Source organism: Musca vetustissima, unplaced genomic scaffold (assembly GCF_032173495.1).
Source record: "Musca vetustissima isolate MV318-11 ecotype Yass unplaced genomic scaffold, APGP_CSIRO_Mvet_v1 utg19053, whole genome shotgun sequence".
NCBI lineage: Eukaryota > Metazoa > Arthropoda > Insecta > Diptera > Muscidae > Musca > Musca vetustissima.
This window is the reverse complement of record NW_026873500.1, coordinates 406-144584: the sequence shown is the minus strand read 5'-3', so window position 1 is coordinate 144584 and position 144179 is coordinate 406. Positions and strand designations below refer to the sequence as shown.

General features: G+C 32.8%; 1 protein-coding gene across 1 annotated transcript; it reads left to right on the top strand.

Annotated features, from left to right (window-relative positions):
* The first annotated feature begins 33523 nt into the window (after positions 1-33523).
* On the top strand, positions 33524-123079 carry LOC133325813 (neural-cadherin-like). The gene is made up of 11 exons (XM_061534536.1): positions 33524-33817; positions 33876-35457; positions 88717-89167; positions 89552-89768; positions 91789-92574; positions 92973-93206; positions 93287-93478; positions 101293-101483; positions 117262-117451; positions 119189-119371; positions 122880-123079. The coding sequence occupies exons 1-11, from the start codon at positions 33524-33526 to the stop codon at positions 123075-123077; spliced, it is 4518 nt and encodes a 1505-aa protein (XP_061390520.1). The 3' UTR covers positions 123078-123079.
* Positions 123080-144179: the final 21100 nt, after the last annotated feature.

Below are 144179 nucleotides of genomic sequence, written 5' to 3'. Positions count from 1 at the left end.
CCAAAATGTAGTCTTCTACAGACAGGAAACCAAAATCAAATAACTAATAGCCCATGAGTTATTCTATGTGGAGAACATCCTAAAAAAAATACGAAATTCCGAAATAGCTCCCATATAATTTCGCAAATTTCAAAATCTTCTTAAAAAAATTACCATGGAATAGCTTGTTTTATATGAAGCTCCCGAACGGTTAAAATTACTTCAAATGTCCTACTCGTGGTGGAGGCATGCCCGAACTTAACTACATTTTTACTTTTTTTTGTTTTTTCATTTTCTGTATGGCCCACATTTTTCTTTTGTCATACAATTGTTGAAAAAACCTCACATTCTATGTTCGCTAATTACTTTCAATTAAAATTTATTAGCCATCAGGGGTAATTAAAAGCATTTTTTACATAAATTTACAGACAAACAAATACAACCGCAAAACTAGTATCAATGAATGTATGACTGCAGACATCTGTCTGGCGGAGAACACATTTTTAAAGTAACTTTTTTAAGTCGACATTGTTGTCGTTCTATGCCATTAGTTAGAATTTACGACAAGTTTGAGACAAATTACAACAAAAAACTAGACATAAGTCAACAATAAATAAAATCATGTCAATCAAAATCTATAAATATGTGAAGTCAGTAGATAAAATTTCAAATTGTACAAATTATAATTCACTTAAATATTAAATGATTTTTTTCTAATTTCATGTTTAACATATTTAAATAAAAATAAAAAAAAATATATATATATAAATATAAATATATATATATTTGTTTCCGGCAATTAAATTGCGTCCCTTTTTATTTGGGGAATATTTAAAAACATAGAATTGTGTAAACAAAAATTCTGCATAAATCAGGTTTATCCTAAAAAAATCCTGAATCCTTCAAGGCAATAAATACGGCAAAACCCTTCAAAGTACTGAAAATGGGGCGTGATTTTTATATGGAGGATATGCGCAAAACTTCTCCTTGAAATTTATAATTTTCTGCATATATGAATGTCGGCGAGGGAGAAGCGAAGAGAACGGCAAAAAACCTTGAAAGTACCAAAAATTGAAAGGGACTTTTATATGAAGGTTATGTGCAAGACTTCGCCTTGAAATTGATATTTGTCTGCATATATGTATGCCATCCTCCAAAACTCCGCAAAACAATATTTCAATTACTTCGATGGAGTCAGTTCATTTCAAAAGTGCAACTGAAGTCACCAATGTACCGAATAATGGAGCATAATGCTCTATGGGGGCAACCCTAAAATGTGACCAATGTGGATAATTTTTGGTAAGGAGCTTGTTTACCCATTGAGAGCCACAAATATCAAATATGAGCCACTTCGATGTATCTCGAAATTATGGGCCCAAAACTTCAATTTTCACAAAACTTCGCATACATCAATCTGGACCTAATACAGTACTCTGTGCAAAATTTTGTCTTAATCGGACCAATATTGGCAGTATGGTGCTCCATTTACCAAAAATCGGACGAAACTATATATGGGAGCTATATCTAAATCTGAACCGATTCAACAAAACTTCGCATACATCAATCTGGACCTAATACAGTACTCTGTGCAAAATTTTGTCTCAATCGGACCAATATTGGCAGTATGGTGCTCCATTTACCAAAAATCGGACGAAACTATATATGGGAGCTATATCTAAATCTGAACCGATTCAACAAAACTTCGCATACATCAATCTGGACCTAATACAGTACTCTGTGCAAAATTTTGTCTCAATCGGACCAATATTGGCAGTATGGTGCTCCATTTACCAAAAATCGGACGAAACTATATATGGGAGCTATATCTAAATCTGAACCGATTCAACAAAACTTCGCATACATCAATCTGGACCTAATACAGTACTCGGTGCAAAATTTTGTCTCAATCGGACCAATATTGGCAGTATGGTGCTCCATTTACCAAAAATCGGACGAAACAATATGTGGGAGCTATATCTAAATCTGAACCGATTTTTCCCAATTTCAATAGGGTTCGTCCGTGGGCCAAATAAATGAGCTGTGCCAAATTTCATTCAAATCGGATCATAAATGCGACCCGTACTTTGTTCACAGAAATACATGAATGGACGGACATGCATAACTCGACTCAGAAAGTGATTCTATGCATATTCTCAAAAGGAACCATGTGTCTATCTCGTTTCCTTTTGCCTGTTACAAACATATACACAAAGACATAATACCCTGTACCACAGTGTGGTTAGGGGTAAAAAAATTATAGCCATTTTAGTTGAAAAGCGTACCCAAACTCCCAAAAGTACCACTATTTGGGAGAGAGGCTACCTCAAATGGTAGCCCAATGTTCATAATTTTTTGTTGGACTATTTGACACCCCATATGAACCGAAAATATCGAATTAGATCCAATTCTTTTGAAAAACGTACCCATAACCCCAAAAAAATCTGATTTTCTATCTAACGAGACTTTCAAATTAGGTTTTGAATCCATTTAGGATGGATCACATACCAAAACTCCCCAAAATAACGAAATTTGGGAAGTCCCCAAAAAGTGGACTAATATTCGTAATTATTTTCTTATGACAGATTCTCTGCCGATCAAACCACAAACATTACGGGTGAAAACGTACCGAATATATGGGGACACCATTGTAAGAGGCGCATTTAAAAAGTTAACCCGACAAGAATCCAGTGTATCAACCAAATTGCAGGAAATTTGTGTGAAGAAGTACCCAAAATACTGGAGGTACCGTTATATAGCCCATATATAACCAAATCCCAATATCAGAGTTTCAACACCTAATATGGTGATAAAGTTTACGGTGGAGGGTATAAAAATAAATACGTGTTATTTATTAAAAAAAGTATTTGATTTTCAATTCCACGCTTATAATTCTGGTTTACCCTTCAATTTCCCTTGTCATCCGCGAACCAAAAAAACGCACTACAATTGAATTGATTGCTTTCGGAGAACACTCAGGTCACTAATTTACGTTGTGGCATTATGTCCTTTGAGCCATGACGCAACACCGGCATGTGGTAGCTGTATTTTTTTCCTCTTCCTGTAACTACTTTACTATTGAATTTAAATGTTGTTAGAAATGTTGTTGTTGCTGCTTTTTCTATTGCCAGTGGACACGTATTAAGGAAGCTGTGTACTCAATTCAGTTCAATGAGAGATGTTTTGTCACCAACTTGAATTGGGTTGTTCAACAACACCATCAAAAAGGGTAGCCGCGGGGAAGGAGTGAGGAAAAATAAAACAACATGAATGGTTTCCTAATGATTCATGACTTTATTTAGGTTCATAGTAAACGTATGCACACAGAGACACACTCATAGAGAGACACGTACACACACATGCAGAGGAGGACCAACTTACATACAGAGGAGGGCCAACATACACTGGGGAGGGACACAATATTTTGTAACCTAACCAACACTTAGGTGTAATGCCCTCTGAACAAGAGAGTGATTGTGTTGAACCGGCAATTGTGTTGGTAGACACACACTCTTACCTACACTTTGGCAAAAAAAAACACACACACACTCACACAACAACAATCTATTACATCACACCAACAAGCCATTGGTTGACGACGACGACGAATGATGGCAATTTGCAATAGTACCGGCTTTCGTTGTAGGACTGAGAAAAATTAAAACAAAACAACAATAGTAACACAAAAACAACAACAACAAAAGAAAGAAAAAACGTCGATATTCATCGGCGACGTCAACGAGAGTACAATCAACTCAAACCCATGACAATGACGTTTTAAGTTACTTGTTTAAACAAAAGTAACCACTGACTGGATACTTTGGTGTGTGTGTATGTAGTAAATAGTTGAGTGTGTGTGTGTGTCTGTCTGTTGATGACACATTCTACTACATAATTAGAACTATATAAGACATTTGGGAGGGAAATAGAAGGTGACTGTTATAGATTTTACTAGAAGTATACGATAGATGAGAGGCCTTATTTAAGGTCTTCTCAAAGAGGTTGTTAAGTCCGCACTATAGGGACTTGGTTGTTGATAAATAAATTACCATGATTTTTTTTTAAGAAAAGTACCCTCCATGAAAACTTCTCAACAAAAAAGAAGCTCTCTATACAAATCTAAAGGGATCTTCAAAAAAGTAAAATCCTTCAATCGGAAAAATCTCTTCTATGAATCGAAGTTTTGTAAACAATGTATATCTTATTTAGACTTTGTCCGGCAGAAGATCCAGTGGGAGATTTTCGGTCCATAAAATATCCATTAAGAGGTCTTCAACCAATATAAGGTCTGTAGTTGAAGTTAAACCTTGCAAAAGGGTTCTTCTATAGATGGAAAATCTTCCAAAAGATTCTTGCATAGAGTTATTCTATCGGAAGCAAATTTGCTATATACTATGAAACCAAAATACGAATTTACAGCCAATTTGGATCTGAAATGTATCCAAGGCCCCCAAAATTCCGAAGATTGGATTGGGCTATCCTGAAACTTGGGTCAATATTCATAAATTTTTCGAGGAAGATTTGTTACCCACTATGAGTTCCCAATATATAAAATTACCAAAAATCGGGAGAGAGCTGGCTTCATTTTTTTAGGACTATTTGGCGACCAATATAAATCGAAAATATTGAATTAGAGGCATTTCGGTTGAAAAACCTACCTAAAATCCCTAAAAGATTAGAAAATCTCTTTACAGATCTAAAGGGATCTTCAAAATAATAAAATCCTTAAATAGGTGTTCGATAAAAGGAATACCTATTGAAGTTAAACGCTTCTTTCTACAGATGGGAAACCTTTCAAAAGATTATTCTTCCCTCGTCAGGATAACATTGAAAGGAGCTTATTTTTTAAGTTCTTTTGGTGTCTTCTACACAAAAATACCTTTCTATAGACCTCTGAAAGAAACCTGTCAAATATCCAATTGCAAAAGGCTCTTCAATTCCCCCTTGGAAACCCTTTGACTAAAAGAAATGTATTGAGAGTACGTCGGTCGAGAGAGGACTTTCCAAAAGGAATTCCGAAATTCCTTAAATCTACCAACGACTCCTTAGAATCCTTAAATGGTATTCCATCAAATGCCTTTAAAATGCCTTTTGACCTTATAAGACCTTCTCAGAGTAATTCGCGGTACTCTATATATAGCTGATACCTTGATATATCTTATGACTAGACCTCGGATTTTGCATATTTGCATATTTTTTAATAATAAAGATATCGAAATTCTGATTGGACACAAATTCGTTTCAAAGGATTTAGAATTATTTGAAGGGTTCATATTTTTTAATTTTTTGCATATTTGCATATTTTGCATATGCACGAGATATGCAAAAAATATGCAAAATATGCAAAAAATATGCAAAATATGCAAAAAATATGCAAAATATGCAAAAAATATGCAAAATATGCAAAAAATATGCAAAATATGCAAAATATATGCAAAATATGCAAAAAATATGCAAAATATGCTAGGTCGATATGGAATAAATATGCAAAATATATGCATAAAATATGCAAAAATATGCAAAATATATGCTAATATATGCAAAAATATGCAAAATATGCAAAAAATATGCACGGTATGCTAGGTCGATATGCAATAAATATGCAAAAATATGCAAAATATATGCAAAATATGCAAAATGTATGCAAAATATATGCAAAATATGCAAACATATGCAAAATATGGAAAAATATGCAAAATATGCAAAATATATGCAGAAAATGCAAAATATGCAAAATATATGCAAAATATGCAAAATATGCAAAATATGCAAAAATATGCAAAATATATGCAAAAATATGCAAAAATATGCAAAATATGCAAACATATGCAAAATATGCAAACAAATGCAAAATATATGCAAAATATGCAAACATATGCAAAATATGCAAAATATATGCACAATATGCAAACATATGCAAAATGTGCAAAAATATGCAAAAATATGCAAAATATGCAAAATATGCAAAAATATGCAAAATATGCAAAAAATGCAAAATATGCAAAAATATAAAAACATATGCAAAATATGCATTGTCAATATGCAAAAATATGCAAAATATATGCAAAATATGCAAAAATATGCAAAATATATGCAAAATATGCAAAAATATGCAAAAATATGCAAAATATGCAAAAATATGCAAACATATGCAAAATATATGCAAAATATGCAAACATATGCAAAATATATGCAAAATATGCAAACATATGCAAAATATGCAAAATATATGCACAATATGCAAAATGTGCAAAAATATGCAAAAATATGCAAAATATATGCAAACATATGCAAAATATGGAAAAATATGCAAAATATGCAAAATATATGCAGAAAATGCAAAATATGCAAAATATATGCAAAATATGCAAAATATGCAAAAATATGCAAAATATATGCAAAATATGCAAAAATATGCAAAAATATGCAAAATATGCAAAAATATGCAAATATATGCAAAATATGCAAACAAATGCAAAATATATGCAAAATATGCAAACATATGCAAAATATATGCACAATATGCAAACATATGCAAAATGTGCAAAAATATGCAAAAATATGCAAAATATGCAAAATATGCAAAAATATGCAAAATATGCAAAAAATGCAAAATATGCAAAAATATAAAAACATATGCAAAATATGCATTGTCAATATGCAAAAATATGCAAAATATGCAAAAATATGCAAAATATATGCACAATATGCAAACATATGCAAAATGTGCAGAAAATGCAAAATATGCAAACATATGCAAAATATATGCAAAATATATGCAAAATATGCAAACATATGCAAAATATGCAAACATATGCAAAATATGCAAACAAATGCAAAATATGCAAAATATATGCACAATATGCAAACATATGCAAAATGTGCAAAAATATGCAAAATATAAAAACATAAACGATATGCAAAAAATATGAAAAATATAGGCAAAAATATGCAAAATATGAACAACATATTTCACATATGCAAATCATTTTAATCAAAAAAAAAAAAAAAAAATCATGGTAGTTTTCGAATTTGTGTGCTTTTTTATTTTTAACCTATAGAAATCTAATTGTGTATGTATGCGTTTCATGGTTCAACTGTTAGATTTTTGGGGCATTATGAAAAATTGGCTAAATATATGTATAAAACATGCAATCATATATAACCGTTATATGGCGATATACTAAAACGTGGACCGATATATCCCATTTCCAATACCAAACATCCTAGGAGTAATAATAATATATGTGCAAAATTTCAAAGTTCTATCTTTAATATTGCGACCTAGCATACCGTGCATATTTTTGCATATGTTTGCATATTTTGCATATGTTTGCATATTTTGCATATTTTTGCATATTTTGCATATGTTTGCATATTTTGCATATTTTTGCATATTTTGCATATGTTTGCATATTTTGCATATTTTTGCATATTTTTGCATATTGTGCATATGTTTGCATATTTTGCATATATTTTGCATATTTTTGCATATTTTTGCATATTTTTGCATATTTTGCATATGTTTGCATATTTTGCATATATTTTGGATATTTTTGCATATTTTGCATATGTTTGCATATTTTGCATATATTTTGCATATTTCTGCATACATTGCATTTCGACAATGCATATTTTGTATATTTTTTGCATATATTTATCGCATATCGACCTAGCATACCGTGCATATTTTTGCATATTTTGCATAATTGCATATTTTTTGCATATTTTGCATATTTTTTGCATATTTTGCATATTTTTTGCATATTTTTTGCATATTTTTTGCATATATTTTGCATATTTTTTGCATATATTTTGCATATTTTTTGCATATTTTTGACATGACCCCAAATATCGATCAATTAAAGCATGAAACGCCTAAATACAAAATTTGAGTCCAATCGGATAAAGCATAAAAAATATGCAAAAATCCGAGGTCTACTTATGACCGTAGATGACTCTCTAAGAAGTATTCTAAGAATACAAGACCTCCTTAGAGCTATTCCGGCTACAGATATACTGTTTGAGATATTCTATCATTTTCTGACCATTGGAAATGTTGTATGACTAAATTCATTCGCCCTGTGTAGGTCTGACATCTACAGAAGCCTCCTTAAGATAACAGCTTCCTATAGAAGGCTGCTTTGTTTTCAGAAGAACCGTTTATGGTGCTTCCATCAAGACCTTCTGAGATATTCTCTGGAAGTTGTTTTGATCCTCTAGATCTAGATAGAAGATCCTCTGAGTAGTCTCCTGGCCATGCAAGACCTCCATAAAGTTGTTTTTATTGATCAGGAACTCCTGACGGGGTCCTCTTGCAGGTTTTCTGATTGTGAACGACTTTCGAGAAAAATGTTTGGACTTTGTTGGACCTCCACTGATTTCGTATGGTGTATATGTAATAAATACATATTTGAGGCTATCTATATTTGAAATTGTATAGAGAACACCTGCAAATTCTCCTATCTGTAAATAAGCCGACCAGAGGTATTTTGTCTATAAAATTCAAAGTGAGACCTTTTAATAGTCGCATCGAATTGTGTTGGAATACTGAAATACCTACTGAAATGATTTATATCTGTTGAAGAAGGCCTGGGCTCTTGGAAGTAGTCCAATCTTGAAACGACCTCTGAGAGTTCTTATGTCTGCCTATCGGAGGCTATACGCATTATTATACCCTCGGCCTTATGGGTAATGAAGGTATATACACTTTGATATAGAGGAGTCGTGAGTAACCGATTTCATCCAATCTTTGAAAATCGTAATAATTCTTCCAAACTAAGTTCTATTCGAATGAGAAGCCCGTGGTGTCAATCAGCAGACATGATTGACTGAGTTCGGGATGTTGCGACAGAACGTATCAAACTTATATACCAAGTCTAGATGAAGTCCGAAGATGGTATACTCTGTTTTTGGTACCTCCCCCCAAATAGGGTCAATATTATATAAACTTTTATATTTTATTTGAAGCGAATTGAATAACCGATTTGATCAACATTAAATCCGAAATCTCTTTGATGAAAACATATACCGGATTTAATATTAATAATAGAACCCGTGTGTAACCCGGAAGACCTCCGCAAACTATAGGTTGAGGGAATACATTTTTAATGACTATTCGAACTGTAAGTGAGGATTTTTATAATTTTTTTAGGTCCGCCCGAGCTATACACGTGGATTTTTTAAAGATAGGATTCATAAGGACTATCCGAGATGTCGACCAGGTCAAAAATCACGACACTTTTAGCGCAGCTATGAGCTTGTATTATTTAGTAATATATTTTCAATGGTCAATAGTTCATTTTGATTATTTTTATTGAATGCCAGGGCTCTCAGGGGACTTTCGAATATAATTCGGAAATAGTATACACCTCATGATACCCTCCGTAGGGTATAGACAAAAATAACGTCATTGTTGGGCATCATCACTCGAATTGTTTAATTGTAGTTTGTTTTTGCACACACACACTTTTACACATTCAACTTCCCTCCTACCCTTCCTCCATACAGGTCTTCTCACTACTGCGTTTTTTTCGATGGATTTTGTACTAGGCTTGTTCATGTTTGTTCCCATTTTTGTACATTGTCCCTAACTAACAGAGACCAAGTTCCAATATACAACTATGTATGTATATGTGTATGTCTCTGACTTCTATGGAAGAGTATTTCGTTCGGTGTTATACATGAGCTTGTCTATGAAGGGTTTCCGTTTCTCTATCAGTTTTTTTTCGCTGCTTCTTTTTCGTTGTGTTGCAGGAGGGGGTATGGGGAGTGAGGTCTATGGACTTTTTTTTGTGATTTTGGCATTTCCGTAACTATTGATTTTTGTTGTTGTTCTTGTTGTCTTTTGTTCACTTACAATTGTTCAAACCAACTATTGTAGCCGTGTTCCTCTGTATAACTCATCCTCTCTCCCTCTGTGGCGGGTATGTGTGTATGTGTTCAGACAAAGTCGGTCGGTCGTTGGTCGCTGCATGCTGTCTTTTTTGTTGGTAGTAGTATTAGTGCATACATTGTGTTCAAGTGCTAGTTTTGCAAATAATGACAGTCTATTTGTTTGAAGTTTAACAACGTCTACACACAGACACACATACACACTCTTACAGACAAAACACACATAAACATACGTGTTGGTTGATGTGTTAAACAAATAATGAATGAATGAAACAAAAGCCATTTCCATTTCCCTTCCTATTCCACCCGTCCCAATGCCACATATAGAAATAATAATCAAAAACAACAACAAAATGTTTCTATTGTCTATTTTTTTGTAGTTGTCGGTTTTGTAGATAAGTCAAAAAGTTTATTTTTGCTATATCTGTCTCTCTAATAAACCTACAGAAAATATATACATTTATGCAGTTATAAAACTTTTTTATAACAACTTTATATTTTATTGGCTATTAGAAACAGAATTTTGTTTATATAAAATTTGGAAATTAACATAGATCTTGTTTTGGATTGGGGTTTTTATATTATGGGAACGGAAACGGGTAGATTTTGTGTCGTGATTAACTATTTTTTTATTATCCAATTTGATTTTTTTTTATAGAGAATGTTTTATAATTATTGGGGTATATAAATTTTGGAACACATTAAATTACCACTAACTTCCTAGACCGCAAATAAAGCTAGCTTTGATTTTTTGGTATGAGATATTAGGATGTACTTGAAAAAATAATCTTTAAAAAAAGCCAAACCTTGATAAAGCCTTGAAAAAATATTCTTTAAAAAATCCACGCCTTGATAAGGTCTTGAAAAAATATTCTTTAAAAAATCCACGCCTTGATAAGGTCTTGAAAAAATATTCTTTAAAAAATCCACGCCTTGATAAGGTCTTGAAAAAATATTCTTTAAAAAATCCACGCCTTGATAAGGTCTTGAAAAAATATTCTTTAAAAAATCCACGCCTTGATAAGGTCTTGAAAAAATATTCTTTAAAAAATCCACGCCTTTATAAGGTCTTGAAAAAATATTCTTTAAAAAATCCACGCCTTTATAAGGTCTTGAAAAAATATTCTTTAAAAAATCCACGCCTTTATAAGGTCTTGAAAAAATATACTTTAAAAAATCAACGCCTTGATAGGTCTTGAAAAAATATTCTTTAAAAAATCAACGACTTGATAGGTCTTAAAAAAATATTCCTGAAAAAATCGACGCCTTGATACGGTCTTGAAAAAATATTCTTTAAAAAATCCACGCCTTTATAAGGTCTTGAAAAAATATTCTTTAAAAAATCCACTCCTCTTATAGATTTCCTACCTATTGAGAATCCAACATTACACCCAATTTGGGATATATTGAGTCTACATCAAAACGTGGACCAATATATCCCATTTTCAATGCCAAACATCCTAGGAGTTTTAGTTACGTGAGTGTAGAACATCAAACTTACATCCTAAGTATTGTGAGCTCTATTACCGTCGTATGCCGAATTTTACAAAAGAAATCAAACCCTCTGCGATTATTTCTCAATTTCCAACCACCAACTTCTTACCTCTCAATTTAATCGGCATTTCGTCAACACGTTCGAAGGTTGTATGAAGCTTTTGGGAAGCACCGCCAAAGTAAATATCTATAATTGCTGATCACTGATAATTTCCTTGACCACTCAGCCAACCAAAAGTACAGACAGACAATTTGGATGTCCATTATTTCGATAGCAGGCCTGTGAAACCAAAAATCCATTACAATAGAGTCTCACTGCCATGTCCATCTGTTTTGTGGCGATAAAAAATAAATTACATATTGATTTATGATTTCGATATTTGAAAATTGCAAATGCAACCCCCTCTCATCACCCTCCAAACTAATTTGCCACCCTTAAATACTATTTTCCCAAAAACAAAATTGTGTGATTTTTTCCAAATACCCTCCAAAAATTCTAGTTCTAGTTCAGTGTTTCCATTTAATGCTCGAAATGAACACAAAATCCAACCAAAACAACATTTCTATGCTCGGCATGTCTTCCGGGCATTGTGTATCTTTAATGAGCATTTTAATTGTTGTTGTTATTGTACAGCGTGTGCGGTGAGCTGTCGTTCGTTCGGTCGCCCGCTCGATTGTTTCCTTAGTTTGTTTTGCCAGGGTTCAATGTCCTTATGGGCCTAGTACATTACCAACTAGGCCTATAAATTCTTATGTGCAAAATCTATATGGAAGTGGCACGAGAGCGTGTGTGTGTCTGTCTGATGTCTGTCTTTATTTATCTGGCACATTGCCAAGTTATTTCTTTCCAGTTTTCCGTGCTTGAATGCCTGCCTGTCTTCCATACCCATGTCATGTGCTATGTTTTCAAAAGGAGGGGATTTATGTTTAAGTAAAAAAAAAAACTGGCGAAAAAATATTACAACTATAACAAAGAAACAACAACAATATATTATAAATTTTGTTCCTTTGTTGAGCACAAGAAGAAGAAGAACGGAAGACAAGGAAATCATCCCAACCAAAGAAATGTCATGGATTGGCCGCATATAATATGGTCGTCGTCATGTACGTGTAGCGATGTTGCAGGTTAAACGGAAGTTAAATAAATACAATTTCTTTGTACATGTATGTGTGGGACAAAGGCGGATACACAGATGGATAAGATGAATTTAATTTTGCAATGTGCTTTGTAGATTTTTTTATTCGCTTTGTTGATTATCCCTTCCAATGTAAGATTATCGTCTTAGTAAGGTGAATAAACCTTGGGCGAGAGGTTAATGATTGATAATAGAATTATTGAACATGATTTCGTGAGGGGGATGATGGCATTTCGGGAAGCATACCTCAAGAAATAAACAGATTTTTTTTTGCAGAAAGAAGAATATTTTTTTAGGGCCAATAAAAAATATTTTTCCAGGTCTATCAGAGGCATGGATTATTTAAAGAATATTTTTTAACGTGTTGGCGAAATGCTGATTAAATTGAGAGGTAAGAAGTTGGTGGTTGCGAATTGAGAAATAATCGCAGAGGGTTTGATTTTTTTCTACAATTCTGCATACGATGGTAATAGAACTCAGAATACTTAGGATGTAACTTTGATGTTCTACACTCACGTAGCTACCACTCCTAGGATATTTGACATTGAAAATAGGATGTGTTGGTCCACGTTTTGGTGTAGACTACCCTACCACATAAGGGCACGATTTTCAACCAAATTGGATTCTCAATAGGTAGGAAATCTCCCTATGACAAATGGTAAAAATTGGACAAATTTTCAAAGTGGCCCCCATATAACGGTAACTCCCAAATATGGGCATTTTAGGATATTGTGTACAAAATCAAATTTAATTTTATATCAGAATCCTCACTGGATATAAAACCTCCCTACGTAAAATTTTTTATGATTGGATTGGGCTCCATATGACGATACCTCTAAAATATCCTTATTTTTGGAGGCAATTTTTTTACACAAATTGGCTGAAAAACTTCAGTATAGTATAGTATTGGGTTGAAAATCGTCCTACCTTCCTCCTACCAAAATTGATTAAAGTTTCGTGGTAGGCCCCATAATTGGGTACCCCATATTATTCAGTATTTTGAGGACTTTGGACACGATGTTCCAACCGAATTGGGTATAATTTTGTATTTTAGATTCTCATTCGGTTTCCAATTTTCCAACAAATTTCCATTGTTGTCCTACTTTTTAGGGTAGCCCCCATGTAACGATACCTCCGATATACCTTGGAAATCTTGGTCAAGCCTTCGATTTTAATTTTAGATCCTAAATGAATATAAAATGTCCTTACCAAAAATGTTCAATATTGTGGTACATCACCTCTCATGCTTGGTATTTTGGAGATCTTGGCGCGTCCATAAAACCAAATTGCCCTTGAAAAATTATTTTTATACCCTTCACAACACTTAGGGTAGCCCCCATGTAACGATACCTCCGATATACCTTGAAAATCTTGGTCAAGCCTTCGATTTTAATTTTAGATCCTAAATGAATATAAAATTTCCTTACCAAAAATGTTCAATATTGTACATCACCTCTCATGCTTGGTATTTTGGAGATCTTGGCGCGTCCATAAAACCAAATTGTCCTTGAAAAATTATTTTTATACCCTTCACAACACTGTGGTTTGTGTATATGTTTGTAACATGCAAATGGAATCGAAATAGACCCATGATTCCTTTTGTCACATTTATGATCCGATTTGGATGAAATTTGGCACAGCTCACTTATTTGGCCCAAGGACAAACCTTATTGAAAAATCGGTTCAGATTTAGATATAGCTCCCATATATATTTTCGTCCGATTTAAGGTAATTGGCTCACCAAACTCCCGATATATCATTCGATTTGCATGAATTTTGGTGTAGCCTACTGAATATAGTCTAAATCGGTTCCGATTTAGATATAGCTCCCATATATAGTTTCGCCTGATTTTAGATAAATGGTGCACCAAAGTCCCAGAAAACCACTCGATTTGCACGAATTTTGGCATAGGGTTTTAAATTAAGTCTAGAATAGTGTGTGCAAAGTTTTGTGAAAATGGGTTCAGATTTAGATGTAGCTTCCTTATATATTTTCATCCGATTTTATGTAAATAGTGCACTAAAGTCCCTATTTTTTTTTAATCCACCCCTTGTAAGGCCCTTGAAAAATATTTTCTTTTAAAATCCACGCTATTTATGGCCTTTGAAATATTAAAAAATCCACGCTATTTATTACCTTAGAAATATTAAAAAATCCACGACTTTAATGGTTTTGAAAAATAGTTTCAAATATTTTTTGAAAAAATCCTCGACTCTGATGATCCTTGAAAAATATTCTTTAAAAATTCACGCCTCTGACGACTCTTGAAAAATATTCTTTAACAACTCCACTCGTATGGTGACACTCGGAAAATATTCTTTTAAAAAATTCCACACCTTAATTAGGACTTGAAAAAATATTCTTCAAAATCCTGAATTTCTGTATTTAGACGAGTTCGAGCTGTAATTTTATAATTGGTGTTTTCATGAGCTTGAAAACACTTAAAAAGAAAATGATCAATATTGACTGTAGTTCCGGTCTTGGTCCCATATAACTCTACCCCAGTGATCGGAATTTTACAGCTGAGGTCACGTTTCCCATTGAATTGAATTTTTTATTAGTTCTTGAAAAAAAATATTCCTTACAAAAATCCACAACTTGTATTTTCTTTAGAAATGTATTCGGAATATCCGGTTTAAAATTTTTTAGAACCCAGTTCTTTTTTTATTATTTAAATAATATTGTTTGTACCCTTTCGACGTTAGACCTGCGGTCAGAATATTCGGGACTTTTCAATATCGAATTTAATAGCGAAATAATGTCAAGACCACATTTCAACAATATTTTTTTAATTCATTTTTTTTTATTTCCTTGTTTTGACATTTCAAATAACCCAATTCACTTGACAATCAATGAACCAATAATGAAATCAAGTCCTTGAATTATACGACGAAAAAAAAATTGCATATATCAGCTACCTCAATATTTGATTGCCTTTATCAGAGAATAACAAAAAAATCTGGGTGATTGAAGCAAAACGATAACATACGTTCACTCAGGCAGTCACTCACTCACTCGGCGTAAGGTAAATGATGAAAAATTTATAATTGGCCCAATTCAGTCACAAGGTCTGTAGCTGACACGAACACAGAGAGACACATATACACACGTGCCGTATTTTTAAACAGAAACAATATTATCCACCACCATCATCATTTAAAAAAATCGCAAAACAGAATAAAATCAAATTTTAAAATCATTCAAACTTCCCTACCAACCCGCCTGATGGAAAAAGGTTTTTCCAGGTAGGCAAACAAAAAAATCTGTGACATTTCCTTTACACCTCATATAGATGTGTGGCTACCATTATTCATCATCGTCATCATCATCATTTGACCTTTTGTGTTCGAAAAGAATTCCAACAGAAAATCGAGACCATACAACACCTGGCTTTATTTGAGTTCCTCACTTTGAGGAATACCTTCAAAGTTGTACAGACACACACACCACCACCGCCAATAGCGATGATGACAATGTGAGAGAGAGTGAGTGAGTAATTTCTATTGTTATACCTCTACTTTTGAGTAATGATAGACCTCAAAAATTAAATAGCGAAAGATATATTTGCCATTAGAGTGCCTAACACACAGTCACACACACTCACATACACAGCATCTACAAACACAATTATTCACATCCGGTTAAGGGATGTGAGTGCTATTTGATTGCAACAAAGAGAATTTATTTTTTTGTTATTTCAGCCTCCTGTGTGTTTCTGTTGTCAAAATATGAAATTGGATTTTTCCTGTGTGTTTTGGATTTTTTGTTTCATTCTTTTCTCTTTTTCCGCAAAATGTGTGCAAGTGATTTGAAAGTGTTTTTAGCTGTGTGTGAGTGAGTTTTTTTCCCTACTCTTTACATTTGCAATAGTTGTTGGTGGCTGTCGTGATGTTAGTGTTGAGATTCCTATTTTTGTGATTAGAAAGGCATCTTTTGTGTTTCCAGTTTCATTGTCCGAACACACACTCACACAAAAAGGTATGTTTGAAATGAGTTCTAGTTCTGTTTTGGGTTTGTTAGAAGGATAATCAAATGGAGATTAAAGGATATTTTGTTAATAAGCAGAAAATTTAGTTTAATTTTGGAATAGAAAAGAGAATTGTTTTAGCAGGCCCATTCAGACCCAATTGGAATGCTGTGTAGCAACTGTAAAACTCAGTTAATAAAAAATAGATATGAAAATACAATTTTGTAAGAAAATATTTAAAAATAATAATAATGATAATTATTATTAAAATAAAAATAATTATAATACAAATATATATTTTAAATAAAATGTTTATATTTTTTATTTGATTTTTAGATTTTGTAGGATTAAATTTATTTTTTCAGTGATATAACATAAATACTAATATATATATTTTTTCTTCCATTCTTTTTTGCAGGAGGTATGTCCACAATTCTTGGATTATAGAGCGTGTATATTTTGGGATATATATTAAAAAGTAGAATTTTAAAAATATTCGAAATTTTTAAACAATTTCTGAGGGGTGAGTAGCTTTACAACGTTTTAGATAAAAAAAAAACAAAAACAAAAAAATCGACTATACCAAAATGTATCGTGACATTGATCAATTTCGACAGGAATTTTTGAGCTGCACATTCAAAGTACCTAAAATCGATCGAGATATGGTAACTTGTCCCCGGGACAAAGTACCAGAAGTACTAAACAGAGATACTCAGGTTGGAAAATTGGTATATTAGGTCTTGAACATATCAAAAAAAAAAAAAAACTGCGAGGTCTTTGGATAATGGGGGTATATACACTTTGCCACGGCAAAAATGTGCCTCAATAAAATATTGATGTAACCGATTTTATCCAAACTTTGCACATCGTAATATTTCTTCCAAACTTGGTTCAAGTTCGAAAATGGGGAATATCGGTCCACTCCTTTTGGTACCTCCCCCACAAAATTATCAAAATTGGGTAAAAGAATATTTTTATAATATTATGCGAACTTTACCAATCGAAGACAAACTCTGAAGATGCGACCCACCGGTCCACTCCTTCTGATACCTTCCCCACAAAGAGTCAACATTTTCAGTGTTTATAAATCCAATATCAGGTGAATGGAACGTCCGATTTTAACTAAACTTTGCACAATCTATTGTCTTTACAAAGCCTAGATCAAGATCTCCTCCAGAAAGGGTTAGTAATTTATAAACTTTTAAATTTTATTAAATTGAAGCAAATTGCATAACCGATTTAATCAACAATAAATCTGAAAACTCTTTGATAAAAATATACCATGTGTGTAATTCCGAAGACCTCCGAATTTCATAAGCTTAGATTATATATCTGTCGGCAACACCGACTGACACTTTTTATACCCTTCACAACACTGTGGTACAGGGTATTATGTCTTTGTGCATATTTTTGTAACAGGCAAGAGATAGACCCATGGTTGCTTTTGAGAACATGCATAGAATCACTTTCTGAGTCGATTTAAGCAGGTCCGCATATCCGTCCGTCCGTCCATGTATTTTTGTGAACAAAGTACAGGTCGCATTTATGTTCCGATTTGGATGAAATTTGGCACAGTTCACTGATTTGGCCCAAGGACGAACCCTATTGAAATTGGAGAAATTGGTTCAGTTTTAGATATAGCTCCCATATATAGTTTCGTCCGATTTTATGTGATTGATGTATCAAAATCCCAATATTTGTCCGATTGGGACAACATTTTGCACAGAGAACTGAATTAAGTCCAGACTGATGTCTTCGAAGTTTTGTTAAAATCGGTTCAGATTTAGATATAGCTCCAATATATAGTTTCTTCCGATATGGCAAAATTTTACACAGAGTACTGAATTAGATTCAGATTGATGTGTGCGAAGTTTTGTTAAAATCGGTTCAGATTTAGATATAGCTTCCATATATAGTTTCGTCCGATTTTATGTGAATGATGTACCTAGTTTCTAATATTTGTCCGATTGGGACAACATTTTGCACAGAGTACTGAATTAGGTCCATACTTATGCATGCGAAGTTTTGTTAGAATCGGCTTAGATTTAGATATATATTTTCTTTCGATTTGGCAAAATTTTGCACAGAGTACTGAATTAGATTCAGATTGATGTGTGCGAAGTTTTGTTAAAATTGGTTCAGATTTAGATATAGCTTCCATATATAGTTTCGTCCGATTTTATGTGAATGATGCACCAAACTCCCAATATTTGTCCGATTGGGACAACATTTTGCACAGAGTACTGAATTAGGTCCATACTTATGCATGCGAAGTTTTGTTGTAATCGGCTTAGATTTAGATATAGCTCCCATATATAGTTTCTTTCGATTTGGCAAAATTTTGCACAGAGTACTGAATTAGATTCAGATTGATGCCTGCGAAGTTTTGTTAAAATCGGTTCTGATTTAGATATATCTTCCATATATAGTTTCGTCCGATTTTATGTGAATGATGCACCAAACTCCCAATATTTGTCCGATTGGGACAAAATTCTGCACAGAGTACTGAATTAGGTTTAGACTGATGTCTGTTTTTATATACCTCCCATACATAATTTTACTCGATTTCATACAAATAATACACCAAAAATCCAAATCTGTCCCTTTGACATGCAATTTTCATTGATTTCTTCAAATGGTTCAAATATCTACCTAGATAGCACATTGAATTTCGCCCGATTGCATCTCAATGGTCCTCCAAAGATTCTATATCAGTTCTATCTATTGCAGATATTAGCATATCTTGTATGTTCCCAAAGTGGTAAAGGGTGTCGTATAGTCGGCCCCGTCCGACTTTTGAACTTTCCTGTGGTACAGGCCTGTTGTTTGTAACAGGCAGAAGGAAACGAGATGAACACATGGTTTCTTTTGAGAATATGCATAGGATCACTTTCTTAGTCTGTCTGTCTATGTTAAATTTTAAACAAAGTACAGGTCGCATTTATGATCCGAATTGGATGGCATTTAGCATAGGTCACTGATTCGACCCAAGGACGAACTACTGAAATTGGGAAAAATAGGTTCAGATTTAGATATATCTCCCATATATATTTTCGTCCGATTTTATGTTATTGGAGCACCAAAGCCCGTATATTTCCTTCGAGTTGCACGAAATTTTGCATAGTGCACTGAATTTGGTCCTAAAAAAAATGTGCTAAGTTTCGTGAAAATCGATTCAGATTTAGCTATAGCTCACATATGTATTTTCGTCCGATTTTATGTTTGTCCGATTGGCACAACTTACTGAAGTTAATATAAATTAATTTTAGGCAATTTTCTTTGAAATGGGTTCAGTTTAGGTTACATTTTAAACGCATACCGAATAGCGTGTGTTAATTTTGCTTTAAATATATTTACAAAACCTAGAATAAGTTGCAGAATTACATGTGTAGGGATTGATGATAGTCAGATAACATATAGATAAAGATCGCATATTTAAATTCGTTCACTATACAGCCCATAAAAGTATTGTTTCTAAGCCCCACGTGTATGAGCCAATAAAAATATTCTTAAAATTTCAATCTTTTTACACCTTTCTAGTCCTTCTGAAAATGTTTTTTCCCGAAATGGCTTATTTTGTTGGGACCTGAGGTCCTTGCAAATTTTTCCACCATGATATCAAGATATCCTATTTTTTTGTCAAAAAAATACCTCAAAGGATTGCTATTAATGTTTATTTATCTTTTTTTCAAAAAATTTACCCAATTATAAAGTCATCCCATCCTTAAAATTGAAAAAACTTAAAATTTCAAGGAACTGAGTGATCTAATCGAAGTTTCTAAATTTTTTTAATGTACAATATTTTAACATATATATTCTCATAAAATTGGCTCATAAAAATCTACAAAATTTCGTAATGGCTAATAGAATTTGAATAATAATGAACAAACATTGAAGTGTTTCAGCCTATTGCTCCTCCCTGGTTTGGCCAATCCCTCCATAACTAAAAAACGAAGTCGTTAATATTCGAAACAACATTTGTGTTCTTACTTCTAACAAATAGCAACAACAACAGCAACACCAACAAATTTGGCTTTATAACATTAACATATTAATAAACATCTAACACAATTTGTAAAGGAACATTAACAAAAAAATTTTGTTTTCTGCTTCTTCATGTTTTCTGGTTGACTCAATAAGGACCACCCATTAAGAACTACAGGATGGCAGGAACAACACCGACAGCTCCATAAAAAATAAAACTAAAGAAAATTATGAACACACCCTTAAGAAAGTTCGTTGGATTTTTTTACTTTTGTTTTTGGAACAATTAGTGTGTGCTGTTGTTGTTGGTGTATTGATATGCAAACTATGAAGCGGGCCCACTTCGAATGTATCGTCCAAAGGACTAAAAGAGTACAGTGCTTCAAAAAAATAAATTAAATCATTTTTTGAAGTCTATCCTCAAGGCGTGGATTTCTTAAAAAATATTTTTTGAGGTCTATCCTCAAGGCCTGGATTTCTTAAAAAATATTTTTTATTGAGGTCTATCCTCAAGGCGTGGATTTCTTAAAAAATATTTTTTTGAGGTCTATCCTCAAGGCGTGGATTTTTTAAAAAAATATTTTTTTGAGGTCTATCCTCAAGGCGTGGATTTCCTAAAAAATATTTTTTTGAGGTCTATCCTCAAGGCGTGGATTTCTTAACAAATATTTTTTTGAGGTCTACTCTCAAGGCGTGGATTTCTTAACAAATATTTTTTGAGGTCTACTCTCAAGGTGTAGATTTCTTAACAAATATTTTTTTGAGGTCTACTCTCAAGGCGTGGATTTCTTAAAAAATATTTTTTTGAGGTCTATCCTCAAGGCATAGATTTCTTAAAAAATATTTTTTTGAGGTCTATCCTCAAGGCGTGGATTACTTGAAAAATACTTTTTGAGGTCTATCCTCAAGGCGAGGATTTCTAAAAAAATATTTTTTTGAGGTCTATCATCAAGGCGTAGATTTCTTGAAAAATATTTTTTGAGGTCTATCCTCAAGGCATAGATTTCTTAAAAAATATTTTTTTGAGGTCTATCCTCAAGGCGTGGGTTTCTTAAAAAAATATTTGTTTGAGGACTATCGTCAAGGCGTGGATTTCTGAAAAAAAAAAAATTTTTTTTGAAGTCTATCTTCAAGTATATTTTTGAGGTCTATCCTCAAGAATATTTCTTGATGTTTATCTTCAAGTATATTTTTTGAGGTCTATCCCCAAGTATATTTCTTGATGTTTATATCCAAGGATATTATTTGAGGTCTATCCTCAAGGATATTTCTTGATGTTTATCTCCAAGGATATTTTCTGAGGTCTATCCTCAAGGATATTTCTTGATGTTTATCTCCAAGGATATTTTTGAGGTCTATCCTCAAGGATATTTCTTGATGTTTATCTCCAAGGATATTTTTTTAGGTCTATCCTCAAGGATATTTCTTGATGTTTATCTCCAAGGATATTTTTTGAGGTCTATCCCTAAGGATATTTCTTGATTTTTATCTCCAAGGACATTTTTTGAGGTCTACCCTCAAAGAGTTATCCTATGAACTTCCTGGAACCACTGTATCCAATTTTTATACATTTTTTTCTGTCTGTTATGTTTCATTGTTATTCATAAGTCTTTTGTTTTCGTTACTTTGTCCTCATTCCACACCAATATTTTTTCTTCTCTTGTTTCGCTTCATTATTATTAATTTTTTACGCTTAATAAAGAAAATTGTCATTCCTACGTAGTGTGCGCTCCTTGATGGTATATTTAATTTTTTTGTTCGTCTTGGCTGCGTGTGTGTCCTTTATTTTATGCTGAAGAAGTTCTAGACATAAGTTGTGGCTTAGCAGCTCATTGGCTTTTTGTGTCATAAAATATATCGAAAAATCCCATCGAAAGGAATGGAATACCAAAAAAAAAAAAAACAAAAACCATGGTGGCGGCACATGCGCCTCTCAAAAACTCCAGCACCCTCTCTTTAATTTGACATAAGCCCGTGAACATTAAACTAAATTGTTGTTGTTGTTGTTTTTGGATTTTTGAGCGTCATGTGTAAATGAGTTTATGAACGTTTCTCGCCTTGAACATAAAAAGGAACGATGCGTATCTGCCTGCCTGAAACAACCACCAAAATAAATTTTGGGTTGTTTTGTTTTTGGGACCAGGGTGTTAATCTCCAACAAAAGATCACATCAATTTTAATGTGTTTTTTGTTTTGTTCTTCATTTTTGGGAGTGTGTCCTACCGTAATTTAGTGTCAGCGCCAAGGCAAAATCAAAATGTAAAATTTTTTGAAACAGAAAACAATTTTGAAAGGGGATATTAAACAATAACACAGCTGCATTTAAATGACACTAATAATGTTTCATTTGGATATTGGTTATCCTTTTGTTTCGTTCATTATTCAAATTTTAAATTTATTGGCATTTATCGATAAGAAGACAATAGTAATTACTAGCTTCAAATACAATAAAAGAAATTATAATTAAGTTGTAAAAGGGACGAATTCGAAATCCATAAAATAAGAAAAATTACTCTTTAAAAAATCCACGCCTGGTTTAGGCCTTGAAACAATATTCTTTAAAAAAATCCACGCCTTGATAAGGGCTTGAAAAAATCCACGGCTTCATTAAGACTTGAAAAAATCGACGGTTTAATTAAGCCCTGAAAAAGTCCTCGCCTGTTTTAGGCCTTGAAAAAATATTCTTCAAAAAATCCACGCCTCTGATAGTCCTTGAAAAAATATTCTTCAAAAAATCCACGCCTCTGATAGTCCTTGAAAAAATATTCTTCAAAAAATCCACGCCTCTTTTAGGCCTTGAAAAAATATTCTTCAAAAAATCCACGCCTTGAAATAGAATCTTTAAACCTTTTCTAGGCCTTGAAAAAATATACTTTAAAAAATCCAAGCCTCGAATAGGCCTTGACAATTTTTTGATTAAAAAAATCCCGAATCGTGTTGTTGCTTGAAAACATATTCTAAAACTTCAAGGTTTAATGTGCGGATAATTTATTTCGTTGTTTAAATCAGCGAAATAATTTATCCCCACATAGAACCTTGAAGTTTCTCCTCGCCGCCCCTCAGAATGTGACATTTAACATTTTGTTTTATGGAATTTCGTTTTTTACTTCAGCTAAGTTTTTTTATTTTTCTTGCAGCGGAATGCAGCAATTTTGTTCTTCGTAGTTTTTATTTTCATTTGTGGCATTTCTACCATTTATCTTTTTGTAAAAACATCCAAACTTTTTTCCAAAGATACGGAAAAAACGAAAATTTTTCAATGTTCAGCGGTTATAGCATCAGACAATGCCATCATTGAACTGTAAAAACTTGAAACATTAAAAGTTATGGGTGGAAAAGAGGAAAAAACACACACACAAATAAATGTGACAGGAAGAAAATCTAAAAGATGGAAAAAATAAAAGACATTATCGTCATCATCAGTTTTATGTTTCTTTGTTAGAAAAGAAAGAGCATTTCTCCTTTTTGCTTACATAAACATCAAAATTTCGCAAAAAAAAAGAAGTAATGTGACATTTTCGGAAGATGCTGGTTGAGTGAGGGAAAATGCAGGACATCGTTATAAAGCAACATAGCTCGAGAAAATGTCAGAAAAAAATATTTTTAAGTTGGCCTCTCTTTACTCAGGCCAATTCGAGCTCATCAATATTCTGAAATAAATTTCAATTCTTAAATTAAATATACTGACAATTTTCTACATTTCGGTATTGATTTTTTTCTTTCTCCGTTTTCGGTACTCATTCAAAATTTTGCTTGATTTTTTTCCTGACTGCTCTACATTTTTATTTGTCGTCTGTTGTTGCTTTTATTTTATTTTCGTTTCGTTTATCTAGAAGCTCATTAATAAAATATAAATAAATTTAGTGAATTTATTTGAAAATTATTGATCTGAAATTCGTTTCAGTCGATTAATATTTACGCCTATTTTCAAGTTCATTTAAGATGGCAGGGCAAATTACAACGGAATATCAATGCGAATGGTGTATCTCTCTACTTATTGTTGTTTTTACAGGTTTTCGAGTACCCTACATTAGAATGGGATGGTATATTAATGTTATTACATGGCTTGTAGCACCTTGGGGACGTCAGCAGGATTGAAATTATAGGAATATTGATCAATTTAATTTCCGATATTATATGCTAATATTGGGTCGGGTCTTAAAATCCCCCCTAGATAAAATATGCATCAACACATCAGGTTAGCACCAACTAGGAATTTCAGGAAATAGCGCCACCTTCAAGAATGTGGCAAAACTAAACAAACAGTAGACCATTGTTTCTGCGTAACGGTAGATGGCGCCTCCATCTCCACCAAGACAGGTTATAGCAGATCAATCATACACAAAGCTGAAATAAAAAATAAAATTCTTTCAGCGTCGAATTTGTGTAAAATCACGCCATCGTTCAGATGAAATGCATCCGAACTTATTAACCAACCTTGACATTAACACACTAAGTCCACAACTACATCACAAATGTGAAAGGCCCGTTGCTTCCAGACAACGGTAGATGGCAGCACCCTTACAAGTGGGCTTAAATATCCTCCAGATGAAATATGAAATATCAACCTAAGCGTCAACGTACGAAATATAGCCGCTTCCACAGGAATATAGCAACACTAACTAAGCAAGGATCCCAACCGCTTTATCTAACTCAACAAAACATTGTTTATAGGTAGCGATAGATGGCAGACACATTATCACTTGGAACAGGCTACATCAGACCAATCATTTACATAGCTGGAATAAAAAAACAATGATTAATGAAATGCCCAATACGATGGTGATGTCGAAGCCTCCCATATTGTCCCAACAGGATAAAAAACCAGAATGAACATGTGATTGAGATATTCCATGCCATCAAGCCAATAGCCAAAGAACTGTTTCCACTCCTATTGAGAGACCACCAAAACTAAGCCTTTATGGCTTCTATAGAACCCTAATATTGTTGCTCACGTATTTTTTCCTTATTTGTGGAAATAACGCGGTGTCAAGTAAATAATGTGTATGCGAATGACAGATCAATTCCATGTTTTGTGCGGTTGACAGGACGATCCTTTTTGGAGCGACTAGCAAATTGTTCGAGATCCAACGAGAACAAGCCTTACGGGATGGTCTTGTATGATCGGTTGGGCGACACTATGGACCATTTCATCTTCAAGCTAATATCGGTAACGATCCAGGTTTTCAAGGTGGTCAGTGCAGGTTATCAAAGTAGTGCTTCATTGTCATAAACATATTTAAGTTCATCGTTCCACAACTGACGATAATCGCAGCAAAATGTTCACCAGTAAAATTAACTCGATTTTTTGGCAACTTTATTTTTCAATCCAACAACTCAACACCTCATGTAAAAATGTCAATATTTCCAGTATCACTTGTATTGCAATTTTCTAAGATAAAGGTACCTCACAATTTTCGCAATTTTAATGTTTTATTCCCATGTTCAAACTCCATTAGGGAGTATAAGGTTTCCACAAAGCATAACCATCTTACTTGATTAGTCATTCATTTTCCATTAGTCATTCAGTCCAGACAAGTATATGTTGGGTCGGATGTTGTCTGCTGCCATCTAGGGTTGCCTAGAAAGAACGTATTGTTGAATATTGGGGAGAGTTTTAGATCTTTGTTTTATGCTATTCGTCATTAATTGTTTATATCATTTAATTGTTTTTAGTACACACAAAAATATGCTTGGTCGGATTTTGCCTGCTGCCATCTAGAAAGAACGTCTTGTTAAATATTGTGCATTGGTCGAAGTCTTTGCTTATTTAATGTTACTATTTTGTATTTTGTCACGGAGTTTCGGGTTCATTTCATCTGAAGAAAGGATGTAAGCCTGATTTGCATTATTGAAAACACCCTTGCAGCTGGGTTTCGGAGCATAGAGTTTCCACAAAGTGCCACTAGTTTTTGCCATTAATCTTTAACTTTTTAATATTTTCATTGATTGTATTCCAGAAAAGTATATGATTGGCCTGATGTGGCATTTCTGCCATCTTGCGTGATCTAGAAACAACGATATCGTTGAATATTGTGTACTGGTTGGGATCTTTGCTTATTTAGTGTTACCATTTTGCTCTGGATGTTATACCCCTCCATTCGTAATTTGTCATGGAGCTTCAAATTCATTTCATATGAAGAGGCAATGCAAGCCTATTTTTGCAATTATTCGAAAGACCCTTTCGGTTGGGATTCGAAAAGGGACCCTATCGGTTTATAGGCTGACGCTCCGCATATATTTTGAATTTTCTATCTGTAACATTAGGTTCTAAGAGGGACTCGTTGAATTTAGTGTAGTGGTTCGGGTCTTCGCTTATTTAATGTTACCATTTTGCTCTGGGCGGGGCTATATCCTTTCATTCGTATTTTGTCACTGAGTTTCGGATTTATTTCATCTAAAGGGAGGATTTAAGCCTGTGACTGAAGTCCTGATTTTGAGTCCCATCGACAAATTTTAATAAATGTGTATGTGCGATAAATCATAATCGGAATTTATTCCACAAATAGCATTTTTTATCATTTTTAATACATTTCCAATTCTGAAGAGCATAAAAAATTCGGTTCCAGCCACTCCTACTTGTTTTTTTTTCTTTTCATTCTTTCTTTTGTAAATATGCAAATATTTAATTTTTTCAAATACACATTTTTTATACGAAACAAAACGATTTTGGACATTTTTATGAAATGTTGTCGAGGCAAAACAAAGAACCAACACGAAAAAAATCAATAAGTAGCAAAGTTTATTATGACGAACACAAAAGAAAAAAAATATTTTCAATACAAAATGCGAACATAATAATATTCATCACTAACTGCCCCCACCAATCCAGCACACAGCAGGGGTCATGGAATTTGCTGGTAGTAACGCCCTGAATAAATGTTTTTTGATCAATATTATGGCAATTTGTTTTACAAAAACGTTGTTGAAGCACCACAAAATTGTATGCTGATGAGGTGGATCTCTAACCCCTACTACCACCAGTATGACTTGCTGGCTGGCTTACTAGATTAGCCAGACTGGCATATCATTCATAATTTTCGAACAATTAATTTTTCATTAAAATATCATTAGTATTCATTGACTTTTTATGGCAGATAATTTTTTTTTGTGGTTTACAATTTTTTTCTACTATTTTTTTGATTTTGAGATTTTATTTCAGCACCTTCTTTACAGTAATTAAAAAATTGATTTTACATTTTTTTATTATTTTTTTAATTTGAAAAAAGTAAAATTGGGCGCCATATCCCATTGAGAATTTCATGCTACTTTAGGTAGTAAAAAATTAACACTAACTAAATTAAATATTAATATTTTTTTAGTTTTAATTATAAATTTTTAGTTTTGATTATGAATGTTATATTTTTATTACCAAAATTGGGCGCCAAAACCCATTGAGAATTTCATGCTAAATTAACACAAGCTAGTTTTAATGTTTCATATGTCTTGTTGTAATTATATATGTAAAAATATAAATAAATAAAAGGCGAAGTAACCCCTTGAGAATTTCATGGTATGTTTGGCAGTTTTTTTAATTTGAATATAAAAAAACTAATTTTTTATTACAAAAAAAATTTAAAGCCATCACCCACTGGGAATTCCTTGCTCTTTTTATATTTTGTTTTAATTATGAATGTAAAAAATAATATTTTTATTACAAATATTAAGCGCCAGTGCTATTTTTGGTAGTCACCAAAAATTTCACTCAATTAACGGTAGGCTGTACCAACCACCTTTAGGTCCAATTTGGTTTTATCGTAATCTGGTGTATATTGGTGTAGATTTCAAATATATTTTTATTCACCTCTTTTTATGGCGTTAAAAAGTTACCGATCTTTTTTTTACGAGTTTTTAACAATGTTGTTGAGACACATTTCAACACACTGGACATAAAAATAAAACTAGAGGCGGTCTAATTCAAAACCTAAAATGTTGTTTTGTTTATAGCCCCTAAATGCTTGTTTTCACTTCATAATTATTTAATGAGATTTAAATTGTCTTCTGGTTCAGTGTGTGTATTTATGAAGAATGTGGGTGTTGAAGGTTATATTTGGAAATCGGGGTTTTCTCATTCGATTGGGAAGACATCAAGTAATAATCAATTAAAATCAAAGCAAATGAGTGATTGGGGAATGAGGAGTGATATTGATTAAATAAACATATTCAAATCTAATTCGTCATTAGGCCTTAAACAATTCGTTACAACAAAATCCAAGCCTTCAGTAGGTCTTGAAAAATTATTCCTTAATAATGGGAAACAAATGGGAAACCTTATTAGGCCTTAAAAAATACACGCCTCTGATAGGAATTAAATCATATCCTTTAAAAAATCTGATAGAACTTGCAAAAAAAATAATAATAATAAATCGGCTCTGATAGGCATTGACAAATTATTCTTAAAAACCAGTAAGGAAAATTCAAAAGTCGGACCAGCCGACTATATGATACCCTTTACCACTTTGGGTACATACAAAAGATTTTAATACCTACAATATCCTGTATATAGAACAGACATAGAATTTTTGGAGGACCATTGAGATGGAATCGGGTCGAAATTAAATGTGCTATCTAGATAGATATTTGAACCAATTGAAAAACCCACATACACACATACCATCCTGAAATCATTGAAAAATGTCAAACGGGCTAACTTGGATTCTTTGGTGTACCATTTGTATGAAATTGAGTAAAATTATGTATGGGAGCTATATATAAACACAGGGACCTAATTGAGCGAACGTTACATACACCATTGTTATACCCTTCAGGGTAATATGTCTTTGTGCATATGTTTGTAACAGGCAAAAATAATCGAGATAGACCCATGGCTCCTTTTGAGAATATGCATAGAATCACCTTCTAAGTCGATTTATGCATGTCCGTCCGTCCATCTGTCTGTCCATGTTAAATTGTAAACAAAGTACAGGTCACATTTATGCTCCGAATGGCACAGCTCATTTGTTTGGCCCAAGGACGAACCCTATTGAAATTGGGAAAAATCGGTTCAGATTTAGATATAGCTCCCATATATATTTTCGTTCGATTTAAGGTAAATGGTGCACCAAAGTCCCTATATATCTTTCGATTTGCACGAATTTTGGTATAGGGTACTGAATTAAGTCTAGAATGATATTGCTAAGCTTCGTGAAAAGATCCGTTGCTAGGCCGATTGACACAACGTACTAATGTTATATAAATTAGTCTCTGGCAAGTTTCCCTGAAATCGGTTGAGATATACATATAGATTTATAACAACACATCGCCCGTTAGGATACATATGTAATATATACCCATAGTGGTGAAGGGTATCATATAGTCAGCCCAGTCCGACTTTACCACTTTCCTTACTGTTACTGTTATTTTTTTTATTTTTTTTTTGTATCATTTTATATTCAACTTACTACCCTCTGCCAAATTTAGTGTAAATCGAACAAACGTAGCTCCTTCGGTACACCATTTATATAAAACCCAACGAAAATATATATAAGACCAATATCAAAACCTGAACCGATTTCCACAAACCTTATTACACATCATTTTTTTCCTCAATTTCTTCGCCATGCAAAATTTTGCTCAGTCGGACATATATTGGGAATTTGGTGTATCATTCACATAAAATCGGACGAAACTATATATGGGAGCTATATCTAAATCGGAACCGATTTTAGCAAAATTTCGCAGACATCAGTCTGGACCTTATTCAGTGCGCTGTACAAAATTTTGTCCTAATCGGACATATATATTGTGAGTTTGGTGTATCATTTACCTAAAATCGGACGAAACTATATATCGGAGCTATATGTAAATCGGAACCGATTTTAACAAAACTTCGCAGACATCAGTCTGGACCTAATTCAGTGCGCTGTGCAAAATTTTGTCCCAATCGGAAAAATATTGGGAGTTTGGGGCATCATTCACACAAAATCGGACGAAACTGTATATGGGAGCTATATCTAAATCGGAACCGATTTTAGCAAAATTTCGCAGACATCAGTCTGGACCTTATTCAGTGCGCTGTGCAAAATTTTGGTCCCAATCGGACATATGTATTGGGAGTTTGGTGCATCGTTTACCTAAAATCGAACGAAACTATATACGGGAAATCTGAACCGATTTTCTCCAATTTCAGTAGGGTTCGTCCCTGGGCCAAATAAGTCAACTATGCCAAATTTCATCCAAATCGGATCATAAATGCGACCTGTACTTTGTTCACAAAAATATATGGACGGACGGACAGACGTAACTCGACTCTGAAAGTGATTCTATGCATATTCTCAAAAGGAACCATGGGTCTATCTCGATTCCTTTTGCCTGTTACAAATACACACCATGATAAGAACTTGAAAAAATATTCCTTAAAAATAGGCATTGCGGAAAAAATATTCATAAAAAAATCAGCCTTCATAAAACGGACATTTTTTCTTTTTAAAACTAAGGCTTGATAAATAATTTCTTAAAATATATTCGCCTTAATTGGCGCTTGATAAATAATTTTTAAAAAATACAAGCCTTGATCTACGCCTAGATTAGGGTTTTAAAAAATATGTTTTTTAAGAAATTTTGAAAAAATATTCTTTAAAAAAAGTCATGCCTTGAAAAAATTTCTTAAAAACCTCGCCTTTCATATTTTCTCTTTTATTCAAATTTGTGCAATTGTTATGACGGATGAGAAGGCATAAATTCGACTAAGATACATAGACTATTAATCCAATAGATTACACCGTGACACAATTTGTTTCCCCCTTAAATCTCCATTATAATGAATAATAGCCTTGTTATTTATTGGGAATTATTTTCTTTTCAAAATAGGAAAAAATCAAACAGTTAGTAAATACCTCTAAAATATGTCTTTATATCCAAAAAAAAAAGTGTATGGCCCGTGCTATAAACTGAAATAATTTATAGTATTAACATATAAAGTAATTTGTTTTATTTTCGTTTTTTCTTTCATCCGATACAAAAGAATAATCCATAGATTGAAAAAAAAAAACGAAACAACCAAACAAACATATCATACATCTTTTTTTTGTCTTTTGATGAATATTGACTTCTTTATATTGGCCGGTCGGCCGAATAGAATTAAGATTTATGGATGAAATGATAAAAATCTCCTACTAATTGAAACAAATAACAAAAGCCGGTCATTAAGCCAACCAAACACAGACCAAACAAAAACATGTTGTATGACATGGCTTAAATGTATCTATATTTTTGTCATTGTTGTTTTTGTTTTATTTTGAGAATATAATCCCGTAAAACCACATATTAGTCTGTGGTGACGTATACACAACATGTGTGTGTGTGTGAATGTTGGTGTTCGCTTTTAAATATATTCACTCGTTAGCGCATATTTAATTAAGATATGTAATTTGTTAATTGGTCAATTGGAATTTTTTCTTTCGTTTCGTTTTGATTTTTTTTTTTGCTCTGGGTAGGGTTGCTATTTTGATTTACTTTGAATTTTTATTGCAGATTTTCGGCGCCAAATAGACATTCCAGAAATATTTTTGCCCAACAATAATTCAGGTCTTGAGAATAGTGTGGTTTTGTTAAAGAATATTTTTCAAAGACTTGAAAAAGCTCTTTTGAGGCATTATCAAGGAGTAGATATTTTTTAAAGTCCAACAAAAGGCTTGCATTTGTTTGTCAAGACTTAATCATGCCTTCGATTTTTTAAAAAAAATATTTTTTCAAGCCTACATTTTTTTTAAACATCCAATCATTAGGATGTTTAAAAAAAATCTTTAAAGCCCTAATTAAGGCTCGGGTTTTAAAGAATAATTTTCCAAGGCCTTTTTAAGGCTCGGTTTTTAAAAAATAACTTCTCAGGACCCTCTGCAAGACGCGGGTTTCCAAAGTAATTATTTTTTGATGACTTTTAAAGGCTCTGATTTTTTAAAGAATTGTGATCCAAGGTCATATACAAGGCGAGGGCTGGTTAAAGAATTTTGTTTCGTGTCTTCCATTTAGGAAAGTGGTAAAGGCGGACGGGGCGATTATATGATATCCCTCACCACTTCGGGTATTTTCAACAGATGAATCCTAACAGACGTCGCATTTTTAAAGGACCAGTAAAATGAAATTGGATCCATAAACATGTCATTCTGCAGCCGATACTAAATTATTCATTTGGTCAGATATAGAAGCTATATCTAAATCTGAACCGATTTTCAGGAAACATAACACATATCATTCTAGGCATAATTCATTACGCTGTGCCAAATTTCGTGCAAATAGAAAGATATATAGGGACTTGGTGCACCATTTACTTTAAATCGGACGAAAATATATATGGGATCTATATCTAAATCTGAACCAATTTTCAAGTAACTTAACACTCATCATTCTAGGCCTATTTCATTGCGCTGTGCCAAATTTCGTGCAAATCGAGGGATATTTGGGGACTATGGTGCACCATTTACCTTAAATCGGACGAAAATATATATGGGAGCTATATTTAAACCTGAACCAATCTTCTCGAAACTTGACACACATCATTCTAGACACAATTCAGTATACTATGCAAACTTTCGTGCAAATCGAATTCTATATATGTGGCTTTAGTGGATCATTTACATTAAATAGGACAAAAATATATACGGGAGGTATATCTAAATCTGAACCGATTTTACTCAGTTTCAATAGGGTTCGTATATATTTATATGGCCCGTCAAATCATTAAATTATTAAAGAATATTTTTTCAAGGTCTCATGAAGTCGGGAATTATTCAAGAATATGTTTTTCCGAGTTTGATTTTTTTAAATATTTCTTTGTTTATTTTAGAAAAAAATATATTTTTTAACTTTACTAATTAAAACTTTTTCCTAATCCCTTTCATTTCAGATTCCACTAATCGAATAACCCCCCAATTTAAAAACAAACAACCACAAAAATGTGCTAATAAAAAAATAAAACGAACAAATTTAGCATTAAACCGCTTAATTTTTGATTGGCAACAAAAACAACAAAATTTGTTGCATTCAAACATCCACCACAACAACAACAACAAAAATAAAAATAATTAAAACCACACAACTTAAACGTCTTCACAAGCAACGCGTGCCACCAATATGGCACAAAATCGAGCGCACAAAAAGCGCTCAAAGCTTAAAAGCTTTAGCAGTAGTCTAAATCAATCGAAAACATTTTCATCAGCAACAACAACAATTACAACAGCAACACCAAGAATTATGTCAGCCGACAAAAGTCTGAGGTGTCATAGCAAAGAACAAAACGCTCCCGCGCAAAGAAGAAGGTTATCGTGTCGGTCGTCGTCGTCCGTTTCGGTATCCGCGTCGTCTTCGTCCTCGTCGTTATCATTTTCATTATCGTCGTCGTCATCGTCATTATGTCGCTATACACTGGCATTTGCATTTATTTTATTAACACTAAATAGTCAATTTGCAAACGTTTTTACTCAAGAGATCTCCGAAACACATCAGCAGCAACAGCAAACAGCCTCCAAATTTGCCCCCAAAGGCACAGTCAGTCAGTCCACAACACGATGAGCATGTTACGCCAGGAGCCGATACCAACAACGCCCACAAACTTCCTACACATGGCCTGTCAGCAGCAAATGCAGCACGCATGTTAGCCGGCTCAGGTGGTGCCATTGGCACGAGCACCCCCACCAGCAATGACATGTCCCTGGTCTTGCCGCATGACACCTACCCCGGCTTTAGTATAAAACGTTTCAAAACCCGACCCATCGAAGAGAGCACAAATTACACCGACAGTCACCATCACTCGGGGGGCCATTTCAGCTATCAGCATGGTTCGTATCATATGTTGGACAACGAATATGCCAAGTACTTCACGGTGCTGGATGATGGCGTGGTAATGACTACATCGGATATCTCACCTCTAGTCAATCGCCCGGTGAATTTGGTGGTGGTGGAGGAGACGCCCAACTCCACCCAGACCCACAATATCCAGCTGTATGTTATGCATCGAAATGACATGTTACGTTTTCCCGGCTCCATGTTGGATGCCTCGGGTGAGGTGAAGGAAAACAAGCCAGCTGGGACACGAGTACGTGGTGTGCCTCTAATGCAAGCCTTTAGCAATGGTGATGTGGAGGCGGAACCCAAGAAGGTGCGTTACTCCATCATTGGTGGCAATGAAGATGGTGCCTTTGCCCTGCAAAGTCGCAATGCCAAACAATCCGATGAACGTTCCACATCATTGGTCATATCGGGTGATGATGAAAGTGGTGTTTGGTTGGTAACCAATCGCCCACTGGATCGTGAAGAAACTGCCCACTATGATCTGTCCGTGCAAGCCTCCGATTTGGAGGATGTTGACAAAACCGTATCGAAAATCCAAGTTACCGTGCTCGACGAAAACGACAACCGTCCGGTGTTCAAGGCCCATGACTATAAATTTGCCATTGCCGGCCAAAAGAATCCCGAATTGGATACGAACAACTCAACCACCTGGAAACGTTTTAGCATTGTTGGCAAAGTGGAGGCAGTCGATGCCGATGGTGATAAAATTGCCTATCGACTAAAACAACCTAGCAATACGGTCATCATAGTTCCTCAAACGGGTGAAATCATGTTAGTGGGCCAGCCACCCACCACGGAGTTGCTGCTCGAAGTGGAAGCCCACGATCTGCGTTATCCCAGTTTGGTTAGCTCACAACCTGCCAAGGTCTTAATTGAATTCCTACAACCGGAACCCGTGTCGTTTATAATGCAACATTTGGAACATGACGCCATCAATGAACATTCCCATCATCGTGAAAAACGTCGTGTCACACGTGCTGTCCGTCCAACAAAACGTATTGAATTCACCGAAGCTGATGGCGATACGGAGGGCAAGTCGGTATTCCAGCTGGAAAAGGAAACCGATAAGGAGACATTTAAAATTCGTGATGAAAATCCTTGGGTAACGGTGGAGACAAATGGTGCTGTGCGCGTCAAAAAGAAGTGGGACTATGAGGAGTTGGGTCCCGAGAAGACAATTGATTTTTGGGTTATCATCACAAATACCGGACATAATGGTAAGTGGAAAGAAAAATAAATTTTTCTTAAATAAATAGGGTGATATTTTTATAAGTGAACTCAAAAAAGAACCCTTTAGGGTTCTTCGGTACATGGAAGGTTGACGGAGCCTGAGAACAATTTTTGAGGTGAATTTTGGCCCCAAATTGTTATTTTCTCAAGTAAATACAAATTATTAGATACTGAAAAATCCCAAATTTTTCAAGGACCCTTTTAGGGAAATTACATTTCTCAAAGACGGACTAATAATGTGGGGAATATTTTTTGAACGGAAACATTTCAAGGAGAGGCAATAGATGCGCAAATATTTTTTTTTTACTGAAAGGAAATTTCCACAACAGTTCTAACAAATTTTCACGCGGACTTTCAAAGGTCTTAACTTATAATATGTTTGCTGAAAATCCTTCGTAGATTTTAGATCCGACAAGAAGTTCTCAAAACTATACTTTAAATCCTGGCCTCTTATATACCTTCAAAAAATATTCTTTAAAAAAATCCTGACTTCTGGCAGGCTTTGAAAAATATATAAAAAAAAATTATTTTAAAGAGTTCCTTAAAAAATCTTCTTCAAAAATGTACGACCTCAGTAGGACTTACAAAAGTACTACTTAAAAATCGAAAAAATGCCTTAAAAAATAATTTAAATAAAAATCACGTTTTTAATCGACGCCCTTAAAATGGCATAAAAAATAATTTTAAAAATCAATTATTGATAGGCCTTTAATTTTTTAAATCCACGCCCTTTATAGGCCTTACAAAAATCCACGCCCTGAGTTGAGGCTAGAATATTCTTTAAAAAATGCAGACCCTGAAAAATATTCTTAAAAAAATCCCGCACTCTTCTAAGCCTTAAAAAATTCTCTAAAAAGTCTTGGAATCTTCTAAGCCTTGAAAATTTTTCTTTAAAAAATCTTGGAATATTCTAAGCCTTAACAAAATATTCTGCAAAAAATCCTGGAATATTCTCAGCATTAACAAAATATTCTGTAACAAATCCTGGACTCTTCTAAGCCTTGAACAAATTTTGTGTAAACAATTCTGGACACTTCAAAGCCTTGAACAAATTTTGCGTAAAAAATCCTGGACTCTTCTAAGCCTTGAGTTTTCATTAAAAAATCCTGGAATCCTGGACTTATGCCTTGAAAAAATATTCGTTAAAAACTCTTTGCCTCTTCTAGGCCTTGAAAAAATATTCAAAAAAAAAACTCCTCGCTTCTTCTAGACCTTGAACAAATATTAAAAAAAAAACTCATCGCTTCTTCTAGGCCTTGAAAAAATATGTTTAAAAACTCCTCGCCTCTTCTAGGCCTTGAAAATATCTTCTTTACAAAATCTACGCCTTTATAAGGCCATGAAAACATATCCTTTAAAAAATATACGCCTTCATTAGTCTTGAAAAAATATAATTTAAAAAATCCACGCCTTGATTAGGTCTTGATAGGCCTTGCAAGAATATTATATAAAATATCGACGCCTCTGATAAGCCTTGCAAGTATACTCTTTAAAAAAATCACGCCTTAATAAGGCCGTTAAAAAATCCACGCCTTGATAAGTCTTTGAAAAAATATCCTTTAAAAAATCTACCCCTCCTTTTGGCCTTGAAAAAAAATTCTTTAAAAGATCCATGCCGGTTTTAGGCCTGACAAAATATTCTTTAAAAAATCTACCCCTCTGTTTGGTCTTGAAAAAAAATTCTTTAAAAGATCCATGCCGGTTTTAGGCCTGACAAAATATTCTTTAAAAAATCTACCCCTCCTTTTGGCCTTGAAAAAAAATTCTTTAAAACATCCATGCCTGTTTTAGGCCTGACAAAATATTCTTTAAAAAATCTACCCCTCTGTTTGGCCTTGAAAAAAAATTCTTTAAAACATCCATGCCTGTTTTAGGCCTGACAAAATATTCTTTAAAAAATCTACCCCTCTGTTTGGCCTTGAAAAAAAAATTCTTTAAAAGATCCATGCCTGTTTTAGGCCTGACAAAATATTCTTTAAAAAATCTACCCCTCTGTTCGGCCTTGAAAAAAAATTCTTTAAAAGATCCATGCCTGTTTTAGGCCTTGACAAAATATTCTTTAAAAAATCTACCCCTCTGTTTGGCCTTGATAAAATATTCTTTAAAAAATCTACGCCTTCATTAGGCCTTGAAAAAATATTCTTTAAAAAATCTACCCCTCTGTTTGGCATTAAAAAAATATACTTTAAAAAATCTACGCCTTGATTTGGCCTTAAAAAAATATTTTTTAAAAAATCTACCCCTCTGTTTGGCCTTGAAAAAATATTCTTTAAAAAATCTACGCCTTCATTAGGCCTTTAAAAAATATTCTATAAATAATCCACGCCTCTGATAGGCCTTGAATTTTTTTAATTCATGCCCCTGATAGGTCTTGAAAAAATATTCTTTACAAAATCCTAACCTCTGATAGTCTTTGAAAAAATATTTATAAAGAATATCCAAACAATATTCGATTATTTAATTCCGCTATCCCTGTATAAACAAATCAAGCAAGAGAAAGAACCCCTCATAAGAAAAATATGACTTCCTTCATCCACCCTGACATGTCCCCAGACATTAAGAGAAAACAACAAAAAATAAACATTTCAACAATTTCTTGTTAATTGTTAAACTAATGGCCACTATTAATAATAATTTTTCCTTCCACATTCCGAACATTTATGTCTTAGGGTTGGACTGTCACAAAATAAAGTTTTGCGAAGGACCAAATATAAGGCGTGGGGAAAAATGTTTAAATTAAAACTTCAAAAAGCAATTAGTATGTTGAAAAAGAAAATAAAAACAACGACAAGTCTTAAATAAATACGAACGAAACCAATGGGGCCCAGTTGTCATCAGAGAAGAGTCCCTTTGGAAAATTAATACCAACTCTCCCCATCAGAATGAACAGCAAGAACAACAACAACTAAGGGAATTAAAGAAAGTCTGACATAAAAACGAAGAAGAAGTGGAAGAAGAAGGAAAGACAAATAAAGACATTTAGGGCGCATGTGCTGTTAATGTGTACCCGACTCAAGGGTGAGGGAGGAAATTGAGCCTGCTGAAGAAAGTTGTGGGAATGTCACATGAAGTACAAAACTGATGGACGTCTATGTTGGGTCGAGCAAAGTTCAGAAAAAAATAAACAATTATATTTCTCTCACATGGCTGTTGGATATCTAAATAAACAACAATCAAAACAGAAATTCAAACATGGACTATGACGGTCTTCCCTTGTCAAGTACTGGGGGTTATGATTTTCGAAAGGGTACTTCTTCGGCACCCACATCACATTTCAAGCATTCTCAGCAAGGCATGGAAAGAAAGGGAAAATTGTCCAGAAGGCGGCAGCACTTCAGTCTCGAAGAACAGCAACACATAAAACAACTCTTTTGCATATCTTTTGCTACAACAAATGTTGCTTTTGTTGTTGTAACATTGCTACTTCGTCTTCTTCATTATCATTCCACTTTGACTGTGAAACAAAACACAAACAACAACAAAAACATGAGGGGGAAAAATCAACCAGAAGTGCCACTGCATCATCAGTAGCCAAACAATTGTTCCTTGTTATTCTGCCAGCCATCCATCACCCGCACCCTCCCCCCACTACAAATCGAACGAACGCATGCGAACAAATTACTAACGAATGTTTTTAATGTCATGAACTTGTCTGTCAAATTTTTGTAACTGGACAGAATGTTGTGTTCCACAACAATAACAACAACAGCAACATCATCCTCATCATATGGTAGCATTGCTACAGTGCAATAAAATGTTGCATGTCTACTATGGCTTGACTTGGCCTGGGATGGCCTCTGTTGCTGCTGCCACTCCACACACAGTAGCAATGACTTCATATGTCGACTGGAATTAACAACAGTCTGGACTGGATTCGGTTTTTATGTTTTATAGTGCAATGCAGTATTTTGTGCCGAACAGTGGGATGAAAAATTAGGAAAAATATGCTTAAAAAAAACGACACCCTTAATAGGCCATGAAAAAATATTCTTAAAAAAATCGACACCGTTAATAGGCCATGAAAAAATATTCTTTAAAAAATATGCACCCTTAAAAGGCCTTGAAACAATATCCCTTGTTTTTTTTATTTTTATTTATTTTTATTTTTTCAGGGACCCTTGTTAGGGTCCCTGAAAAAATATTCTTTAAAAAATCAACGCCTTGTGTAGGTCCCTGAAAAAATATTCTTTAAAAAATCAACGCCTTGTGTAGGTCCCTGAAAAAATATTCTTTAAAAACTCCACGCCTTGTGTAGGTCCCTGAAAAAATATTCTTTAAAAACTCCACGCCTTGTGTAGGTCCCTGAAAAAATATTCTTTAAAAACTCCACGCCTTGTGTAGGTCCCTGAAAAAATATTCTTTAAAAAATCCACCCCTTGTGTAGGTCCCTGAAAAAATATTCTTTAAAAAATCCACGCCTTGTGTAGGTCCCTGAAAAAATATTCTTTAAAAACTCCACGCCTTGTGTAGGTCCCTGAAAAAATATTCTTTAAAAAATCCACGCCTTGTGTAGGTCCCTGAAAAAATATTCTTTAAAAAATCCACGCCTTGTGTAGGTCCCTGAAAAAATATTCTTTAAAAAATCCACGCCTTGTGTAGGTCCCTGAAAAAATATTCTTTAAAAAATCCACGCCTCCTATAGACTTTTAAAAAATATACACCTGTCATATGCCTTGAAAAAATGTTCCTTGATCTTAAAAATCCAGAAAAAAATTCTTTAAAAAATCTACACCATTAATAAAATACTCTTTAAAGAAACCAAGCCTCTTATAGGCCTTGAAAAAATATATAGACCTTGAAAAAATATTCTTTAAAGAAACCAAGCCTCTTATAGGCCTTGAAAAAATATATAGACCTTGAAAAAATATTCTTTAAGAATCCACGCCTCCTATAGACCTTGAAAAAATATTCTTTAAAAAATCCACGCCTGCTGTAGACCTTCAAAAATATTATTTAAAAAATCCACGCCTCTTATAGGCCTTGAAAAAATATTCTTTAAAGAATCCACGCCTCTAATAGGCCTTGAAAAAATATTCCTTAAAGAATCCACGCCTCTCATAGGCCTTAAAAATATTTTTTAAATAAGCCAAGCCCCTTATAGGCCTCGAAAAAATATTCTCTAAAGAATCCACGCCTCTTACAGGCTTTGAAAAAATATTCTTTAAAGAATCCACGCCTCTTATAGGCCTTGAAAAAATATTCTTTAAAGAATCCACGCCTCTCATAAGCCTTGAAAAAATATTCTTTAAAGAATCCACGCCTCTTATTGGCCTTGAAAAAATATTCTTTAAAGAATCCACGCCTCTTATAGGCGTTTGAAAAAATATTCGTGAAAGAATCCACGCCTCTTCTAGGCCTTGAAAAAATATACTTTAAAGAATCCACGCCTCGTATAGGCCTTGAAAAATATTCTTTAAAAAATCCACGTCTCTTATAGGCCTTGAAAAAAGATTCTTTAAAGCATCCACGCCTTTTATAGGCCTTCAAAAATATTCTTTAAAAAATCCTCTTTAATCTTAAAAATCCAGGCTTTTGTGATCCTTAGTATTAATATTTTTTGTCCCACTGTCCTGTCGCTTTAAAAATACACAGTTGTTCATAATGGTTGTCCTGACTGCATTTGTATAGAATTTAAATGTTTGTTACGTGTTTAAATATGTTTGTAAAATTATAAATCTATATGCCTGCAATAAAAATTGGCTGCATTGCATCAAAACTAAACGAAAAAAATCCCAAAATTCATGTTCCGGAATCAGCTGATGTCTGTGGCATGACATTGATGTTGACTCTGCTAATGTGTCATACTTGCGTTTTTTGTCGTATTATTACAGCTAACAATAGCAATGTAACTTGGCAATTTGCATATATGAGAGTCCTGGATAACAGTAATGCCTATATGTCAAAATGTGACAGTTTTCAAAAAAAAAAAAAAAAAAAAAAATTATTAATTGAGGGAGTTGGAAAAAATTGCACACAAATAAATTTTGTGTGTGTGTTAACCACCTAACATTCAATTCAGTCATCAGTCATTTATGTAGTTAAACTAGAGAATCCTGTGGTGCACACATCCTGGCCAATTATGATTCAAAATATGTGTGGCCAGTGATTCGTGTGTGGCTGAAGGGGGAGGGGTATTATATTTTATATGCTAAACAGCAGGAGTTTCTGTGGGTAAAAATATGCATATTTTTTTATAATACATGTAGTAGTGCGTGTGTGTGAGAGAGCTCACTCAGACAACTTGATGTCCTGTTTGTGACACTTAGCACAATTTATTGCATGCCATAACCACACTTTTTTTCTTTCAAGCCATTAAATATTCAAGTGTTTAATTTTGCAGCTGCATTTTTTATTTACTTAAATAAATAAGCAAATATTTGAAATCACTCGGGTATTGAAATGTAAAAAAATTATTGCTTATTTGATGTCGAATTCCTTGTTTAATTTGTGATAGAGTTTTTTGGCTGCTAATTCAATATTTTTATAAATAATTTATTCAAAACCTTAGGGCTTGAATGTGTAGAAATGCAAAATATAAAATAAACCAGTGAGCGGAACAATATTTCGAGATATTTGCACCCTTTTTACCGATTATAGATCGACAAATTCACTTTCTAATCCTTGCATATTTTTCAATTTTTTTTTTCTTGAAGTGAATTTTTATGCCGTAGAATAAAAAAATTGTCACTTTAGGTTTTGGTTGATTTCACCGTCGGAATATTGACCGATCATCATCTAAACAGCTGCTCTAAGCATTTGGTCAGATCCCCTTCACCTTGTAAAATATGTGATATTCTGCATATAATAATTGCCTCTAGAGCGACAAGAAAATCTCTGAATGAAATCTCAATTTCACCGAAAGCTATAGGCGTCGTCCTTGACCATAATCTGAAGTTCATGTACAATTTCAAAGCTAACAGCGCGACATTTCCGTCCTCTAATGGAGTAATAGTAATACTACGCACATAGTCACCTTTACCTAATTACGTATAACTCTCACATCAGAGTACATGGTAACAATTTGAAGGTCAACCACTCCTTTTGGGTATACTATCAACTTCTCGGGTATATGTCCTTCAGGAGCAAGTATATACGCCCTAGAATAAAAATGTTGTAATTTTTCACACAAAAATCAGGGTCCATTTGACCCGCTAAATATTGACCGATCTTTATCAAAACAGGCATGCTTTTTCTTTGGCACGATACTCTTCTCCATGTAAAATTTCACTATGTTCGGACCATAACTGCGGCCTATGGAGCGACCAGAAAAACCGACAAAAATTAAGTATTTGGTACATTTCATCCCTTAAATATTAATCGAATCTTTACCAAAAACAATAGGGGTCTTCATTGGGCCGAACCTATCCTCCATGCAAACTTTAGTGAAGATTGGTCCATAACTGTGGCCTGAATCGTGTTTCTAAATTATAATGGGCAGACGAACGGACGGACGGGCACACATGTCTAGACCGACTCAGCTAGTCAAGATATGGGATCGGTATACTTAAAGGTGGGTCCAGGACCAATATTTCGCGACGTTACAAACTCCTGGGGCTGCACGATGATATAATACCCTGACAACATAGTTGTGTAGGGTATAAAAATTCAGTGCTCAAAGGCGTACAAATCCTTGCAAAAATAAATAAATAATCATATAGACCTTAAATTTCTTATAGTCCTTGAAAACAAAATATTTCATAAATCCAAGCTTCTTATAGGCTTTGAAAAAAAATATTTCATAAATCCGCGCCTCTTATAGGCTTTGAAAAAAAATTATTTCATAAATCCACGCCTCTTATAGGCTTTGAAAAAAATTATTTCATAAATCCAAGCCTCTTATAGGCTTTGAAAAAAAAAAATTATTTCATAAATCCACGCCTCTTACAGGTTTTGAAAAAAATTATTTCATAAATCCAAGCCTTTTATAGGCTTTGAAAAAAATTATTTCATAAATCCACGCCTCTTATAGGCTTTGAAAAAAATTATTTCATAAATCCACGCCTCTTATAGGCTTTGAAAAAAATTATTTCATAAATCCAAGCCTTTTATAGGCTTTGAAAAAAAATTATTTCATAAATCCACGCCTCTCATAGGCTTTGAAAAAAATTATTTCATAAATCCACGCCTCTTATAGGCTTTGAAATAAAATATTTCATTAATCCAAGCCTCTTTTAGGCTTTGAAAAAAAACTGTTTCATAAATCCACGCCTCCTATAGGCTTTGAAAAAAAATTATTTCATAAATCCAAGCCTCTTTTAGGCTTTGAAAAAAAAACTGTTTCATAAATCCACGCCTCCTATAGTGCCCTAAAAAAATTATTTCATAAATTCACGCCTCATATGGTGCCCTAAAAAAATTATTTCATAAATCCACGCCTCATATAGTGCTTGGAAAAAAATTATTTTATAAATCCACGCCTCTTATAGGCTTTGAAAAAAATTTTCATAAATACACGCCTCTTATAGGCTTTGAAAAAAATTATTTCATAAATCCACGCCTCTTATAGGCTTTGAAAAAAATTATTTCATAAATCCGCGCCTCTTATAGGCTTTAAAAAATTATTTCATAAATCCACGCCTCATATGGTGCCCTAAAAAAATTATTTCATAAATCCACGCCTCATATGGTGCCCTAAAAAAATTATTTCATAAATCCACGCCTCATATGGTGCCCTAAAAAAATTATTTCATAAATCCACGCCTCATATGGTGCCCTAAAAAAATTATTTCATAAATCCACGCCTCATATGGTGCCCTAAAAAAATTATTTCATAAATCCACGCCTTTTATAGGCCTTGAAAAAAAAAATTATTTAATAAATCCACGCTTCTTAGGATACTTGAAAAAGAGTATTTAATAAAGCCACGCCCCTCAGAATATTTTTTTAATAAATCCACGGCTCGTATAGTCCTTGGAAAAAGCAATTGCAAATATTTAGTAAATAAATTACATTTTTCATTTGTTGTTATTTTTTCTTTGATTTTTTTAAGTACTAAAAATATAGTCATTAAATTTGCATACATATGTTATTATTTATTTTCTCTTCATTTAAAAGCATTTGACCGATTATTGTTATTATTATTAATGTCATAATATAAAACGAAAATTGTTTCATAAATAATTAATTCTGTAGCTGCTGCTGGCTGATATTGAGCTCATACATAGCAGATCATAATAGTTTTTTTTTTTTTTTTTTTTTTTTGTAATTGATGGGCAAATAACCGCAACAATTGCTTTTTATGTAGAATATAAAATTAAGAATTCAGAGATCAAATTATTAATTGTATTTTCGGTTTGAGAGAATTGGGAGGCAAATTAAAACAAGTCTTGGAAATGTCCACATTCATTGGTCTGTTGATCCTAAAAAATTCTCTGAAATATTCCAAAAGCGTTTAAAACTACAATCACAATTTTTTTCATATTTCTAATCTAGCATGTGTTAATTATAGCTATGCATTTATATGTCTTTATAACTTCATAAATAACTATGGTATGATAGACAGTCCAAAATTTATTTCTATATTCTATTTGTATTGCAATGCCTTGACCCTTTGATGAAACCAAAAATATCCAATAAAATTAATATGTTAACCATTAACTTGGGGGGAAATTAATCCGATAATCTTCTTTTTGTGGCATGATATGTAATACTTCGAAGAATATTAAGCCATACATTCTTATGTAGACTTTGTTTTCAATGGAGAATTTCCACCAGCTACAGTAAAACATTAATTCAACGCCACTTTTATATAGATAATTTATTTATAATTTATTATAATAAATAAATAATTTTTTTGTATTCGATGTTAAATTAAATCTCTCATATAATTTTTGTTATAATAATTTTCTTAATTTTTATCAACATTTTTAGTTCTATTTTTATTTCATAATAGTTCCCACTGTCTTCCATATGACTAATATGCCACTACTTCTGCATATCAATGTTATATTATAATTGCTTTAAATAAACATGTACCCCAAAAATATGCCTCCCATAAGAGTTAATTAATTAATACATAATTAATATGATTGATTTGTGGAATTGTGGCATTCAAGTGGGACAATGACAAAATGCCAACAATTTATTTCATCATTATTATGGAAGAAATTCGAAATGAAATTTTCTTATATTTTGTTTGTAGTATGCCCCCAAGTTATTACATTATATCAAATTAAGCCTATAATATTATGGGATTAATTGTTACACGCACACATATGTATCGATTTTGAATAATATTGAATAAATATTGAATTGGATTAAATATACTTACGGGGTCCTGAACGTAAAATAATAACATAAATTAATGAAGAAAAGATGTCAAGGTTCCAAAAGACCACAAAAAAAATATTTTTAAAAAATAGTCCCAGAAAAAAACATTTTTTTAAATCCATGCCCTTTTAGTCCTTAAAAATATTTTTTTTAATCCAAGCCCTTTTAGTCCTTGAAATATATGTTTTTTTTTAAATCCAAGCCCTTTTTGTCCTTGAAATTTGTTTATACACTTCACCACACTGTGGTACAGGGTATTATGTCTTTGTGCATATGTTTGTAACAGGCAAAAGGAAACGAGATACACGCATGGTTCCTTTTGAGAATATGCCATGTTAAATTGTAAACAAAGTACAGGTGGCATTTATGATCCGAATTGGATGAAATTTGGCATAAGTCACTTATTCGGTCCAAGGACGTACCCTATTGAAATTGAGAAAAATCGGTTCAGATTTTGATATAGCTCCCATATATATTTTCGTCCGATTTAAAGTAAATGGTGTACCAAAGTCCCTATATATCTTTCGATTTGCACGAAATTTGGCAAAGTGTAATGAATTAGGTCTAGAATGATTTGTGTTAAGTTTCCTGAAAATCGCTCCAGGTTTATATATATGTAAGGTTTATATTAATGTAAATGATACACCAAAGTCCCACATATCTTTCGATTCGCAATTTGGCACAGCGTACTGAATTAGGTCCAGAATGATGTGTGTTAAGTTTCCTTAAAATCGATTCAGATTTAGATATAGGTCCCATATATATTTTCGTCCGATTTTATGTGAATGGTGCCGCGAAGTCCCTATATATCTTTCGATTTGCACGAAATTTGGCATAGCGTACAGAATAAGGTCTAGAATGTTGTGTGTTGAGTTTCCTGGAAATCGGTCCGTATTTAGATATAGCCCCTATGTATATTTTCGTCCGATTTTATATAAATGGTGTACAGAAGTCCCTATATATCTTTCGATTTGTACGAAATTTGGCAAAGCGTAATAAATTAGGTCTGGAATGATAAGTTTGGTGGAAATCGGCTCAGATTTAGATATAGCTCATATATATTTTCATCCGATTTAAAGTAATTGGCTTACCAAAGTCCCTATATATATATATTTCGTCCGAGTTAATGTAAATTGATTTTTCAGATTTAGATATAGTTCCTATATATAGTTTCGTCAGATTTTAAGTAAAAGGTACACCAAAGACCAAAAGTCAGAAAGTTTCATTGAAATCGGTTCAAATTTGGATAGAGCTACCAAACATATTTTCTCCCGATTTTAAGTAAATGATGCACCAAGAACTCAAAATGTGGCCGATATTCTGCGACAAGTTTCGATGAAATCGGCCTAGATTTTGATATAGATTTTATAAAAATTTTCGTCCGATTTTAAGAAAATGGTGCACCGAACTCCTCATGTTTATCAGATATGTATCTAAAAAATCAACGGGTGTCCGATTGATATATGCTTTAAATTGATTTACATAATTTTGTTCCATTGCAAGAAGCAACTCTATATCTGACCAAATGAAAAATTTAGTATAGGTTGTAGAAATATATGTTTATGGGTCCAGTTTCATTTTACTGATCCTTTAAAAGTGCGACGTCTTTTAAGATTCTTCTCTTGAATATACCAAAAGTGGTGATGGGTATCATATACACCTCTTTTAAACCTCCAAAAAATATTCTTAAAAAAATCCACGCCTCTTTTAAACCTCCAAAAAGTGTTTTTAAAAAATCCACGCCTCTTTTAAACCTCCAAAAAATATTCTTTATGAAATCCACGCTCTTTTAAACCTTCAAAAAATGTTCTTTATGAAATCCACGCCTCTTTTAAACCTCCAAAAAATATTCTTTAAAAATCCACGCCTCTTTTAAACCTGCAAAAAAAATTCTTTAAAAATCCACGCTTCTTTTAAACCTGCAAAAAATATTCTTTGAAAATCCACGCTTCTTTTAAACCTCCAAAAAATATTCTTTAAAAAATGCACGCCTTGTTTGGAGCCCTGAAAAAATATTCTTTACAAAATTCACGCCTCTTTTAAACCTCCAAAAAATATTCTTTAAGAAATCCACGCCTATTTTAAATCTCCAAAAAATATTCTTTAAGAAATCCACGCCTATTTTAAATCTCCAAAAAATATTCTTTAAAAATCCACGCCCCTTTTAAAAATCCAAAAAATATTCCATAAAAATTCCGTGCCAAGAAACCCCAGTTGTCTTATTTATAGTCCCTTTTCTTTTTATTTCGAAGGCCATAAAAAGTTGTGAATTAAAACACCTTCAATGATTGCGCCTCTGCATAACCCTCTATATGATACTGCAGCTATGTCACATAACTAACATCACAACAAAAAACGAAGAAGGGCACACTTACTGTAATATGTAGTCATGCAACAAGGGTATAGTAATTTAAAACTACATGTGTTCAGTTTACATCTTATCTTTTGGCTCCCATGTGTCACAAAGCGTATAAAACAAGGAAACAAACAAAAACTACATTTCTACACACGCACGCACAAAATTACACCGAGAGACAAGCAACCAAACACAAAAAGGACATTGTTGTACACATTATTATCTGCATACAACCACTAACACTACTACGACTACTGTCGTCGTTAGTTTCTTTTTGGCCATTATCCTTTTTTTCCTGCCGTTACCACTGGCATGTTTCACATTACTGCAACGTTGTTATTACAACGAAAGGACACGTTACATATTTTACGCATAGTGAAATGGGGTATAACTGGGGAATTGTTTACTTGATGTCAGGTCAAAAAAATAACGAAGACAACGGAGAGAACAAACTTAAAACCCCACACTAGAAGAGATTTTCAGAAAAACACAAAATTTATAAAAGATTTTTCTTTTTTCTTCAAACAAAACTTTGTTGCCACAAAACTAATGCCAAAAGCTTTGGTATAGAACCCATCAGGGGTTGCCTGTATGGGGAAAGATAGAGAGAGAGATAGAGGGAACGTTTTCTATTTTTCTACAATTTCCTTTTGTTCATTAGTTTTACTCATGGGGTTGTTTGCTTTTTAGCATTTCATCCATTGTCATCTTCATCGCAGCAAAAATATCCCACAGGAGCAGCAGAATCTTGTTTTTTTTTTTCATTTCCATTGTCGCCTGTAATTCTCCCCCAACACTTTCATTTTACCATGAAAATCTGCTTTTTTGCTTTATTTTGTTGTTGCTATTTTTTTAATTCCCACAGGAATTTCCTTATTTTATTTCTTTGCACTTGTCCTTCTTTTCTTTACTTTCATCCACAATTTTTTTTAGACTCTTACAATACTAAATACAAACCTCTGCAATATTCACCACACCACCTTATCAGTTGAAAGAACTATAAGAGAGAAAACCTTGCATTACAAACAAAAACTATAAATTTCTTAATCACACATTTTAATAGACCACCCCATGAAAGTTCTAAGCTCTGTGATAGAATCAACGCCAAAAATGCTCTCTTACTCTCTTCTCTTTGTCTCTTTCATTGCACTCATTCGCACTGTAGTTATTTCCATTTTCTAAACTACTCTCAATGACTTTCAATGTGTTACAACAACAACAACTCATTATTATTGGGAAACGCAATGAAAACTGAAACATTGATTCTCTTCTCTTAAAGAATATACGAGAACAGGCTGAGAATATTCTTTTCTATGCCGACAATCCAGTATTAAAGGGGAGAAAATGAATCTCTTTTATTTTGCCGACATCATTATTTCAAAAGGGTCTGCAAAGAGGGCAATTAAGAGAGAGTGGTGGTGATTTTTAATTTAAATATTATGGCAAGTGGTCTTATAAAAATTCCTACACTATATAAGGCAGTCTGAATGGAATATCTAGTTTATCAGTTCATTTGTATCTAATAAAAGTATGAGACATAAAATTTTTTGGAAATAAATTTTCAAGGGATACCAACTTGGTAGGATTTAAAAAAATCGAGGTTTAAAAAAATCGAAAAATCTTGTTCAAGGCTTATAAATAGGCGTGTATTCTTCAAAAATGTTTTTTCAAGGCTTATAAACAGGCGTCGATTTTTTAAGGCTTGGATTTTTTAACAATATTTTTTCAAGGCTTATAAAGAGGCGTGGATTTTTTAACAATAACAATGTCTGTCCCTGTTAAATTGTAAAAAGAAACAGGTCGGATTGGATGAAATTTGGTACAGCTCACAGGACGAACCCTATTGAAATTGCGAAAAATCGGTTCAGATTTAGATATAGCTCCCATATATATTTTCGTCCGATTTAAGGTAAATGATGCCCCAAAGTACCTATATACTTTTCGATTTGGACGAAATTTGGTATAGCGTACTGAAATGAGTCTAGAATGATATGTGCTAAGTTTCGAGAAAATCGCGCCAGATTTAGATATAGCTCCCATATACTTTTTCATTCAATTTAATGTAAATGGTGCACCAAAGTCCCTATATATCTTTCGATTTGCACGAAATTTGACATAGGGTACTGAATTAGGTCTAGAATGACGTGTGTCAAGTTTCGAGAAAATCGGGGCAGATTTGGATATAGATCCCATATGTATTTTCGCCCGTTTTAAGGTAAATGGGCACCGAAGTCACTATTATTTTTCGACTTGCACGAAATTTGGCATAAGGTACTGAATTACGTCTAGAATGATGTATGCTAAGTTTCGTGAAAATCGGTTCAGCAATAGATATAGCTCCCATATATATTTTCGTCCGATTTTATGTAAATTGTGCACCAAAGTCACTATATATCTTTCGATTTGCACGAAATTTTGCATAGGGTAGTGAATAAGGTCTAGAATGATGTGTGCTAAATTTCGTGAAAATCGGTTCTGATATAGTTATAGCTCTCAAATATATTTTCGTCCGATTTAATGTAAATTGTGCAACAAAGTCCCTATATATCTTTCGATTTGCACGAAATTTGGCACATCGTACTGAATTAAGACTATAATAATATGTGTTAAGTTTCGTGAAAATCGGTTCAGATATAGATATAGCTCCCGTATATAGTTTCGTCCGATTTTATGTAAATGGTGCACCAAAGTCCCTATATATCTTTCGATTTCCAGGAAATTTAGCACAGCCCACTTAATTGAGAATATCTCCCATATATATTTTCGTATGATTTAATGTAAATGGTGCACCAAAGCCCCTATAAATTTTCCGAATGGCACGAAAATTGTCGATTTTAATTTTTCAAGATTTTTTTTTTTTTTTGTAATTAAAGAGAAGTCCTTATTTTTTATGGCGGCCATGATAACTCATCACTGGAACATCGGAATCCGCTAATTCCAACGGTGTTAGAAAAAGTACATGTCTGGCTCTCGTATGATCTAGGATTATTGACTTCGCTCTAAAATTAACAAAATGGCGGACCTTTGAAAATATATTTTTGGAAAATCGCCGATTTTTTACCAAAAACCAAGTTAAAAAATAAGGAGATCTTCACCGATTGGCTTTATTTCTAGTTCCTACGATAGCAGTACACTCACAGAGAAACGTGTAAAAATTTGGAATCGATTGGGTTATTAGTTTTTGAGTTATCGTGCCCGCCATTCGCAAAAAAGAAAAACGCTTTTAAAGTTTCAGAGGCCCTTTAGCCGCCAGTCGATGCTGACACAATAAATATTCAAGAGTTATTGATATTTTCACTTGAAATTTTGTAGGGACATTCTTGAATTAGTGTAGATTAGTGTTAAGTTTGGAAAAAATCTAAGGATGATTTGTTTGTTCTATCTACAGGATATTGTATATATTAGCGCCTCTTGTATGTACCCATAGTGGTGAAGGGTATGATATATTCGGCCCCGTCCGACTTTTGAACTTTCCTTACTGCTTTAAATTATTTTTCAGGAGTTTTTATAAACAAAAATTTGGTATATTTCTAAGAACCATAGCGATCCTTACCTTTTGTTAGATACCAACGTAATTTTTATTTTCCATTGACGTCATAGGAAATATGTGTTAAAAGTTTAGTTTCAAACTATTTTGAATCTCTTAAAATATTCTATGACCACCAATTCAACACAAAACACACATCTACATATTCTGTTGCAAAATTGTTATTATTTATTAATCTGATTGTATATATTCACATATGTATATACATATTCAGAATTATATATGTCAATGTGTGTTAATATGAAATACTATTTAAAAATTAATAATAAAACTAAAATCCCCATCATATGTTCAAACTAGTAATTACACTTAAGTTCATTTAACTTTATGGCTATAAAATTGCATAAAATTTTGGAACCCATTTAATCTTATGGTTAAATATTTATATATTGACAATGTTGCTGCTGCCTAGTAGCAGTAGGTTGTGTTTTGTGGCATATATTATTAGAATTAATTGCGTGTTACATACCTATACATATTCACAACTCCCACGCCATTGCCATCTTGGCTTGCTGTTGCCATTTATTCATCAGGACATGTAGATAATGTCTTTAGTGATTTATTTTGTGTTTATTACAAACAGTTTTGTGGTTCGATACAAACACTAAATAGTTCCTTTGGGGGAAACCCTATGTTGTTGTAAAGTATATTTTGTTGGTGTTGCTGTTGGTATTTGACCTATATATATTTTACATGTACCATGGAAATACTATGAATCATGCAACATATTTCGTCCTGTGTAAAATTGGTTTCCCAAAGGGAGTGGGGGATTAGATACTTTTATGTTATCTTAATCATAAATTATGGATTCATCTAACCGCTTGTACATATTGAATTGGAAGGCAAGAAACTATGGAAAATCAACACTATCATCCAATAGTACACCCATAATTTTTTTCAAGGGCTATCAATTTGTAAACTTCAATTTTGTGCAATGGTTGTCAGGCCTAACTTTTTAAAGGGTTATCAGGCATCCTATCGTGGATGTTTTGAATTTAAGCATATTTTGCCAGGACTTCCAAGGACTTTAATAATATTTTTAAGGACAATCAACCATTTAAGCATAGGATTTTTAAAATATTTTTTAAATTATTTTAAAGGATATTTTTATAAACATTTATAAGGATTTTTTTAAATTATTTAAAAATATTTATATCTTCTATATTTCAAGTTTATTTTCTTACCCCTCACAATTGAATCCTCAATGATAATTTTAATGTTTTCTATTTGTATTTATTTTAATCTCGAAAAAATTTCATTACCATGATTGTTATTTTGTGGCATCACCCAAAACCACAACAAATATTTATTCTATGCTCCTTTAGTTGAGTATTTCGCTCTTAGCCTGGCTTAATGAATATTTTACGTAATATAAATACAAGTTGCTTTTAGTAGTTGCACTTGCTAATGGCTATTTTGGCCACAAACAATATGGACATTGAAACTAGAGAGAGATAGAGAACAAAAAAAAAAACAGCAGCAGAGGAAATTAACAAACATTCTAAAGCCCGTCCAAATAAAACCCTAAAGGAATTTTTGAGGAAGCTTTCAGACCGCAGCGTACACAAGGTTCAACAAACCAGACATTAAAATAAAAAAAAATGACTAAGAAAAACAACAAAATAACAACAATCACAGGGGACAGGACGTAGACAGTATGGACTGGATAGGGTGGGTATGTATTGGTTGTTGGCCAAAGTGAACAATTGAAGAAAAATGCTAACAAAACAAACAAAACTAAATATATATACACAGTTGAGCAATACAAATGTTGCTGAAAGGCACGCGAACTTTTGCGAAACGTGGTCATCACACACAAAAAATCAAACCGAGAAGTGCCATCTGCAAAAAACTAGTAGTTGGCTACCAGGAGATTGGTTGGCGAGAAAGGGATTGTTTTTCATATTTTCTGTGTTATATTGCCATTGAAAAAAACCAGTAAGGAAAGTAGTTAAGTTGGACGGGGCCCGACTATATGATACCCTTCACCGCTTTGGGTATATTCAACAAATGGAATCCTAATAGATGTCGCATTTTTGAAGGACCATTAAACATGTCATTCTGCAACCTATACTAAATTTCGAAATCTAAACCGATTTCATCGAAACTTGTCATGTTAGGTTAAACTTATGTTTTGTGCATTCGGTCACATTTTGAGTTCTTCATTTAATTATAAATCCAAATTTCGTGTAAGTCGAAGGGTATATAGGGACTTTTGGGCACCATTTACATAAAATCGGACGAAAATATATATGGGAGCTATATCTAAATCTGAGTTGATTTTTACGAAATTTAAAACACATTTTTCTAAACTCAATTCAGTACGCTATGCCAAATTTCGAAGAAATCGAAAAATATATAGGGACTTTGGTGCACCATTTATATAAAATCGGACGAAAATATGTATGGAAGCTATATCTAAATCTGAACCGATTTTTATGAAATTAAAAACACATCTTTCTAAACTTAATGCATTACGCTATGCCAAATTTCGAGGAAATCGAAAGATATATAGGAACATTGGTACATCATTTACATTAAATCGGATGAAAATATATATGGGAGCTATATCTGAATCTGAACCGATTTTTACGAAATTTAACACACATCTTTCTAAACTTAATTCAGTGTGCTATGCCAAATTTCGTTCAAATCGAAAGATATATAGGGCCTTTGGTACATCATTTACATTAAATCGGATGAAAATATATATGGGAGCTATATCTAAATCTGAACCGATTTGTATAAAACTTAACACATATTTTTCTGGAATTTATTAAGTACGCTTTGCCAAATTTCGTGTAAATCGGAAAATATATATATATAGGGACCTTGGTACACGACTTACATTAACGAAAATATATATATCTAAATCTGAAACAATTTTTCCCAATTTCTATAGGGTTCGCCCTTGGGCCAAATAGAAGAGCTGTGCCAAATTTTTTCTATTTCGGATCATAAATGCGGCTTGTACTTTGTCTACAATTTAACATGGACAGACAGACAGACGGACATGTATAAATCGACTTCGAAAGTGATTCTATGCATGTTCTCAAAAGGAACCATGTGTCTATCTCGTTTCCTTTTGCCTAAAAATCCACGCCTTTCTATAAGTCTTGAGAAAATATTTTTAAAAAATCCGCTCCATTTTATAAGCCTAGAAAAAATAGTTTTAAAAAATCCACGCCTTTTTATAAGTCTTTAGAAAATATTTTTAAAAAATATTTTTAAAGAATCCACGCCTGGAGACCTTTCCACGGTTGGAGACCTTTAAAAAAATATTTTTAAAAAATCCACGCCTGGAGACCTTTAAAAAAATATTTTTAAAAAATCCACGCCTGGAGACCTTTAAAAAAATATTTTTAAAAAATCCACGCCTGGAGACCTTTCCACGGTTGGAGACCTTTAAAAAAATATTTTTAAAAAATCCACGCCTGGAGACCTTTCCACGGTTGGAGACCTTTAAAAAATATTTTTAAAAAATCCACGCCTGGAGACCTTTCCACGGTTGGAGACCTTTAAAAAATATTTTTAAAGAATCCACGCCTGGAGACCTTTCCACGGTTGGAGACCTTTAAAAAAATATTTTTAAAAAATCCACGCCTGGAGACCTTTCCACGGTTGGAGACCTTTGAAAAAATATTTTTAAAAAATCCACGCCTGGAGACCTTTCCACGGTTGGAGACCTTTAAAAAAATATTTTTAAAAAATCCACGCCTGGAGACCTTTCCACGGTTGGAGACCTTTGAAAAAATATTTTTAAAAAATCAACGTCTGGAGACCTTTCCATGGTTGGAGACCTTTGAAAAAATATTTTTAAAAAATCCACGCCTGGAGACCTTTCCACGGTTGGAGACCTTTGAAAAAATATTTTTAAAAAATCCACGCCTGGAGACCTTTCCACAGTTGGAGACCTTAGAAAAAATATTTTTAAAAAATCCACGCCTGTTGGTGATCCTTGAAAAAAATTATTTAAAAAATCCATGCTTTGTGTGTCCTTTGTTCCTTATGGTAATAAATTCCTGCGAATGCCAACAAAAACATTCAATTTTTTTGGTGATTTATAAATACCCAAGTTTGAGTTTGTTTTGGACCCAGGAAGAATCCTTGTGGACGGTTGATGGGTGCCATGACGGCCGACATTTGTGGGTTTTGTGCCAAAATCGCCGTCAACGTGCTTTGCTATTTGAATTGCGTGTCCGGTGGTTTCTTTTCTTAAATGGAAATTTAGTTTTCCGTGAGTGAAAAGAAAAACAGTGTGTGGAAATTTTCACGTTTTACTGCAGAAGACACAATCCAAACCACATATAAACAATTGACGTGGCTTTTTGTTGGTGTGTGTGGATATGTTTTTCTCCACTGCAGGACATGAATGGGCACGTCTCTATGATGAAAGACAAAAAAGGATAAACTTTTTTGCATGGCCAGACTCAAAATGCCAGCCAAAGTAAACCGGAAATGTTGATTTGAGTATGAACAAAAACATCGAGTTTCCTTTAGTCACTGTATTTCCTATGGAGGGTATGTGGATTCATCTCTGGGGATAGCTATCTTCCTGTTTCCCGGTACTGTTTTTTTTTCTTTGTTTGTTCGATGTTTTTTTAGCCAATCAGCCATGTTCCAATGGTTGTTTTTCGTCCCGTCTTGGTGGTATATTGGTGGATAAACAAGTCTGTCTTTTGGTTATTTGTTTTAGAAATTTGCTGCAGGATTTTAGACAGTTTACCAGACATCAATGGAATTAGAAATTAAGGTAGTGGCAGGCATCTCTTCTCCCCTTCTTTGTATATTGTGTAAATAATATATGAGTCAATTGATAAAAGAAAGCAATATAAAAAAAGTTTGTAGACGTTTCACCCCACATCGTTCGCCATCATCGATATTTTTTTGTATAAAAAATATTTTTTGGAATTTATTGGCAGAGAAAGAGGAAGAGAGAGAGGTTAGCAAGGATATCTAATTATTAAGGAGAGTAAAGTCATTGCATCCAAATAATTTCATTTACCCAGTAAATATTGGGATTCAGCTTCTTCCCTCTAATATAAATTATCACACATTAAAAAAATCAACAACAACAACAAACAAGATTATAATTAGATTTTCATTTTTCCCCTTCTCCTCTCCCTTCACACAGTAAACAACTATTTTATAATTTCAATTCGAATTGAAATTCAACAAAAGGACCAGCGAAAAAATGGCAACGCAATCAGTAATATCCAATGTGTAAATGATGAAAAAACTTAGTAATTTTTGCATTCACACAAACACACACACCCGTACACACACACACACACACATCACATGTCATTCAGTCAGTCACTCCGTGATTCGAGCATAGCACTGTTTCAATTACAATCAACATTAATTTTTGTGCAATGTTGATTCAACTAAATTGGCGAACGTGACATTTAGTTGCCCCCTCCCTTACACAAGTAGAGTTGGAGTATTGGTGGCTGTATGGATGTGTGAGCGTGTGTGTGTGTGCGTTTTTGTGATGATTTGAAATGAACATCAAAATGATGTTTGAATTCTGTTTTTTTTTTCGAATGAGAAATGGATTTTTTTGATTCGTCTGCATTCTGATTAATGTTGGGTGTTTTTTTCCTCGTTGTTGTTGTTGTCAATGGAGTTGTGTTTGTTTAGCTGAATAGTTTTTCGTGCAGTGTAAGGACTTTTTTGTCGTTGTTGTTGTTTTTAAAATAAAGCAGTGTGCAAATAGAGAGTATAGCTAATGAAACGGTTATGTTTTTACCACTCTGTGGTACAGGGTATTATGTCTTTGTCCATATGTTTGCAACAGGCAAAAGAAAAGAGATAGACACACAGGTTCCATTTGAGAATATACATAGAATAACTTTTTAAGTCGATTTATGCATGTCCGTCCGTCCGTCCGTCCGTCTGTCCATGTTAAATTGTGAACAAAGTACAGGTCGCAGTAATTATCCGTATTGGATGAAATTTGGCACAGCTATACATATATATATTCGTCCGATTTTATATATATGGTGCACCAAAGTTCAATATATCTTTCAATTTCCACCAAATTTGGCATAGCGTACTGAATTGAGTCTAGAATGATGTGTGTTAAGTTTTGTGAAAATCGGTTCAGATTTAGAAACAGCTCCCATATATATTTTCGTCCGATTTTATATAAATGGTGCAACAAACTCCCTATATATCCTTCGATTCACACGAAATTTGGCATAACGTACTAAATAAAGTCTAGAGTGATGGGTGTTAAGTTTCGTTCAAATCGGTGCAGATTAGGATATAGCTCCGATATATATTTTCGTCCGATTTTATGTAAATGGTGCACCAAAGTCCCTACATATCCTTCGGTTTACATAAAATTTGGCATAGCGTACTGAATTGAGCCTGGAGTGATGTGTGCCAAGTTTCGTGAAAATCGGTTCAGATTAGATATAGCTCCCATATATATTTTCGTCTGATGTTATATAAATGGTGTAACAAAGTCCCTATATATTCTTGGATTTGCATAAAATTTGGCATAGTGTACTGAATTGAGTCTTAAATTATGAGTGGTAAGTTTCGAGAAAATCGGTTCAGATTTAAATAGCTCCCATATATATTTTCGTCAGATTTTATGTAAATGGTGCACCAAAGTCCCTATATATCCTTAGATTTGGACCAAATTTGGCATAGCGTACTGAATTAAGTCTAGAATGATATGTCTTGAGTTTCGTGAAAATCGGTTCAGATTTAGATACAGCTCCCATATACATTTTCGTCCGATTTTAGATAAATAGTGCGCCAAAGTCCCTATATATCCTTCGATTTACACGAAATTTGGCATAACGTACTAAATAACGTCGAGAGTGATGTGGGTTAAGAGTGATGTGGGTTAATCTGAACCGATTTGAACGAAAAATCGGTTCAGATTTGGATATAGCTCCGATATATATTTTCGTCCAATTTTAATTAAATACGCAGACGACTCTAAATCTGCCCGAATGAAATTAAATTTATCAAAGGTTGCAGAAAGACATGAGCATGTTCCTTTGAAAGAACAGTGGCATGCAAAAAATTGTAATTATAAAAAAAATTTATTTTTTAAAAATCCACGCCTTTTGTAGATCCCTAAAAAAATATTTTTTTTAAATCCGTGCCTTTTGTAGGCCCTTCAAACAATATTTAAAAACAAATATTCTCTGTGTTGGTCCTTGAAAAAATATTTTTTGAAATATGAAGAAAAACGGCACTGAAAATTACCCTTAAAAATCGGCACATGCAATAATCCTGCAAAAATAATTGTTTCTACATGTCCACATCCTCTACCTCTGTTTGCATATGTGTGTGTGCCTCTGAGTATTGTAAATGTAACAAGTCGTGGTGTGTTATGGTAATTTTTACTCTTCGCTTGTTAGCCAGCTGAAACTCAATGTGTTAAATTACACATGGGCAATGCCTCATTGTGTAAGTCTATGAAGATACCCAACAACAACACTCTGAGTATGAGTGAGTGTAGACTGCAGTTGAGTGCATGTTTTTACATTATGAACCACACACACAATTCGTTGTAATAAAAACTATGTAGTACGTTTACTTACTTTGCTTTTCATTTTAATTTTTTGTTTTGTTGGCTTTTGGCTTGATGGCATTGTTAATACAAAAAAATGATGCCTCACACCGGGGTGGTTGGGAAGGATGCTTTAAAGGATTTATGTGTGCGTAGGTTATTGTTCGTATATATATTTTCCCCAAACAAATGTTCTCTGCTGGAATGCAGGTGTTAAATGTAAATTGCTTGAAACAATATACAAATTTTACACGATATTCATTACTGACAAATAGTGAAGGAAATTTGTGCAGTTTTTTGTTTTTTTTTTTTTTGGTTCAGAAAGTAAAGACACGCGAGCATGTCCGCTATTTGCCACAAAACAAACGATATGCGGTGATATGCGAATTTCAAGAAAAATATAGTTAATTATACCCTTCACTACACTGCGTACAGGGTATTATGTGTTTGTGCATATGTTTGTTACAGGCAAAAGGAAACGAGATAGATACATGGTTCCTTTTGAAAATATGTATAGAATCACTTTCTGAGTCGATTTATGCATCTCCGTCCGTCTGTAGATGTTAAATTGTAAAGTACAGGTCGCGTTTATGATCCGATTTGAATAAAATTTGGCACAAATCACTTATTTGGCCCAAGGACGAACCCTGTTGAAATTGGGAAAAATCAGATCAGATTTAAATATAGCTTCCGTATGTAATTTCGTCCGATTTCATGTAAATTGTGCACCGAAGTCCCTATACATCTTTCAATTTGCACGAAATTTGACACAGAGTACTGAATTCGGTGCAGCATGATGTGTGCAAAGTTTCGCGAAAATCGGTTCAGATTTAGATATAGCTCCCATATATAGTATCGTCCGATTTCATGTAAATTGTGCACCGAAGTCCCTATATATCTTTCGATTTGCACGAAATATGGCATAACGTACTAAACTGAGCATAGAATGATGTCTGCCAAGTTTCGAGAAAATCGGTCCAGATTTAGATATAGCTCCCATATATAGTTTCGCCCGATTTCATGTAAATGGTTCACCAAAGTCCCTATATATCTTTCATTTGTTCACCAAAGTCCCTATATATCTTTCGATTTGCACGAAATTTGGCATAACGCACTGAATTGAGCCTAGAATGATGTCTGCCAAGTTTCGTGAAAATCGGTCCACATTTAGATATAGCTCCCATATATAGTTTCGTCCGATTTCATGTAAATGGTGCACTAAAGTCCCTATATATCCTTTGATTTGTACGAAATTTTGCATAACGAAATGAATTGAGCCTGGAATGATGTCTGCCAAGTTTCGTGCAAATCGGCCCACATTTAGATATAGCTCCCATATATAGTTTCGTCCGATTTCACGTAAATGGTACACCAAAGTCCCTATATATCCTTCGACTTGCACGAAATATGGATAGATGTAGGTAGATTCACATTTAGATAAATATCACATATTTTATTTCATACAATTTCATGGTAATAGTCCTGTTTAATATACCCATAGTGGTGAAGGGTATCATATAGTCGGCCACGTCCGACTTTACCACTTCCCTTACTGGTTTATATTAAAATAGTTATGCAGATTGTTCCGCGTTTTGGGTTGGATTTCTAAGACTCTTTTGTAATCATATCGAGATAAAAAAAAACTAGAACGTAAGGTTCGATAATGAACTATATATGAACTATAACCCGTATTTAGGCCTAGCCCATGTGTGGGAGGTACCAGGAGGAGTGCACTGATATTGCCCATCTTCGAACTTGAACTAAGTTTGGAAGAAATAATAAGATGGCCAAAGTTTGGATGCAATCAAAATTTTCTGAAACAAATTTGGTCCAAAGAAACATGGGGTCTAGAACCTTTTTAACCGTGTCAAAGTGTATACACCCTCATTAGCCATAAAGCTGAGGGTATAATTATCCATTAAAAATTTCTGAAATTTGTTTTATATTTTACATTATGGTTTACATAATCGGTTTGTAGAAATGTCGATATAGGTCCACTTTTTGGTATTTTCCGTATATTTTTATTTCAAGTGCCTGTTAGTATATTTATGGTGGAGGGTATCCAAAGTTCGGCCCTTGTTATTTTTCACTTTTTTAAGTTCATCTTATTAACATTCTTTTTTTATTTATTCTTCTATTTTCAGGTGAGTTTCATAAAAGCAATATTGATGCCAATATTCAACAAATTTAAGGTATTTATAGATTGTATATAAAGGTAAAAGCGACATTTCACGACCTTTTCCACTTTATGTTATTTTAAATTTAATTTTAAAAATCTGCACAAATTAAATTTGTCGAAATACCCATCCGCATTATCATAATTTGATTTGAATACGTAATAAATTTTCCCCAGGGGGTTTAAGAAGGTTGCTTTTCGTGCCCAGTATGGTCTTCAAAGTATTGCATAGCCAAAGACAAAACAACAAAACCCCTTGAGTGCTGACAACAAGGGGTCGTATTATTAATAATTATTATTATTTATTAATATCACGTATACGCAACCTCACTTGATGGCCAAAACACAGAACAGCCAATGTCAAAACAATATCAAATAAAAGAGAGAGCGAAAAAAAAACACAACATGCTGTCAAAAAAATTAACATGTACGTGAATTTTGTTAGACTTTTATACCTATTTCCATCACCCTCCCTCTCTTCCAAAAACATTTAATTCACCATTGATATATAAGAAATCCTATGAATATATTTATAATAATATATCAACAACAATAATAATAATAATAACAACATATCAAAAGGGCTTACAATGCAAAGAAAATCCATTATATGAAAATGAGAAGTGTACGAAAAAAATTCGTATTGAATTGTGAAAGCCTTGACTTTTTGTTATTTCAATATGGCATTGTTGTTGTTTTTGTTGTTAATATTATTCCTTTGTTTCATTTTATTTATCCAAGAAATGTATTAGCCTGAAGGCAAAATCCATAGACAAAGAAGGGCTTGTGTGTGGGTGGGTGTGGGAAACATATAAATGTGGGTAATAAGAAAAGAATACCAAATGAATATACAATCGAAATGGTATAAATATTATTTGTGTGTGTATCATGATAATGTAAATAACACGCCGTAAAGTAATCATAACAATAATTTGATTTAGTTAAATTTCATATTAATATGCGTATATCTCTCTCTCTGTGTGTATACGTGTGCATTGTTTGAATACGTGATTTCGTTAAATAAATATTGCTATTATAATAATTGCCTGTGGGGGTGGGATAAAAATTTGATAAGGGAAGGATATGAGGGAAATGGCAAATTAAGCCGCCAGAAAAAAAATTGTAAGAACGTGAAAGTTGTTTTGGAAACTGTTTGGGAGAAGTCTGAAAAAATATTCTTTAAAAAATCCACTCAACATTAGTCTTTGAAGAAGCCTCGCTTTGTTGGCCCTTGAAAAAATATTCTTTAAAAAATGTAAACATTTATAGGCCTTGAGAAAGCCTATAAAGAAGCGTGAATTTTTATACCCTACACAACTATGTTATCAGGGTATTATAGCTTTGCGCAGCCCCAAGAGTTTGTAACGCCGCGAAACATTGGTCCTACACCCACCTTTAAGTTTACCGATCGTCATATCTCGACTAGCTGTGGCGATCTAGACATGTGTGTCCGTCCGTTCGTCCGTTCATCAGTCCATTATAATTTGTAAAATTTGTAAACACAATACAGGCCACAGTTATGGACCAATCTTCACGAAATATTGCATGTAGGATGGGTTCTGGTCCATGAAGATCCCCATTGTTTTTGGTAAAGATCGGTTAATATTTAGGGGATGAAATGGACCAAAAACTTAATTTTTGTCTGATTTTCTGGTCGCTCCAGAGGCCGCAATTATGGCCCAAACATCGTGCATTTTTACATGAAGGAGGGTATCGAGCCAAAGAATAAGCATACCTGTTTTGATAAAAATCGGTCACTATTTAGCGGGTCAAATGGACCCTGACTTTGGTGTGAAAAACGACAAAAAATTTAATTCTATGGCGTATGTATTTACTCCTGCAGGAAATACACCCTAGAAATTGACAGTATATCCAAGAGGAGTGGTTGGCCTTTAAATTGATGCCAATTATATTATTACAGATATTATTTTATAAAACATTACCACACTAGATGGCGAAAATATAGAGCTGATCGCTTTAAAATGTTCCATGAGCATCCAGTTATGGTCAAGTACAACGCCTATAATTTCCGGTGATTATCAGATAATAATATTGGGATAAAGTTGGCCGAAAACTTAATTTCTTGGTGTTTTTTTCGAGCCGATCTATAGGCCACAATTGAAAACCGAACATCGCAACACAACCCACGGTGGAGGGCATCAGGACAAGTAATTAGAAGGGCTGTACTGAATATTAGCAATATTGGATGAATTCTAGTCGGTCAAGAAGTTGGAAATATCGCGAAATATTACCCAAGCTCAGAATAAAGAACAACACAAAGTTAGATTTGCGTGGAAGTTGTGTAGGGTATCATATGGTCGCGCCCGTCCGACTATACTTCCCCGCTCACTGGTTTAAAAATATTTTCTCAAGGCCTATAAACAGACTTGGATTTTTTAACAATACTTCCTCAAGGCCTAGAAACAGGCGTGCATTTTTAGGCGGTTATTTAAAAAAAATTCAATGCCTATAAAAAAGGCGGTTATTTTTTAAAAATATTTTTTTAAGTCATAAAGACTACTACAAAGTTGAAATCTCACTTTTTGGAATCCTTAAAATTGTTCATACCAGTTCCTCCCACTCTTTAAATTATTTCAACTATATATATATAGGTCACTCGAAAAAATTGCAACAACACACACTCACCCACTCACATTTCGCCCTTGAAAAAATATTCTTTAAACCAGTGAGCGGAGCAGTATAGTCGGACGGGGCCGACCATATGATACCCTACACAACTTCCACGAAAGCATAACTTTCTGTACATCTATATTCTGAGTTTGGACAATTTTTCGCGATATTTGAACCCTCTTGACCGACTAGTGGTCTAATTAATTGTCCACATTCCCTTCACCGTGGGTTGTGTTGTGATGTTCGGCTTTCAATTGTGGCCTATATATCGACCACTCACATTTCGCCAAGCAACGCACACACACACAAACATAAATTTCGCTTAACCAAAAAATTTGTTTCGCCGTGGTGGTTAATGTTATATTCTGCCAAGGGAATTTTTCCCAAAAAAACAACCAACATTAATTTGCCTCCATGCAAAATACAATCACCTCTTCCACCCCGTTCCGCTGCCCTCTTAAACACTATTTAACATTGTTGTTGGGTGGTATTATTGGATTTCTTGATATTCCCACTTGATGTTGGGCTTGTTATTAAAATTCAGACACATAACAATTGTTAACCAAAAGGCAATGGTTTTTCTGTGGCCATGATAGTGAAATTCATAAATGAATGAAACAATACACTCTCACAAACACACACATGCATACATATATGGGTATCATACACAACACATTTGGTTTTTGCCCATTTACATCATGACCATTTTACTGACTCGGGCTCTGTTGAAATGGCGCCTTTTTGTAAACGCGTAAATCTTAACCACTTTGCTTGTTTTTACATTTTTCCATACACCAATGCACTGTTATTGTTGTTGCTGTTGCAATTTTATTTTTGGCAACGAAATGTGTGTACAATGAAATGTGTGACTATAAAAATTATTATATATGGAGTAAAACCACACATATATATTATTTTATGTGTGGTCGTTTGTGTGTGTGTGTTTTTGTATATGCATTTGAGGTGTAGTAATTACGGGGGCCTTCGTAAAGGGATAAACAGTTCGGATTATTAATCATTAAATCATTAATCAGACTTTAGATTTTTAGCGCAGCCTTTAGAACGTTACTGAAATTTTCAGAATTTTTTGTGCAAGTCATCTGGTCTTAAAAAATTTCTAAGAAATTCTAAGGCTCTTCAAATATTTTGACCATTAAAGTTCTTGTGCAAATATCCTTCAAGGACTTTAGAGTCACAGGAGAAAAAAGAAATAAAGCCTTGAGAAAATATCCTTGACCCTATAAGTCCTCGAGAAATGATTATTGAAATAATTCAAGCTTGTGGGCTGAGAGAGTATATATCAAATTTTTCGCGTTTGGGACCTTAAAGGTCCTTCAGAAAATATCCTTCAACTATACCATCCTTAAGACCCTATAAATCTTTGAGAAAATAAAAAAACGCATTAAAAAATCTCTCTCCAAAATTTCAAAGCTTGATACCTAAATATCCATCCAAATAACCCGCGTGTGACCCTAAAAATCCTTCAGAAAATAATATGCAAATAATTCGCGCTTGCAACTCATAAGGTCCTTGAAAAATTATCTTTTAATTATCCTTGAAAAATTATCTTTCAGAAACTATCCTTCAAATAATTCACTCTTGTGAACCTGATTGCTCAAAGGCAAAGGTCTTTGAAAAAATATCCTGCAAAAAATCTATGCATTTTTTCTAAAGCTTCCTTTAAGGTCATATATTTTTAGAAAAAACGTTAATAGTGCTAAAATACTCACTTTTGTACTGGAAATCGATTCTTGTAGCCCAATTTGTTGATGGTATGGAGACCTCAGAGCTACTGTCTTTGCTGAAGATCTTAGGTTGTTACCAGAAAACAACAATCTATTTAAAAAACTTTCACGTCTTTGCTGAGGACCTCAAGTCAATTTGGAAATATTTTGATCCCAAGAACCTCATAACGTCAATTCGTTGTTAAAGTCCTCCACATATAGACTCAAATCTCTTGAAAAATTACTGGATTATTATTGAAAATTATAGGCCCTTTGTGATTTTCAGATTGTTGCATTCCGAGTTTTGTATCCCGCCCCAATTTTTGATATTTTGATTTGGCATGTGTCCATCAAAATGCCAAAAAGTTGGCATTACTCCATTCTCCTACCGAAGTGGCTGTTTTTTGACATTCTGAAATCTTGTATTCTGAGAAAAATCTTTGACGTAAATTTTCGGTATAGATCTATTTTTCAATGACCTTTTAAATATCGAAAATGAAGCGGTATTTATGGAATGTAATTTGGCGTTCCAGATACCTGGAGAAATTCCCTGGGAATTTTATTGAATTTTTTGCAGCGTTTAAAAAACGTAAATTAAAAGAAATATTCCAGGGCCTTGGCAAAAGTAGATTTTAACAGATTTTTTCCGGGGCCTATGAGGGATAGATTTTTTAATAACATTTTTCACAGGGCCTCTACGGACGTAGATTTGTTACCAGGTTTTATTCCAAGGCCTATACAGGTTCATATTTATTTCTAGGGCCTATACAGACCTAGATGTTTAAATAATGTTTTTCCAGAACCTGGAACCGCATTTTTCCTGGTACTATGCGGTCGTAGATTTTTTTAAATGTTTAATTCCGAGCCCTCGACAGGCGTAGAATTTTGTAAATATTTGCCCCAGAACCTGGACAAGCATAGATTCTTTAAATGAATTCTTTTTCAGAACCTAGACAGGCATAGATTTTTAAGGGAATTTTTCTAGAACCTATACAGGCATAGTTTTTTAAATGATTTTTTTTCAGATCCTGAACAAGCAGCGCTTTTTTAAATTATTTTTTATTTCAAACTGTAGACAGGTATAGATATTTAAATTAAATTTTTTTCGGAACCTAGAGAGGCATAGATTTTTTAAAGAATTTTCTCCAGGTACCATACAGACGTAGATTTTTTAAAGGAATTGTTTCCAGGACCTAGAAAGGCGTAGATATTATACAAAGATCATACAAAAAAATAAGATAAGATTTTGGGATCTCCAATGTTTGTGCCCCTTTTTCATTCCAAAAATTGGAGGCCCCTGTTTTAGAATTACTCCGTTGAATTTCTCATATTGTTCCTTCCAAAACCACGATCCGACAACAGCTGTAAAGGTCAAAATATTTTACTACGTGGTTGGTTGGATTTCAACTCGGAATTTTTTGTTCGTGTTATTCTACTTCCTTTTATTATGAAGTGTTTTGATTGCAGAATGGTGTTAGTTAAATGTTGATTTTATTGTGTGTTTTTTGGTTTCCTGTATGTGTGTGCGTGAAAGAAGTGGCCAGAAATAACAAGCACTCTCGCACACACACATACACATTCACAAAAAAATGTAGAACAAATAAACGCAATTTATTTTATGAATTATTACTGCGGTTAGTTTGTACAACAGCAGCAGTAGTAGCAGCAGCATGACTTGATTTAATGCAAATATAATAACTAACCACATGAGAAATAGACAATCAGAACTGTCTGTTATCCCCGTTCTTATTCTTCTTTTTTTCGTTTTGTCTAAGTAAAAGAAAACAAATCATTTGTAATCATGTTTTTTTCCAACTAGTGTTCCGAGAGGAAAACCATGTTTGTGTTAGCTTTCAGTTACAATCATAATAGTGGAGTAGGATGAGTTATGAGGATAATTTAAATGGTAGAGAGAAGAAAGGATGTTTTCCTTTTAACATTCTAACAAAGGAAATTTAAGGATTTTTTAGGAAAGAGTAGTTTGAATAAAAGGCCAATGGGAGGTATGATAGAGAAGATGGTATATTTTATATATATCATCTTTTCCCCAACAATGTCCCTGACGATCACAACCTTTCCCTAACGAATAATTTTTTGTGGAGTCCTGAGATTTAATATGAAATCAGGAATCCTAAAAATCGCTTCATTTTGAAGAATATTAGAAAAATAATAATTTTCATTTTGCCAGTTCCATTTCGATTTTTTTAACAAAATATCAAGCTTATATTTCCCCTTTTTGTGTACACACCATAATAAGATTCCGTAATTTACATTTCGAATACATCAAATATTAATCCTCCCCCTCTCTCTCTCTATTATTGTTCACTACACTTAAACAGCTCTTGGGCTATCCATAAAATATGTATGTAACCTTGTTATGTTGTTGCACTGCATTGCTCTGCTATTTATTCCCAGGCATTTATCTCAAATCGTATATTGTTCAGCATCAATGATTTTGAGCCAATATTTAGCAAAGAACATGATTTATGCATGTAAAAATAAGCAAACAATGAAGCATAACAATTATGAATAGAGTAGTGCATGTACAGGCATGCACATGCATATTTTTTAATTAACACTCATACGGACAATGAAGGGTGATTGGGTATTTGTGGTACAAATGTGGAGGATTGTTTTTTTTCTGTAGACAAATTCCTGAATCGCCAATATTAGATTTTTTTACATATAAAAATTATTCGAATATCTAAAAATAATAATTATTTTAAAAATTCACGCTTCTTTGAATCTATGTAAAAAAATTTAATAAAATTCAAAAATTTGTTCCAACATTATAAAATATTCTTCACAAAATTCGACTTTTCGCTGGATCTTCAGGAATAATGTTCTAATTAAAAAACCAGTGAGCGGAGCAGTACAGTCGGACGGGGCCGACCATACGATACCCTACACAACTACCACCGAACACAAATTTCCTTCGGATGTTTATTCCGAGCCTGGGCAATATTTCGTGATATTTGGATCCACTTGCCCGATTAGAGGTAAACAGCAACTCTTCCTCACACTGACATATTTTCCGAATATTACGAGTATTCAGTACTGCTATTGTCCAGATTCCCTTCACCGTGGGATGTGTTGTGATGTTCGGCTTTCATTTGTGGTCTATAGATCGACTCGAAAATAACACAAAAAATTAAGTTTTCGGTCCACTTCATTCCAAAATTATTATCTGATCATCACCGAAAATTATAGGTGTTGTCCTTGACCATACCTGGAACCTCATGGAATATTTCAAATCGATCAGCGCTATAGTTCCGCTCTCTAGAGTGATATTTAGGTGTAATTCCCACATCCGAGCACATACAAAAATTATATATGCTATAGAATACAAATTTTGTCATTTTTCGCACAAAAGTCAGGGCTCATTTGACCCGCTAAATATTGACCGATCTTGATCAAAACAGGCATGTTTATTCTTTGGCCCGATCTCCTTCTCCATGCAAAATTTCACGATTTTCGGGCCATTATTGCGTCCTCTGGAGCGACCAGACCAGAACCAGAGCGAATCGATCTTTCTTAAAAACAATAGGGGTCTTCATTGGCCAGAAACCATCCTACATGCAAAATTGGTCCATAACTGTGGCCTGTGTCGTGTTTACAAATTATAATGAACACACGGACGGACGGACACAAATGTCTAGATCGACTCAGCTAGTCGAAATATGACAATCGGTATATTTAAAGGTGGGTTACAAACGGCGTTACAAACTTTTGGGCTGAACAAAGCTATAATACCCTGACAACATAGTTGTGTTGGGTATAAATATTGTTCTAAAAATTGTCGTATTTTTCAACCATGTATTCGATACTTATGGCTACAAATTATGAATATTTCGATGTTTCGAATATAGACCACAGAGATATTGTCTTTCCGGAGACCGTTGGTCATTTCTAAAGAACAGTATACCAGGTCTTAGCTCAAAACCTAAAGTCAGTTGGGAAGTATTGTGAATACTGAGAAGACATCAGAACCTAACTGACAGGTCTGCTGTCTGTTGATGTTAAATTGTAAACAAAGTACTGGTCGTAATTATTATCCGAATAGGATGAAATTTGGAACAGCTCATTTATATGGCCAAAGAAAGAACCCTATTGAAATTTGGGAAATATCGGTTCAGATTTAGATATAGCTCCCATATATATTTTCGTCCGGTTTTATGTAAATGGTGCACAAATGTCCCTATATATCTTTCGATTTGCGTGAAATTTGGCACTGCGTATTGAATTAAGCATAGAATGATGTGTGTTAAGTTTCCTGAAAATCGGTTCAGATTAAGATATAGCTCCCATATATATTTTCGAACGAATTAATGTAAATGGTACACCAAAGACCCTACATATCTTTCGGTTTGCACGAAATTTAGCACAACGCACTGAATTAGGTCTAGAATGATGTCTGCTAAGCTTCGTGAAAATCGGTTCAGATTTAGATATAGCTTCCACATATATTTTCGTCCGATTTAATGCAAATGGTGTACCAAAGCCTCTATATATCTTTTGATTTGTACAGAATTCGGCATGACGTACTGAATTGAGTCTAGAATGATGTGCGTCAAGTTTCCTGAAAATCGGTTCAGATTAAGATATAGCTCCCATATATAGTTTCTTCCGATTTTATTCAAATGGTGTACCAAAGCCCCTTATTATCTTTCGATATGCACAAAATCTGGCATAGCGTACTGAATTAAGTGTAGAATGATGTGTGCTAAGTTTCGTGAAAATCGGTTCAGATTTAGATATAGCTTCCATATATATTTTCGTCCGATTTAATGTAAATGGTGTACCAAAGTCTCTATATATCTTTTGGTTTGCACGAAATTCGGCATGGCGTACTGAATTAAGTCTAAAATGATGTGTGCTAAGTTTCGTGAAAATCGGTTCAGATTTAGATATAGCTCCCATATATAGTTTCTTCCGATTTTATTTAAATGGCGCACCAAAGTCCCTATATATCTTTAGATTTGCGCGGAATTTGTCATAGCGTACTAAATTTAGTCTAAAAGATGTATGCGCTAAGTTCCGTAAAAATCGGTTGAGATTTAGATATAGCTCCCATATATATTTCCGTCCGATTTTATGTAAGTTGTGCACTAAAGACCCAAAGTTTGTACGATTGACACACAATTTTGTATAATGTACTGAAGTTAATATAAATTGTTTTTGCAAAATAGTCAGGATGAATCCCAGTTTGTAATATATATTAATCAGCGGCAAGTCTCCTTGAAATCGATTCAGATTTACATGTAGCTTTCATATATATTTAATGTTGGTCCCCCAGGGACGTGTCGCCTCCAGGGACGTACTCATTCAATTTTGGTTTCACCCAACCCCCCGAAATAAAACATGGGTACGAGGGTGATGGCCTCATATAACTGTGCCCTCTAAATTGCAGTATTTTTGTGATATTCCACCCTACAATACGTCGCCAATATCGGTCCACTTTTAGGTGTTTTTAGGAAAAATGCCGAAATTTGTATTTGGCGTACATTATTGTTTACACAAATCGGTGTGTAGAAATGTCGGTATAGGTCCAGTTTTTGGTATGTTCCCTATATTCCAACAATAACACAAAAAATTATATTCTATAAAAAATCATAGCTTATTTGAACTTCAAATATTGATTTTTTTTAATTCACGCGAAAAAATCCTAATTTTCGAAGACCCTCAAAATTTTGTTTTTTCACACTACACATTCTAGTAGACTTTTAAATTGGTTATCATAGCTACTTAAATACATACACACTTAACAATATATTGCAAATTTCAATATTCCAATATTCCCGATGGTATTTATAATTCAATAATCGCATAATATATTGTTCACTACTCACATTGGCAAAAAGTGAAGACAACTTCATAAAAACAAATCACTTCGCATAAACAATTAACAAAAGACTGCAATAGCTGTTCATCAACATCAATCTATATGTGTAAGTGTGTGTGTGTGTTTGTACGAAAGTACCCCTCACAAAACCAAACACAGTGAACTTACTAACTAGCATAAACTAACGTTCGCTTGCAACCCATCAACGGTATGGCATACTCGTCGTATATGTATGATGCTTGACATCAACGCATTGTCACTACTTTTTTTCATGTCATCGTTATCGTTGTGTGGAGTCATAAAATAGCTCAGATGATGTTACGTCTGAAGAAAAGAAACAACAACAACAAAACGAAACAAAAACTACAACAAAAACTGTTGCAGTCGAAATCAGTCAATGACTTGAACATAATATGGTGACAAACCAAATGGTTCGGGCCACCTAGCTACCAAAGCGTAGCAATACGTCCAGCCATACCTCTCGACCCAGCAAGCAGGCAGCCAGACAAGCCATTTTGGTGATAGTCTCAGCAATGAAGACATATCCATCCATCCGCCCGTTTTCATGGCATGGACTCCCCATACAAATGGACAGATGAGGTGTCAAATTGCAATAAAAATCAGGCAAAAACACACAAAAAAATACAAAAAGACAGACAGACGAAAAGAGCTACAACGACCGGCAAGCAGTCAGGCCAACCGATTGTCTGTCCAGCCAGTTTTCTGTGACTGCCGCTGCTGCTGTTGTTTAAAAGCAGTGAACTAAAGTGTGAAATGGAATGACTGACATTTAAGTAATGAAATGACCAACTTAACTGACTGCATGTTTAACAAGAACGTCAAAGAGAATCCAAAAATAAAAACAACAACAACAACGACGATGACAACAGTAATGAGTAAAGCTCAGGCATGGAGCACATGCCAAAGATTGTTGTTGTTGTTGGCCATAAAAATGGTTGACATCTTTTTTAAACAATGCTGCACCCCAGAGTAGCAACTGCAACACGATCAAAACTGACAACAGCAGCAACAACAACAACAACACGACATTTAAAACAGGAAGTGAATAAATGGGATAACAACAATTTCTGTTATCAATTTCCACGATATGCGTTGTATGTATTTTTTACGGAGTTCTTTTCTATAGGAAATTATAAATGAGGTCGGTGATCATAATTCAAGACTCAATTCAGTACGCTATGTCAAATTTCGTGCAAATCTAAGGATATATATAGACTTTGTGAACCATTCACATAAAATCGAACGAAAATATATATGGGAGCTACACCTAAATCTGAACCGATTTTCACGAAACTTAACACACATTACTCTAGACTTAATTCAGTACGCTACGCCAAAATTCGTGCAAATCGAATGATTTTCAGGGACTTTGGTGCACCATTTACTTAAAATCGGGCGAAACTATATATGGGAGCTATATCTAAATCTGAACCGATTTTAACGAAACTTAACACATATCACTCTAGACTTTATTCAGTATGCTGTGCCAAATTTCGTGCAAATCGAAGGATATATAGGGACTTTATTACAACATTTACATTAAATCGGACGAAAATATATAAGGGAGCTATATCTAAATCTAAACCGATTTTCACGAAATTTAACACACATTATTCTAGACCTAATTCAGTACGCTGTGCCAAATTTCGTGAAAATCGAAAAAATAGGTACTTTGGTGCACCATTAACCTAAAATCGGACGAAAATATATATAGGAGCTATACCTAAATCTGAACCGATTTTTCCCAATTTCAATAGCGTTCGTCCTTGGGCCAAATTGATGAGCTGTGCCAAATTTCATCCAATTCGGATAATAAATGCGACCTGTACTTTGTTTACAATTTAACATGGACAGACGGACGGAAGGACATGCATAAATCGACTCAGAAAGTGATTCTATGCATATTCTCAAAAGGAACCATGTGTCTATCTCGTTTCCTTTTGTCTGTAACAATCGTATGCACAAAGACATAATACCCTGTACCACAGTGTGGTGAAGGGTATAAAATTCTGCGATTCTTTTTCTGAGCCTGAGCAATATTTCGCGAATACTTGCAGCCTTTTGACCGATTGACAGCTCCACTTTCTAATCCTGACATATCTTCCAAATCTTGTTTTTCCGAGGTGAATAATTACGGTATAAAATAAAATTTTTGGTCACTTTAAACTTTGGTTGATTTGACCTTCTGAATATAGACCGTTCATCATCTGAACAGCCGTTCGTTCTAAGTATTTCGTCAGATTCCCTTAACCATGTAAACGATGTAACGTTGTGCATATAATAATGACTTCTAGAGCGACTAAAAAATTTCGACAAAAATAAAGTTGGTGGTCAATTTCATGCCCTAATTATTAACGGATTATTAGTAAAAACAATAGGGTCTTCTTTATCCAGGTTCATTGCACCCGATAAATATCACCTCAACAACACCGAAAATTATAGGCTTCGTCCTTGACCCTTACCGAAAGTTCATGTAAAATTTCAAAGCGATCAGCGCGACATTTCCGCCCTCTAGTTGCGTTAATAGTAATACTAAACAATATCATAACACACATACATCTTTAAATATTTCCGTATATCTCCCACATCCGAATACATACATCCATATAATTGGTATCAATTTTAAGGTCAACTACTCCTCTTGAATATACTATCAATTTCTCAGGTCTATATTCTTCAGGAGTAAATATATACGTCATAGAATACACATTTTGTCATTTTTTCAAAATCTGGGTCCGTTTAACCCGCCATATATTGACCGAACTTCATTAAAACATGGTCAGACTCCTTTTCTATGTGAAATTTCGTGATGTTTGGGCAATAATTGTGGCCTCTAGAGCGACCAGAAAAATTTAGTTTTTTCTCCATTTCATGCGCTAAATATTAGCGGATCTTTACCAAAAATAATTGGGGTCTTCTTTGACCAGAACCCATCCTTCATGCATAATTTTGTAACAATTGGTCTATAATCGTGGCCTATATCGTATTTTCAAATTGTAATGGACAGACGGACGGATAGACACACATGTCTAAATTGATTCAGCTAGTCCAGATATCGGTTTACTTAAAGTTGAGTCTAGGACCAATATTTCGAGACGTTACATTGGGGCTTCACAAAGCTATACTACCCTGACAACATAGTTGTGTAGGGTATAAAAATTGTCACCTTTTTGACTTTGAAAAAATATTCGTTAACAAATCTAAGCTCTGTTGATCCTCGAGAAAGGTGTTCATAGGGAAATCGTTCACATAGCTAAGCTCTCTTGATCCTTGAGAAGGCTGTTCGTAGGGAAATCGACTCTTAAAAAATTATGTTTGTTTGATCCACACTTTGATGTAACTTCTAAAAAGAGCAGGGAAGGTATTTCATTAAATAATATATATTCCATTTAAAAAAAAATACTTTATTGTGGCCCTGTAACCGATGATACCATTTGCATATCGGCTGCCACTTGTAACTTTGTTATACTCCAGCGAACAGTTGAGACATGGATTAACTCTTGGCCACGGAATAAGAAACCAATTGTCTATTTGTATTTTTTTTCTGTTCCTTTGTCTGTCCCATTAAATCGGTAGCTTTCATTCAATTGTGTTTCGCTGGTTGGTTAAATTTAATCCGAAGACCCAACCAAATACACACACACAACAGCACAACAATAACTCGACAACATGACTCGGAATGGCTTCTTTCCGTGTGACATTCACTACCATTACGTTGACATTTAAGAGAATGAGAAAGAGAGCGACAGAGACATCTATTGTCTTTTATGGCCGTGTCGTGTCATGTGGGATGAATGGATCGTTGGTTGGTTGGGAAAGGGAATTGTTGCTATTGTTGTTCGTAACAGTCTGACAATTGAAATAAAGTACATCGCGAAATACGCAAAGTGCAGTCAAACAGATGCACACGAAGTGAATGAAGGATGGCAAAGAACAATAAACCGAAAGGGCAGGATTTGGATGCGGCAAGAGTTCCCGAAAAAAATCAGCAACGAAGTTAAGGCAATGACAAAGTAAGAAGAACAACGGCAACCAGTGTAACGATAATAACGACAGCCACACAGAAAATTATCCATGAATGATATGTCAAGCAATTGTATTGTGAATGAAGGAAAGAAACAAAGGCAGAAAAACAAAACACACTCACACACAAAATGAAGACGTAGAAGACGGCTGAATGAATGGCAGAGATCTGCTTGTAATTTGTAGCAAAAAACAAATTGAAGATGCAGGAGGCTGTAAAGGATACTTCATGAAATTACACACATACATATATACATACATATATACACACATACATATATACATTTTTTACTTATAAAAAATAAGGAAAAAAGCAAATAAAAAAACTGATATGGCTGGTTGTTAATTCCACCCTATTTCCTTGCACACACACAAGGATAATAATTTACTTATGTATGTAAAAACTGAAGTATGGGTGAGAGTGAACCCGCCACATTATTTTTATCACTCCTTGAATGTAACGACAAGTTGTTACATGGAGGAAATGAAGAAAATATCTACTGTAGTATAAGATAATGTCTGAAGTCATGATATTCCTTAAGATCAAGATTGACGTCATATGTTAAGTAATAATCAGCATAATTACTGCTAGTAGTTAAAAGTTCTGTTAGGTAAATATCCTTGTTTTTTTAATTATTGAAATGATTCTGTTTCCCTTTTTTACGTTCACAAAACGATTTTCTTTGCACGACGCCTTTGAAAGTTTTCATGTGAAGTAAATTGCTACTGCAGGGTGGGTGTTCAAGGTTTTTCATTACCCTTTGCAAAAAAAAAAATACCCTTTAATATTTATAATTCATCAAAGTTCAAATACCTGTTGGCTTACAACTGTGTGTGTGTTATAAAGAAAAAGGAAAGCATTTCTTTGACTCCTTTTGAAGGAACTTTAAAAAAAAGATTACCTTTTTTGTGGGAAGTCAAAGGATATGAAGCATTGCATAGTGGCTTCGTGGAGAGAAGAAAAAATAAATTAAAAAACAATCGAAATTAAATACAAAATTATTTGAATTCAGTTTTTTACATCATGAGGGCTCTACGAAGCCTGTATGATTAATATAAAAAAATTAAAATAAAAAAGAATTTTTTTGAAAATCTCAGTCTCAAAACAAAAACAATATTTTTAATAAAGGAATTTTAGAATTTTCCTTTTTATTCTTTTTTTAACCACTGTCCATTCATTTCCTCTCTTAGTTTCTCTTCAAAGATATGCAAATATAAAATACAAAAGTTTCCCTTTTTGAGTTTACTTCGGGTTTTCTTTGGTAAACAATTTTTCTGCAAAAATAAGCATATTTTCTAGTTTGCAAAAGGATTTCAATAACAAATAAAAAATAGAATAAATTATATTTAAATGGAGTTTTCAATGAAATACTTCCTCAAAAAACTAAAGAAAAAAAATATGTAAATATTACATGGAAGTTGTAAATAAAAATAAATTAGTAGAGAGTTGGAAACAAAGGCCAAGGACGGGGCCGACTATATGACACCCTTGACCACTTTGGGTACATAAAAGAGATGCTCATAAGTACAGTATCCTTTAGATAGGATAGAAATTGAAAATTGACGGCGTGCAGTAAATAGATATTTGAACTAAAATAAAACAACCCAAAAATTTAATATCATCGAGCAAAATATGTATAAGATCTATATATAAATGGACGTATTTGATCAACCATGGCATCCATTATTTGGTATGCGACACAAAATCCAAAATCTAGATTCGATTTGGTACGTTGTGCACTAATTCGTCCTAATCGGACAAACTTTAGTTATTTGGTGCATCATATTGATGAAATCGGATGAAACATATATATGGAAGCTATATCTAAACCTGAAACAATTTCAATTCAATACGCTATGCTATATTTCATGTAAAGCGAACAGACATAGGCTCCTCTATTTGCAAAAAAAAATATATGACAATATATGACAACAAAATATCGTACAAATAGGACAGGATCTATGGTGCGCCATAAAATGGGACTAAAGTATATATTTAAGCTATATTTAAATCTGAACCGACTTTAAACTTAACCAAAGCATTCTAGACTAAATTCCATACCCGCTGCTAAATTGTGTGAATATAAGACAGGTTCGGTTCCCATTTACATAAAATCGGACGAAAATATACATCTTAACCGATTCCAAAACAAAATCACATACATCAATCTGGACCTAATACAGTACTCTGTCCAAATTTTGTAAATTTGACACGATGTTACTCCATTTACATAAAATCGGATGAAAATATATTTGGGAGCTATATCTAAATCTGAACCGATTTCCACAACACTTCTCATACATAAATCTGGACCTAATTCCGTAAACTGGGCAAATGTTGTCTTAATCGGACAAAAATGGGCTGTATGGTGCTCCATTGACATAAAATCGGACTATATTTGGCAGGAAACTATATATGGGAGCTATACCTAAATCTAAACCCGATTCCAACAAAACTTCGCAAACATTAATCCAGACCTAATTCAGAACTCTGGAGCTACATGCAAATCTGAACCGATTTCAACAAAACTTGGCATACATCAATTTGGACATAATTCAGTACTCTGTGCAAAATTTTGTTTCAAATATTGACAGTATGGTGATCTATTTATATAAAATCGGCCGAAACTATATATGGGAGCTATATCTGAATATGAACCAATTTCAACAAAACTTGGCATAGATCAATATGGAACTAATTTAGTACTCTGTGCAAAATTGAGTCTCAATTGGGCCAATATTGGAAGATTGGGCACCATTTACATAAAATCGGATGAAACTATATATGGGAGCTATATCTAAATCTGAACTGATTTTCTCCAATTTTAATATGGTTAGTCCTTGCACCTAATAAGTGACTTGTGCCAAATTTCATCAAAATCTGATCATAAATGCCACCTGTACTTTGTTCATAAAAATACATGGACAGACAGACATGCGTAAATCGACTCAGAAAGCGATTCTGTGGATATTCTCAAAAGGAAGCATGGGTCTATCTCGATTCCTTTTGCCTGTTACAAACATGTGCACAAAGACAAGAAGGCCAAGTAAAAAATAATTTTAAATTCTAGGATCAAGGTAACCTAGAGAAAATATTCCTTTAATTCCAGTATAAAGGTAGACAAAGAAAAATATGTTTTAAACATCCACGACTTAGATGGACAAAAAATTTTTTTTTTAAATCCACGATAGGAGAGACAAAAAAATATAAAAAAAAACAGGAGAGCAGAGATCAAAAATATATTTTTTAATCTACGACTAAGACAGACGAAGAAAAATAGTAGAGGTCATGAACTTTTTTTTTTAAATCCACACCTTAAGTCAAGAAAAATATTTGTTTTTTTTTAAATCCACGCCTTGTTAGTCCCTGGAATAATTTTTCTTTAATGATCCACGTTTTAAATTTCCAATGAAGCTCCTGCGAAACCTGGACTTATTCAAAAATATTTTTTTAAACCAAAGGCGTAGATTTTTTAAAAAAATGTATTTAATTTACAAACATTTTTTGTTATTGTTTTATTGTTGATTTTTGTAATTGAAAATAGTCCTTATTTTTGATGGTGGAACATCGGAATTCGAAAATTCCAACGGTCTTAGAAACAGTACATGTCTGGCTCTCGTATGATCTAGGATTATTGACTTCGCTTTAAAATTAACAAAATGGCGGACCTTTGAAAAAATATTTTTGGAAAATCACCGATTTTTTAACAAAAACCAAGTTAAAAAATAAGGAAGATCTTCACCGATTGGCTTTATCCTAGTTCATACGATAGCTATACACTCACAGAGAAAGGTGTAAAAATTTGGAATCGATTGGGTTATTAGTTTTTGAGTTATCGTGCCCGCCATTCGCAAAAGAAAAAAACGCGTTTAAAGTTTGAGAAGCCCTTCAGCCGTCACTTGATGCTGACACAATAAATCGGCTATATCTTCAAGAAATCTTGAGATTTTCACTTGAAATTTTGTAGAGACATGCTTTAATTAGTGTAGATTCGAATTATATCAACAAAAATTTTGACCCCGGGGGTCCCCTTAAGTCTAGAATGATGTTGCTAAGCTTCGTGAAAAGATCCATAGATAGGCCGATTGACACAACGTACTGAAGCAATATAAATTAGTCTGTTGCAAGTTTCCCTGAAATCGGTTCAGATATAGATATATAACAAAAACGCGACGTCTGTTAGGATACATATGTAGAATATACCCAAAGTAGTGAAGGGTATAATATACTCGGCCCAGTCCGACTTTACTACTTTCCTAGTGTTTTTTTTTTTTTTTTTTTTTTTTTATTTGCTCCAGTTTTTGTTTTTATAGACATACCCCAAGCCATATTTATTTCCCTCATGTATGTACTATTAATTCGTTTAACAACCATTCCAAAAAAAATAATTTTCCCCACAATTTGTTTTTAATTTCTGTTTGTTGCTGTTCATTCTTTGCTTCTTAAAGGTACTAAAATTTCACTTAAGCCATTAAAATGCAATGAATTAGAACCGAACACTAAATCAACTAATGAAAACTACTAAATACTATATTCTTCTTCGTGGCAGGGAAAACTGGCCTCCCCACAGTCCCAATCCCACCCATAATATACTAGCAATAAAAAGTTGAAATTTAATAGCATGCAACAACAACAACACCAAAACAAAAACTTGCAACTACATCACAAACTTGAACTACATAACGGGCAAATAGTCTCCACTCAACCTGGTCCTTGTTTGGTGGGGTGGGGTTATTCATCCCTCGATGTCAGTTTTAAAGTAATAAATTTGTTGCTCACGTAAAGTAATACTTAAACGGCTGAAGAAGAAGAAGAAGAAAAAAAAACGAGTTAAACAGCAAAAAGGGAAGTCCGCTTTTTTGTCTACAATTCCGTAGTTTAAATGTTCTTTTAATCCTTCTTCTATATGGGGGGAAGGAAAAAAAAATAAGAAAAAACCGTGAAGCAAGTAAATAAAGATAATGTTATAAACGTTAACGGAGAGCATGAGTAATAGACAAGGAAGAGGTTTCCTTTAAACCCCTTCTCCTTATAAAAATTTTTAAAAATTTATTTCCAAGCCTAGTACACAAGAAAGTGTAGACATTTTGCTACCACATACCATGATGATGTTTCCTTCCTTTCCTTCGTGCAGTAAAGAAAAAAAGATATCATTTCTCCCAGCACAAAATGTCTGCAACGGAAAGTAACAATTAAAAAACAAGACAGGATGTTAGACTTACCAAGAAAATACTTAGTTAAAATATGTTGTTGTTATTTTTGTTGCGGATATTAATGGTTAAAAGGCAACAACAGAAGAAAAAATAACGCAACGCAATTTTTCCATCAAGACTCTCATCAAAACATCATTAGGATGTAAAGTGAAAAAAACTGGAAATCTGTAAAGGATACCAAGTACCAAGAAAAAAAAATATTTTAATAAAGTTTTTCCGTAAGACAGAATAGTTAAATTGTAATAATAATTTGCAATTCTGCTTTATGGACAAAAAGGAATTACAGACCATTAAGGAAAGTAGTAAAGTCGGACGGCGCCGACTATATGATACCCCTCACCACTTTGGGTGTATTGCACAGATAAATCCTAACAGACGTCGCATTTTTGAAGGACCAGTAAAATGAAATTGGATCCATAAACATGTCATCCTGCCACTTATACTAAATTTTTTATTTGGTTAGATATAGGGTTATTTGGTTAGAAGGTGGGTGCTGATTGCACCCACCTTGTTGAAGCATTTATATCCAACCTCTAGGTTATGCTAACTTCAGTACGTTGTGCAAAGTTTCTGTCAATTTGGCGTAAAATCGGACGAAAATATATATGTAGAAGCTATATCAAAATCTGAACCGATTTCAATGAGACTTGGCAGAGATTAACTACAGTTCATTGTACAAAATTGTGTGGCAATCGGGCACACAAGTGCACAATTTACATAAAATCGGAAGAAAATATATATGGGAGCTATATCTAAATCTGGGCCGATTTTCCGGAAAATTAACACACATCATTCCAGACCTAATTCATTACCCTATGCCAAATTTCGTGCAAATCGACAGATATATACGGAATTTGGTGCACCATTTACATTAAATCGGACGAAAATATAAATGGGAACTACATCTAAATATGGACCGATTTTCAGGAAACTTAACACACATCATTCAGCAACGCTGTGCCAAATTTCGTTCAAATTGAAAGATATATAGGGACTTTGGTACACCACTTACATTAAATCGGACGAATATATATGGGAGTTATATCTAAATCTGCATCGATTTTCAGGAAACATCACACGCATCATTCTAGACCTAATTCAGTACGCTGTGCCAAATTTCGTGCAAATCGGATGATATACAGGGACTTTGGTATACCATTAAGATTAAATCGGACGAAAATATATATGGGAGCTATATCTAAATCTGGACCGATTTTCAGGACATTTAACACACATCATTCTAGACCTAATTCATTACGATGTGCCAAATTTCGTGCAAATCGAGGGAAATCTAGGGACTTTGGTGTACAATTTACCTTAAATCGGACGAAAACATATATCGAAGCTATATCTAAATCTGAACCGATTTTTCCCAATTTCAATCGGGTTCGTCCTTGGGCCAAATAAGTGATCTATGCCAAATTTCATCCAATTCGGATCATAAATGTGACCTGTACTTTGTTTACAATTTAGCATGGGCAGACAGACAGACGGATGGATGGACGGACATGCATAAATCGACTCAGAATGTGATTATATGCATATTCTCAAAAGGAACCATGTGTCTATCTCGATGCCTTTTTCCTGTTACAAACATATGCACAAAGACATAATACCCGGTACCACAGTGTGGTGAAGGGTATAAAAATGAAGCATACTTTAAGGAGGTTTGAAGTATGCGCATATTTGATACCATTTTTATTGATGTTGACAAGATGAAAACCAGATTTATAATTCATCTCAGATTTAATTGGTTATTTTTCACTTTAATTTTTGCTATTCTAGCATAAGAAATTTAATTTGGTGTTTTTTTTTTTTTTTGAAACATTTTAATTTTTAATGTCAACTGTAATACAATAAATTTGGCAAAAATATTTAACTACGAATGTTTGTACAATAATTAAAGTTTTAATTTGCAAATAGCTGCCTTGATATTTGAAATTTTAATATGACAAAATGTGATGCATACTTTGAGGATTGTTTACTGAAGCAAACTTTAGGGATACTAAATATTCATAGGGTAATTTTTTGGGAATATTTCAAATATTTTATATATATATATATATATTTTTTTTTTTTTTTTTTTTTTGTTTTGAAAATCAGAACCTGAACCTGGTTAATAGTATTGTTAAATGTCCATCAGAATATGTTTCCATCCGTTTGTTTTGCATTGAATTCACAATTAAATACTGTATAAAAATTAAATTTTAATTACTTTCACTCCACCCCGCCCCCACCCCCTCTCTTTTAGCAACCTGTATAAATACTGTCAATAATTTGCTTGTCAAAAATCCATTAAATCATTGCCTACCTTTAGGCTATTATAAAATACAAATTTATTACAGCATATTGTCGACAATATATTGTAAGTGATTTTATATAGTCACACACACACACACATACACACTTACTTATACATATAGATATATGTGTATATAACATTTAATCTACAAAATGATTATAGCGTGTTAATGACACAGCGGGAAGTGGTAATCTTATTATAAATGTTCGCTCGTTCGCTAGCTCAATAATATTGCAATTAAATTCGATCCATGAACACCACAATCGACAGAAGTTGTTGTTGTTGTTTTGCAACAACAGCATTATAATGTCGATGTGTGACACATTCAAAAGCCACAAATGCCATGAACAGTTACAATATCCGTTCTTGTTGCCCAAAACGGAGGGGAAAGGGTAATGACCGCGAAAAATGTATCAACTATGACATTTTTGGTTTTAAATAGTAATTAAGTGCAACAAATGCATTTAATGAGATCGAATCCGGAGGAAGGATATAAAAGAGCGGATTTTTTCCAACTTGTTTTAGAGGAAATGTATTGGAAAATTTATTTGAAGCCTTGACTTATTAATGAGGTTTTCCACAGGGTTATATTGAAAATGATTATTGGGGGTTTTTCTCCTAAAAGTAGGCAGCAAATGGTGAGGGAATATTTTTTGAAAGACCATCAGAACGTAGATTATTAAAAATAAAATTTTTTCGGGCATACAATTTGGCGTAGATTTTTTAAATAATATTCTTCAGGGCATACAATTTGGCGTAGATTTTTTAAAGAATATTTTTCAGGGATTTTTTAAATAATATTTTTCAGGGCATACAATTAGGCGTAGATTTTTCAAAGAATGTTTTTAGGGCATACAATTAGGCGTAGATTTTTCAAAGAATGTTTTTAGGGCATACAATTAGGCGTAGATTTTTCAAAGAATGTTTTTAGGGCATACAATTAGGCGTAGATTTTTCAAAGAATATTTTTAGGGCATACAATTAGGCGTAGATTTTTTAGAGAATATTTTTGAGGTCATACAATTAGGCGTAGATTTTTTAAAGAATATTTTTCAGGGCATACAATTAGGCGTAGATTTTTTAAAGAATATTTTTTAGGGCATACAATTAGGCGTAGATTTTTTAAAGAATATTTTTCAGGGCATACAATTAGGCGTAGATTTTTTAAAGAATATTTTGTGAGGCCCAAATGAAGGCGTAGATTTTTTATAGAATATTTTGTGAGGCCTAATGAAGGCGTAGATTTTTTAAAGAATATTTTTCAAGGCATACAATTAGGCGTAGATTTTTTAAAGAATATTTTGTGAGGCCCAAATGAAGGCGTAGATTTTTTATAGAATATTTTGTGAGGCCTAATGAAGGCCTAGATTTTTTACAGAACATTTTGTGAGGCCTAATGAAGGCGTAGATATGTATAGAATATTTTGTGAAATTTATCTTTAATGAGGTGTAAATGAAATACATTTTCACATTTCCTTGCGTTCTTGGCATGCACTCCACTTCCGCTAGCATTGTCATTACATTAATATACGGTCTGTTGCATAGTTTTAGGGGAGAACATATAAATGTCCCCCTAGATTTAATGCTTTGTTAAAAATGTTCCTTATAGTTCGTCACATAATTAAAACGTTCCCTTATCTATCTCTCTACTTCAACCGCAAAGAACGACATAACCTTTAGCACTGTCCCTCCATTCAATGGCTCAACTATCAAAAAAAAGGGCAACCAAAATCTATTCAAGTCCCAAATATTACACCCCCGCTCCCTTGGTCACAACTCTATTCACAAAACAAAGTTCAATTACAACATTTATGTGTCAACGAAGGTTTTGGGGCTTGCTTCAAAAATATTCTAGTCACGTCCTCTACAGTTGATATTTTTTCTTTTCTGTTTCCTTTCCTCTCCTTTCAAAAGGAGTTGTTTCCCATCCCTTCTGAGGAAATTTTTCCCAACCGTGACATGGAAGCGTTGCTCATTGAAATTTTGACACGCAAACATTGTCAAAAACAAACAAAACACCAGAAATCATCGATCCGAAAGAAGGGAACTCGAATGGTTGAATTTCTTACATGAAACCATTGTAAGCTTCAATTCTACGAAAGGAGGAATAGACTTACCCTAGCCACGTGAAAATCATTAATGTTTACATTTGAAAGTATTCTTACCACTTACTTACATAGAATTTACACTTTAACAACTGAAGGTAGCAACCCCTTAGCGTCTGCACACCAAAGCGGTCGTTGACGCTGCTTCTTTGGCTTTGGGTATTTTTCCTTACTTTTTTTGCTCACCCCTTACATTTGATCCGAAAAAAGGGTAACATTTTCAGAGAAATTCTATTTTTTCTCTTCTTTCTTTTGCAAACCAAAGTTTATTCAAACTTTCTCTCTTCGGAGGTAGTCAAATGGCAAAAATCATAACCAGATGTTACAAGTCGTTCTAAAACTTCTTTGCTTTTGTAACACCCATGGCGAACATTATCAAAGGGGAGGGGGAGAGTGTATCGGTGTGAAAGAAGTTTATGAAGATATAGACTAGTATCTGTGCATTTTTTGTCACTGTTATGTTTATTCCTAATATTTGGTCACCAAAAATAGCTGTCATTTTAACGGTAATGCCTGTCATTTGCAGGTAATGTCTTCAGCAGAGTATAGAAAGAATTTTAAAGAATATTTTTAGGGCATACAATTAGGCGTAGATTTTTTAAAGAATATTTTTTAGGGTTATGCGTAGATTTTTTAAATATTTTGATTATGAAAATGGAAATTTTTTAAAAAATTTTTCACTGTACAATTAGGCGTAATTTGTTAAATAATAGTTTTCAGGGCATACAATTAGCGAATTTGTTAAGAATATTTTTCAATGAAGGCGTAGTTTTTTTAGAGAATATTTTTCCAAGGCCTACAATAAGGCGTAGATTTTTTAAAGAATATTTTTTCAGGGCTACAAATGAAGATGTAGATTTTTTAAAGAATATTTTTCAGGGCATACAATAAGGCGTAGATTTTTTAAAGAATATTTTTCAGGGCATAGATTTTTTAAAGAATATTTTTTCAAAGCCTACCATAAGGCGATGATTTTTTAAAGAATATTTTTTCAAGGCCTACAATAAGGCGTAGATTTTTTAAAGAATATTTTTTCAAGTAATAATGAAGGCGTAGATTTTTTAAAGAATATTTTTTTCAAGTAATAATGAAGGCGTAGATTTTTTAAAGAACATTTTTTTCAAGTAATAATGAAGGCGTAGATTTTTTTAAAGAACATATTTTCATGTGGAAATTTTTTAAAGTAATAATGAAGGCGTAGATTTTTTAAAGAAAAATGTTCAAGCATCCAACGAAGGCGTAGAGGAAGGCGTAGATTTTTTAAAGAAAATATTTTCAAGTGGAAATTTTTTCAAGTAATAATGAAGGCGTAGATTTTTTAAAGAATATTTGTTCAAGCCTCCAGCGAAGGCGTAGATTTTTTAAAGAAAAATGTTCAAGCATCCAACGAAGGCGTAGATTTTTTAAAGAAAAATGTTCAAGCATCCAACGAAGGCGTAGAGGGAAGGCGTAGATTTTTTAAAGAAAAATGTTCAAGCATCCAACGAAGGCGTAGAGGGAAGGCGTAGATTTTTTAAAGAAAATATTTTCATGTGGAAATTTTTTCAAGTAATAATGAAGGCGTAGATTTTTTAAAGAAAATATTTTCATGTGGAAATTTTTTCAAGTAATAATGAAGGCGTAGATTTTTTTTGAGAATGTGTATAGAATCACTTTCTGAGTCGATTTACGCATGTCCGTCCATGTATTTTTGTGAACAAAGTACAGGTCGCATTTATGATCCGATTTGGACGAAATTTGGCATAGGTCACTTATATGGCCCAAGGACGAACCCTATTGAAATTGGGAAAAATCGGTTCAGATTTAGGTATAGCTCCAACATATATTTTCGTCCGATTTAAGGTAAACGGTGCACCAAAATCCCTATATATATCTCGATTTGCACGAAATTTGGTACAGCGTAATGAATTATGTCTAGAATGATGTGTGTTAGGTTTCCTGAAAATCGCTTCAGATTTAGAAATAGCTCCCATATATATTATCCTCCGATTTAGGGTAAATGGTCTACCAAAGTCCCTATATATCTTTCGATTTTCGCGAAATTTGGCACAGCGTAATGAATTAAGTCTAGAATGATGTGTGTTAAGTTTCGTGAAAATCGGTTCTGATTTAGATATAGCTCCCATATATATTTTCGACCGATTTAAGGCAATTGTGTACCAAAGTCCCTTAATATTCTTTCGGTTTGCACGAAATTTGGCACAGCGTAATAAATTAGGTCCAAAATGATGTGTGTTAAATTTCCTGAAATCGGTTCAGATTTAGATATAGCTTCTATATCTGACTAAATGAAAAATTTAGTATCGGTTGCAGAATGACATGTTTATGGATCCAATTTCATTTTACTGGTCCTTTAAAAATGCGAATATACCCAAAGTTGTGAAGGGTATCATATAGTCGACCCCGTCCGACTTTACGGGTTAAAAAATATTTTTGAGGGAAGTTTTTGCCTTTAAAATGATGTAAAATTTCCTTTCATATCAATTAATGCCAAAAGGAATCTTTTGTTGTCTTGTTTCCTTTTCCGCTTATTTAACACAATTAATTTTCATACATTCGCATACATATGTATGTGCATCATTGTGTGTGTGTTTGTTTGTGAATGCTGACTTCAAATTTCTGCTCTAACGCCTTTTTTAAGTAATGTTTGCTGTTAGTCTTACCGCCAGGATTTGTTTTTGGTCCTTTCTACTGCTGATGTTGACACAAGTCACATGACTGTCATATGATGCAGCATGTCACTCACTGTGAGGCCCTGGGATGATTGAAGCGGGTGGTGGTGATTTGTTCTTCAATTTTTTTTAAAGTGCTTTACAAATATACCGAGACAATGTCTATGTTTCATTGTTCATCTGCCGACAATGTGCTGATATACAAATATGTAGTTTCCACTAGAGAACTGTTTGGTTGTATTGTTCCTTGGCTTTTGAGTGTGTGTTTGAGTCTTTGTTTTAATGACAATATCTCAGGGTTTATTTAAAGGATTTTTTTTGTTTCTTTTGTATACCTTTCTGAAGTGATTGATTTCAAAGTCGAGGATAAGAGATTTGTGTTTCTTTCTAAATCTTTAAAAGAACTTCGCTGTGAGTCAGAAAAGGGATTTTTTTATATTTTTAATCCTAAAAGTAGACTTTAATCTGAGAACAAATATGCTCCCAAAAAGTATGCTTTAAATATTTCCATTATAATGGGAAATTTTAACAAAATGAAGCTCATGGTCTGGTCGGGGCTGGAAAATTCCGTTTTAGGTGTGAAAGCCCTTGCCGAGCGTAGAAAAAACCAATAGAGAAAAGCTCGCTATAGGTCAGATTAGTTAGACACATCCTAAAAATAGGCTATATTATCTTTTTTATAAAAATTTATTTATTTTTTTAATAAAAGTCATATTCTAAATTTTCCTAAATTCTATGCTGTATGTATTTTTTTTCATTTTATAAAAATTATTTTTTTTTTAAATCAAAATTTAACCTTTTCCCTCTCTTCTTCTTTATTTTTCCAGCTGGTCTTAAATACACCGATAATCAACGTGTCATCATCCATGTCAAGGATGTCAATGATGAACCACCCTATTTTATTAATCGCCCATTACCCATGCAGGCGGTAGTACAACTAAATGCTCCACCAAATACACCCGTATTTACTTTGCAAGCTCGTGATCCTGATACCGATCATAATATTCACTATTTTATTGTACGTGATCGTACCGGGGGACGTTTTGAAGTCGACGAACGTTCTGGAGTTGTACGAACACGTGGTACTGATCTCTTCCAGTTGGATATGGAATATGTCCTTTATGTTAAGGCGGAAGATCAAAATGGCAAAGTAGATGATCGTCGTTTCCAAAGTACACCCGAAGAACGTCTGAGTATTGTGGGCGGTAAGCGGGCGCCACAATTTTATATGCCAAGTTATGAGGCGGAGATTCCCGAAAATCAGAAAAAGGATTCAGAGTAAGTCAGGCAATAGGGAATTTTTTAAATACATTTTATTTTTTAATACATTTTTAAATACATTTTATTTTTTTATCTTTTATTAAATTCAATTTATTTTATTTCTTTTTTTATAAAAAGTGTTTCTTTATTTATAAAGAAATATTTCTTTACTTGTAAAAAATATTTCTTTATTATTAAATTAACATTTGTTCGCCTTCATCGTTCCTTCCTTTTGAGTGCCAATAAATTTTATATTGTGCTCGAAGAAGTAGCGTTGATTGTAGACTTCACATTTTATTTAATTGCAATGCCTTGAAGTATGCTTTAATTTCGTTACACAATATTTTATTCTCTTACTCATTCTCTCCGTCTCTCTCTCTCTCTTTCTTCCATGTCCTGCAGCATTATTTCCGTCAAAGCCAAGTCATTTGCAGACCGTGAAATCCGTTACACATTAAAAGCTCAAGGCCAGGGTGCAGGTACCTTCAACATTGGTCCCTCATCGGGTATTGTTAAACTGGCTAAAGAATTGGATTTCGAAGATTTACGACAGCCTCATGTCTATTCGCTGATTGTAACAGCCACCGAAGATTCGGGTGGTTTTTCCACATCTGTTGAGGTAAGTACTACTTGAAAGAAAAAATAAAATGCAACTGTGTTAGTGCCCTGGGTAGTCGAAGAGGATTACGGCGATGATGATGGTGGTGTTTGTGTTGCCCTGAGTGCTGCAAATTTTCAATATGCTTTAATGGCAAATTGTAGTGTTCGCTCACTGGTTATGGCCACCCACTAACCCGCCTCCTCCAACACCACCATCAACAAAATTTTTCTTATAATCCCAAAGGGCCTTTAGTTGTGCAAAATTTCAATACACACAGACCCTTTTGTTTTGTATTACTTATGGTTGACTGAACTTCTGTGTCGTTCGCCTAGAACTCGCCTTTGAATTATTGACTTAGGCGGTAGGTGAGGTGGTGGTGTTGACGGCTGTGTAGATTGGGCCACATGGTAATGATGGTAGTAAATTTTCCAAGGGCAATTTAATGTCACTAGAGATTTGTGTTGTAACTCTAGCCAACGTTATGCACTTAAATGCATAATTTTCAATAGCTCTATATAACGAGTAACGGATTGTTGGGAGGACCTTGTTCGTTAGATGCGAAAAACTAATGGCAGGAAGGAAGCATTGCCGTCAATTGACAGTTTTATTGGATATTTTCTTACTCAACGACAGATTCTGAAAAAAAACTCTTCCAGTAAATTTTATTTAAATTGCATCGAGACGAGGGAGTAATCTGGTTATTGGAAAACTTATGATTCCGGATATTGAAAACTAAATGAAATATTTATCAGATATACAAGGAGATAGGGTTATTATAAAAATAAATTAGATAAATAATTTATGGATAATAGAAATCGAAATTAGAAGCGTTTTAAAGGACTTCGATTTGTATTTTCCATGGAAAAAAATCAAATAACCTTGGTCAGAACTTTTTTTTCTATAGAAAAAAAATGCACCGACCCTTAGTCTTAACATTTCTTGCACTAGAAAAAAATCGAACTCACGTGGTCGCAGGTTTTTACTATAGAAAAAAATTCACAGACCCCAATTATACCTTTGGTCGGATGTTTTTTCTATAGAAAAAATCTTAGAGCCTTGGTCGGAGTTTTTTTCTATAGAAAAAAATTCGTAGACCCTTGGTCGGAGTTTTTTTCTATAGAAAAAAATTCGTAGACCCTTGGTCGGAGTTTTTTTCTATAGAAAAAAATTCGTAGACCCTTGGTCGAAGGTTTTTTCTATACTGAGACCCTTGCTCTCAAGATTTTTCTTTAGAAAACAATTCATAGGCCCAATGACGAAGGTTTTTTCTACAGACAAGAATTCATAGACACCTTGTCCAAAGTTTTTTCCACAGAAAAAAATTCCGATACCCTTTGTTCGAGGATTTTTGCTATAAAAAAATTTAAGAGACTTTAAGAGGTGGGAGTTTTTTTCTATAGAAAAGAAATCGTAGAGCCTTGGTCGTAGTTTTTTTTCTTGTATAGAATAAAATTCGCAGGCTCTTGGTTGTAGGTTTTTTCTATAGAAAAATATTCGCAGACCTTTTGTCGGAGGGTATTTTCTATAGAAAAAAATTCGGAGAACCGTAATCAAAAGTTTTTTCGTTAGAAAAAATGCACAGACCCTTGAAATTTTCTGTAGAAATTTCGTAGACTTCTTGCCGAAGGTTTTTTCCTAGATCCTTGGTTGGAGGTTTTTTTTTCTCTAGAAAAAAATCGTATACCCTTGGTCGGAGGTTTTTTCATTAGAAAAAAATGTACAGAAATTTTCTGTAGAAATTTCGTAGATATTGGATCAGAGGTTTTATCTATAGAAAAAAATCGTAGACCCTTGGTCGGAGGTTTTTTCGATAGAAAATTTTTTTCATTAGAAAAAATTAACAGACCTTTAATTTTTCTGTAAAAAAAAAAAATTCAGGGAATAGTCGGCTATTTTTTCTACAGGAAAAAATCTGAGAACCTTGGTCGGTTCTTTTGTCTAATTGATGGCTTTATCGTAGAACCTGGGACCTTCACCTCGAATTTTTCTTTGATTTTGTTAATTTTTACTAATTTTAATTATCTCTCTCTTTTTACAGCTCACAATTCGTGTCACCGATGTCAATGATAATGCCCCCAAATTTGAATTACCCGATTATCAGGCCCATAATGTTGATGAAGACATACCGCTGGGCACAAGTATATTACGTGTCAAGGCCATGGATTCCGACTCGGGCGCCAATGCTGAAATTGAATATTTAGTATCGGATGATCACTTCGCAGTCGACACGAATGGAATTATTGTCAACAATAAGCAGTTGGATGCCGATAACAATAATGCCTATTATGAATTTTTGGTTACGGCCAAGGATAAAGGTGAACCCTCCAAATCGGGTGTGGCCACTGTACGCGTCTATACGAAAAATAAGAACGATGAAGAACCGAAATTTTCACAACAAGTCTATACACCGAATGTGGATGAAAATGCCGGACCAAATACTTTGGTTACCACTGTGGTGGCCTCCGATAAGGATGGTGATAATGTTCGTTTTGGTTTTGTTGGTGGTGGCACTTCGTCCGGGCAGTTTGTAATTGAGGATATAACGGGTGTAATACGTTTACATAATAAGGCAATTACTTTGGATCGCGATAAGTATGAGTTGAATGTTACCGCCATGGATGATGGTTCGTGTTGTGTTAATGGTGACCAAACGATTCACACCTCCACCGCCGTGGTTGTGGTCTTCATCACCGATGTCAACGATAATAAGCCAGTGTTCAAGGATTGTGCCACATATTATCCCAAAGTGGAAGAAGGTGCTCCCAATGGCAGTCCGGTTATAAAGGTGGTGGCCACCGATGAAGATAAGGGTGTTAATGGACAGGTAAGAGAGATGGAGAGATTTTTGTGGAGAGAAGAGAAGACAATTTGGTCTCATAAATGTGAATATTTTTGAAGTTATAAGGACTTTTGTTTTTTATAAAAAAAAATTAACAAATATAATCTGAAAATTGGAAGATTCACCCTACTCCCTTCAGGAATTTTTTTCACACCTCTATTCTCTCTCATTTTTCTCTGTAATAAAATTGTCATATTTGTTCATTTTATTTGTGACAAAACAACAGCATTTTCCCGTTGAAAAAAAACTCATAATTACATTACATAAATGCAATAAACATGTCTGCGGGCGGCAGAGAATTGACAATTTAAAAACCACATAATTAATTCAATTAAATAATAAAAAAATAAATAATTGCATTCCATTTATTTACTCAAAATTAGGTCAAATACTCAATTGTGCAACAACCAAATCAGAAAGGCACTAAATTTACAGTGGATGAGGAAACTGGTGAAGTGTCCACAAACAAAGTGTTCGATCGTGAAGGTGATGATGGTAAATTTGTATCGGTCACAGTGAAGGCCACCGATCAGGGTGAACCCAGTTTAGAGGGTGTTTGCTCCTTCACCGTGGAAATTACCGATGTCAATGATAATCCACCTCTGTTTGATCGTCAGGTATGTTTGAAATAAATTTCGTAATTTTCATTCAAAATAATTATTCAATTTTGTCTTCTCCTCCCCCGCCTCCCTCACAGAAATATGTTGAAAATGTCAAACAAGATGCCAGCATTGGTACCAATATCCTACGTGTTTCTGCCTCCGATGAAGATGCCGATAATAATGGTGCCATAGTCTATAGCCTGAGTGCTCCCTTCAATCCCAATGATTTGGAATATTTTGATATACAAGCCGAATCCGGTTGGATTGTCTTAAAGAAACCGCTTGACGTAAGTTTTTCGTTAACTGATTTATCATATTTAAAATTTTCGATTTTTTATTTAAAACATTTATTTATTTTTTTAGTTTTGGTTTTAGTTTTAGTAAACAAATTCTATGTTTTCCCCTTGAGTATGAAAATCTAAAAAAAGTGATATAAAAGTGGAAACATAGGAAAAACTAACAACAAAAATTTCTTTGGTTGCCAAATACTAACCATTTCTGCTAAAAATGTGGGTTAAATAATCTTTAGAAGAAAAAAATATTTAATGGAGTAAAGAAAAAAATTTAAAAAATCCAAAAAAAATGTTTCTATAAAAAATCCTCCTTGAATTTTTTTCTATAGAAAAAAACCTCAGACCAAGGGTCTCGGAATTTTTTTCCATAGAAAAAACCTCCGACCAAGGGTCTCGGAATTTGTTTCTATAGAAAAAAACTCCGACCAATGGTCTCGGAATTTTTTCTATAGAAAAAACCTCCGACCAAGGTTCTCGGAATTTTTTTCTATAGAAAAAACCTCCGACCAAGGGTCTCGGAATTTTTTTCTATAGAAAAAACCTCCGACCAAGGGTCTAGGCATTTTTTTCTATAGAAAAAACCTCCGAACAAAGGGTCTCGGAATTTTTTTCTATAGAAAAAACCTCCGACCAAGGGTCTCGGAATTTTTTTCTATAGAAAAAACCTCCGACCAAGGGTCTCGGAATTTTTTTCTATAGAAAAAACCTCCGACCTAGGGTCTGTGAATTTTTTTCTATAGAAAAAAGTTCAGACCAAGGGTCTGTGATTTTTTTTCTATAGAAAAAAACCTCCGACCAAGGGTCTCGAAATTTTTGCTATAGAAAAAACCTCCGACCAAGGGTCTCGGAATTTGTTTCTATAGAAAAAAACTCCGACCAATGGTCTTGGAATTTTTTTCTATAGAAAAAACCTCCTACCAAAAGTCTCTGAAGTTTTTTCTACAGAAACAAGTTCAGACAAAGGGTCTGTGAATTTTTTTCTCTAGAAAAAACCTCCGACCAAGGGTCTCAACATTTTTTTTCTATAGAAAAATCAACCGACCAAGGGTCTAGGATTTTTTTTTATAGAAAAAACAGCCGAACAAGGGTCTCGGAATTTTTTCTATAAAAAAACCTCGACCAAGGGTCTCGGAATTTTCTTCAATAGAAAAAACAACCGAACAGGGGTCAGTGAATTTTTTTTTCTATAGAAAAAAACGTGCAGACCAAGGATCTGTAAATTTTTTCTATAGAAAAAATTTTTTTTGTGTAGAAAAAACCTGCGACCAAGGGTCTCGGATTTTTTTTCTATAGAAAAATACTACAGACCAAGTAGAAAAAACCTCCGACCAAGGGTCTCGGAATTTTTTTTCTATAGAAAAAACCTTCGACCAAGGGTCTCGGAATTTTTTTCTATAGAAAAAAGTTCAGATATAGAAAAAACTTTCTGTAGAAAAAACCTCCGACCAAGGGTCTCGGAATTTTTTTCTATAGAAAAAACCTCCGACCTAGGGTTTGTAATTTTTTTTATAGAATAAAACCTCAGACCAAGGTCCTAGAAAATTTTTCTATAGAAAAATAGTTCGGAACAAGGTTCTATGATTTTTTTCTATAGAAATCTTTACTCCTTTAATATTTTTTTGGAACTAAAATTATTAACCCCGCCTCAAAACTAACCAAGAAAAATTTCTTTAGTTTAAAATACTAACATTCGGTTTGGACGATAATGATAATTAAAGGGTTCAATACCAAAGAAACCCCTGCAAAATAGGTTGCCCCATAATTTCTGCCAGGGATTTTGGTTTTCTTTTTATGTTTTTTTTTTTTTTTTAATATAAAAAAAAAATAAATATTTTTCTTTGTAATGGCTTTTTCTAATACCAATGCGATATAATGGAAATTTGATTACAATTTTATTTGAAATATTTTATTTTATTTAAACTGCACCATTTTTAGTTAATTTTTTAAATAAATAATACAGGCCAACCAAATTTTTTAAACTGTAGCTTGGGTTGCTGTAAATCATTTATGGTTTATTTATAATTATTTGCAATTAATTAAAAAGAAGAAGAATATTTTTTTAAACTTAAAATGGATTTTTTTTGATACTAAAACCCAATGAAAAACTGAAAAATAAAAATCCATAGGTAACAAGTAAGCAGTGCAAATTTTTTTGAGAACCACATAAAAAATAAACTAGAACATTTTTGAAAGAAAGAAAAAATTGATATAACAATTTTTTTTATATTTTCATTTCGTATAACAGTTTTCAGTTTTTGTTTTGATTGTCCAATATATATGTTTTGCTTTAGTTTAGTTTAAGAAAATCAGAATGAAAACCAAACTAAAAAATTGGCTTAAATGCAATTCAATGGTAATGAAAGAAAAACAAAAACAACCACAAATTGATTTTTAACATTTTTTCCTAAGCAAAAAAAAAAACAAAAACACCAAGTGTTTGAAATTTCATATAGTAACAAGGTTTTGGGTCAGGCTTTTTTGTAAATATTTGAAAAAAAAAGTAATCAAAAATCAACACGCCAAATAATTTTACACTTAGTCTTAAGTAAAAAAAACAACAACCACTCAATAACCTAACAAATCCTCCTTTTACGAATTTTAGCTATATTAACAAATATACCAGTATTTTTTTTTATTATATTTAATATTATGTGGCATTTTCATATATATAAGCAAATGTTTCAAATGAATTTTTGACGAAACATTATCCACAAATATGATGGCAATGTTATTTTTTTTCTGTGTAATTTTTAATTTAATTATTATTACTTTAAAATTTTCTTTTTCTACCCCCTTCCCCCTCTAAAATCCTGTGCTTGTTAATCTTTTTTGAAATAAAAAAATAGTAAGACAGAGGCTAAATATATTTTTGAAAGTCTCTGGAAGTTTTTTCCAAAGAAATCACAATCTAAATGGAAGCATGCCTACCAAAAATAATTTTATATATACAAAATTATATATATAAAACAAAAAATTATATATAAATGTCAGTAACTCTTCTTAAAGGTTATTTATTATTAAATTTTATGTTACTTGCACCTTTTTGTAATATTTAAGTTATTAATAATTTATTTAAAAAAAATAAGATTTCTGATTTCTATTATTCTTAAAGAAATTTCTTTTCCTAACTATAATTTTCTATTTTTTTAATTTTCATATATATAAAAAATATGCAAAAAACAATCAAACAACAACGTAACAACTATTTCAACATTTTCTTTACATAACCTCATAAAAGGGTTGTTATCCTGTAAGTAAATATAATATGAATTTTAGGAATTTATATGCTTCCTCCACGTACTATATAGAAATATGTGGAGATTTTAGAATTCCATTTAAAAAAAGTCAAATAATTGTTGAATGTCTTAACAGCACACCTGCATATTGTTGTTGTATGCAAAGCAAAAAACGTTGAAAGAAATCATCGCTCCAGAACTTCTAATGATTACACATAAACATAAAAAATTAAAAAAAAAAAAACAAACCTATTCGATATTCAATGTTCCATTTGTCTGTGTGGTATTTATTCACCTTGCTAACCAAATCCATTGTGCCATTGATGTTAGGTAAAAAAAATTGCTCTTCGGTGTCAGTACAAACAATGAAATGTTATGGTATAATTTGAAAGGAGATATTTTAGGAATCATTAAAAAAAATAAAAACAAAATGTGATACAATTAAAAAAATACATTTTGAAAATCTTTGCCATACCGGACGAATAGGAAATGTATATATTTATTCCGGCATATCGATTATAAAGATTGTATTCCAAAATCCCAAAATCTGTCCTATATTTCATATCGCTTTTATTGACTAATTTCGCCGGTCGCTTTGAATTAAACTATAACTATGTCATTACCAATATTGTCCACAGCCACAATTTTTGATATCTAAGAGTTCAGGATCTCATTATTTTGTCATCTTTTTACAATCAGATATTTTTAATTATTTTTAAGATTTTCTAAATATGGAGTATGTATTTGATGGTGGCACATTAAACAACCAATATTTTCTATCCATTAAAAACTCTCCTATATTTTCTAACCCCGCCCCCACCAGTTCCGATCAGGAAAAGATTCCTTTAGTTGTGATTCAATCAAATTAATTCCTTATTTTTTATCAATAATTATATTGTCCCCTTCTAAGTACTCCCCCATTTATGCCGTGGGGTATTCCCACACTCAAAACACTTCGGAAATTCTCCTTTGGATACAGTTCCAAAACTCTTGTTTCATTTTTTTTCTTATCTCTCCTTATCTCCTCACTAGCAAATCCTTTCCCTTAATCCGGGTCTTTCGTTTTAGGAAGGAGAAACAATCAGCGGGGCCGAAATCCGTTGATACCGCATAAAGCGCGTGTTACGATTTGTCTTTTATCTCTTAATCCCTTAATCCGGGTCTTCAATTTTGGGAAGAAGAAAACAATCAGCAGGGGCCAAATCCGGTGAAAAAGGTGGTTCTTTCACGCCAAGCATCAATATGTGAACTACTCGGGTATAGTGGTGGTGCAAAATCCGTCATTGAGTTTTCCAAATTTTCTTTGTGTTTCTGAAGAATTGATTCGCGTATATGGCAATTTCAAAGTACTCCCCAATTGTGCCCAATTGATGAAGCCAAATGCCCATGTTTCATTTTTTTTTATCGCCCCAATCATATCAAATTGTTTCCCTTAATCCGGGTCTTCAGTTTTGAGAAGAGGAAAATATTAGCCAAATCCGCCAAGGATCAATATATGAGATCTGCTGGGTTATCATGGTGTAAAATCCTTGATTGGCGTTTCCACAATACTCTTCGTTTCTGATCAATTGATTCGCATAAACGGCCAATCACGGAAGGACGCTGAAGTCGAAAAAAAAACAGCGAGCTTCACCTTTCACCGAACTGGCGTCATATTTCCAGTCTTGGCTATTCTAAATTTTGACATTCGGATAACTAGGTTTTGGTTTCAATGTCCCATGACTCTTCACCGGTGATGATCTTTTTGAGGTTATCTGAATCGTTGACGATGTCGAACAGCTCCTGAGAAATTTTGGAAAAATCTTCACTGCCCCACGTTCATTGTGCACAACATCCGTACAAATTGTTTAGCGTAAGTCGAACGATATTCCGATATATTATTCCGCAACATTTCTGAGAGTGATTCCATGGTTATTCAATGTCCTAATGTTTCATCGATTTGTGGATGTGCTCGGACGACCTTGTTTGTCATGGTTCAATAATAGAACTCCAGCCTGAAAATCTATTCTTGTATAGACCTTCAAACACGATTCATTTTAAAATCCACGTCTTGGTTGGTTCTTAAAACCAAATTTTACGGATTGAAGAGGTATTAAAATGTAGGGATATAAAATATTCATCGGAATATTTTTCGTTCTCATTTGATAGGAAATCATTCTACAGATCATTTTTTTTTTGTGGGCCCACTTTTTATAAGCTCACCATATACATTTTTAAGATTATCCCAATTTCGGTAAAGCCGGAACTTTGGACAATATTTTCGAACCAAATTGAATATATTGGATTCACATAGGTTTGAATGTTGTCCTATAAAAAATAACCAATATTTTTTCCTAGTTTCAGGTTAGACCTCCTCTAACAGTTACTTATTATTATGAGCTTATCGTATGGTCACTCTGCACTTTCTGCAGATTTTTTGCGAATATTACTAATATTCAGTACAGTCCTTCAAATTACTTATCTATGTTCCTTTCACGGTGGATTGTGTTGTGATGTTCGGCATGTGGCCTATAGATCGACTCAAAAAAAAAAAAACACACACACAAAAATTAACTTTATGGTCCACTTCATCACAAAATATTATCTGATCATCACCGAAAATTACGTTGCGTTGTCCTTGACCGTAGCTGGAACCTTTCAAAGCGATAAGCCCTATATTTCCACTCTCTAGAGTGGTAAATATTTAAGTGTACGCCAATATAATTGGTATCAATTTAAAGGCCAACCACTCCTCTTGGATGTACTATCAACTTGTTTTCCAGAGAAAAAAATAAACTTTGTAATTTTTCACACAGAAGTCTGGGTCCATTTGGGCGGCCTTTATCTTTGGCCCTTTTCCATGTGAAAATTCGCAGTGATTGAACCATAATGGCGGCCTATGGAGCCACCAGAAAAACCGACATAAATTAAGTATTTGGTCCATTTGATCCCCTAAATATTAACCGATCTTTTACAAAAACAATAGGGGTCTTCATTGCACAGAATCCATCCTATATGCAAAATTTCGTGAAGATTGGCCCATAACAGTGGCCTGTATCGTGTTTAAAAATTATAATGGACCGACGTGCACACGTCTAGGTGGAGGATATAGGAGGGTATAATATCTCACAAAGCCGAACTTTGTGCCGCTTTCACTTTTGTTTTTGGTTTGAGCTAGCACTGAAATGCTCGAAGTCTGTCATTGTCGAGGTTTGAGTCTGGTTTCGGATTTCAGAGATATTAAAAATAGAAGATGTAACCTTGCGAAAGTGATTTTTTTGTCCGTAGATCCTTGGCGCTTGACCGCCTTTGAGGTTAATCAAAATCAATTAAAAAAAAAAAAAATAATTTGAATTTACATCGCATCTGCAATTTCACAATAACTTCCATATAAATACAAATTATCAACACACGACCTTTGTAAAGCCTCTTAGCCTTAGATGACTGAGGAGCTGCGGCGAAACGAGTCGCATAAAGGTGTGTTTTCTATGGATTTCCTTTTAATTGCAAAAAAATCGATCATTAATATCAAACATTACAACCCGTCACAAAAAAGGATTGCTTCGATGTTTTATAACACAACAACATTTAAGGTTAAAAAGAGGAAAATATATATGGTAGCTATATATAAATCGGAGTAGATTTCCTTCATTTTCAATAGGGTTCGTCCTTGGGCCAAATAAGTGAGTTGTGCTCAGCTCATTCTGAAAATAAATCAAATTTGACCTGCAATTTGTTAACACTTTAACATGGACAGGTGGATGGACATGCATAACTCGATTCAGAATTTGATTCTGTAAATATTCTCAAAAGGAAGCACGGGTCTATATCGTTTCCCTTTGGCCTGTTACAAACATATGCACAAAGACATCAATTAAATTTTTTAATAAATCGATTTTGAAACAAAAACATATTTCCATTGCGTCCAATATATCGAAGATTTTCAAATGTAATATTTTTATTTTTACTTTATTTTCAAATTGTACCATAACATCATCGTACACGAATTGCCGCCATTCAATGTATTTATGTTAGGCTTCAATAGAGAAATAAATATAATTGTATAAAAATATAAATTTTATAATCGTCGTTTACATCCAAAACCGAGAAGATTAACAAAAACAATAATCCCCTCATCCTTAGTAATAACTGTAATATTTTTTCATTTTTATTTAAAATAATTTATTTGTTTTTTTTAATTAATATATATTTTTTACTAACCCAACGAAACAAACAAAAAAATTAACCCTCTAACGTGATATGCAAACATCAAACGAAAATAACGTCCAATAAGAAAATAGCAATGCCATTAACCCTCCTTAACAGTAACAAAACACATTATATCCCGGACACAAACCATGTGTTTTTGGGGAGCGAAATGTTTTGAAAATATCCTTTATCCCTTCGCCATCAATGTTAACCTTAACATTTGCAATGTATGTTAAATGTAAAACTATACCCATTTGCCATGGATAACAATGACATTTAAACACACTTTTGAAAAAAAAATAAACCCATTTAACATTACATAAAAAAATTCTAAAAAATATTTTAAACAAACCAAACCAAAAAAATTATCCATCTCACCAACAGCGTGAGCGTTATCGTTTACGTGTACGCGCCTCAGACCGTGGCGAACCGCCATCCTATGCCGATGTCGATGTTGAATTAGATGTGGTCGATCGCAATAATAAGCCACCGATTTGGGATAAAAGTGTTTACGGGCCAATACATATACGTGAAAATGTCACTGTGGGTACGGTTGTAACATCGGTTAAGGCCAGGTTGGTATTTATTTTTTTTTTGTCTTCGCTTTCCAAAACTTTCTAATTCTACTTCTTCAAAAAAAAAAAAAAAAATACCATAACAAAAAAATCCAATAATGCTAACAATGTATCAGCTATTAGTATTTCTTTCTTTACCTATTTTTATAACCATACTCTGTTAATGTAATTCTCTATGAGTTTGGCTAATTTGTCTTAGTTTAACATAATTCCGAACTGTTGTCAAAACAGCAACAACAACTAATTTTCCGTTACTTTTGAATTCCCTGTGTAAAATTAACATTAACAGTTGTAAGTTTTGTTATGGAAGCTTTTGGCAAGGGATATCCATATTTTTGTGTAGCAGATATCCCTCTATTCCATAGAACTGTGGAAAATTTTTTTACGCCACAGCCATGACATCTGGCTGGCTGGTTAAGGATTTTGAAATTACCATTATTTTTTGGTGAATCAAAAATGGATACCAGAAAAAACCAAACCCACCATGACCTGGGTAATTTTGTGGTGTTACAAATGAAAATTGGAGATTTTTTAAAATTCAATTACAACTCTGCATGTCTAAGCTAAAATCAACAAAATTCCCAAAAAGGACAAACAAAATTTTTTTCGCATAGTTTTGTTGAAAAACAAAACTCCTCATAGCACACATTAAAAATTTCCTTGAAAGGAATTTTTATATATTTTTTTTATCTACACGTATGTGTGTGCAAACTGTTCACAGGGTGTTTATGTGTTTTGCAAAATACCACAGAATTTTTGAAATTTTGCATATTTATAACACCCTGTGTTGGACACCCACCTCCCCACTACTAATTCGTAATTAAATTCCCCCATTTCCCAACTCTTGAAGCAGATTTACACCTCCGGAAAAAAATTAAAAAAATACTCATTATTAACACAAAAATTGTTTATGGAAACTTTGCGCAAAGAAATATTCAACAACAACAAAAATAAAATAAAATTATTAATTGGCTATTGGTCTAACTTTCCTACCTCTTTTTTGTACAATATTTCATGACATCATATGGAAAAAGGTTTGATACAACAAGCAAAAAATTTACATTGATTGGTATGATACGACAACAAAATTTTAGTAAAATAATGAAAAAAAAAAAATACAAATTCAAGTCTAAAAATGTGTGGTCATATGAATATTAAAAAAGATTAATAAAATGAAAAAAATATATATATATATATATATATATATAATCAAAAAATGTTTAAAAATAATATCAATATTAAAATAATATAAATAAAACTTATAAAGGAAACATTAAATAATTCAATCCGGTTCATACGCACGTAAAAATCTATTTGTTTATTTTATTTTTAATTTCGTTGTAAAAGAAAATCAAAATAATCGAAATTATTCATTATAATAATATAAATAGTAACTGTATATATTATGTCTGAGCACTCACCTTACGGGCCATACGCCTTTCAGCGTACCAAACACCGTAGCTATATAGCAATGGGAGACCATGCAGGAGGCGAAATCAAAATATCCGTGAAGCCAGGGTGTCACACACTCTCACAACCAGCTTCAAGCAGTGGTGAAAGCCTTTCGTACTCCCAATGATTACCAACAACCAGCCGGTGCAGCCATCCCAAGGCCTTCCGCAAGGTAATTGTGTACGAAATTCGCCACCATTAAGTACCGTTCTTTTTCTTAACCACTTCACGAGCCAAACTACTTAAATAACTAAGGATCCGATCGTATTCAATCAATTTACTGAAATCGATCCCGGCCCTCCATTCCAAAATTTTGACCGGCCCATTACGAATGTTGCGTTACGACGAATAAGTTTGTACGTCACCCGTCCATTGCTTCCAGTCTTCAGTCATTCCACATCCATATAAATTCGCATGCCATTATTACACAAATAGGCATTCAGAGAACCATGCCTCGTCATAACAAAATCAGTTCATGAACTGAGCAGAATGTATGGCCTTTCCATCAACACGTTGACGGACAGTAGAAACAAGAGAAATTCGAAATCATGACACTAGGCTTCTACTTGTACGCTGGTAAATGCACATTTGTGCTGCTACAGCCGTCAATTCATTATAGAAATCACAAAATCTCTAATTTCATTGTAAAAACAGCATTTCATCAAAATATGCATATAGTTTTCTTCTATACCTCACTCGTATAAATCCACCTGGGATGTGCCACTTTTATATAAAAATTCTTTCAGAAATCCATGCCCCGTCAGTAGAAAACCAGTACTTGAACTGAAAAGAAAATCTGACCGGTAGAGCAAGAACATTGCGTTGAGAATGAATTCCTTCCTTGATTAATGCGTCTTATTTTTTTTAATACATTGCATTGTACCCAAATCACTTGCTGTATCTTGTCCTATGCGATGGGGCTGCCATCTATTGTAGTCTAGAAACATTGTGACCTTCCGTCCATATAATCTTCCACCTTCTAACACCAACCTACGTAGAAAGCGAACTGCACTCCACACCATCGCTTTCCTACAAGGTGATAATGTACGAATACCACCTCTACTAAGTATCGCCCTTCTTCTAAACGAATACAAAATCCATTCTCTCGTACATAGTTATTCCATGATATCTGTTTTAATCGCAAAACTTCTCCCAACCTGTTGACATGGCAGGAGCTTCTTCCATACATTTTTGCAACGGTTGGTGCTGATTTAGTGTTGATGCTTTTCTCTAGGTGGCGCTATGTCCTGTCATTCTTATTGCGCTGAGGTCGAACATGGTTATTTATGCTTTTATGCAATTTTTTTTTATTCCAGTAAGGTAGATGGTTGGTGAGCTCGATATAAATGCAATATACATGATGAGCTGATGAGTATACCATTATTTCGTCATTACAACTTCTACTTCATAACTTCAAAAGATATACGTGATTTCATTGCACCCAAATCAATTTTTTTCAATTCAGCTAAGTATATGATTGATCCGTTGTAGCTTGTCCTAGGCGATGCAGCTACCATCTATCGCTGCCTAGAAACATGGCATCTTTGAATTTGAGGCAGTTGTTTGGGTCCTTGCTTATGTAGTATTGACACTTTCCTGTACCAGGCGCTATGCCCTGCCATTCCTATTGTGCTGATGTCAAGCCTTGTTATTTTTTATGCTATGTTATTTTATGCCAGCTATGTAGATGCATGGTGTGCTTGACTGTCATCTACCCAGAATAACGCCACCTGGAATTATGCAAACTTGTTAAGGTCTTTGCTTATTTGGAAGCATTTCATATGACTGTAATTTATTACCGCCTAGAAGGAACGCCTCCTTAAATTTTGATCAATGGTTGGGATTCTTGCTTTGTTGGTTTTGGCACATTTCTCTGGGTGGTGCTATCTCCTCTTATAATTCCTAGTTTTGGCACTTCCTCTGGGTGGTGCTATCTCATGTCATTCTTATTGTGATGATGTTCAAGTCGAGCTTGCTTTTTATAATGTCAATATTTTTTAAATGCCAGCTAAGTAGATGATTGACCTGCTCCTTTCTGTCACAGGTTATGGACTGACATCTGTTGTTGTCTAGAAACGGTGCCTCTTTAAGTTTTTAAAGTGGTTGATGTCTTTGATTATTTGAGTGTTGAGCCTTTTGCCACTGCATGGCGCTGTCTCCTGTCGAGGTTGGTTGTTATAAGGTCAGGGACTTCGGAAGCGTTTCCTATCGCTGTCATCCAATGCTGCCCAAAAATAACGCCTCCATAAATTCTGTGCAGATTGAAGTCCATGATTATTTAGTGTTGTCATTTCTATCTAGGTGGTGTTATCTCCTGCAACTCCTATTGTGATTTATCCTAAAATTTTGGTGATAGTTGCCTATTAAAATGCTTATATTTGATATCGTAGACATCTTTGATTCATCTTCGAACCAAAATGTTGGTTTTAAAATTTCTTTTGCCTATTCTTCAGAGGTTTTTCCTCTAAAAATTTTTTAATATTTTTATTTTTATATATAATATTTTTATTTCGAAATGCTCAATTTTATACCTTAAACCACTGAAAATTCACAAAATTATTCCATTAACGTACCAAGTGGCGTATAAGTATTATTAATTTAAATTTAATATCCGTACAACGGTACGTATTAACAAAAAATATACAAAAAAAATATACGTTGAGATATTTCATGTTCTTCGAAAACCATACGAATTTTTATATGAAAAAAGTATATATTTTATTTTTTAATTTTTTCTTTCGCATCGATAAATGCTATTCATATGACCACACATTTTAGACACTACGAAAAAAAAAACACATTTTTTAATTTATAAAAAATACAACAAATGGTGTTGGGTTTCTTCATTTAGGGCTATATTTGTCGAGATATTTTGGTTTTCAATTACATATATATTTTACATATATATTTTATTTACTGCTACTCTAGTCATATAAAAAAGCTAATCTTTGTTTTTGGTTTAGGACAAATTTAACAGGTAAACATTTGCTATATATTAAAACAAATACATAAACCTATATATACAAAAAATGTTAAAAAACAATTGCAATTAGACAAAAAAACTTATATATGAAATCAAAATTTATAACCCATATATTAATTATTATAATGGATGTAATGCTTAAGTGGAAACAAATGAAATGCACAAAATTATTTTTAATTAAAAAATATTTAATTTAAGTTTTTTTTATTTGAATATTCATTTAAAATTTCATATTTTATATTATTATTAAAGAAAAAATCCTAAAGGTTTTTGTGGACTTTTTGTAGTTATGAAAAAAAAAACTTATTAAATTTTATTTTCAATATATATTTTTTTGTTATGAACTTAACATTTAAACAGGGCTTAAATCGAGACATAAGTAATCATTTTTTTTTAGGTATTATAAAAAAACAAAAAACATACGAAATAATAATTTGCACTGCCTATGAACAACGTGAATGAAAACTAATTATTAAGGAAAATAAAAACTAAACTGCTTTAATATATATTTTCTTAAAATATTTTTGGTTAATATTTTGCTATTATTACTTAGCTAGGTGTTGGTATTTTGTTTTGGTTATAATTTAAATAATTTTATTTTTGGTTCCTTTTTTGGAAAATAATTAATGCTATATAACAACATACATAAATATCCATGATGATCTATAATTATGTTTTGTATTTTGTCCATCTTTTTTTAATTTCATCTAACATCCAAACCAAAAAATGTATCTTGAAACAAATCCAAACCCTTGGTTTTTGTCAACAAACCTGAATTTTTGAATGTTACAAAACCATGTGTGTCTGTGTGTTGTACTAAACAAAAAAAACCCCCTATTACCATATTACAAACTACTACTAAACAAAACCATAGCGTGAAACCTATAAATTAGAAGCCATGGCACAAGACAAAGGCTATCCGCCTTTATCACGTACCGTAGAGGTTCAAATCGATGTTGTAGATCGTGCCAATAATCCTCCAGTTTGGGATCATACTGTATACGGTCCCATTTATGTCAAGGAGAATATGCCCGTTGGCGGTAAAGTCGTCTCGATCAAAGCCAGGTCTGTTGAATACCACAAATGTTATAACAGAAAAAAAAACAAAAACATAATAGCAAACTATTGCCTCACATTAAAAACAATTATTGTAACCTTGCTTTTTTGATAACGATAATTGTTTTTTGTGTTTGAGGTTAATAATTTTATATATATTTATATATATAATTTTATATATAAGAAGAAAAAAAAAACAAACAGCAATTCTTTTTTTGATTGAAACAACAGCAAATGTTTTTCAATATACACACAAAGTTTTTTTTTCTACTTCCATATTAATCCATTATAAGTTCGTTTTTTATAATCGTATTTATTTTGGTTTTAACTTGAGGTTAATTTGATTAATAACTTATTTGAGTTGAGTTTTTATTATTGTTGTTATTCATTAATATTATGTTTTAAGTGTTTAAATGTTATTTGCACAATATGCACCAGTAAATGCTATATCTTTTTTATATAAACGAAACATTTATATAGAAAAATTAAATATTTTAATATTTCCCATTAGAGAGAAGGGGAAAAAACATTAAAAGTTTATTCATTTGTAATCCAAAGCAACGCAAAGTTATTGCAAAAATATTTAATTAAAATGAAACGGAAAGTAAATGAAAAATAAACAAAAATACCTTATGGCGTATGATTGTTATTAATTTAATCATATGTTGGCGTATGCATGTTATCTCCATGGCAACACTCATACGCCACAATGGCCTCATGGCATATGGTTGTTAGTAATATAATAAATCCAGACCACCAGGCTCGTGGTGGCGTATACATAATTTCTGGCAGGCAACAATCATACATTCATGAAATTAAATAAATAAAAAAAATAAAAATAATTTCTAAATTAAAAACAAAAAATTATTTAGATTTCTAACTAAAAACATGTCTCATGAAATAATTTGTTCCCAGCAAATGAATAAACTTTTAATTTCCCTTAAACAAAAATTATATGAATTATTATTCCGCCCCTTTCCCCCCTTTAAATATTATATAGTAATACCCATTTCCCTTTAATCCTTGTTTATCGCACAGTCACCTCCCACGCACTTACTCACACATCTAAAGCACTTGCACTTAAATATACAAATTTTCATTTTCATTTGCACCACAAAAAAAAGTATTACCACGACAAAAAGCAACTAAAACTAAATGGAAGCACTCACTCACTTTTCCTCACTTTATATTAATACATTGCATTAATGTATTCACCTTTTTAAATGCACTCTCTATAAAAGCACACACACGCACACTTGTTAGCATAAATTCACATATATACACACATACCACTCACCACAATAATTTATATTAATATATAAATACTTTTTTTTGGTTCGTATAGTGGTTTCACTCCGAAATGAGATCAGTGACATAAAATAAAGAACATTATAAATTTGCCAACATATTTATATATGTATAGAGGTATAGAACAAAGTAATCGGATATATACATATAATGATTTCAAATAAATATGTCATACATATGGAACACATATGTGCTTCTCTGTGCTCCTCTAGATTGGAGTGGTAATTCGTTTTAAGAGGGACAACGAGTTATTATTTAAAAATGAAAATAATGTGGGATTTAAATGCATATCCGGAAATTCAGTGAAATGAATTTATTTTTGGATTTAAACAATTTAAAAAAATATTTTTTTGAATTTCTCGAAAATTTTTTCTCGAGTATAACAGTTTTTCATATGCGTATAACAGTTAAAAAATCTATGATAAAAGCGGGCAAATTATGAAAGAAATTTAAGTGTGGAGTTTTTTAATTTTTTGAAAGTTTTTTCTCGAGTATAACAGTTTTGTATATGTGTATAATAGTTAGAAAAACTATGATAAAAAACGTTGAGAAGTATTTATGAAATAAATCATCAACTTTGCAAATGAAAATATGACTATATTCCCGTTTTCCATTTTGTATAACAGTCAAATAATGGGGGTGTAGACCTATTATTTTATAAAAATATTTATAAAATTCACTATCGGGAACAGGAATTTAATTCAGGAATATATTTTTTAATATTTTCGAAATTTTCTCTAGTATAACAGTTGTTTGTTAGTGTACAACTGTTAGAAAAATGATGATTGACATGTTCCGAAATAATAATTAGCCAAATCTTTAAATTTACAAATCAAATCATGGCATATTTTCTCTTTTAAATTTAGTATAACAGTCAAATACGGGATGTAGACCTATTATTTATAAAAAAAAAAATGAAATACTATAAAATGAAATTTAGTTAAGGAATACATTTTATTAATTTTCTCCGAAAAATTTCTCGAGTATAACAGTTTTGTATGTGTGTATAACAGATAGAAAAATAATGATAGAAATGTTTTGATATAATAATTAAGCAAATTATAAAATTTGCAAATCAAAAAATGTCTACTTTCCCGCTTTTCATTTTGTATAACAGTCAGATACGGGGCTGTAGACTTCTTATTTATAAAAACGTTTTTTATAAAATTCACTATCGGGAATACTTACTTATAACAGGAATTTAATTAAAAACTAAATTTTTCGAAGGATTTTCTCGAGTATAACTGTATTGTGTTCGTGTATAACAGATAGAAAAATAATGATAGAAATCTTCCAATATAATTATTATACAAATCATCAAATTTTCCAAGCAAAATATGACTAATTTCCTATTTTCCATCTTGTATAACAGTAAAACACTCAAATGCAGGAGCTATAGATCCATTATTTATAAAATAATGTTTATAAAAAATTCAATTTCGGACATACTATGAGAAATAATAAATATGGAGATTATTTTTTTAATTTTTTCTCAAGTATAAGAGTTTTGTATATGTGTATAACAGTTAAAAGTAATAACAAAAATCTTCATATAACTAATTTCCGTATTTTTTCATTTTGTATAACAGTATAACATGTACCAATCGGGGCTGTGGTGCTAGAATAGATAAATAATATATTTTAATAATAGAGTACATTTTTTTTAAATTCTCCTGTTTTTTCTCGAGCATAATAGTTTTGTCTGGGTGTATAACAGTTACAAAACTATGATAACACAATTAAAATTAATATTAAGAAAGTAATGTTAAATAACAGATTATATATGTGTGAAATACATATTTCTGGAGTATAACAGTTATCGTTTGAGGGTATAACATTTTATTTGGGTCAATATTTATTTATAGAAAAACAACCAGTAACAAATGACAGTACAAAATATGCCTACATTTCAGTTTTACTTTTGTATAGCTCTTTTAGGGGAATTTTGTTATACACGAAAAATAAATTTTATACACGTTTCGAGCAATTTTTTTAGGTTTTTGATTTTCAAAACCATCGATTTTCTATATATCATGCAAAATGCTAGAGTATAACAGTTGTCATCAGAGAAGTATAACAGGTAATATAGGTAAACAAATTATAGGAAAACAACATGATATATATCCAGTATCAAATTACAGCAATAAATATGTCTAAAATAATTTTTTTCAGGAGTATAACAGTTATTATCTGGAGTATAACAGTTTATTTAAGTCAAAATTGTTTACATAAAAACATCAGGATGTATTTCCAATGTACAATTACAGTAAGAAATATGTCTACATTTTAATTTAATGTTGTATAACAGTTTTAGAGGAAATTTCGTTACGCACCACAGTTTGGACATTTTGGCAAGGCGGTATACGCTTATAATGAAGTATTATTATTCCAGAATAATCAAACATTTTATGTACATTTTTCGATAAAGTATACAATTTTTTCTGGAGTATAACAGTTATCATCAGAACAGTTAATTCAGTAACAAAATTATAGAAAAACAATAGGATGTATTTCCAGTGTCAAATTACAATAAGAAATACGTCTACAAATATGTTTATGTGGAGTGTAGCAGCTATTATCTGGAGTATAATAGTTTATTGAAGTCAAAATATTTTTCATTATAACATCAGGATAGTGACGTGTCATAATTCTAGAATAGAAACAAATTGTATGTACCTTTTTTTCGATGACGTATTCGGGTATGTTGAGTATAACAGTTATTTGATATATTCCCAAAGGTATTTCAAAGGTATTCATATTACTCGTTTATGGAAAATAGAATAATTAATTGTTTATTATGTTTTGAATATAACAGTCATATAAGATTTTCTTAACTTAATAACAACATTAAATTTTTCATTATGAGAAAAAGGATTAGATTCTAAATTGGCGGATTGATACCATTTTATACCCTTCACCACACTGTGGTACATTTTTATTTTTATTATTATTATTATTTTTTTTTACTTTTAAGACTTAGATTAAAAAAGTATATATTCCTCTGCACTTAACTTGCACAATTCTGCACAAATATTTGCACCTTTTGTCTAAGGATAATGTTGTTGATATCAGCACCCTTAAGTATGTAAATTTGTTTGTTTTTCTTTTAATTTAGTTCCACCTAAAATTATCAAGCAATTGAGTTGTATTCCAATATTAGAAATCTTTAATATTCCATATTAATATCGCAACGGAAATACCTTCAAGTATTCAATAATATTCGGATATATCAAAAATATATATATTTATTTTAGTCATTATATATAATAATCACTACAATGATAGATAGATTTATAGAAATGTGTAAAGCTATAAGAGTACACTTATGACAGTTGTATTGAAAAAAGAAATCATTAAAACAAATACCCCCTCTCAAACAACAACAGCTAGAGTGGCAACCGATTAGTAGAACCATGAAGGAGGAAAACGAAACAATTGCAATATCAACCAACAAATGATGTGTTATTATTATTAGAAGAAGAAGAAAAAACTCACACACACACGTGAACAACGAATACATAACAATAAAAATTTCATTTAGGTCTTAAGTATAACAGTTTTCATGTCAGGTTATCGTAACGTATCATAGTGCATTAAACAAAATTCATGTGCAACATAAGAAAAAAGGAAACAAAAACAAAGGAAATAAATGTTTTTTTTTTTTTCTCTTTGGTTCAATGTGTTGTTATTGTGTTTTCTATATGCCAACGCCTGAGCTGGTTGTGGGCTTAGAGCAACTGCAAGTGAGAAAATGGAAAACATTATCAACAATGGCCAAAACCATTAAGAACACGTTAAGTGCAAATATAGTTTAAGTGTAGTTATATATAGTTTTTTGTTTGTTTTATTTTTTCTCTCGATTTATTTGTATATGTTTTATTTTTGTAATTTAAAATAAGAGGTGAAAGAGAGAGGGAAATGGATTTTTTGCATTGCTTTTATTTTTTCAAGATATTTTGTGATAATGATTTTTTGGATAATCAAATAAAATAAATTATCAAGAAATGAAAATAAATTTCAAGAGGACTTTTAGAAGTGCCCTTCATAAAATAAAAAAACACTTTTTAATAATAATAGAAATATTTTTTTATTTACAAAAAAGAAACTAATGTAATTTTTAGAATCAATAAAATCGGAATGAATCTTATAGATGGTTAGAGTCAAATATGCAAAATACGTCTTTAGGAGATCTTTGAAAATACTAAACATCTTGATAGCCACTTAACATTGCTAGATATTAAAAATTGCGTTAATTAAAAATCAACTCCTTTGCTAAACATTCCTAGCATTGATTTCTATAAAAATCGTAGAAATTAAAAGGCCTTAAAATATTTCAAAAAGTCTACTTTGTCTACATTGCTAAACCTTAAATATTGTTGAAATACAAAAATCTACTCCTATATCGCCACTAGAAGTCCTCCAAACATATTATTAAAATATCTACGCTATTGACAGAACCTAAAGTTTTTGGAAAAATCCGAGTCTCAAATAGACCTTTATAAAAAATTGCGCCTTTGATTGGCCCTGAAAAATATTTATAAGAACTATACGCATTGGGAAGGCCCTAAAAATATTTAAAAAAACAGTGAGCGGAGCAGTATAATAGGACTGGGCCGACCATACGATACCCTACACAACTACCACGGAACTCTAACATTATGTCGATGTTTATACTGAGCCTGGACAATATTTCGTGATATTTTCACCCTCTTGCCCGATTAGAGATCAACAGCACATTTTTATTACACTGACATATTTTCCAAATATTACTAATACTCAGTACAGCCCAGATTCTCTTCACCGTGCGTTGTGTTGTGATGTTCGGCTTATAATTGTGGCCTATAGATCGATTCGAAAAAACATAAAAAATTATGTTTTCGATTCGAAAAAACATAACAAATTATGTTTTCGCTCCACTTCATCCCAAAATTATTATCTAACCTAAATTATAGTCGTTGTCCTTGACCGTACCTAGATCCTAATGGAAAATATCAATGCAATCAGCACTATATTTTCGCCCTCCAGTGTGGTAATGGCCTACTAAATAATATATGAATACGTAAGCACCAGGAAATATTTAAGTGTAACTCCCACATCCGAGTATATACGACAATATAATTGGTACCAATTTAAAGGTCAACCACTCCTCTTGGAAATATTTTCAGCCTCGCGGGTTTATATCCTTCAGGATATAGGCATAGAATACAAAATTTGTCATTTTTCACACAAAAGTCAGCGTTCAGTTGACCCGCTAAATATTGGCCAATCTTTATAAAAACAGGCATGATTATTCTTTGGCCCGATACCCTTCTCCGGGTAAAATTTCACGATGTTTGGATTGCGGCCTCTAGAGCGGCCAGAAAAACCGACAAAAAGTATTTGGTTAATTTCATCCCCTAAATATTAACCGATCTTTACCGAAAACAATAGGGGTCTTTATTGGCCAGAACCGGTTCCACATGCAAAATTTTGTGCAAATTGGTCCATAACTGTGGCCTGTATCGTGTTTACAAATTATAATGGACAGACGGACGGACACACATGTCTAGATCGACTCAGCTAGTCAAGCTATGACGATCAGTATACCGATAAAGGTGGTTCTAGGACCAATATTTCGCGGCGTTACAAACTCCTGGGGCAGCACAAAATATAATACCCTGACAACATAGCTGTGTAGGGTATAAAAATCCACGGTCCATATATGGTCCATAAAAAAATCTTTAGAAAATCCACGGTCCATATAGTCCATAAAAAAATCTTTAAAAAATCCACGATCCATATAGTCCATAAAAAAATCTTGAAAAAATCCACGGTCCATATAGTCCATAAAAAATCTTTAAAAAATCCAAGCTCCATATAGTCCTTGAAAAAAATTTCTTTAAAAAATCCACACCACCTATAGTCCTTGAAAAAATATTGTTTACAAAACCCATGTCTCATATAGTCCTTGAAAAAACATTCTTTAAAGAATTCACGCCTCTTACAGTCCTTAAAAACGTTTCTTTAAAACACCTACGCCTGATATAGTACTTAAAAAGCGTTTCTTTAAAAAATCCACTACTGATATAGTCCTTGAAAAAAAAATTAAATCACGCCTGAGTGCTTGAAAAAATATGCCTTAAAAATTCCACATCTTAGATGTTCCTTGAAAAATATTCTTTAAAAATGTATGCCTGATATAGTGCTTGAAAAAATATTTTTTAAAAAAAAATCCTCACCTGTTATAGTCCTTAAGAAACATTCTTTATAAACTCTGTGCTTCTCTGAATTTTTTTAAGTACTTCAAAAACTATTTAAAAAAAGTGGTGTCTTTAAAAAAATGCAAACTTTTTATAGTCTTGCAAATTATTTTTTAAAAAATAGTTTTAATAAATGGCCAAATCCTGTAGTCTTTGAATAAATATTCTTTGCTAAATATGCGCTCCTTATAGTGCTTGCCTAATTATCCTTAAAAATGTACTCTTTGCAACAAATATGTTTCAAAAATTTGCTCTTCGTATAGTCATTAAAAAAATGTTTAAAAGTCTTGACTCCTTATGGACCTTGAATAAATATTTTTTAAACATAAATCTACGCGTTTTATGGTCCATGAAAAATATTATTAAAAAATAAACTCTAAATGATATTCTAAAAAATCCACACCAGCTAGAATAATTTTTTTTTTAAATCCTGACTTCTTATAGTCCTTAAAAAGTATAGTCCCTGAAAAATGTCTTAAAAAATTCTGGCATATTTTGTTGCTTAAAAACAAAAATAAAAAATATTTGTAAAAAAACAGACTTCTTATAGTTCTTGAAAGTATATTCGTTGAATATCTAGGCTATTTAACTCCTTCAAAAATATTCTTAAAAAATCCACACCTTTGCAAAAAATACCATTTCCCTCTTTCTTCTGTAGAGCTAAACAATATTTATTTTGATTTATTTTATAATATAATCTACATAAGTTATTCTCTGAGGCAGTAAACAAAAATAAAATGAAGAAATCACTCACCTATAATATTTCCAGAAAAAATATATATTACTAGGCAAAATTTTACATAACAAAAAATAAATAACAACAGAAATCCAACCATTTGTCATAATACAAATACCACCAAAAAATCACACAAAAGAACAAATTTAAAAAAAAAATAATAAACACCCACACACACACAAGTCATAATTTAAAACATGTCATTTAAAACAGCCAAACAAAGAAAAAATTAGCATAAACATATCCTAACATATTCCCTACCAAAACAAAATCCTATATTCACACACATATACACAAACATGTGTCCGCCCTTAACAAATCTGACGAAAATCTCATTAAAGCCCTTAAAGCAAAACACCTTGTAAATGGTTTTTTGTTGTTGTTTTGTTATATGAAATAATTTTTGTTGTTGTTGTATAACAAAACAAAAAAAAAACCTAAAACAGGCATGTGTTGTTTTGAGGAAGGGACAAAACTAATTACATTTTAATTACAAATCATTATCACCCCAACGCCCATTTCCCCCCAAAAACTTTTTTGTCACAAAAAAAAAACCCCCAACCACCCCGATCTTTTTGAAATATTATAAAATAAAAAAAAAACAACAATTACATTTAAGGCTATTATAAATTTTTGAAAGCCTTAATTTTAATTAATTTTTTTCAATTACAATTTTTTTTCTAATTTTCAATGTAAACAAAAAGTTTGTTATTTTTGTAAAAAAAACTTTATGGCATTTTTTTGTCAAGTTGAGTTTGTGTCTTTGTTTGTTTATCGAATTTTTTTCAAAGCACCTTTTGTTGGACATACAAAAAATATTGTCACTACAACAAATTATTTTTGCAAATGCACCGAATTTTTGTTAAATCGAAATAAATTATATTTATATGCAAAAATATTTTTAATATAATCAAGAAATAAAAACAAAAACAATGCGTCATAGTTAATTTTTTGTATTTTGCTAATGTCGCATGTAGTGCAATTAAAAAAAACATTTTTTTTATAAAACAACAATTTTGAGTTTCCATAATTTCAAATATTTAACTTTGATTTCGATTTTGAAATATATATCACTGATATATATTTTTTCTTTTTGATATTTTGTTGATTATGCTTTTAGAAAACAAACCAAAAAATTACAACAACAATCTTGAGTATATTATAAACAATTTAGTTAAATATATTATTTTAATTAAACAAAAAAACTGTTTCTGTATGTCTAATAAAAATTAGATACTATTTTTAAAAAATACACATATGGAGTTCATTAAAAAAATTTTCAAGTTTGAAAAAAATATTTGTAATTCACTTTTATATTGGAATTAAAAACACCTTAGTATTCAGATTCGAAAAAAATAAACTATGGGATTGAAAATGTGATTTAAAAGCCACGTTTGTGTTGGTTTAAAAAAACTCACGAATTTAATGGATTTTGAAAAAATATATATTTTTATTCCCCTTTGGTAATGGGATTTATAAAATATAATTTTTAAAAAAAATCCACACTTTTCTTGGGTATATAAAAATTCTGTTTTTTAATACACTCTAGTATTCGGATACGAAAAAAATAAACTCTAGTATTGAACATGTAGTTTTAAAGCCCCACTAGAATTCGGTATTGGCAAAAAGAGATTGGGCCCGTCTGAACATGAAAACTTTTTTAATTGCTTATAAAATTTTCAAATTCCAATTATCTTCCGGTCAATGTTTTTTTTTTTAAATTTGAAAAAAAAAAAACAAAAAATAAATAATTTCAGAACCACAATATCGAACATACAGAAACAGTTTTCGATTATATTTATTTCAATTAGTTACCTTTTTTCTTCTCCTAATTTAAAAAATTAAACTTTCTTTCCTTTAGTTAAAAATAAATCTACACATAGTTTTCCAAAATTTTTTTAAAAATCTATTTTTCTCATTTCCCCAAAAATATCCATTTTACTAATATGCCATTTTATTTTTAAATTACCTTTTAAAAAACAAATTCTGCCCGCCGATAATCAGTTCGGGTATTGAAGGAAATCCAACGGTATTTTATCGTTTAATGCCTGGGTCAACGGCTCAAACGAACAAATTTCATACATTTTATCTGCAACAAAGACCGGATAATGGTGATACGTGGGCCGATATAAAAGTCAATCATCCGCTGGACTATGAAAGTATAAAGGAATATAACTTGACAATACGTGTTGAGGTAAGTACAAAAAAAACCAAAACAAAACAAAAAAGAAAAAAATAATAATAGTAAATAAATAAAAACCATATATGCTTTTAGGACTTCAAATAACATTTTTTGAAACACAATTCCCTATAATTTGTCATTATGTTATTCACTACAGATTTCCTGAATTTTCTCTTCTTTCACACCACTCTTGGTGTTGCCTTGACATACTTTCATCGCACTTTTGTCTCTTTTGTCACACATTTCTCAAAATTATGCCATTGTAAATGTATACTTGTCTATGTGGAAATTTTGTACATTTGTAGTCCTTTGATGTCCTCTTGTCTAGGCAATTCTAGATATGATAATGCAAAACATTTTTTTTTCGATATTAATTGGCAAGTGTGTTAATGACAATTGTCCAAACGGTCTATGGGCTATTTTTCTAAGTAAAATGTCTAGCCACATTTCTTAGGCAAATCAATGGAATGTGGACTAATTTAAGGACATAATTCATATACGCACACAAACATGCAAGGAAGAAAATGCACACTTTTAATAGGTCTCAAAAGACCTTTTTTAAAACGCCCACGCCTTTTGAAAAAATAACATTTAAAAAATCCAGGCCTTCCGTTGTTAAAAATATAATATATATATGTGGGAGCTATATCTAAATCTGAACCGAAAATGAACACACATCTTTCTAGACTTAATTCAGTACGCTGTGCCAAATTTCGTGCAAATTGAAAGATATATAGGGACTTAGGTACACCATTTACCTTAAATCGGACGAAATAAATATATATGGAAGCTATATCCAAATCTTAACCGATTTTTCCCAACTTAGGGTTCGTCCTTGGGCCAAATAGATAAGATAAGCCAAATTTCATCCAATTCGGATCATAAATGCGAGCTGTACTTCGTTTACAATTTAACATTGACAGACGGGCGGACATGCATGAATGGAGGTATAAAGTGATTCTATGCATATTCTCAAAAGGAACCATGTGTCAATCTCGTTTCCTTTTGCCTGTTACAAACATATGCACATAGACATAATACCCAGTACCACAGAGTTGTGAAGGGCATAATGCAAAAGTCCACGCGTCTTTTAGATCCCTGATCTGCTTTAAAAAATCCACGCCTCTTTTAGACCCTTGGATTTTTTTGTTAAATCTTCTTTAAAAAATCCACGCCTCTTTTAGACCCTTAAAAAATATCCTTTAAAAAATCCACAATAATTTCAGATCCTTGCAAAAATATTTTTTAAAAAATCCACATCTCTTGAAAAAACCTTCTTTAAAAAATCTACGCCTTGATAAGCCTTGAAAAAAATGTTCTTTAAAAAATTCACGCCTCTGATAAGTCTTGAAAAACCCTTTTTTAAAAAATCCACGCCTCCGATAAGCCTTGAAAAAAAACTTCTTTAAAAAATCTACGCCTTGATAAGCCTTGAAAAAAATGTTCTTTAAAAAATTCACGCTTCTGATAAGTCTTGAAAACCCCTTTTTTATAAATCCACGCCACCGATAAGCCTTGAAAAAAATTTTCTTTAAAAAATTCACGCCTCTGATAAGCCTAGAAAAAAAGTTCTTTAAAAATCCACGCCTCTGATAAGCCTTGAAAAATTATTTTTTCAAAAATTCTCGCCTCTTATAGACCTTAAAAAATATTTTTGGAAAAGCCACGCCTTTATGGTCATTAAGAAATCATTACCCTTTAAGTCCTTAACTATCGGTTTATTAATTTCCCATTTATTTATTTTTCCAGAATAATGGCGCCCAACAATTGGCCTCCGAAGCAACGGTTTACATTATGCTCGAAGATGTTAACGATGAAATACCGCTCTTTACGGAACGTGAACAGGAAACCGTACTGGAAGGTGAACCAATTGGCACTAAAGTGACACAAGTTAATGCCATTGATAAGGATGGCACATTTCCAAATAATCAGGTAAGTGGTTTGAGAAGATGATTGGATTATTTTTCTAAGGCTTGCCGATATTTGCATAGCAGCAGACTTCTTTTTTGAAAACAGCTAAACACACACAACAAAAATAGCAAAAATGTATAATTATGTTAATTATATTTTCGAGAAATTTGTCAAAGTTTTTTGCTGTCATTTTGAATTTTCATTTTAAGGAGATTGTTTTTGGCATCGTCGCGTCATTTTTTGCGATAAAAGTCAGCCAGGTGAAAATTATGTTGATAAGGTCGGTTTATTTTTCATAACTGACTTGGCAGAATTTTTGTTTTATCTTAAATTTTCTTGTTGTTGTTTTTCTTCCTCTACTTTTATTTGCACACCCACACACACACACAGAAAAACTGCCAAAAAGTGCTAATTACTACGTTTTATAGTCGTCCAAGTGTAAATTACATACTTATTTACACAAGACTGACAATTATACGCAGAAAATTTGATTTGTGTTAAAATTTTCTTCTGTCAGTTTTTTGTGTGCAGAGTGGGGGAGAGAGGGAGGTGGTGGTTGGGTGACATGACAAATTATTTTGTATTGCTGTTGTCTGCAGCATTTATTATGAGACGACTTCTCAGTTTCATGCGTCATAAATTCAACCGAATAGGATGTTAATTTTTTTACGATTTGGATTTTGTGTAAAGCTGAGGCTGTGTTTGATGTGTGGGAGGTCATGTTGAAAATTCAAGGTGAATTTGTCTCAAAATCAGAAGTTTGGTGGGGGTGAAGGAATTAAAATGAATTTAAATACAGTCCTTGAAAAAATAGTCTTTACAAAATCCACGCCTCTTGTATGGACCTTGAAAAAATAGTCTTTAAAAAATCCACCCCTCTTTTATGGGCCTTGAAAATATAGTCTTTAAAAAATCCACGCTCTTGTATGGACCTTGAAAAAATAGTCTTTAAAAAATCCACCCCTCTTTTATGGGCCTTGAAAATATAGTCTTTAAAAAATCCACGCCACTTTTATGGGCCTTGAAAAAATTGTCTTAAAAAAATCCTCGTCTGTTGTATGGGCCTTGAAAAAATGGTCTTTAAAAATCCACGCCTCTTGTATGGGCCTTGAAAAAATAGTCTTTAAAAAATCCACGCCTCTTGTATGGCCCTTGAAAAAATAGTCTTTAAAAAATCCACGCCTCTTGTATGAGCCTTGAAAAAATAGTCTTTAAAAAATCCACGCCTCTTGTATTGGCCTTGAAAAAATAGTCTTTAAAAAATCCACGTCTCTTGTATGGGCCTTGAAAAAATAGTCTTTAAAAAATCCACGCCTCTTGTATGGGCCTTGAAAAAATAGTCTTTAAAAAATCCACGCCTCTTGTATGGGCCTTGAAAAAATAATCTTGAAAAAATCCACGCCTCTTGTATGGGCCTTGAAAAAATCCACGCCTCTTGTATGGACCTTGAAAAAATAATCTTTAAAAAATCCACGCCTCTTACAGGCCTTGAAAAAATAATCTTTAAAAAATCCACGCCTCTTACAGGCCTTGAAAAAATAGTCTTTAAAAAATCCACGCCTCTTACAGGCCTTGAAAAAATAGTCTTTAAAAAATCCACGCCTCTTACAGGCCTTGAAAAAATAGTCTTTAAAAAATCCACGCCTCTTTTAGGCCTTGAAAAAATAGTCTTTAAAAAAACCACGCCTCTTACAGGCCTTGAAAAATAGTCTTTAAAAATCCACGCCTCTTGCAGGCTTTGAAAAAATAGTCTTTAAAAAATCCACGCCTCTTACAGGCCTTGAAAAAATAGTCTTTAAAAAATCCACGCCTGTTACAGGCCTTGAAAAAATAGTCTTTAAAAAATCCACGCCTCTTACAGGCCTTGAAAAATAGTCTGTATGGGCCTTGAAAAAATAGTCTTTAAGAAATCCACGCCTCTTGTATGGGCCTTGAAAAAATAGTCTTTAAAAAATCCATGCCTCTTACAGGCCTTGAAAAATTGTCTTTAAAAATCCACGCCTCTTACAGGCCTTGAAAAAATAGTGTTTAAAAAGTCCTCGTGTATTATAAGCCTTGAAAAATATTTTTTTTAAATTCCCCCCTAAATTTTATTAAATCCTTTATTTGAATCCTATTTGAAGCCTTTATTTTATTTATTATTTTCTTATCAAATTTAATTAAAACGCCACACTTACTGAAATATATTTTAATCCCTTACCTCGTCGCACGATGTAGAATCAAAATGAATATTTTTTGTCCTTCTTTCTTCAAATAACAAATGTCCAAAGTAAATGTTCACATTGGAGCCATTAATAATGCCTCAAGGTCTGACACAACTTTTTAAGCTTTTTCATTTTTTTGTTCCTTTTATTGTTGCGATGTCTTTTTTTACGCTACATAAAATCTTTAGACATTGTTGGAGGGTTTTTCTGTTATTCTTGTTCTAGTATTTTAATGTTTGGGGGATTACAAATTAAAATAAGAACTTGTTTCTTACACATAGGGGTCTTTAGGATATCTGTGCATGATTTTTTTTGTCTGTTGTGGCCATTGTTTTATGGCGTAACACCTTTGATGGCTTTAATCTGGAAGGCCAGAGGAAAAAAAATAAATGTAGAAAAAAAAGAACACAAACATAAAATAATAAGACGCCAGGAAACGTCGGACAGGAAAACAAAACGTTATGGAGAAGGGACTTATGCCGCTTGAACAAAGCTTTAATCCATGACAAAGGCATCCTTTCTCTATGCGATATGGCCAGGCTAGGAAAAAACAAACGATAGCAGACATGGTCTGCGACAAGCCAACCAAGAAAGTGGAAGTGGCAGAATAAAAACGGCAACATACCAGAAATAAGGGACTAAAACAAATAAATTACGCTTAGCCCCCGCCTAGCCAACCGAGCAGCCAAACCCACCGCTGATGAGAAGTTATAGCAGAAACCAAAAAGAATGGAATTAAAATATTCCAAATAAGAACGAACTGATTAAACAAATGCAATTTCAATGTTAGAGAATTTTTGTAGATGAAGAAAAAAAACTACATCAGGAATGGATTTTTTTTTGAGAAGTGGTGAAGGTAATCTTGAAATAGGAAAAACGAGAAAACAGATATAAAACAAATGTAAGGAGAAAAGAAAAACGAAAACTAATAAGTCGTTTGAACAAATCAAAGAGAAATAAAACAAAAAATGGAAAGCTTGCAAGTAAACCCGAGGAAGAAATGTGAAAAAATTTAAAACGACAAAAAATGTGATTTAACGGACAATTGAAAAAAACCGTGTACATAAAATTTTTTGAAGGGCATACCCATTACTCATTCTGTAGTGGATAATATTAAAAACTGTAATTAAGATTAGGGAAAATTTGCATAGCTCTTGTAGTTCCCGAAAAAATATTTAATTTAATTTAATATTTAAAGAAAATACACACACAAATTAAGCTAGCCTTTTAAATACTATTTAAAAAATTCCCATTAAAACCAAATGTACATTTCCGCGAAGCAAAAATATTAAATGTCTTTTGCATTCCTTATTTTTTTATTACAGGTCTACTATTACATTGTCGACTCGCCACGTAACGAAGGCAAAGAATTCTTCGAAATCAATTTACAAAGTGGTGAAATTTTCACCAAAACCGTATTCGATAGAGAGAAGAAAGGTGCATATGCGCTGGAGGTTGAAGCACGTGATGGTGCTCCCTCGGCACGACCCAACAGCAATGGACAACCAAATTCAGGTAGGTGAAACAAACATTTAAAAAGTTTTAAAAAATATGTTTACAACAACACATTAAGGATGTGCTAAAATTTATGGGTGTTGACATTAACAGTTGTGGGTTTTTCATTCGTCGTATAATGACCAACAGTCGTTAAGGTTTATTTTCAAGGGAAAATTCTAAAGAAAGGGGGTTTATTTGGAAAAGATTTCATGTGACCAAAAAAGTTTCTGAAATGTCTGTTTCTTTTTTTCATTATCACATGACCAAACATGTAGAGGTTTTGTTAAATTTTTGTTTGTCCTTGCAAAGAAAAATATCAACATTTGTCGGTTATGTAATATGCAAATATTATCCGATATAGTTTTCATAGAATTTCATTTCCTTTTTTTCTGGCTATAAGTATTTGAAAATTTAGCTTCATAGGACAAATCCAATGCGAAAACAAATAATTCGTTAGAAAAAAGAAAAGTTTTCTTGTTTCTTAGACATTTTTTATGGTTACTTGTTCCTTGATTCTTTAACATTTCTTGTTTCTTCTTCTTCTGGTATTTAAAGACTAACAAATTTTGTGGTGTTTTTGTTGTCCAAAAAAATATTTGAGAAGAAAACTTTTTTGATTTTTTTAAATCCAATCTTTCCAAAGCTGTTAAAATGAGGTTCGAATCCCAGCGAATGGGGAAATACATTTCTAAGCATGCATTCGAAGCATAAACTACAACACTAGGAAGTGATAGCGCCATCTATAAGAAAATATCAATACCAAAGTAAGCAAGGACCCTAACCATTGTACAAAATTCAATAGGTGCCGTTTCTAGATGGCAGACTCGTCAGATTTTTCGTAAAGTGTGCATTCGAAGCCCATTCACTTTTTAATAACTAACCTCGGCATCAATAGCATATATTTGGTGGTAGCGTCATCTACAGATAAATCTCAGTTATTAAATAAGCAAGAGCAGTAACCGTTATACGAAATTCAAGGAGGCACTGTTTCTAGCCTACGAAAGATGGCAGTCCTATAACCTAAGACAGGCTACAGTTCACCAATTATCACCCTTATCTAATACAAGACTAATCAAGATGAGTAACAGGAGAATCACATCTACATTTGAACTGATCTCAACAAAACCTTTTTTTTTTTGGTTCAATTTTGTGGGTTTGTTTGCTAGATACGATGTAGATTTATTTAAAATTGCTAAAATCTATTCGAAAATCAAAATTCTTCCATTTATTAAATGAAACCAATACATGGTTTAGTCGAGTACAGACTACAAATCGATGTGTACGGGTTCGAATCCCATCGAAGAAAGAAACATTTTTCCAATGCATGCATCCTAAATCGTCCGACATTCTAATAACCAACCTCGACATCAACATAATCTAGGTAGTGACAGCGCCACATAGAGGAACATGTCACTATTAAAATCAGCAATGATTCGAACCACTATAAAAATTCAAGAACGAGTTGTTTCTAGGCAACAATTGATGGCAACCCCATCATATAAGAGAGGCAACAGTCCACCAATGATTTGCTTAACTAACACAAGAACTAATCGATTAAGATCCCCTGTGTGAAGCCCTATATTTCCCAAGACAGGAATAAAATCTAAATTTGAACTTATCTCAATAAAATTTATTTTCTTGGCTCTATTTGGTACACTTGATACGATCTAGATTTTAAATGATACAAAAATCTAATCGGAAATTAAAAATCATAATCATTCCTACATTTCTTTAAATAGAACAAATCTGTAGTATAGTGGAATACTAACCGATGGGTCTGGGTTCGAATCCCACCGAAGGAGAAACAATTTTTTTTTACAGCACGCAGACCAACCTCAGTATCAGCATCATCTGGATGGTAATAGCTTCACCTAGAGGAAAATGTTAACACTTAAATTAACAAGGACCTCAACCACTATACAAATTTAAGGAGGGATTATTTCTAGGCAACAACAGGTGACAGTTCCATCACATAAGACATACTACAGCCCTCCAACGAAGATCTAATCGATTAAGATCCTATTTGCTCGGCTCAATTCGGTGCGCTAGATCTAGATTTTTTAATGATGCTTAGACCTATTCGGAAATTATAATCTTTCCAAAATCTCTTAAATGAAAACACTCCAAAGTGTGGTCGAGTACAGGTTACAAACCAATGGGTCCAGATTCGAATCCCAGGAAAGAGGATAACATTTTAATAACCAATCTCGGTATCAACATTATCTTGGTAACCTATAGGAAAATATCAATACTAAAAGTAAGCTTGGACATGAACCACTATTTCAAGGCTACACTAGATGGCCGTCCCAGTACCCAAGACAGGCCACAGCCCACGAATGTTCTCCCTTAGCTAACACAAAACTAATCGAGTAAGATATTTTGTGTGAAGCCATATGACAAATTTCTTCGAAGTATGAATCTGAAGTCCCTAATATTCTAATAACAAACCAAATAAGCAAGGACCACAACCACTGTACATAATTCAAAGAGACGATGTTTCCAGGCAACGATAGATGGCAGTCTCATTACCTAAGGCTGTAGCCTGCCACCAATGATCTACTTACTTAACACGAAGTCTAATCGAGTAAGATTATTTGTGAAAGCCATATATTCCCAATAAAAGTGATAGGAGAATACTGTACAAAATTTCGCCACAAACGGCTTATCTTTGGGTATTTGGTGTAACATTGAAATAACATCGATCGAACATGTTTATATGGGAATTTTATCAAAGCCTGAACCGATTTTAGTGTATGAAAAATTTTATATATAGTTCACATGGTCCTTTACAAAATGTTATTAACCTGTGTTAGCAGTCAGCTAATAAAATTATCCACCTTTTGAAAAACTGTTGCTATTTTGCTTCGCTCATATTCCCGAATATTTTTCAGTAAATATTGGTTTCATAGCGTTATTAGCATGATATTCAATACACTCTTACATTTGAATATTTTCTTTTTTTGGGAAACAAGATGTTATATAAATATTATTTGTTATGATATTCCAACAAGGATTTACATATTTTCATCAAAATACACCGAAATACAAGTGTACCAATCGATAGTAGTAAATTCCTGTGGCTTGCCACAAATCTGCAATGAATTGTCGTTTTGTAGGTGGGTGCATTCGTGTATATATGTTGACATGAATGTGTTAGTATGGTAATCGCTAATATGTATGAGTGGAATTTCCATTTGTAAACCATGATGATTTTACCTGAATTTCGATATTAGCTATTCATGTTCTTTCATCCAACTCTCCCACATTCCCCTACTCACTCTCCCTCTTAGAGCTTCATGTTCTAACAAAAGCATAGTTTATGCAAATTTTCAAATATACGACCACTACCGGGGAACAGTGATGCTAAAGTTGGAGATTTTTAGGGATTTGTCTCGATTTTTTTTCTGGTGGAGATAAATTGAGATAGATTTTTTCCATATTATAATGGAAAATATTTGTCGATCTGAAAATACCAAATTCTATAAGAATTGCGTATATCAGAAAAAATCTTTTTCTCTACACATTCCGAATTTGTCTAAGAAGATTTAGAAAGCTACTTTTATTGAAGGTATTTTAATTTTTTCAATAATTTAATATCGATTTTGCGTTTTTCGTAGAACAATCTTTATGACAACATTGTCTGCCTCCGATATGTCGCCATGAATTTGAATTGAACCCACAACAACAGCGAGACAGATAGATATTGAAAGGTTTGCAGTGATGTTGTCGTTTTTATGACTGTGCGATGGCCAATGAAAAATGTTTTTGTCATTTTCAATCAAAATCTTGTTGGCGCGACATTAACATATTCAAGTGGTGACAACGGAAATGTTATTGGCGGTGGATTTGCTTTGCTGTGGTGTGGTTACAAAAGCACTTGTGTCATTTCTTTTTTCTACAAATGCTCATCTTCTATGGGCACGTAGATAATGTATTGGTGTATTAGGGAGGATAGCTCACAAAAAATGGGAAAATAGATTGATAGATAGGGTTCCCACAATGACAACATTAGGCCAAAGGTTCCCACAACAACCATCTTTATCGAATAATTGATTCTTCAATCATTTATTTCTGTATTCCAACTAAGTAGATGAGTGATCTGTTGTAGCCTGTCCTAGGTGATGGGGTCTGCCATCTATCGTTGCCAATAAATAATGCTTACTTAATTGTGTTTGTCCATTCTCCTCTATGTGTCGCTAACCTCCATTCCTATATTCCTATATTGTATATCTGGGGGCCCCTGAAAGACGTTAAAACAACCTATATTTTCATTATACCACCTCTTTTATTAGAGTACCCCTGTAATATTCATAGATTGATGTTATGATAAAAACCAAAAGTATTGTATTTAGTAGCACATAAAAGAAGGACAATGTTTTCGTTTTGTTTTAATTTTTTTCTTTCGAATATATTCAAAATCGATGACATGCATTCCGAACGTGTAACCAATGACTTGTACTAAAATAAATATTTGTTTGGAGGACGATCTTCTTTCTTTTTCTATTTTGTTGTAGTATTTGTAAGAGGGCAGTAACCGCCCTCTATGCTAACTTGAACAGAAATACAGCGTCTGTAGTTTTTTCAATTATAATTGAACAAAGTAGCGAAAAATGCAAGCGCTTCACATATGTCAGGCTTCAGGCTAGATGATGCTTTCCTCACACAAAGGTGCATGTATTTGCATACATGACTTTTTAGTATGTTTTTGAGTAATGAAAAACTAAAGTAAAAAAGTTAAAAAACAACTGGTATGGTTATACAAATATTCCGAAAATAGAATGTAATCACCAATGGGAGACAACGGAAAATAAATTGAAAATATTTACAGTAATGTATTTAAGAAAATGATAATGATTTTAATGATATCTATAATATTGCCATGCAGCACCCTATAAAAAATTATGAAAACTTTTAAGCTTCCATTAGACCTTGAGAAAAATATTCCTAAAAAATACTTAAAAAATATTTAAAATATCCACGGTCCCTAAAGAAATATTCTGAAAAAATACACGCCCTGTGTAGTCCTTAAAGAAATATTCATAAAAAATCCACTCCTCCTGTTGACTTTGAAAAATCCCACCTCCTGCTGATTCTGAAAAATCCACTCCTCCTGTTGACTTTGAAAAAAATCCAACCTCCTGCTGATTCTGAAAAATCCACGCCTCTATAATCCTTTAAAAATATTCTGTAAATAAATATACGCCTCTTGCAGACCATGAAATATTATTCTTACAAAAAATCTACAGATCTTGCAGTTGCTTCACGTATTTCTTAAAGAAGTATTCTACAAAAATCCATTCTTTTTGTAATCTCTAAAAAGAGGTTCTGAAAAAAATCCACACCTGCAGTTGAATTTGCAAAAAAAAAAAAAAAAAAAAATTCTAATAATCCACGCCTCTGTAGTGCTTAAAAAATATTCTGTAAAACATCCCCGTCTCTTTTAGGCCTTAAACAATAATCTTTAAGAAATCCTCGTTTCCAGTTAGTCTTACAAAGTATATATAAGACCTTTAACAGACCTTTGATTTTTTTAAATACTCGTTTTGTTTAGAAATAATATTTCAAAAAAATTTAAAAAAATGACACAGAAAAAATATTCGAAAAAATACAGACCTCCTATAGATCTTGGAAAAAAATTCTTAAACAAATCCACGCCTTATGTAAATCTTAAATAAATTATTCCTAAAAGATCACAAAAATATTCTTAAAAATCAAACCAAAATCAATTCTTCAAAAAATAAAATACTTCCATAGACTTTGAAAAAATTCTTGAAGAGATTCAAGCCTCTTACAGACTTTGAAGAGATATTTAAAACAAAAATCTCAAAAATCCACGCCTCCTGCATAAAATATTTTTAAAAAACTTGAAGCCTCCTGTAGTCTTTGGAGAAATATTTTCCAAACATCCAGGTCACCTGTGGTACCTTGAAAAACATTTTTAAAAAAATCTACGCCTCCAGGAAACCTTAAAAAGGAGAAATTTTCATCACCACTAGTAGACTTTGGGAAATATTCTTAAAATAACTCCAAATCGGCTGTAGACCTTGAAAAATATTTCTTAAAAATCCACGTATTCAGGGCAACTTTTAAGAGATATTCTATTAAAAATTCACGCTTCCTGTAGATCTTCAAAAATATCCCTTAAAAATCAACGATCCTTACCATTCTTGAAATTTTTTTCTCCAGATACTCCTCTTGTGCTGCTGCTGATTTCGTGGCTGGTTATTAGAATTCCAGGGGGTTTTGGATGCATTTTCGAAACTCACGTTGAACTCCTGGGATTCGAAGTCCATAGGTTCTACATTCCATAAAAAATATTCTTAAAAAAATCCACTAAACGAATGACTCTCGAAAGAATTTTCTTAAAAGAAATGTACGATATTCTAAGTCCTTCAACAGATATTCTCGAACAAATATAAAAATCATGCAAAAAACCTTCAAAATCCACAGACCTTGAAAACATATTATTTTAATATAGACCTTAAATGTATTCTTTTAAAAATCCACGCTTATAAGAGGCCTTGAAAACAAATTCTTTTACAAATCCTCGCGTAAAGAGACCTTGAAAAATTTTTCTTTTAAAAACCCACACATTACACAAACCTTAACACAGTATTTTTTTTATCCAGATCTTATATCTTATTTTTATACCCTTCACCATACTGTAGTACAGGGTATTATGTCTATGTGCATATGTTTGTAACAGGCAAAAGGAAAAGAGATAGACACATGGTTCCTTTTGAGAATATGCATAGAATCACTTTCTGAGTCGATTTACGCATGTCCGTCTGCCCGTCCATGTATTTTTGTGAACAAATTGCAGGTCGCATTTATGATCCGATTTTAATTAAATTTGGCATAGGTCACTTATTTGGCCCAATCACGCACCTTATTTAAATTGGGAAAAATCGGTTCAGATTTAGATATAGCTCCCATATATATTTTCCATATGTATTGCGAACGGTTGTCTGATTGAGATTAAATTTTAAACAGTGCGACGTACCGAATAGCGTTTATCAATTTTGCTATAAATCGTTCGACTTTACTATTTTCCTTGCTGGTTTTTATACCCTACACAACTATGTTGTCAGGGTATTATAGCTTTGTGCAGCCCCAAATGTTTGTAACGCCGCGAAATATTTTTCCTAGACCCACCTTTAAATATACCGATATTTCGACTAGCTGAGTCGATCTAGACATGTGTACCCGTCCGTCCGTCTGTCCATTATAATATGTAAACACGATACAGGTCACAGTTATGTACCAATCTTCACGAAATTTTGCATGTAGGATGGGTTCTGGCCAATGAAGACCCCTATTGTTTTTGGAAAAGATCGGTTAATATTTAGGGGATGAAATGGACCAAATACTAAATTTTTGTCGGTTTTTCTGGTCGCTCCAGAGGCCGCAATTATGGCCCAAACACCGCGAATTTTTGCATGGAAAGGGGATCGGGCCAGAGAATAAGCATGCATGTTTTGATAATATATCTTTCAATATTTAGCGGGTCAAATGGACCCTGACTTTTGTGTGAAAAATTACAAAATTTGTATTCTATGGCATATATATTTACTCCTGGAGGAAAACCCAGGAGTTGCACAACACAACCCACCGTGGAGGTAATCTGGACAAGTAATTAGAAGGACGGTACTGAATATTCGAAAAAAGTAAGGAAGAGGTGCTGTTTACCTCTAATCGGACAAGAGGGGGCAAATATCACGAAATATTACTCAGACTCGGAATAAACATCCTCAGAAAGTTAGAGTTCGTGGTAGTTGTGTAGGGTATCGCATGGTCGGCCCCGTCCGACTATACTGCTCCGCTCACTGGTTTTAATTTACTTTTCTTATAGTCTATTTTAAAAATCGAAAATCAAATATTCTTAAAAAACCCTATCCAATTTCCCTGACTTATTTGCTTTAATCATTGGCTTCTTTACTGTAATATTGTTTTTTGTTTTTTTTTTGCTTTCATTATATACCAATTTGTCAGACATTAATCAATTTTTTCAATGAACGCTGTTTTTTTATCTACGGATTTTGGCACCCTTCCAAAGCTAATAAAAAAGAAATTTAAAACCATAGAATAAACATCATAAAATCCTAATAGGAAGAAAAAACAAACAAAACAATTAACCTTAAATCCTAAAACAATTTTTGCTGTTCAGCTGACAAGACAAAAAAAAAACGGATATTTTACGCTAGGTTTTGATACACAAAAAAAAAATACATTTAAAACAAGCGAGTGAAACAAATACACGGAGAAAAAATATGGACTGTGATCTGAAAATAGATCCAAATTTTCAAATTTGGCTGTAGCGATTTCTTCTCACTGTACATTGCATTTTTATACAAATCTAGTTTTTCTGATAACCGTTTTTTTTACTTCATTTTATTTTATTTTCATTTCAATGAAAACATCATACATTTTCATTACAATGTATGTCAACATTTTTTTTAGATAATAAAATGAATAGACTGAACTTGCAACAAAAAAAAAAAAAAAACAAAACAACAAAAAAAACCAAAACACTCCGGCAACACAATAACCAATACTGCAATTTTTAATTTGTATATATTTTTCCTCCGCATTTAATGGTTCATATGGTTGCAATGATTTTCCAATTGTTGTTGTTGTTTGCTGGTATTTCCGCTATGCTTTTACAAATCACTGTATTTGGTTTAACAATTTTCCGCATTGTTGTGTTGTTGTTTAGTTTATTTTTTCGCTATTATTCTTTCTCATCATATCGATATAGAATCGAAATAAAAACAAAATAACCTTGAAATAATGTTAGAAAAATATATATATATATATATACAACAAGTGTTGATGTTTGTTGCTCGTTAAATATGTATATATGTATGTTTTTTTTTATTTTTTTCTATTATCTGTTACCAGTCAGTAAATTAAAAACTCATCTAAATAAGTAGAAATCAAAATCAGCCATTTGTGAAATGGCGAATGCAAATGGAAATCATGGTCATGTAAACTAAATATTTCACTACAAATGCTACTATTTCATCTCCCAAAATTAAAAATGGGAACGGAACATATTTTTCTTCTTAAAATTTTGTGATCGATTAAAAGTCAACTTCCAATGACAGTTTTCAGTGATGATGAAAAAAACTTATAAAGAAAAGGGGATCGGATATACAATAAATCTCTACAACATGGTTCAACACCAGTATTTGAAATTTTGTTGTGGTTTTTGTATCTCTGAAACACTCTACACAAACCATTAGTGTACATAGACCCTTGAAAATATATTCTTCAAAAAAATCCACGCCTCATATAGTCGTTAAAAAATATTCTTCAAAAAAATCCACGCCTCATATAGTCGTTAAAAAATATTCTTTAAAAAAATCCACGCCTCATATAGTCGTTAAAAAATATTCTTCAAAAAAATCCACGCCTCATATAGTCGTTAAAAAATATTCTTCAAAAAAATCCACGCCTCATATAGTCGTTAAAAAATATTCTTCACAAAAATCCACGCCTCATATAGTCGTTAAAAAATATTCTTCAAAAAAATCCACGCCTTAAAACATATTCTTTAAAAAATCCGCCCCTCTTTTAGAACCTTGAAAAATCCGCGCCTTTTTTTGAACCTTGAAAAAATATTCTTCAAAAAATCCGCATCACTTTTAGACTCTTAAAAAAATATTCCTTAAAAATCCGCGCCTCTTTTTAGACCCTTGAAAAAATATTCTTTAAAAAATCCGCGCCTCTTTTTAGACCCTTGAAAAAATATTCTTTAAAAAATCCGCGCCTCTTTTTAGACCCTTGAAAAAATATTCTTTAAAAAATCCGCGCCACTTTTTGAACCTTGAAAAAATATTCTTTAAAAAATCCGCGCCTCTTTTTGAACCTTGAAAAAATATTCTTAAAAAAATCCACGCCTCTTTTAGACTCTCGAAAAAATATTCTTTAAAAAATCCACGCATCTTTTAGACCCTCGAAAAAATATTCTTTAAAAAATCCACGCCTCTTTTAGACCCTGAAAAAATATTCTTTAAAAAATCCACGCCTCTTTTAGACCCTCGAAAAAATATTCTTTAAAAAATCCACGCCTCTTTTAGACCCTGGAAAAAATATTCTTTAAAAAATCCACGCCTCTTTTAGACCCTCGAAAAAATATTCTTTAAAAAATCCTCGCCTCTTTTAGACCCTTCAAAACATCTTCGTTAATCTTCAAAACATCTTCGTTAAAAAATCCACCCTCTTTTAGACCCTTCAAAACATCTCTTTTAGACTCTTGAAAAAATATTGTTTAACAAATCCACGCCTCATGTAGTCCTGGAAAAAATATTCTTTAACAACTTCACGCCTCATGTAGTCCTGGAAAAAATATTCTTTAAAAATCCACGCCTCATATAGTCCTGGAAAAAATATTCTTTAAAAATCCACGCCTCATGAAGTCCTGGACAAAAAAAATCTTTAACAAATCCACGCCTCTTTTAGACCCTTGAAAAAATATTGTTTAACAAATCCACGCCTCATATCGACCTGAAAAAATAGTCTTTAAAAAATCCAAGCCTCATAAATTTAATTAATTACCATAAACAGAAGCCAATTTCATCTCATAATATCTCTCTCTCACACACACACATATCCATAAGTCTCCATTACCCATCATGTAATTGTAGCTCAATTAAAAACAACAAACACAAACAACAACAATGTATGTGTATACAAATACATATGTTGTTACAACATACAGGCTGGCAATCAAAACATGTCCTTGGCTGATACAATGTTGTTTATATCTGCGAATCTGAGTAGAGTATGTATGGGTGGTGGGTGTGTGTGTTTTTTTTCAATTTGCACGACAAATTGATTATTTCCATTGACTCATGTTTCTATACGGTATCTAGTAGTAGTAGGAAGGTTCGATGTCATTCGTCGTTGTTGCCGTTGCAGTACTACTGCAACAAACAAAGAGGGAATTTTGTATTCCTTTTCTATATAAACATATATATTAAAAAAAAAACTTGCATCTGTGTTTTTTTAGGAAAACATGTATTTTTTTATTTTCAATTAAATGCAAGAATAGTCACTATGTCATTCAGTGAATTTTGCTTTAAGATCGAAATTGACAAAAATAGTGAATAGAAAGAGAGAGTATATTGAAATGGTTAAATGGATGTATATATTGATATATTTATTTAATATGTAAAGAATGGGGAGTTTTTTCGTTTTGTTCTGATTTGACATTTAATTTGTGATTTTGGGTGAAGGAAAAAATAATAGGAAAAAAATAAAGTTTCAGTTCGATTTTTTTTTTCAAAAGACAACATTTTGAAGATAAAATTTAATATTTTTATGAAATTTTGCTACAGTTATCGCAAAAAATTCTTTTAAAATCGCAGTTTTTTTTAAACTATTAAAAAAACATTTTTTTTCGAAATCGATCGTTCCTAAAATCCTTGAAAAATTAATAGTCCTTAAAAACAAATATTTTTTTTTTTTTCAAAATAGTCGATTCTAATAGTCCTTGAAAAAATATTCTATCAAAAAATACATTTTCAAAACCCCTGCTTCTAATAGTCATTGAACAAAATATTCTTTGAAAACATATTCCTAAAAATTATCGTCTGTAATAGTCATTGAAGATATCGTTTATTTATAGTCCTTGAAAAGAAAAATAATTTTTCAAAATCTTCTATTCTAATATTTTTGAAAAAATTCCTATCAAAAAATATTTGTTTGTAATTCACACTTATATGTGTCCTTTAAAAATATTTTTTCACTATTTGTATTTCTAACAGTCCTTTCAAAGTCACATCTTCTCCTTAATAATATGTTGAAATATTCGTTAAAAATCCAACACGTCATAGTCCTCGCGAAATACTTTAAAAAAACTGCGTCTCTTATATTCCTAGAAAATAAAATTCTTTTAAAATCCCCAACTTTAAAAGTCCCTGAAAAAAGGATTCTTTCAAAATACTCGTTTCTAATATTCTTATAAAAAAATATGTTTTTTAAAAGCCACAATAAAAATAGCTTATAAAAATATTCTTAAAATATGCTTGACTTTAAAAATCCTTGAAAATATTATTTCAAAATCCCCGCTACAAACGGACCTTGAAAAAATATTCTATCAACTTACTAAAGACGTGTAATTTGATAGCATATTTTTTTTAGTTCTTGAAAAAATTTGTCTTTCTCGCTTCTCAAAGTCCTTCAAAAATATTTTTCGCAATTGGCATTTCTAGCAGTCCTCTAAAACATATTTCCAACAGTCTTTAAAAAATTCTCCTGCCCCTAAAATTTCTTAAAAAAAAAAAATGTTTTGCGCCTCCAAAGTCCTTAAAAAATATTTTTCCAAAATCAAGAAAAGCCACTGAAATTTGTCTCTCAATGCTTCCGCTTCTAAAAGACCTTCAAAAACAATCTGCCAAAATCCACGCAATTCAAAGTCCTTCAAAGATGATTGTTTCAGAATTCTCACTTCCCTTCTTAAAAAAAATTCTACGCCTTCCAATAGTCCTTCAAAAAATATTCTTTCAAAATCCAGAAGGTCTTCTCAAAGGCCTTCAAACAGCAATCTGCCAAAATCCACGCATTTCAAAGACTTTCAAAGAAGATTGTTTCAGAATCCTCACTTCTCAAAGTCCTTTGTGTTTTGGTGTGGACAATTTTTTTTTCTTTTTATAATTTTGAGGAGTTGTTGAAAATTGTCAACGATAATCCAGATTACCCTAAAAACTATTATCTACCCAAAACCCAATCATCCCAATCGAAACGTCCAGAATAGCCAAGACCAAAATAGCTATCGTGCTTTTTCAGTCTTGACTCTTCGGTTAAATGTCCAAATATCCCCTTCCTTGAAAAAGTTTGCATTGCTCTCAAAGTCCTATAAAATAAAATTTGTTTTAGAATCCAGGATTCTCAAACGCCTTTTCTTTTTGTATCCAATGAAAAAAGTTTTGCTACGATCGAGGATATATAAATATTTAAGAATAGGATTATTGGCTAGACCAAAAATTGCGCTTCAGAAGTGTTTCGAGGTACGAAAAAGACACTGCGTTATATCTGAGGGGAATTAGTTTAGAGGGCACAAAATAGTTATTGATGAACAATTTTTAATTTTCCGGTCAGACCTCGTACTTCATGCAGTTTCTTTACGATTTCAGTTCGAAAAGGGATATCACCATATGTTTTTCTTTTCCTACACATATATTAATTTTTGATGTAAATATCTTTCTATGTATATAATAATTTTATTATATATTTAATTTATTTCTAATTGTTAATTTTCCTTTGTATTTCTTTACAGGTATGTTTTCTTCTATTTCTTATCACCACCGAAATATATTTATTACTACAGTAAGTACAAATATATACATATATCATATCTAACGTCATGGATATCTAATGATATTTATGATTAAACTTTACCAATACCACAATAAAAGGGGTAAAAAAACACAACAAAACAACAAAGGTCCATGAAATATATGTCATACACCCACACACTCACAATAGACGATAAGCAAATGTCCAAATTCATTGTCAAGTCCTTTAACACAATCCACATGAGAGTGAATGAGAACCAAGTTCGAAAATTTTAACATAACAGGAGAAGAGAGAGAAACCAAATGAAATACTTTAAAGTGAGCAACATAATTTCCGAGAGAGAGAGAGCCCAGTTTTCGTGAGAGGACTGTTAAAAGTAGAAGACCATATAAATTACACTTTGCTAACATTTAACGGGAAATGAATGTGGATTTTTGTGAAACAGTAAATTTAACAGAAGGAGAATATTTAACATTATCTAGATAACATTAAAAATATCTAGGAATCATCTGAGGAAATGTTTCAACATATTTGTGAAGGGGTAATTGTTTAGATAACATTACAAAATGTACGAATTATCTGAAAAAAGTTTTAAAATATTTGTAAAGGGGTAATTATCTCAGTGTTAGGTTAACATCAGGACTTTAACAGTAGTAGTAGCTGATGTACAACAGCCACACAGCTAATAATTACAATAAAAAGTGGGTCATTTGTTGAACTTTGTTTACATGGGAGTACACAAATATCTATTTATATATTACTGTAAAATATTTAAAATAACATTACAGTTCGAATTAAAGGAGAATTTTTAATATGATTTTGAGAATGTTAATAGTAATGGCAATAGTTATCTCATAAACCAAGGAAAATCGAAATTTGAAGGAGATTTTAGGAGACAGTTCACTTGTTAAAAATATATTTCGAAAATAGCAGACTTCTCCTATATTTATCTATTCCAAATTTAACGGGGTTTAGGGGAATTTTTTAAATTTAGAATAAAAAGTTAATTGTATTCATTTTTTTTTTTTAATCTAGAATAAAAAAGTTATTTTTGTTAAATTCATGTATCGGCTTGTGTATGCTGGGACCGGGAAATATTTTGTTTCATTTGCACATGGTGTCGTATGATCAACATTCATATGTAAATGTATTAATCCTTGGTGCATATGATTAACATGTTTATATATAAATGTTGCTCATACGACACCATGTGAAAATTTTGTGTTTTTTTTTTTTTTGTAAATATCCTGATTTCATATAAAATAAGAAATTTTTATAATGAAAAAATATTGTTCCAACATTTACAATCCAACAATCCTTGAAAAAAATATTCCTCAAAATTCACGCCGGAAAACATTTCTTTCAAAATCTCCGCATCTGATAATCCTCAATGACATCCGCATCTGATAATCAATGACACTGATAGTCCTTGAAAATATATTTCTTCAAAACTAACGCTTCTAATTAACATTGAAATAATTTACTTTTAAAATCCTCGCCTTTAATAGTCCTTGGTTGTTTGCATTCAAAATTTCAGAGAAAAATCGTAACCTTTTTTAGACAAATTAAAATGCAAAATTGCACTCTTGCAGGAAAACAGGGCATGGAACTTCAAAGTACGATCAAAATAAAGTGTAATTTGTATGAGAGGTATTAACAAATATTGAACAATTACTGGAATTTATAAACACCAAATTGCAGACGCTTCGGTTAGCCAATGTGACTGAAATTCCGAAAATGCAAGAACCTACCTCCTCCTAACTTTTGTAAAAATGTTACACTCCAAAAATGCAGATTGTCAAACTACAGCCAATTCGGTGGGGTCAAAAAAAAAAAGATGAAAAATTTGCGGAGACTTTAATATGAGTCTACGTCTTAAAATCGATCTTTGTTCCTTAACCTCAAAGAATCCCGAGCTACTTCAATAGGAAAATTCGGATCTTTATATGAGAGCTATGCCAAAACTTGGACTCATATAGAAAAATCCATGCAACAACTTATTTCGCCTTCCAAAAACCCGGTTTGCAAAAATATAGAAACTTTGGTGGGAAAATCACTGTATGGAGTCTATGTTAGAACAGGGTCATATATAAAGAAATTCCTATTCTATTCCAATAACCGGAAATACAAATTAATTGACACTTATTTGAGGGGAAAATTAGGTTAAATTCTTAAAACAAAATGCGGCCATTATAGGGGAGCTATACCCAATGGCGGCTCGATGTTTATCATTTTTGGTATGTGGATTTTATAAACAAGTTCCATTGAAATCGGATCAGAATTTAATATATAGCCCACAATTATGCGCCTTATGTTTCAGATTTAGATATAACTTTCATATATATTATCCTCCGATATTATGCCAACCCAACTCTTTTTTAATTTAAGAAGTTGTACATCAAAGTCGCTAAGTTTGCCCGATCGACCTGAAATTTAAAATATATTGACAAACGATATTCATACTGACGATTGGCGAGATTATATATAGAAGGGTGCACTAAGGATTCCATGTCCGTCCGATCAGAAATCTATAGTCCAAATACAAAAAATTATCATTATAGATTTATAATAAAAAACTGAGAAGTAACTCTTGTGTAAACCAAAAGTAGTATAGACGACACGTCAAAATTGAGGCTTTTCATTATAGGTTTACTCTCACTTGAAGGCAGAAACTAATATACTTTAATATTCTGAGGAAATCAAATCCAGAAGCAGGAAATGTTAAAATTAAAAAAAAAATAAAATTTTAAATTTTTTACAATCACTTAAATTTTTCATCCAGACCTGTATCCATTTGCTATATACCAGAATTTTGCAATTTCAGCAATTCACATACATCAAATAATCGACTGCAAATATTTTATTTCAGTAAAGGTGTTTAGATCACAGCCTAAATATTTTATTTTTTGCTGTGGCAACATTGTGGTGTCTCTCAGTATGTGTGTGTCTGTGTGTGAATTTTAAATTCGGGATTTGTGTGCATCACATTAACCCACAAGCTTATTTGTTAGCGGTGGTGTAATGCATACAACAGCAAAAAACCACACACATTGTTGCATGCAAAACATGTACATTTACTAGCTACAAAAACAACAAACATGTGAAAGTAACTTTTACTGCCAAAACCAAAAAAACAAAAACATATGACAACACCTTTTACATCATCAGTGATGCAAATACACACACATATACACAAATGTTAAAAAGTTACAAAAAATGAGAGTATTGACAATAACAACAAAGTTGAAAAAATTTCCAGTATAATTTATATAATTAAATAACGTTAAAGTTCTGCATAGAATCCATCGAAAATATATATGAAAATATTTAACAAATCCTTTGGAAAAAACAACGGTTACATTAGGATATATTTTTAATGCGGGACATGTTAAGAAAAGAATGCATAGAATTCATTGCAAATATATATGGAAATATTTATTTCATATAGTTCCTGAAAAAAAAAATATTTGAAAAAATTCACGCCTCAGATAGCCCTTGGAGAAAATTATCTTTGGAAAAAAATTATTTAAAAAAATCCACGCCTCAAATAGTCTTTGGAAAAAAATTATTTAAAAAATCCACGCCTCAAATAGTCTTTGGAAAAAAATTATTTAAAAAATCCACGCCTCAAATAGTCTTTGGAAAAAAATTATTTAAAAAATCCACGCCTCAAATAGTCTTTGGAAAAAAATTATTTAAAAAATCCACGCCTCAAATAGTCTTTGGAAAAAAATTATTTAAAAAATCCACGCCTCAAATAGTCTTTGGAAAAAAATTATTTAAAAAATCCACGCCTCAAATAGTTTTTGAAAAAAAAAATTATTTAAAAAATCCACGCCTCAAATAGACTTTGCAAAAAATTATTTAACAAAAATATACGCCTTGTGCAGTTCCCTAAACAAATTATTTAAAAACCAGTGAGCGGAGCAGTATAGTCGGACGGGGCCGGCCATATGATACCCTACACAACATCCACGAAAATATAACTTTCTGTGGTTCTATATTCTGAGCTTGGGCAATATTTCGCGGTATTTGCACCCTCTTGACCGGCTAGAGGTTAACAAATATTACTAATATTAAGTTCACCCCTTCTAATTACTTGTCCAGATTCCATTCACCGTGGTTTGTGTTGTGATGTTCGGCTTTCAATCGACTCGAAAAAAAAAACATAAACAAATTAAGTTTTCGGTCCAATTCATCCCAAAATTATTATCTGATCATAATTGAAAATGATAGGTGTTGTTCTTGACCATGCGCTATATTTCCGACCTCCAGTGGAATAATGGGTTACTAAATAATGTCTGAATATGTAAGCACCCGTAAACATTTAGTGTAACTCCCACATTCGAGTGCATACGACAATATAATTGGCATCAATTTAAAGGTCAACAACTCCTCTTGGATATGCTATCTCAACTTCTCGGGTCTATGTCCTTCAGGAGTAAATATATACGCCAAAGAATACAGATTTTGTAATTTTTCACACAAAAGTCAGGGTCCATTTGACCCGCTAAATATTGTTCCTTGATTGTTCCTTGGCCCGACCCCTTTCTCCATGTAAAACTTCGTGATGTTCGGGCTAAAATTGCGACCTCGGGAGCGACCAGAAAAACCGACAAAGTAAAGATTTTGGTCCATTTCATCCCCTAAATATTAACTGATCTTTACCAAACCCATTGTCCAAACCTTGAACCCATTCGAGATACAAAATTTCGTGAAGATTGGTCCATAACTGTGGTCTGTATCGTGTTTACATATTATAATGGACAGACGGACGGACACACATGTCTAGATCGACTCAGCTAGTCGAGATATGACGATTGGTATACTTAAAGGTGGGTCTAAGACCAATATTTCGCTGCGTTACAAACCCTTGGGGCTGCACAAAGCTATAATACCCTGACAACATAGTTGTGTAGGGTATAAAAACATCCCATCAAACGCGGACAGTTCCCCCCTCAACATAAGCATAAGCCACTTTAACACCTTTAAAGCCAATTCAAAGTACACAGCAGCAATCTGTCGTCATTTAAGAAAAGAAAACAAAAAAACCCTTCTCACAAAACTCCAGTAACTTTCACCATGGACAAAGGATAGAACTTTCCATTCAAACCATTACACCTTAGAACACACAAAGGAGTCACTAGTTAATAGAAGTGAAAACAACGGTTACATTAACAATATATTTTTTTTATATGCGGGACAGGTTAAGACAAGAAGGTTTACGATGTCGCTAACTAAGCAGGAAGACACCACGACACCCAGAAGAATCAGCATTAATTTCAGAAACTTTAAAAAAGGGCAATTAACTACACCACAGGTACTAAAGTCAATCCAGGCAACCACAACAACAAAAGAAAAAGATTATGTTTCTACAAAAACTCTGCATGGTATAGTTGAAGTTGTATTGGTGTGTTTTTCTACATCGTCTTCTTTAAATTTTCTCTGTACAATTTCTCTCTCTGTACTAATTCATAGTTTTTGAAGATGTTGCAGACAGAAGAAGCTGTAGCCATGCAAATTTGTTTAATGAATTTTACCAAGGTTGGTGGTCCACCATTCACAGGACCATAGCCGTTAATTATGTTATTATCTTCTGTGGTGTAGATATAATAATTATCTTTAAACAATTTGCTAGTTAGTTAATTAATTAAAGGGCAAGGTGAAATGTTAGGTTTCCGAAATTATGGCGGTTACAAAAATGGGAAAGAAATTAAAAAAAAAAAATTGGTAATATAGCAGTCTTCCAATATTGGTTATATAGGGCTACAAACAGGGTTGATTTTTTAAATTTTTTTAAGGGTTATTTTTATAAAAACAGCATAAGGTGTGGTTTTCTAAAAAAATTATAAAAATATTTTTTCACAGGGTATAAATAGGAATGACTTTAATAAAACTATTTTTTTAATATAGATTTTATAAAAAATGTGAATTTTATAAAAATATTTTTTTCAAAAGTTATCTCTAAATGTCCTTCCGAAAATAGTCTTTAAATAATCTACGCCGAATGTCCTTTCAAAAATAGTCTTTAAATAATCCACGCTTATATCTCCGAATGTCCTTTCAAAAATAGTCTTTAAATAATCCACGAATATATCTCTGAAAGTCCTTCTGACAATAGTTTTTAAATAATCCACGCATATATATCTGAAAGTTCATCGAAAAATATTATTTAAATAATCCACACTTCTATCTCTGAAAGTCCTTCCAAAAACAGTCTTTAAATAATCCACGCTTATATCTCCGAATATCTTTTCAAAAATAGTCTTTAAATAATCCACGCTTATATCTCCGAATGGCCTTTCAAAAATAGTCTTTAAATAATCCACGCTTATATCTCTGTATATCCTTAAAAAATAGCCCTTAAACAATCCACGCATATATTTCTGAAAGTCCTTCCGAAAATAGTTTTTAAATAATCCACGCATATATCTCTGAAAGTTCTTCGAAAAATATTATTTAAGTAATCCACACTTCTATCTCTGAAAATCCTTTCAGTACCCCATGCCAAATGTCGTGCAAATCGAAAGATATATAGGGACCTTAATGGATCATTTACATAAAATCGAACGAAACTACACGGGAGCTATATCTAAATCTGAACCGATTTAGCACACATCATTCTAGACCTAATTCAGTACCCTTTGCCAAATTTCGTGCAAATCGAATGATATATAGGGACTTTGCTGCACCATTTACATAAAATCGGACGAAACTATATATGGGAGCTATATCTAAGTCTGAACCGATTTTCGCGAAACTTAGCACACATCATTCTGGACCTAATTCAGTATCTTATGCCAAATTTCGTTCAAATCGAAAGTTATTTACATAAAATCAGACGAAACTATATACGGGAGCTATATCTAAGTCTGAACCGATTTTCACGAAACTTAGCACACATCATTCTATACCTAATTCAGTACCTTATGCCAAATTTCGTTCAAATCGAAAGATATATAGGGACTTTGGTGCACCATTTACATAAAATCGGACGAAACTATATATGGGAGCTATATCTAAATCTGAACCGACTATCTCAAAACTTAACACACGTCATTCAAGACTTAATTCGTTACACTATACAAAATTTCGTGCAAATCGAAAGTTGTATAGGGACTTCGCGGCACCATTTGCATAAAATCGGACAAAACTATATATGGGAGCTATATTTAAATCTGAACCGATTCTCTCGAAACTTAACACACATCATTCTAGACCTAATTCATTACGCTATGCCAAATTTCGATCGAATCGAAAGATATTTAGGGTCTTTGGTGCACCATTTACCTTAAATCGGGCGAAAATATATAGGGAGCTATATCTAAATCTGAACCGATTTTCACGAAACTTGGCAGACATCACTCTAGGCTCAATCCAGTACGTTATACCAAATTTCGTGCAAATCGAAAGATATATAGGAACTTTGGAACACCATTTACCTTAAATCGGACGAAACTATATATGAGAGCTATATCTAAATCTGAACCGATTTTTACCAATTTCAATAAGGTTCGTCCTTGGGCCAAACAAATGAGCCCTGCCAAATTTCATCCAAATCGGATCATAAATGCGACCTGTACTTTGTTTACAATTTAACACCAACAGACGGACGGACGGACATGCATAAATCGACTCAGAAAGTGATTGTATACATATTCTCAAAAGGAACTATGGGTCTATTTCGTTTCCTTTTGCCTGTTACAAACATCTGCACAAAGACATAATACCCTGTACCACTGTGTGGTGAAGGGTATAAATATCCTAGTTTATAGACCAATTACACCTTTAAAAACATTTATTTATAAAAACCCATCGACGTTAGT

Excerpts from the sequence above, each read along its gene's own strand:
- LOC133325813 (XM_061534536.1), top strand. The coding sequence starts at position 33,524 with ATGGCACAAAATCGAGCGCACAAAAAGCGCTCAAAGCTTAAAAGCTTT. Across the intron at positions 89,168-89,551 it reads AATCAGAAAAAGGATTCAGA|CATTATTTCCGTCAAAGCCA; the intron begins GTAAGTCAGGCA and ends CATGTCCTGCAG. Across the intron at positions 92,575-92,972 it reads ATAAGGGTGTTAATGGACAG|GTCAAATACTCAATTGTGCA; the intron begins GTAAGAGAGATG and ends ACTCAAAATTAG.